Source organism: Chamaea fasciata, unplaced genomic scaffold (genome assembly GCF_029207755.1).
Source record: "Chamaea fasciata isolate MVZ Bird 193981 ecotype frontalis unplaced genomic scaffold, bChaFas1.0.hap1 SCAF_25, whole genome shotgun sequence".
Taxonomy (NCBI): domain Eukaryota; kingdom Metazoa; phylum Chordata; class Aves; order Passeriformes; family Sylviidae; genus Chamaea; species Chamaea fasciata.
Window position 1 is genome coordinate 3,932,844 of NW_027094110.1, and position 114,792 is coordinate 4,047,635.

Sequence of the window (114,792 nt, forward strand, 5' to 3'; positions counted from 1 at the left end):
TGCCTTAAATAATTTGGCAATTTCCCTCCATTTTTGGGGCTTCCAAATCCCCATTGCCCCTGCAGGTCCTCATCCCCTTCCCTTTCCAGAGGGATATTTCTCAAATTGCCTTGTCTCTTTCTGTCTTACAAAATTTTAATAAATTGAATATCTGAACCGATTTCATGGATGTGACCAGCCCTGATCCCTCCTGACCTTTCTCAACTCCCAAGCAGGCTAAAACCCTTCTGTTCATGTCAGGATCTGTAAAATTGTGTTGCTTTTTCTGAAGAAAAGCAGAATAAAAACAGAAAAGTCCTTCCCAGGTACAGGAAGCCATCCAGAGGGTGTGGGGATGTGGGAACTCTCATCCCTCAGGGCACTGCCAGGGAATTTTCAAAAGCAGAACACCAAAACCTTTCCCTGGTGAAGCACAGGTAGGAAAGTTGGGTGTAAAAATGCACTGAATTGTCTCTCAGAGGGTTTTTGCTCGTGTTTTAAATCTGATCATCTCCTCAGGACAGCTGAACACTCGTTGTAGTTATGAAAGAAAAGGAAAATGTTGTAATGGAGCTGATGCAGACCCTTTGGCAAAGTTTCTGATAGAATTTTGTGCTTATCTAGGAATCAGAAGGAAAGATGTTCTGGATGTTTAGGCTCAGAACAAAACAATTACCCTGTGCTGGGACGAATTCAGTTAAAATTCTCAAAATAGAGAAATATTGGAAAGTTTTTCTGGAAAAACTGGATTTTAAATCTGCCTTTAAGTCCTCATCTGATTTTTTTTGTGAGCGGCAGCTGCTTTGGGGCAGTTTAGGAGCCCCAACAGGAGGTTGCAGCGTGGAGCAGAGAGCTGGGAGGAGAATCACTGTCCAGGTAAGTGAATTTTTAAGGAATGTTTGTGTGTACATTGCTCTGTGCCATCTCTGGAAATATTAACCTATTTTTTCCCCCCAAAATACGATGCGAGCTCTTATCTTTGTGTAAGGCTATTGCAGTAGAAGCGAAATACGTGGCTCCAGCAGAGAGAGCGCTGATGGCTGGGGCTCCGTGGCTGCGTTTTCAGAGGCTGGAGCGTGGAGCCCATGAGATGCCATCATCCCCCCGCAGCCCTGGTGCTTCCCTGCCTCTGGCACACGGCTCTGCCTCTCTTTGTGCTGCGTTTGGAGCCTGGGGCTGGCACAGATCCTGCCTGGATGCGGAATTCTTGCTATTGTTAACTGCCCTTATCCCATTCTTCACGGTAATCCGCTTTTCCCCCTCGTGCTTGGGAGACTCCAGAGGGGAGCGTTCGGTGCTGAGGTTTTCTCTCTGTGCCTCCTCCCAGCGGGGTCACACCGAGCTCCAGGGCTTGGCTCCGTGGGCGAGGCAACCCCGAGGGTCAGCTGGAGGAGAGGAGACCTCAGCGGGGTCCGCAGCTCCTGCCCAGGGACGGGACCCAGGGCAGGGCTGGAGCTGTGCCAGGGGAGCTGGCACGGGTGTCAGGGAGAGGTTGGATCAGGGAAAGGCTGGGCAGCAGGAAGGACTGGGTATCAGGAGAGGCTGGATCAGGAAAAGGTTGGATATCAGGAAAGGCTGGATCAGGAAAAGGTTGGATCAGGTAAAGGTTGGATATCAGGGAAGGTTTGAGATCAGGAAAGGTTGGATCAGGTAAGCTTGGATCAGGTAAAGGTTGGATATCAGGGAAGGTTCGAGATCAGGAAAGGTTGGATATCAGGATCAGTAAAGGCTAAATCAGAGAAAGGTTGGATCAGGGAAAGGTTGGGTATCAGGAGAAGGTTGGATCAGGTAAAGGTTGGGTATCAGGGATAGGTTGAGTATCAAGGAAAGGCTGGATATCAGGGAAGGTTGGATATCAGGAAGGGTTGGATCAGGGAAACGTTGGATCTGGGATAGATTGGAGATCAGGGAAGGTTGGATATCAGGATCAGTAAAGACTAAATCAGAGAAAGTTGGATCAGGGAAAGGTTGGATATCAGGGAAAAGCTGGATCAGGGATCGGTTGGATATCAAGGAAAGGCTGGATATCAGGAAAGGCTGGAAAGCCATGAATAACTCCAACCTTTCACTGTTTCAAAAAAATTTTAGCATAACAGTTCCACTTCATTTTGCTTTATTAAACAATGTAGGTCAGGGAGTTTCTATTTTGCAATTTTGCTGTGTAGGCTCTAAAATTGTTTTGATCCCAGACCGTGTCAGTCCTGCAGGGATCCAGCATTCTGAGCACCAGGGTTCTTGTTTTGGTTTTTTCCCCCCAAATTAACATCCTCAGGGTTTTTGGAGGTTTTAGAAAAACACAATACAGAAACCTGGCAAAGAAGGCTTTGGGAATATGCCACTCCATAATGGTTTTTAAATTGAACTCAGAATCTGCTGCTGAGGTCCTGAAATTCTGAAATATTTAGTGATTATTGCTTTTTGTGAAGTTATTTGGTCAAATATCCCGCTGTTCACTTCCGGGTGACTGGGATAGCAACAGTGCAGCTTCAGCAAATGTAATCTATGAGGAACAGTCACCATCATCTTCCCATTCTGCCTCCCCGTCTGCAGTGAGTTATTTACCAGCACCAGGAGAAGCTTTCCCAGAGTTCAGCTGTCTGAGGAGGTGGAACAAGCAGAGAGTGCTGTGCCTGACAAGATAAACCTCAGAGAACGCAGAACAGCCGGGAATGTCCCTCCAGACCTGAGTTTGGAGTCACTGAAGGCAGTTTGGAAGCAGGGACCAGAAGGGACAGATCTGCCAGTCCAGCAAAGCCAGGGGCTGCTGAGGTCACCCCCACGTGGGATTCCACAGCCTCAGGAATGGGGATCCTGCAAAAAACCCCCCATGAATGTGACAGTTCCAGGAGTGAGAGGAAAAACCACAGAAATCATGACAAGGGAGAGTTTTCCATGGAAATGGAGGAAGGTCAGCCAGCCCCCGAAGGCACCTCAGCAAGTCAGGAAGTGCAGAACCAGGAGGAAGGATCCAAAGCCGAACAGCAAGTGGTGATAAGGTGAGTGTGGAGCAGCTGAAAGGTGGCAATGGTAAACCAGGAGTCACCAGGAAAGACCAGGAGCAGAAAACCCCAGGAAAGGCAGAAGGGTGCTCTGCAGAGTGACACTACCCAGGGTTTGATGGGAATAACCTTCCCTTGAGGAGCTCCGGGAGAAAAACCTGTGAGGATGATTCATTGGCCAGGTCCAGCTCTGAAAGGCAAGACCTCTAAATCTCCAGCCTTTCCAGTATCCCACTGCCTTCCATGGAGGCACAGGAGGGTGCAGGGACAGTGAACAGACACCACGGAGAGGGACACGTGGAGCTGCCCAGTGAAACCAGAGATGGAACTTCCCAGCCTGAGGGGAATTCTCCAGTGAGGCAAACACCAGTAATTCCTGAGCCATGGAGGGTCCCCAGGGGCTGTAAGGGCGCCCCAGCAGCAGGAGTGGCTGGAAAACGGCTCTGACTGACTGACAGTGACTTCTAGAACATGTTCTAATCAATTTTCCAATGAGGCTCATTTAAAGCATTGGTTCTTTTCACACGGTCGTCTTTTTTTATTTTTTTCTTTTCCCCTCAGAAACTGGTTATAGGGGGAAAAGTGTTTGATGTGTCCTTATCTAAGGTGCATGAGGACCTTGTGGATGGTTTCAGGGACACTCTGCCCTGAGCTGCTGTCCCTGTGTCCCTTTGCAGGCCACATCTGCTGCTCCAGCTTTGCTTCTCTGAGTGCTGGGAGTTCTGAACGAAGTTATTTATTGCCTCTGCTGCCAGTGTGATCCTGACTCACTTCCTGCTCCTGTGCCAAGCTATCTCCCGTATCCAGTCCATCTAATCCTTGCCACGTGGGTTCCAGCCACAGGCAAGGCAGGTTTGGGCTGACGTGGGGCTTTTCTCCAGTGCCTGGTGCATGTTTCCATCAGGATCCCTCATGTTCCTGCTGGGCCAGGGAGAACAGGGGAGAGTTGGTTCTGCCAGTCCCAGGGCAGCAAAGAAGCCACTGATGCTGCTCCATTGGTTTGTTTCCTGGGATTTTTACATCCAACACAAAACCCTGGGGCTGAATACGGTATTTGACATAATTCTGTAATTTTGCTTTTTCTGAACGCAGCACAATCACTTCAGGTCCGTCATCCAGGGGGATTTGGTTCGCAAACCTCTGTGTGAGGAGAGAAAACTCTGGGTTCTGTTCAGTAACATAATTCCTTTGGTTTCACTTGTGGCACCACAACATCCTCAGCCTGGGTGTAGAGCTGAGACTGAAGTCCCATCTTTAATTATTTATTCCTAATTAGGGATTGGATTTTTTTATCTCTGTAGAGGTAAAAACTGACCTTGGGACAGACTCAGCTGCCAGAGCAGCTTCCTCAGTGTGGTTTTTGCCTGTAAGAGCTCTCCCCAGTTTTCTCTGAACGAGTGATCAAGGAGTGTTGATGTACAGGGTACAGGGGACTCACACCTGTGGTTTGGGCTGGCAGGGATATTTTACAGAGGGACGTCACCCCCAGAACTCACTGACACATCAGCCCCACGGCTGTCAGAACAACACGCTGCAGGGGTTTATTTTATTCATAATTTAGTGATGATCTCCTGACATCAGAGGTGCAGAATGACAGCAGAAAAGTGGGAAAAGGATCCCCTTGGTCCAGTCTGCAGAAGGAGAAAGGAATAAAAGACTGGGCTTCACTTACTCAAAATTCAAACTGATAGGATTTGCTCTTTGAAAGTAAGAGAGTATCTCATTTTGGCTTTGAAACTTTAGATGTTTTTAAGGGCTAATGAAGCACAGTGAGGCAGTTGTGAGTGGAATTCTTCACAAGGACAGCTGACTGCTCAAACAGCTTTTAAAACAAAGACTTTGGGAATTCAAAGGGCTTTAAAGCAGCTCTGGACTGTGCTCAGCTGCTGGGTGACCCATTGAGGTTTGCTGTGGAGCAGAACACGTACAAATCCTCCCTGGCTGGAGAAGGGCTGTGAAATATTTAATACTCTGAGTAGCCTGTGCAGATATTTCTGTAGATTTCAGGAAAAAAGTTTTTTACAGAAAGAGTAATAATAAAGTATTGGAATGGTCTACCTGGGGAGGTGGTGGATTCACCATTCCTGGATGTGTTGAAGAAAAGCCTGGATGTGGCACTTGGTGCCAGGGTTTAGTTGAGGTTGGGGTTGGGTTGGACTTGATGATCCTGGAGGTTTCTTCCAACCTAATGACTCTGATTGTGTTCCTCCCCAGAGGCTGGGTATGTTGTGTGTCCTCACCCTGACCACTGAGGACAGTGACAAATCCAGACCTTTAATCCCAGAGGAACTGGCAGCACTGAAATGATTTCCCTGCCATCACCTCTCCCGTTTTCCTGTGTGAATGTGACCTGACCTGTGTGGGATTTCCCCTTCCCCTTCTCTGTGCTTCCTGCATCCACGTGGCCTTGGGACGCTACACAATGGATGGAAGTGCTGGGTGTAAATATTTATCTACTGCACAGCACCTTCACACAGACTCCTGAGGTTCTGACTGGAGAGAAACCTGCAAATCACTCATTATTTTTACACAGATCTTAAAACTCAACTCCAGTTCATGGCCTGTTGGTTGTGCACTGTCTAAACCAGGCTCTTGGTTGGCTTTCAGGGGTGTGACCCAGGTTTTACCCACAAACATGCTGCTTTTCTGGAAAACAAATGCAATTTATTATTGGATGTTTCCTTGACCCCCCCCCCCCATTCCAGTAACAGATGTCCAAAAAGCTGGTACAAAAATCATCAAGTGCTGTAGAAACCGTTGGGAATGATGAAGTGCTTGTCCTGCAGGTTTATTTGCACATTTTGCTATATAAAACTGTCACCTCCTTTTACATCTCACAACTTTTCCTTGTACAGAAAACAGCTGGGAACAATTTACTACCAAAAATTCCTCTGCTATTTTACCCTCCTGTGAAGGAATGAGCAGCTCCCCAGTTTTTGCTCTTTCCACTACTAATAAACAGAAGCCATAGGAGCCAGTGAAGGGAAATGTTACAGAAGCCTTCCAATATTTCCTTGCTCTCCATGACCTTTCTAAACATGAACCTGAGGAAGTCCTTGTCAAAGCTGTTTTTTCCCCCCAGATTTCCTCCCCAGGTGTTCAGGGCGAGGCTCTATTGCAGCGCTGGGCTGCAACAGCTGCTCACAGCATGGAGCAGAGCTGCTGTCACAGCCAGGACAGGATGAAGCTGAGTATTCCAGGGAACAGATGTGGCAAAACATTCTCCAGCTCATGAACACTTTGCCTGTAGTGTGTGTGGAAAGGTTTTTCTCCTGTAACCATTGTCCTTAAGAAATACCGATAATTTCTTTGCAGCAGCCCCAGCACAAGCCACCAGCAGGATTTGGGTGTTGTTGGATTTGGCAGCAAGGAGGGGGAATTCACCTGGTGCATCCTGAGGTGTTTCAGCATGGAGGCAAAGCCTTGAGCACACAGAGCTTTAAGGAAAGAAAAGCTCTTCAGCACAGCCAGGTCAGTGCAGCAAAGGATTCTCTACCTGGAATATTCCAGTGCAGCCCCAGGAAGGCTGGCAGGGCCAGGAGGGCTCAGTCCCTCCTGTCACATGCCCAGGGTGCAGGTTTGACAGAAACATGGCCCCAGTGACAGCCACTGGTGTCCCCCCAGCTGCAGCTCTTGTATGGCTTTAGTGTTTGATGTCCCACACCAGTTCCTGCTGGTTCAGTGCCAGCTGCCAGCATTTGGCCCCATTAATCCAGTTTTTCTGTGCACGCCATGGGATGACATCACTGATGAGACCAGGTCATTCTGGATGTTGTAGAGCAGTAAAGCAGAAAGAAAACTTCTGATACACACTGTGGGAATCTGTTTAAAAATCGGAATTACAGATTTCCGTCAGTTTTCTTCTTTCTGCCCACACTGCTGGCTCTCTGGTGTGTGGTGGAGATGCCCAGGGCTGATGTTCTGCCAGTTCATGGTTTGATTTTCCACAACTGCAAAGAGACAAGAAAGGGAGTTTGGGTCTAACAGGAAAGGTCTTCATCTCCAGGTATCGTTCTGTGTCTCCTGCCCATCCTGCTCTGCTCAGTGAGCTCCAGTTTCTGGATGAGCCACAGGAGGACTGGGATAGAGGGAGGAGCCCTGGATTCTCACAGCTTCACCTGAAGGGAACTGAAACTGAAGTGAGCCCTGTCCTTCCCCCCAAAGCTGCCTCAGGGAGGTGGGGACACAGCCAGCACGTTCTGGTTCCCAGTGCAAACCCAGGCCTCTCTCGGGGCTGTGACCCCAGAGCTGTTCTGCTGGCTGGGACAGGGACACTTACCCTGATGTTGAATCCCAGCAGGTCACTGATCACTCCTGAGACAGCAGAGAGGATGACAACCCGCGTGATGTTGTAGATCAGTGGGTTCATGGTCAGCCCATACAGCCTGAACGGACTGTCCAACTCCTGACAGGACAAGGACAGGGGTCCATCAGCACCAACACCAAGGAATTCATCCTCTGCCTTTTAGCTTAGAACTGGCACTCCAACAGACTGGGCTGCCTCTGGGTCCTTGCTTAAATACACGTACAGGAATTGCCAGTGTTCCAGAGACATCTCCTGCTGAATCCCAAGGCTGCAGAATCACCCAGCCCAATCCATGGACTCCCAGACTCTGCTCACTCCTTCCCAAATCTCTCCCTGCTGCAGTATGAGAGCTGCTGAAGGAAAACAAACCTGGAGCAGCCAGGAAATGCTGTGCTCCCCCCAGCCTCTCCTCTCACTTAGTTAAACCACTGCTCATCAAGAGTTCACAGCACTAATTACCCACACTGGCCTTGTGCTGCTCCCTCTCCTGTCACAGCTGCAGCAGCACTGAAAACCCCCCTTGGTGAGCCCTAAATCCAAGAGCCAAGGGAAGGGCAGGGCCCCATGGCATTGCCAGAACTCCCTGCTTCCATAAAATCCAGCATTCAGGCAGAGCATCTGAGCATCTCACCTTCAGCAGCTTTGTGGACAGTTTCAGCACGTTGTTTACCAGAGACAGCTGCTCCTTCTTGTTTGGCTTCTTCTCCATCTTCAGGTACAAGTTTATCTGTGACAGACACCACAGGCCAGGGGTTGATATTCCAGCACCAGCCCCCATCTGATTCCTAACTAAGGGAAACTGGAGCCAATTTTGCAGTCTGCTGTCACTCTTGAAGTAGTGAATTCAGCACTGATAACATCATTCTTTTCCAATTGTTTTGCCTAACACACATTAACCCAGAGACCAAATAACCTTTAATTTTGGAGTTGGGAGTCTGTCCCAACAAGTCCAGCTCATCCCTCCCGTGCTGACCAGTGCTTTGTTGCCTTCTGACCAACACAAGCGTTGATTCCTACATTTTCAAGTTGGATTCCAGGATTTAAGCTGGTTTGAAATACAATAATTACATCCAAACAAACCACAAAGCCCAGGGGAGAACAAGCTAAAGGGAGACACCTGCTCAGTGAGCAGGATGGAAATGTTGCTGTATTTCTTGTTGGTCTCAGAGCCCAGAGATGCCAGACGGAGCAGAAAGAGGAGCAGTGCTGCCTCCCACATCAGGAACTCCCAGTTGTAAGCTGCACTCAGAAAGGTTTTGTGACCCTTAAGGACCTGTATGGGGAGGAAAAAAAGCACCAAATGTCACTGACAGAGTGCCTGTCCTTGGGACAAGTGCACAAGCCCTGCCCTTGCTCCTCCTCTGCCCAGCCCTGTGTGCTCTACAGCCACTGACAGCTCTTCCCAGGAAGTGCAAATCACTCCTGTGATGGGCTGACAGGGAAAGGTCTCATTTCTAACCTGCCTTCAGCTTGGAATCGGATATTTTTTCCTTCTGCTCAGAAAAGGAACCTTGTTCCTCCTCTCCCCTCCCTCTGTCCAACTAGCAGGCAATGAAGTGCCTTTCCTTGTCCTGTCCCACTGGCAGCCTCAGCCAGGCTAAGCTGCTCCTGCCTTTCCCAGTATGGGCTCACACAGGAGGACTGGGATTGTCATTCCTTCCTCTGAAAACCTGTGCATTACAAGAACAGCCACAGCAGTGACACTATCTATAAAACCACCAGCCTGTGCTACTGCAGCTGCCCCTTCAGGGGATCAAAGACCTGCCTGAACACAGCACTGACCAAGAAAACAGCTCCAGCATTGGCATTGCTGCCTGTAACAGGCTGAGTCAAGGGTTAAAAGGTGACAGTAGTAGTTCTTGCCCTGCTTTTCTACATGGTGGTCACAGAGCAAGCCCCAGTCAACCCTCTGGTGTCACCTGAGGTCCTTAGGCAGAGTCTCCTCTCCTTTGCGCCCAAATGGCCGTGTTCTGAAATTTTCCTAATGATTACAAAACCCCTGACCTTGCTCTGCAAGCACAGAATGAACCTCTTTCTCCAAATAAAAGTAACAAAGCTTTTAAAAAATGCTACACTCTCTGTATTACTCTGGGGTCAAACAGCTCCACTTCAAGCCTTTTGTAGGCTGGTGAAAGGAAAGCCTCCAGCACTTGGGAGGCTTTTCCTTACTTTATAAACCACAAAGGTTAAAACCTCACCTGGGCACAGCAGATAAAAGCAATTGAAAGAGCCAGTAAAAAGACTGAGGACACCACAACATCCACAGACCTCTGGGGGCCTCGTCTCTGCAGAAAAAGGACACGGGGTCAGGGCTGAGGGCAGTGTGCAGCCAAAACTCACCACAAACAGCTGCCACTGTCATTGTCCCTGTCACTGTCACACCCTCTGCAATAACCAAACCCCAGATCAGAATTTACCTTCAGGTAGGAGCGAAGGGATAACCAGATCTTGATGTTCTCCACCTTCTTGAGCCTGAAGTGAGGGATTTCGTATTTCCTGGCTTTCCGAGCAGATGTAATGTGACTAAAGAGCTTGGCAAACAAAAACCTCTGCAAATTAAAAACAGAACCATAAATTAATGTAAAACAGAACCATAAATCAATTTAAAACAGAACTTCTTCAGGCATGGAAGCCCAGCAGGAGACCAGGGTGCTCAACCTCTCTAGCAGCAGTTGTTTTCATAGAATTCCAGACTGGTTTGTATTGGGAGGGACCTTAAAGCTCATCTTTTTCCAGCCCTTGCCACAGGCAGGGACACTTTCCACTCCCCCAGGTTGCTCCAAGCCCTGTCCAAACAGGCCCTGAAGACTTCCAGGGATGGGGCAGCCACAGCTTCTCTGGGCAAAGGGGGGGCCAGAGTAAGACCTTGGGGACAGCTAAGGTGAGGACAGGGGTGTCAGGAATGGCATTGATAGGAATAATCAGTGACTGATGAATAAAAGCCTTCCCAGACTCCCCTCCCTGACCTTGGCAAGAGCTAGGATGAGACGAGCTTTAAGGTCATCATCCCATTTTTATTCCTGCTGTCCAGGTTCCTGAAAGGACCTTTAAACCCACCTGTTTGTAGGTTCTCTCAGCAACACACATCATGAAGAAGAACATCCAGGTTAAGCACAGCCTTTCCAGGAAGTTGATGGCAGACAGGATGAGCACAGGGGTGCTGGCAGGGGCTCCACAGAAGATGTGCAGAAGCTCCATGAGGGAAACGGAGCAGAGCTGCTCCAGGTTATCTGTGCGGAACAGTCTGTAGAGGAATGGCAGGAAGGCCAGTCCGATGGTGATGATGTTTCCCAGCATTTGATACCCCACTCCTTGCTGGTGGGCATTCACCTGGCAAGCAGGAATAAAACTGGGATGATTATCTGGGGTTTACACCAAGGAAAAGGCCTGTTGTTGTGGTAATATCAACTCAGGCAAGAAGTTGGTTCCCCTTCCCTTCACAGGACAGAGCCTAAAATAATTCCACCCATTTCAGTCCAAACTCCAAACCAATCAGCCAAATCATCAACCCCCCACCTTCAGCACCCTGCAGAGGCAATCAGGGATAATCAGCATTTGTCAGTCTTCGAGCGACCTCCTAAACTGGGGGGTTAGGCAATTTTTCAGTACGAACGTGTGGTACAACCATCTTTGCAGCTGGGGAGGGACCAGTTTCACCCTGCCCCTAATATTTGCATGTGTAACTATTTCCAGGGGTTTTGGCGGTTGTTTTCTAAAGTGTGAGGGAGACGTTGCAATGCCACACAGCCCCTTACCCTGCTCATGATAATCCCACTGATCTCCAGCACGGACATGTCCACCTTCTTGCAGTCATTCCCTTCCCAGATCAGAGCGCTCACTTTGGCAGACGCTGGGCTGGTGTTCTGCAGCCAAAACAGATGGTTCTAGAAAAAAAAGAGGAGTGCAAAAAGTGGGTTAGCTCTTTCTGTCCTCCTGTAAGTAATGCCTTCGCCTAGAATGCAATTGGATTGAAGGGGGAATTCCATTTTGAGTGAAATACTTTGTTTTGGGATAAACAGCAGTGCAGAGGGGAGGGATGGACTCGATCATTGTATCACTGATTTTGTTTAAAGCATTCCAGACTTCCATGTGGTTCTGGCCTCATCCAGGTTGTTCACCTTACACCAACAGCATCCTCGTGTGCCACTCGTATTTGGGGAGACAGGGGGTGTTGGAACCCTGGGCACTGAGAATTTCAGACCTTCTGTGCTGACAGGCACTGACCCCCAAGCAAACACTGCATTTGACTTGAGGCCGTGGAAAAGGCTTCCAAAATTGAATGACAGAATTGGGATTGTGGGTGTGGAGTTTGAATAGAAGTGTGTGATGTCACAGGGAGGAAAACTTAGAGTTTAAGGTTTTAGAATACAGTCATATATATATATAAAGCAAGATGGAAGTTTTAGGGTGGAGGCTGAGTCCTTCTCTTTCACCTTCTCCTTCATGGGTCTGGGTGGGATTTTGTAATTGGATAGAAAAGCCCACATTGTGGGCCAAAGGTGTTTGGTTATTGGGTTAAAAGTAAAAATAATTTAGGTGTCATTTCTTAATTGGTCAGTTTATCCTAAAAAGGCCTTGTAGAGAGAGAGACAGGCCTCCATTTTTAGTTTGTTAACTAGAAGTGCTGTAGAACTCACGACTTGTGAGACTGTAACATAGGTAAGAATCAATAAACATCTGAGTCCAAACAAGAAACACCATCTGGTTCATTTAATCCCGACCCGGCAAAAAGAAGATAAAACGCAACAAGAGGGAAGAGGGAGAAGAGGCACTCCCAGCTCCAGGATGGAAATCACCCACCTGCTGGAAGACGTCTTCCTTCACATCCCTGCGGGAGTCCCGGGCGGAGCGCTCCTCGCTGTCGCTGGTGCCGGAGGAGCGGCACTCGGGGCCGTGCAGGAGATCGTCCCACAGCATGTCCTCGGTCTCCGAGTCCTGCCGGGTGCTCTCCGAGTCCCGCCGGCTCCCGCTGCAGCTCCGCGGCGCCACGCCCAGGCACGGCCTGGGGTCCTGCAGCAGCAGCCGAGGTCACAGGGCGCAGCCCCACGCACGGTTTGTAAAACCAGCACCTCCTCCTCATCGCCCTCCTCCTCGTCCTCCTACCCCTCCTTCTCCCCCTCCTCATCCTCCTCCTCCTCCTCTTTTCCCCCACCTCCCCGGAGCTCTGAGTGCTCCCAGTTGCACCCACATGGTAGAAATGGTTTAAGACAACGTTTGGGGAAAAAGCATTTCTATACCAGAACTCACGCAGAGCCCATTAATACCCTACCTACAAAATAAAACCTGATATACTCACCTTAGTACAAAAATGTCTTTTTTTAATGCCTTTTGCATGATCTGTTTTAATATTTCATTTATATTTTGTATTAATTTATTTATCTCCATTGTCATAACTTGATATTCACATATTTCTATTTTATTTTCAGGTAGGGTGAGTGGCAGGGGCAAAAAAACAAAGGAATGAAGTGACTGAGTATATCTCACAGAATAGATTTATTCCTTCATTACAGGAGTTGGCCTTGATCCTTGTGGGTCCCTTCCAACACAGGATAGTCTGTGATTTTAAAATCAAAATTTATTAGCTTAAAAGCTGCCGGCACAGCACTGCCTTCCAACCACAAGAGCAATTGCAGCAATTCCACAGGAGCAATTAGAGGCAGCTCGGATTGTCCTTTGCTGCCAACAGATTTAGTTGTTTGTTTGTTTGTTTGTTTGTTTGTTTGTGGTTTGTTTAACAAAGCAGCACAGTCGGGACTGTGAACATTGTGAAGGTTTACAAAGCTGCCAAGCAGCAGGGAGGGAGGTGGTCACACCTTGCACCTGAGGATTCTGAAGCACAATCATTTCATAACTGTCTGTTCTGATGGAGGGGAGCTCAATGAGATGAGCTTTAAGGTCCCTTCCAGCCCAGCCCATTCTCTGATTCTGTGAACCCTGCCAGGCCTGGGAAAGCTCCCTCTCCTGACTTTACAGCCATACCTGCCTGTATAATGTGGATTCCAGCTCAGACTCCACAACACTGTCAGAGTCTCTGGCACCTTTCAGGGCTTGCTTGACCTGCTAAGACCAAAGGAAAACCACCTCGTTATCCACAGCAAAACAAGGTGTGGAAACCAGCACTAATCCCACCTGGGTACCTGTGAGACAGCCTGGTTGAGAGAAACCAGAGGCCTCTTCTTCTTCTCCTCGTAGCTGTTGTCACTGGAGGCCCCCTCCATGCTGTGGCGTAACAGGATCCTCTGTGCCATGGCCCCGGTGTCCTCCTCGCTCGACAGCTCGTCAGAAACCCCGTCCCTGTTGGTGCCATCATCCTACAAAAGCAGCCAAAGGCACACCAAGGACCAGCCTGAGTCCCATCAAAGGCTCAGAGGCAGAGCTGCTCCCCTGGCACAGCCCTCGATGCCTGCAGAGCCAGCACGTGATCCCCACAGAACACACAGAAACAGAATTCTCTCGGTATCAACAGAGATTTCAACTCCTTTCCCCTGCTGTTGTCTTGCCCCAGAGGTAATGAGAGAGAATTTTGGGTGGGTGGAGTTGGACTTGGGGCAAGGGCAGGAAGAGGAGGAGGCAGCAGCAGCTCTTGGCTGTGCCTTACCAGCAGCCTTAAGCCCAGATGTACCTACAAGCTGGGGGGTAACAAACCCAAAATCCTGGGCTGTGCCCCTCCACCAAGCTCTGCCCCTCTCCAAACTCCTTCACAGAGAGGAGGTGGGATGGCACAGTACCACAGAATTCCACACAGGATCTATTCCAAGTTCTTCATGTGGAGTTAACACACCACAGGCCCAGAGGAAACTCAAGAGTAATTCCCAAAACCTTTATGTGTCAAAGCTTTCAACAGAGGTCACGATGCTTTAGCTCTTTCTCTCTCCCCATGGGATGTCTCAGTCTTGCAAGACAAAATATTTTACAGAACTGCTTTTGAAAATGGCCAATTTATTTAGTCATTACCAGCATGCCCCCTTAATTGAACACCTTGTGATCAGAAATGTCAACAATTTACAGAGCACTTTGGTAAAACACACATTCCAGCACCGTCTGTGTTTGACCACACTTGGTCAGGTTGGACAGGGCTTGGAGCCTGGGATAGTGGAAGTGTCCCTACCCATGGCAGGGGGTGGGTGGGATGAGCTTTAAGATTCCTTCCAACCCAAACCATTCTGCAATTCTGTTCTATGATCATGAAAAGAAAGTACCAGCACCTTTTCAGCTGCTCAGTGAGAGGCAGAAAGGGGTTTCTAGGTTCCCTAATGCAGGCAAAGATTAGCAGAAGGAGGGAATATCTCGTCTTAGATCAAACCACACAGTTAAATACCAACACACTTCTGGGCACACAAAGAACACGCTGAAACTGTGAATTCAAAGAATCTCCCCTGGCAGTACCTGATGGCTCTTCTCCCCATCTGAAAGTTTACTTTTGTCTTTGGAGTGCAGCAGCCTGTGTTCAGATCTGGCCTGTCTGGGTTTGATGCCATCACCCACAGCATTCACACCACTTTCTGTCTCGGTCCCTTTCTCAGCTACCAGCTTTATTCTTCTATTCCTAGGAGAGAAAATATAATTAAATGCTTTTATGTCAGGGAAAAACTCTTTGGGGTAAAACATTCTGATCTTCCCTTGTCACACAGGTGCAGCATCAAACGAGATACCTGAGGGACAAATAATTTTCTCTGGCTGACAGGCTTTGTGTGCTGAGTGTTAAAAAGATTTATATCTGCTTCACCCTCACTTGACATGTCTTTTGTAATTCTAATAGTATCTTAAAACTTCTAAATCAAGGGGAAATTTTTCATTATTTTTATTAAAAAAAAAATAAGAGCAATTCAGAAGACAAATGTCCTCATGAAGAGAAAGCATTTGTGAGCTGGAAATTCACCAGGAAATTCACCTGGGAAAACAGGAGAAAACAATGAAATATTATCCCATACAATCTCTCCTCCTTTTCCTTGAGCTACTCTTAGAGCAGGAAAGTGCCAAAGTGAGACAATTGTCCAAACCAGAAGGCACAATTCCTTTTGGAAATCAACTAAAACAGCAATACAGTCTGAGCACTCACTCAAACAAGGTCACTTATCTGATAAATAAAAATTAACTTCACCACGTTCTACAGCTCATCTAACACTTGGTTTCACATGATCTAATTTTATCCAGTCTAATTTTATATGATCTAATAAGGAGATACTAAATATTCCTGAGGAATCAGCTTCCCACATTACCACCAAAGTCTAAATTCAAAAAAAGACTGACAGGCTGTGGGGATGTCAGTGACAGCACACGCTGTGCCTCCATCCTCCAGGTACCAAATTATTCCCAGTGTCATGAGCAGCACAAACCCAGCAGGGATCACATACCTCCTCTGGAAGAGCAGACTGGATAAATTGGTCAGCAGAGTTGCAGAGCCAGACTGCTCTTCCTTGCTGGTTTTGTCAGAAGAAGACCAACTGTTCCCATCCACACCCACAGGTTTGCGTAACTTCCTGAGTTTTAAGACAAGGAGAATTAAGTCGGTGTAAGAAGCTACTTTAAGGTCTTTCTTAAAAGATCTGAAGGAGATTTGAACAGCTTTTTGGATGCCATTTTTCTGAAGTCATGCAAACAGAATACTGACTTCCAAATAAAAAAATAAAAATAAATCTGGCTATACCCCCAGCACATCAGAGCATCACTGAAAAAAGGCACAAAACACAAAATCCAGGGGGAATCTTGGCTGCAGCAGCCTGCGTAGTGATGCACCCCACACACCGCCAGCAGGTGTTTCCAAACAGGGAAAGAGTTTCAGATTCCCTTTAGACATTATAGGAAGCTTAACTAGGAAATTCTGTGTTTTTCTCTTATGTGATTGGCTCAGCGCCAGCACAAGGGCACGGATTGGGCTCTGAGAGTGTAACTCAAAGCCTCTTGGTGATCTTACTGGCAGCAAACCAGACTGTCCCTCCTAGAACATTCATTATTTAGGAAGAAACACAAAAGGAAGTAAAGGCTTTTTGTAGTGTCTTATCAAGGTGTCGGAGTTTCCTCAGACACCTGTGCACGGCTTATCCTTTTGTTTTCTGTAACGTTTGTTATTTTGTTATTTTTCATTTCTGAAACCTTTTGCTTTAGGAAACACCTCTGAGGAGCAGCCTGGCTAATTGATTTTAGCCACTTCTCTGCAAAGGCTGGACCCTCAGAGATTGATACATTAGCAGGTAGTTTGGAAGACTCTGTATCAAACCCGGAGGAGGGAGAGCTCGATGCAGCCCCACCAAGGGCCCTGAGGCGCTCACCTGCGGCGCCGGCTGAGCCCGTTGTTCCCTGCAGGTCTGTTCACCTGTGTGGACACGATCTGGCAGTGAACTGTCCCCAGCAGCAGCATAAGGCACAGGGGTCCCATCACTTCACTGGCACTCACAACAGGCACCATGAAGTACAGCACCACTGCTACGACTGGAAAGGGTGAAATGGTACCAGAAATGAAAAGGTTTGTCTCAACTGTTTGTTTTTACTCTGCTTTGTTGTATTATTATTTAATTTCTGCAATTACTAGTGTCACACACTTTGAAATGCACATTAGGTAGGTTCCAGACAAGATCCTCATGCTTTAGATTATGGAGTACAAAATCATAGAGTCACCAAGCTTGGAAAAGCCCTGAGACCATCGAGTTCAACCACTCCCCCAGCACTGCCAGGTCCACCCCTCACCTACTTCCCCTCAAGAGCCACATCCATACATCCTCTGCTGTCACCTTCCTTGCAGGAGAAGGTTTATGGCACAGCCTGTTCCCTCACCTTGCATGACGTAGAGCACCAAGAGCCACATAAAAATCCGCTGAGAAGTGACCTGTATCCACCACTGGCTGAACAAGGGGAAGAACACCACTCTCACAATTCCCTTCCTCGTCAGCGATGTCCAGGGAATTTCAGGCTTGGCTTTGGCAAAGGTAGAGCCTTGGGATTAAAGGGGAAACAAACCAACATTAACTGGATCACGAGAACTCCCTGGCTGGAGTTGCCCTTTGCCACAGGGCCGAATAAGGGTGACAGCAGCCCAGCTTCAGGCACCACTCAAAGCTACACAGTCGCAGCAGACACAGCTAAAGCAGCTCCTGGTCTTCTCTCGGAGCTCTGGCTCTGACCCTTCCCTGCTCCCACCGACCACCCCTGCAGAGCCACCCCGAATTCCTCCTGCTCTGCTCTCAGGTTTTCAGGGCTCCTTTTGCCTCAGTGCTCACGAGCAGGGGCTCCCCCGGCAGCAGGGCAGGTTCTGCTCCCCACACCCTGCACAGAGCCGTGATGCACCTACAGAATCATGGACTATCCTGAGCTGGAAAGGACCCACAGGGATCGCCTAGTCCAACCCGTCCCTGCACAGACACCCCAACAATCCCACCCTGGGCATCCCTGAGAGCGGTGTTCAAACTCTCCTGCAGCTCTGGCAGCCTCGGGGCCGTGCCCATTCCCTGGGGAGCCTGGGCAGTGCCCAGCACCCTCTGGGGGAGGAACCTTTCCTGATATCCACCCTAACCCTCCTCTGAGCCAGCTCCAGCCGCTCCCCTCGGTGCCATCCCTGTCCCGGAGAGGAACGAACAGAGCCAGCACCGCTCACCGCTGATCAGATCCACATCGATCAGATCGGGCTGGATGTGCCCCTTTTTCTTCGGCTTGTTCTTGAAGCCCTGCGGGGCGAAACACACGGCCGAGTTAGCGGCGAGGGGCGCGGGGCCCGCCCGCCACCCCCCGCCGCCGGTACCTTCATCTGGGTCTGCTCCACGGCCTTCTCCCATATCTGCTGGTCGTAGGCCCCGATCTGCGGGGAGAGGAGGCTGAGGGCACGGCCGGGCCCGCGCCCGCCCGCCCCACGCCGCACTCACCTTCTTCTGGTACCATGAAATGGCATCGCGACAGGCCATGGGGGGCGGCGGGACCGGCGCGGCCCCGGTACCGACCCCGGCCCGGCACCGAACCCGGCACCGACCCCGCTCCCGTTACCCTGGAAACCGCCCGGCGCTCGATTGGCTCCGCCTGCCGCCCCCCCCTCACCCGCCCAGGCAGCGGCAGTCGAGCGCCGAGCACCCTCCCCCCCGCCCCAGCCGCAGAGGAAAGAAGCGCCCAGGCGGGTAAAGGACAAAATCAGACTTTTGTTTATTAAAAAAATACTTTACAGGAAAAAAATTCTATGCATTCCGCAGGACTATTTTACAAAGAAATAGCTTAACAGTTTGACACTGGTGTACAGTCAGCTACCGACAGCGCGGGGGGGCGCGGGGCCGCCCCCGCACACGCGCGAATGTCAATAAATACACTAAGGCCGCACAAAGCAAACAGTCGTCCAGGCAATTGTACACGTCCTCTGGAGGCAGAGACCTTAGATAAATTAAAACCACAGAAAAAAATAATCGTAGCTGCCAATCAAATCAAATTAAATCACGAAACAGCAATACAGGAGTCGGTATCTTTACATGTTGTACAGAGAGATCAGGAGAAAGCGGGTGTTTGTCTGAATGCTCGGGGTGCCCTGGCCACTGCTCAGAGCCCACGGGAAGGGACAGAACAGGCTCTGGGGGAGAGGAAAGGATCCCTCCGCTCCTCTCCCAGCCCCTCAGCCAGCACGGGGCTGCACAGGCTCAGCACTCCTCGGGAACTGCAATTGCAGAGTTCATCACTCAGCTCATTCCCCACCCCAAAGCGGGGCGGTCACGCTCCATGAAGGATTTGGGGAAAGCTCTGACAATTTGCCTTGTCCAGGGGAACTGAACTGTAACACGCAGTAAAGCTGGCAGAGCACAGCAGAGCCCCTGTGAAAAGTGTCCCTTATGAATCCCCTGGGAACACCTGGTGGAGTCCCCCCTTCCTGGAAGAGAAGGTGGCAGGAACCTGCACAAAGCGACCTGGAGTTTGTCTAGAGGAGAGAGGAAACCAAAGCCAGCCGCTATTTCAGCTTTACACTGCATTTGTGAGTCCATTGCTAGCACAGCTGAGCCACTTGCCTTTAGCCCTGGGATGCTTTAGTCACCAGCACTCGATTTAAAGTGGAGCCTAAGCCTCAGTTCTGTTTCACAGACAGAGCACTTGGTCAGTGACAGCTGTCTCCAGCACAAAGCTGGAGTGTTTTCTACCGGACACACATGACAGAGCAGATCCTCATAAATGGAGCATGGAGGATTTGCAGTAACTGACCAGCACATTCATATTTAGGAACTGTTCTGTATCTGCTTTCCACTGAGAATAACAGAATGTTAAGATGTTGGAATGGACCTTAAAAATCACCCGGTCCCAACTCTCTGCCGTGTGCAGGGACACCTCCCACTGGGCCAGGCTGCTCAACCTGGCTTTGAAAACTTCCAGGGTTGGTGCATCCACAAACCTCCCTGAGCAACCAGATCCTCACCACCCACCAAATTTCTTCCTTATCTCTAACCTAATTTCCTCCTCGTTTGATTCCCCCTTGTCCTGTCACTCAGTTCCTGACGAACAGCCCCTCTCCAGCCTCCCTGTAGCCCCTGCAGATCCTGGAAGGGGCCGTGAGGTGTCCACACTGAACAGCCCCAACTTTCTCAGCTTTAGAATGAGCCATCAAATGTGCCAAAGTTTGATTAGCTCATTAAGGAGCCTGCTTTATGAAATCATGGAGAAAATCAAATAGCAGCTATTTGACATGAGATATTCAGTAATATTTACTGGTTTTGTTCTGCTCAAACACTAAGTGGCTTGAACTCATACTTCCTGTCCAAACTGCTCTAGCTCATAAAAAAAAAAAATCAGTGTTCTACAGGTCTTGGGCTGGAAAACATTTGCCTTTGTGCCATCAAGGTTTTGTTGCAGGCAACTGAAGCAATGGCTGGAGAGTGAGCAGCTTCCCGAGCAATCCCTCTCACACTTTACATCCAGAGCTGAGGTGGAATTTGAAAGTCTGCCAGTTTGGTTAAAGCACAGCAAAGCTGAGCATGGATTTAGTAAGAGATTCTTAAACAGCTTGTTCCTCTCTCCCTCAGTCTTCCAAAATAGTATAGCATCAGCAACATTCAGGTCATTCAGAGATACCTTTATTTATGCGCATTTCAATCTGACATTAGGTTTTAAGTTAGTAACTGAGCAGAGCACAGAGAGCATGATGCTATTGGTCATGGCCCTCCATGCAAGAGGAAGCCAGAGCATTTTCCGGGTATTTGTAGGCTGATTTTCAGGCTGTTGTGACAGATTTCACTACAGCTACAGCTTGGAAAGTAGCACAAACCACCCTGGTCTTCCTTCATCCATTTGAAAACGTGCTATTAGAATTTTCAGAGGACTTCCAAATGGATTTCATTCCATTCCAATTTTCCCAATAAACAGACAGGCTGGTGCATGGGGGCTCTCACTCTGTTTATTCTGCCTCTGCAGGCTTGCTTGGCCCCTGCAGGTGTGACAGTTCCTGAGAGATCAGTGCTGGCTGCCAGGGAAGGGCCAGAGCAGCACGGGAGGGGCGCGGAACGGGCACGTGGAAGACTCGCAGACTTGGTCAAAAGGAAAGAGAACACCCCTGGGGAATCTTTGAATGTGAAGGATGAACTGAAACCACTATTGCCTGTGAGGAATTTTACTTTGCACAACCCTTAAAGCTATGAAATTCCTCTCAACATAAAAAGTGGAAAAAAACCCACCAGAGAACTGACGGCTCGTTCCTGAGCCGCGCTGAGTCATCTAGAATTTCTGCTAAGATTAAATTACACCCCTGCATGAATCACATTACTTCTCATCATAAAAGCTTTCCATTCTAACACCTTATTTACACAGATTACTAAACGAGTCACTACCACTTCAATCTGTAAATTAGTTTTAAATTGAAATATTTCCTAGTCCTCATTTTTGTACCGAAGACAATACATACATACACATAAGGAGTAATACAGGTTCTAACTAATCACTGCAGTATCTTCTGAGGATTATTTCTCTATCAGTTTAAAATAGTGACCTCTACACTGAGGTGCTAATATGTATATAAAAGCCTACACAAACAATATTGCACAAAGTAAGATTTATAATAGAGTAACATATTTTAGAGACCCTTATAAAGAGAAGAGTAATAATTGATATTAAAAAGATGCATCCAGAACTAACACAGCATCTTTGCTTTTGTCTAGTCTAACATAGTGTTTCAAATCTTTCCTACCCCAGTGAGGATTAGAACAAATAAAGTTATCTGGAGACAGCTTAAGTTGCACCAAACCCCAACTTGTACTCTAAATGTGGGGAGGGGGGGGGAGGGAGAGGGAAAAGGGACTTTTCCTTTTGATGACTGGAAAGGGCAGTAAGAAACGGGGTGAGTGAAAGTCAAATACAGATTACACGTTAACATCCAGAAATATTGAAAGATCGTTTAAAAACTGTTGATAGCTGACACTCTACACATTGAGCATGTGCTGCTGATTTTTCCACAGTAACTGGGCACCCAGGAGCTACACGTGGAAAAAGCAGTCCAACGCCAAAAGATTTTTTATTGTGAAATACTAATACAGAACTTACACAGTAAGGCTGTCCTTATTCTAGGAAGTCAGGTATCAGCTCAATGCTTATTCTATTAAGTGCATCAGTACAAGGGAAAGTGTGGATCCATTGGACACGTTACGACCCGATCAAAACAAGCTGCCGAGTTGGTTAAGTATTTTAAAGCCTTAAAGTGCTCAAAGATAGCAGTTTCCTCCACAAAGACTACCAAGAGGTTCTCTAATTTTGACACTATCGTTTATCACGGTCAGGGAAGATGTATTTTGGAAGCAAAAACCCTCACACCAAACAACATAAGCAGTGCTATGAGAAGTGTTAGGTCAGTAAGTCATTGCATTTCAACAGGAATCAGACACTTGCTTCAGTTCTTTTTACAGGTCACCCTTGTAGGAACTGTAAGAAACATCAATTTCTATAGCTTGTATATAAACCAAGAACAGACATACCAAAAATTCCACAAATCATCAAAAGTGCTGTGCTTTCTCTATTTTTTCTTTTTTTTTTCCTTTTTTTTCTTTTTTACTTTTTTAAGCAATTAAAATGAGATGGGGAAGTCACTTTGCAAGTCTTCTACAAAAGCATCACTTTCTGGTGAAGATCAGAGATAAAGTAAAAGTAGGGAAATAACACTGACCAATGGAGTTCAATCATTTCACGTTCCTGGAGGAATTTCAATCTGACTTTGAGAAGATATTCAACATCTCTTTACTTAAACAGAAAGAAGTGGTAGACCACTGTTACAGGTTGTACTAAGGGGTTAAAATACAACTTGAATTTTGCATAATCTGTGTAAAAAAGATATGCTTGACATTTTGGAATGTCACCTTTCTTTATAGAATTATAGGCAAGATTTCTCCAATAAAACATAAGCCAGTTATAAAACTATAACTTCACATCAAAATTTTAAAAAGTTGTTTAAAAAATGTTTGAATATATACATATCACACAGAAGAGCCTGCATGATCCTGTGGATTGTGTTGCTGATCAGACTCTATTTTAAAACCTGGAAGGGGCTGGGCCACCTGATCTGGTTGCACAAGTCCTGATATTGAAGAAACAGAGGAGGAGAGCACCCCTGGGGCAAGCTGAATTTCTATACCTGGTTCTTCAGACTCTATTTTTACACTCACACCTTGGGGTTCACCTTCTGCCTCTGTGTTTCCAGGGACATCACTGTTCAGGCTTGAATTGCTCTCTGCTTTTGGAGAAGTCTCCCCCACGGGGTGATACTGTTTGAGTCTGATGTGCCAGGCTAAGCTGCAGACTGCTGACACTGTTTTGAACTGATGAATGACATTTCTAGGGATGAAGTAGATGTCATTGTCACACAACTGAATCCTAGCATAGCGAATGCCTTCCCGTCTCATTTGGTTTAGTTTGGCTTCGTCCACCCATTGAACACACTGGGAGAAGGAGAGATGGGAAAGTTAGTGGTAAACTCTTCAAACAATCCAGGATCTTCCTATTTTCAAGTGAATTCATGTCTAAATCAGAATGTTTTTGTTTCATGGGTAAAACTTCAAATTCAAATGAGAACTGGACTTTTAAAATACAATTTTTCAGATGTGCACATCTTGAGAGGAGAATGAAGAGGTTTCTATCGTTACAGTTAAAAACAACAATGGGCTGCACTGTTTGGACTGGCAGGACTGAGTTTAGATGTTTCCATAGCCTAAGACAACATCAGACATCACAAAAAAAGCAGCAACAGGCACACATGGCTTAATCAACAGATTGTTTCTATAGCACACCCTGGGACTCACAGCATGAACCCCAGCTTGGGGGAAAGGAAAAGAAAAAGGTCCCTTTCCAGCTGAACTATTTTAACCTGAAACACAAGGAAATTTACCCAAGAGAGCTGAGAACTGAGGGGATACAAAAGGGCTGACTTTAGGGAGAAGCTGGGATCTGTCAGAAACTCCTCCCAAAACACCAGGAATGAGCTGTCATGAGGGCAGATTTGATACCTGTGACACTGGAGGTTCATGCAGGTCCAGCTGAAGTCTCTGCACAACATCAGTGAAGTCTTCAGCATGAAAACAAACCACATCTTTGGTTATCCGAGGCTGGTCACTCCTAGGGAAAAGAGAGAAATCCAAGAATTTTGGAAGTATTTGAGTTACAGAGCATTACAGCTCTCCCCAGCAGAAAGCTTCATTGAACTAATGCCCTGCTCCAGTGTTACACTGTGCACAAAGTCTCAACACTTCTCAATAGTGTATTATTTTGGAAAAGAGGGATAATTCATAGATTTCCCTTTTTTCTTTCTCCATTTTTGCTGCATTCACAACTGAAGCAATGTTGGCATGGACAATATACTGAAAAGCCTGAGAACCAGGTTCAAACTGCCACTATCAAAGTTCTCTGTGTTCTAGGAACCACAATTTACCTCAATTCTTCCATTCTGTAATTGGACAGAATAATTCTGCCTTAAGGGAAAAACGTAAAATTACAAAGTAACACTGAAGTTAAAGCAGTGAGGAGATTTATTCAACAGCTGTGAACCAGAGTATAGGAAATACTGGCCTCTTTTATTCTAATGATATTGCTAATCATGCTATCCAATTTCTACTATAATTTCTAGCTATTACAATAATGCAAGTCCAGTTTCTCTGCAAGGTCAACAGCAATATCCTGGGTACATGACCTGAGAAAGCACTGCAGCTGTGAAATTAATTACACTGAGCTCTGAGACTACAGGTACAAAAGGTAGAATTAATATACCTGCCCAAGAAAAGAATAATCAAGGATGACGGTCCAAGTTTAAGGTTTTTGCATATCACTAAAATATTCTGCAAGCTGCTGTTACAGTTTTTTTTTTACTGCCTCAAGATGGAAAAACAGGAGGTACACAGCTTGAGGTATTCAGCTCTGTGCAGCTTTTGAATCACAGAACGAACTAGGTTGGAAAAGACCTTTAAGATCATCTAGTCCAAGCTATGACCTAACACCTCCTCGTCAACTAAACCATGGCACTGAGTGCCACGTCCAGGCTTTATTTTTAAACCAGTGACTCCATCACCTCCCTGGGCAGACGATCCCAGCGACTGTCTCATTATAGGGTTTAAACCATTTCTGACAAGGTTTGTTTTGCAAAGACTGAAAAAAAAAAAAGGATAGCTGCATCCCAGCAGCACTTACCATTCCCCAAACTGCACAGCCTTGAGCACTCCAACAGCAGCTGTGCTCTGCCAGTCAAAGCCCTGCCCCACGTGGTCGGCGTGAGCTCTGGTCCTGTCCTCGAACAGGACCTCGCGGGGCTCGCTGGTCCGAGGTAGGTACTGCAGGTTCTTGATCTCGTTCATGGACCTGCAACGGGATAAGAACACACACTAAAAATGGCCCTGCTGCTCGAAAATTAACGTTTGGATTGAAACAATCTGAAAATTCTGGGTGCTGCAGGCTTCATGGGAACAAAGCACTTCCCTCGGATTTTTTCTAGGTGTTTATTTGGTGAAAGATTGAAACAAAACCAGCAAAGTATGATTTGGGTTATGAGATCAAACTTTACAAAACAAATCAAATCACATAATCTTTGTGTTCGCTTGTGCTGAAATACTTCCTCCAAGAATGTATTGTATGAATACATTGTTTTTATGTAAAATAGAGCTATCTTACAGAGTTATTTGGGAGTACATCCAAAAATTCTTCTTGATACAACAATTAGAACAGTGCTTCCAAATTCTAAATCCTGCTTCCAAATCTCCTGAAAATTGTCTTACAACACTCTGAAATTTCAGAGACAGAAAGCAAGACTAGACAATAATTCCTGGGCAGGCAGTGCTACATGTGCTTTAGCACTGACATGAGAATGCAGCATGAGCAGTAGAAGGATCTCTGCTGTTTTACAGCATTCCACCTGCCCTTACCACAGAAGTAAGATGATTTAGGTCTCCTGAAGGATAATAAAAAGAGGTTTTAATCTTAAAGCACTGATCTAGGATATGTGAGAAGTACTGAAAGATACTGTCAGAAGTAGTGAAATAAAATAACCATCACAGGTAACATTTGCTTTATCAGCTGAGCCAATCTGAAACAAAGTGAAAGTGAAACTTAAATCTGAATTAGTCCTCTGAAGAGCCAGTTACACATCACATTTGCTTTTGTTCTCAAATCTGGCAGAGACTTAACTGCAGTGTTTTGCCTCGAGTACAGAAGGAAACCCAAACCTTACCGGCGCCGTTTGAAGGGTGATTTTGGCATATCAGCTGTGGGGATCATCTGCTCTCCCGGCCTCACCCACATGATGGGCCCATCGTCACTCTGGGACCTGCACTGCAGTCTGAGACTGGAAAGAGTCCCCCAGGGCAAAGTCATCTAAAAGAAAATAGGAACAAAACAACCCACAAAACACACATAACACAAAACACTGGGTGAGATAGAAAAATTTCATGATGCCTTTGATAAAACTGGTTCAAATCTGCTGTCAAAAGAATTGCATAGACACTAAGCTTGAGAGGGAAAAGATATTCCAAGCTAATTTTATCAAGCATAGTTTTTAGGGAAGTAGAAGTGCATGTATATATAATAAACTTGATTTTTTTTTTTTTAATTAGCCACCTCATTCCATGCCTTTCAATCAGCACAGGAAAGAATGAACCTCAGTAGCTCAAATAAGCACATCAATAAAGAAAATACCTTACAGTTTCTAATTACTTAGAAACCTAACAATTGCTTAAACACCTAGAGTGCTCTGAACACATCACAAGTTACTGCTTACTCTAAGAAATGGAGATTCTTCCAACATATCTAGGAATTCTGGGAAGTAGTCCCCCACTTCTTCATCCACGGCTCCCACCAGGCTGATCTGGCGCATGGGTCCTGCTCTGTAGGTGCCGCAGCAGTACGTCCGATTGACCTGGGGGCCAGACACAGACACAATACCAGCACAGCTTTAGTTCTCTCACAGGAGATTAAAACTAACTCATCTAACATAGCTGCGATCAATCTTGGACTCATCTACATCTGTTCCAGCAGATGTGCCTTTAGGAATACACACGGGGACTGTTTAGAACAGAAGAGAAAGAAAGGACTCGTGCCTGTACTGACAGGAAATCCTTCTGAAGTTTGAATAACAGCAAGTGAATGTTTAACTAATTCAGGAACAATTCAACACTTCCAGGCTGACTTGAGAAAACAACCACACAAGGTTTCATTGTGACTCAGTCTTTCACCAGCAAGCTTCAACTTCCCACTCGTTTGTGCAGTTGGACTGTTGCTTCTCCATTTCAAACCGGATGCTCCTGGGACAGGCACATTCCTCATTTCAGTCCCGTCCCTGAGGTCCTTCCCCTGGGACTGCAGTGAAAAACCTCAGTGTCCTTCATGCAGCGGTTCTGGGGATACTGTTATAGTATACACAGAAAACTGCACAAAAACCAGAGGAAATGAGAGGTGGCAGTGCTCATGGAGAAGAATTTTAGGATTACCATTTGCAGTAGAACCTGCTGCCAGAAACACTTTAATGTCACAGCTTGTGGACATCCTCTAGAACACACACTGTCCCACTTCCCAGGTCATCTGGAAACTTTTCTTGCCAATTTCCTGTTCCCAGAGGAGAGCCAACGGCAGGACTCCAGCGTTGTGCAGCCTCATCCTATGGAGTGCAGCTGGGATGTGCCATGTGGCCACAGAGGAGGTTCTGTGTTGACACCACAGCTAATTGATGTTACAGAGCACAAGTTCTACAGAGCACAAATCTGTTCTGCACACTCAGCTGTGCCTGAGCCCCAGCCTTCCACCACCCTTCAGCGTTCTAGGGGTGAAAACCTCCAGCTGCTCTCCCTGGCTGAGTGGTGGGGCAGAATAGAATCACTGCTAAATTTGCAGTTTAACAGTCCTGTTCACACAGTGTGATGCATTTTATAGCTGCACTTACAGATACATGGATGCAGCAGCTTAGCTTTAAGTTTAGTTTCAGTTTTGCAAGTTCAGCCAGCAAACCAGATGTCATTAAACTACTCCATGCAGTTGCTAAAGATAACTTAAGAGAGACTAATAAAGGAAGAATAGAGTTACTGCTGCAATTTTATCCTCCAGCAGCAACTATAGATAATTATAGGAGTTTAGTTCACTCTATTTGCTGAATGCAGCTTAGAGCAGGAGCACTGGAACACCACAGCAATATTTTAGTCCTGTGCACCTACAGAAAAACTAAGGACTGAAGTGCTCTGGTCCTTATCCAGTGAAGTTTAACCACCTGGCGCTGTTTATGTAAGTGGAGACAGACTCCTTCCAGATGAGATCTGTGCTGCTGAAACCACCTGGTGAGAGTCACTATTATTTTACACGTATTTGTCATGAGTTAAAATGAATTATAATTCCATATGCAGTTTTTCCTTGTAATGCTTTCAAAGGAAGTGAAAAATGAGAAGCTTTGTTTTTCTTTAATGCACTGGAACAATGAAAAAATAGACAAGAACTCAGGGATTTTAAAGGAAACAGTAGAAATACTTCAGGGAAATACTGGATTTCAATGCTTTGCTAGTTTTTAATAGAAATTAAAGGAATATAACAGACTTGAGAATTAAACTCCAGACATGTTCACACTGAAAACATGCACAAACTCACAGCAATCCCCAGCAGGCTGTACTATTCATCTCAAGCACCTCAATCACAGGGGATCTACTAGTTTAATATGCCATAAAAAACTTCTTCAGTTCTTTAAAAATATCTTCTCTCTCATTCTTAATTCCTTCTGAGCAGCAAACACCAACACTCCTGGTTAGGCCAGTGCTCTCAAGAATATGATGTAATGAATTTCCAAAAGAACAGGCATTCTGCTCTCACTTTACAGCGGGGTAGTTTAGTGTCCCCTGAGTGATCACCTGCCTGCAGCACAGCAAACTGCTTTGGCCTTTCATTCACCAGGTGCTCCAGGTTTCCTCTTGGCTCCACTCACCCCACAGTCACCTGTGTGCACCCCTCACTGCAGGGAAGAAAGCTGAGATGATGAAATAGCTGGAGCCACTTTGTTATATCCATTAAGACCTCTCTCAGTGGTTTTTGTTTTTGTTTAAAGTTGAACTCCTGTTTAGGAATTTAGCTGGGGTCACTCCAGTTCACGTGGCTGCCAGAAGTCAGTAACTTATTTCCACAGCACCTCCCTTGCCAGAATTTGTTCCCTGTGCTGCTTTGAAAGCAGCAGTGGATCCCCAGCAGTCACTGCCACTGTTTTAACTGCTGCAAAAGGCCAATGGGGCCAGTAAGACCACTCAGGCAGCCTGTGCCCTTTCAAATGCCACCCAGCCATCAGTGCTGTGCAGACCTCACACCCCCCACACTGACAGCGAGGGATGGGCATGTTTAAAATTAGCTCCAGTGCTCACGGGGACATTTTCTCTCAGCTGCACCATGTGCCTATCAGCATTTCCACTGTTTCCACACGTGGGTAAGAACAGAAGCAGACAGAGGCAGTGTTTCCTGTCAGAGGCCTAGAGCTGGTGTTGATTTGCATGTTCCTGAGCCTCCCCAGCCTCACCACGGGTTAAGTGAGCAGCACAGGGTGACAAGAGGACACACAGATGAGGCATCAGCTGGAGACAAATGAGGTTAAGTCTCAGAAGTTTCTCTCCAGTTGCAAGAAAAGCATGAATCAGTTGACAGCAACAATATTTCAGCATGCCAAGTCAGCTATAAAACCAACCACACAAACACTCGGCTACAAGGAAGAAAGAGCACAAGGCTGGCTCCCGCTGAAGGACAAGGCAGTGACATGCCAGCACAGCAAGGGTGACACGTTTGACTAAAATCTGACACAGTCCAGGACCACTGGGCATTGTTTATATGGCTTTAGTGACAAACCAAATGAAGTTTGCAGTACAGATGCACAATTTCTCCATTTCATACTTTGGTAGCTACTGCTAAAAAAAGAAATTACCCTTCCAGAATCAGAGAAGTTCACACGGGGCAGACAAACTGTGATGTCGTTCATGAGCCAAAGCTGTCAGGAACAGAGTAACCTGTTCTGAACAGCAGGAGTAAGAAAACATACCCAGTTATCACCTGTTGGCTGCTTCTCCCACCTTCTTCCCAGAAGGAACAGCAGCTTATGCAAAACCTACTTCCCCAATTCTCTTTCCTGGCCTCTTCCCAGAACCCCCACACACCCTCTGTGACAGCCTAACTGTTCTTTGGATCACAGAGAGAATTCATCAGGCAGTTGATCAGTCGGGGAAAAAAAGCAGAAGTGATTTTTTTTTTTAACTCTAAATATATTCCCATTCACTGAGTGGAAGCAGTTGTACTGAAACAAGTGATAAGGAAAATAAGAGTTCATTCTAGCTGCACTGCAAAGAGCTTGCAAATTAAAGCGTGGCCTTATGTGAGGAAAGCTTACAAATTACTGCTCAGTGATTTGAGTCTTGAAAGCTCTCAGCCCAAGTGAACAGCTCCACACTAAAGCTGAGCTCCAGCACAGAAGCATTAGAACCAATGAGAGCCAATGCAAGCAAAAAATCCAGAGGACACTGAAGCTTAATTATTTTAAGATGCTGAAACCAAACGTTTATGTAACAAATACACGTTGGAATGCTCTGCTATAAACTCACTGCCCTGAGAACAAAGGAATCCACCTTGCAAGGCAGTTAATTATCACCAGATTTACCAAGTCCTTCAGATTAAAGTCCTTGTTTTGAATACTACAATTCAGTTTTTCTAAAAACACAAACCAGCTGAATATTGTGCAAAGGCCACATCAAGTTGCAGTTTACAGGACAAATTTTGATTTCTTGACACTGAATCTTCAGGATTCAAGACTCTCTAATGCTCCAAATCCCTTCGGGATAGGTCACTGCAGAGAACAAACCCATGCACAGAGAAGGAACCCAGAATGGGAGCAACTTAACTCTAAATAATCAGTGTTACAACATACAATAGTGCAACATGTTTAATCTGCAGCAGCACAAGTATGAAGTGCTGCTGTGCTGTGCATTTCTCATACAGAATGGTGAAAAGTGAGGCTTGGCCAATGTGTTCATCCCTCAGCAGAGCTGCCAAGGAACAGCAGCAAACAACCAGGTTCACCAGCCCAGGCCCTCAGCAGGGCACTGCAGACTTCTCCATCCCAAGACAAGCCAGCCTGCAAAACCTGGGTGAACCCAGCACCAATTTCAATGTTTCCTTCAGCTTTTCCATCATCTGTATTCTCTGAAGACTGCCTGTGACAGCTCCCTGCTCTGTTTGCTCAGGGAGGGCTGCACTAACACACTTCAGCCACAGAGGATTAACCAGGTCATGCTGGAGCTGGGTTTAGAGAAGTGGTTTAGACCAACTGAACCTTATGTCATGACTCAATCTTAATCAAGTTTAGACAGTACTTAAAATAGAATTAATTGAAGCACCAGCAGACTATAACCCAGCAAAGCCTCTTATTTATTACCATACATTCCTCACGTGTATTTATAGTGCCAGTATCCGTGTTCACAGGACATTCACCGAGAAAAAATGCAATTGTTAAACATTACAGAGGCTCTATTTAGCCATTCCAGGGGTCATCACATGTGCTGAAGCCAGAATGCAATCAGGACACTAAAGAACACAGATAAATCATTAATACAGAAGAGTGTAAAGCCTGGCCTGTGGACACATTTCAGGTGCGTGCTGTGCAGAAGTGCCATTGCCCACAGCAGTGGTTCGTGTGCTCAGAGCCTGTTTTGGGGTACTCTGACCCAGACACAACTCTGTCAGCACAAAGAAATACTTCAGCCAAGAAACAGAAGCTGGTTAAAATAAGTGCTGCAGCAGCAAATCACAGTCAAACAAAAAGCCAAGTGTCACAATTATTCACTTAATGCTATTCAAAGACTTCACAGAGACCATGCAGCAACTTTCTGTAAAGCACAAATTGTTTCTCCAATGCTTTCTTATGAGCATTTAGTAAACCCTGCAGAGATCCAAACTGCCCGTCCACAGGCACTAACACTCCAAAATCTGTTGTCAAAGGTGTGTTCCTATCATATTGAACCGAACTCCACTACAGAGTTTCAGGTTTATCCTCCCAACAGGTGAACCAGTAAATGTAATTAACGTTTCCAGTAAAGACCTTAAAGGTAATCAGCAGTTTAGATCCATTCTCAGACTAAACAGAAAGAAGCTTTATTCCATCAAAAAAATTTATCTAAACTGTAATCTTGTGGTATACTCATAGATACTCTGAGTTTGATCACAAGACTAAAATCCAAGAGATTAAATCTTAAAATTAGCTTAGTTTTTACTGTTGCATCCGTTTAAGTTACATGGAGATACAGTTTCAGAATTTAAACTAGCTCAAGCCTACCATGGAAACCAAGGGAGTAAATAAAATGAAATTTCTTTTCCAAGGCAATTTAAAAGATCTTCTAACCACCTTCAAGTTAGAGAGTTTAAACAGCATAAGGTACTGAGGGAATTAAGATGTCAAAAACTTTGTGAATCAGATATACTGAAACATGAAAAGTGATGTCATGGCTAAAACAACAACCGCAAGACCCCAGAAACAAACCTCAGCTCTACTGACTGGAGAGACAGTGTTAGCATTTGCAGTCTACGCAACTCTTGAGGCAGACTTGGCTGTTGTTTTGAGCAATCTCAGTGTTTTCCCAAGTTTAGAAGAAAAAGATGCTCAGTGCAGATCTTTTCTCAGGTCTGAGGTGTGATTCACCAGCTACCAGGAGCACAGAAAAGCTTTAAGCAGAAGCAGGAATAAACAGCACAGTAGCGTAGTCCTAACATCACCTTTCTTCATCTGCTTAGAAAATACATTTATGACTTGTCTATTTAAAATCATGTCTGCTCCGGGTTACTGAGATTAATCAAATCTAGGCACTGTGCAACGTTTATGCTTTTGAATAATTCTTACCTGAGAGTGAAAATTTGAAATTGTTGTTGTTTCAATGTCCTTCTTGCCCAAAATTTCCATTTTCACTGGAGTGTTTGGAAAGTTAAAAGCAAAGTAATCCAGGAAGTCTGGTAAATAGGCAGCTGCTCCGTGCACTATGGCTAAAGCATAGTAAGCTGCATTTTTATCATTTTCGCTGAACGACAACGCAAGAAACTCTTCTGCAAATCTCTCCATCTCCACTGGAGACAAAAATGAGAGTTCATCCATGTAAGCATGCAGGACCAGGGCACCTCCATTGGACTGGTGCTCCTCGTGAATGAAGTTACTGAATTTAGTGCCAGTCTTGAGAAAGCTGCTGCGGACAGAGTGCTCCTGGTGTGTCACAAAGGGCGTCTGCACTCCCTGGGGGACCCGGTATTCCTGCATGCCCAAGTTCAGCCTGCACAGCTGCTCATCCTTCAGGTACCTGAAGGATTCCTTGTTCATTTCCAGGTTGTCACACTGGCCTTGAGACAGAGTGTCCTTGTCGATGCGGGTGAGGCCAGCGCACACTGTCTGCACCTCTTTGTTGTACATCTTCAGGCGTTTTCCCCTCACGTCTTCCCGGTGTTTCTTTTTCTTTTTTTTCTTTATCTTCTTCATAATAAGACTGTCAGCTCGCTGGGTTTTGCCATTTTCATCTGGAGTTTCTGGCAGCAACAATAAAGAGGAGATTAGAGTTCTGCAGTTGCAGCATGTTCACCCCAAAAGAATTCAGGCCTCTGGCTGAAGGGATCTATTCCCAGGGAGACTGACCAATGGCAAAACATTGCATTTTTGGTAGGATAATTAAGTCAAAAGTCAGGGTATCTATAATTATACAAATAAAGTCTTGAATTAAGGAAAACTTCAAAAATTCTTGCTTAATATTTTAGAAATATTTCAAATTTTAACTGATTTATTAGAATACCTTTAAAAGGAGTCTGTATTTCAGAGCATCTATAATTAAGTACATTAATAACTTCTGACATTTAAGGCAGTGCCATGCAGGGGAAGAGGATAAACAAGTATGTGTAACATTTAAACATTAAGACTTTCATTACAGAACACTTCCCTGCTTTTGGACACATGATACAGAAGCAAACAGAGTAGCACTGACGAGCTACAAGCTTTACTTACATTTAGAGGTAAAAACACTTAAGTAAATCTTAGATTGCTGATCTTTTGAAATTAAAGGACCCAAATCATCACACCAACAGATTCAGTCTGAGAGTTAACGATTCAGTTAATGGAGAGAAAGAAATTAAGAGCCTGTTTCAGTTGTTTGGGGTTTTTTTTTGTGGTTAATCAACCTCTAAAAGGCTGAGAGATAAAATGTAAAGAAGTAGTTCTGTCAGGGAAAAATAGAATAGTTTAAGTTGTTCTTCTTACAAGAATAAAAACTAATTCAAATAACATTTAGCACAGGGCAAAGGTAATTAGAAAACTTGATGCTCCAGCTGTAAAAACTCAATTGCCAAGACAAGATTTTAATGTGCCAGAATCAAAAGAACCATTTCATCCAACAATGCCCATAAATCTCCAGGAGCTGTGTTAGCAGGGTAGCCACGGGGATGAGAACAACCTGCTGCTGAAGGCAACACCTGACCAAAGAGGCAGTAACTACAGCTTTACCATTTCCTCTCAGCACATGGCTTTGTCCTAATACAATTTCCTTTCTTTGGCTGCACATGGGTATTCCCTCTTTATTCTCTTAGAGCACTTAAAGAAAAACCCATGTTACAGTGTTTTATGGGAAAGGGTGTAGTGATAAACATAGGCAGCTGCAGGTTCCTCAGTGTAACCAGTGTTTAACTGGATCATTACTGGTTTGGTCTCGGAGCTCGACATTGGAGAGGGCTGACCTTCGTAACAGCCTGGAGTAAGGAACAGGGTTACTCATGGAGCAAAGAAAGAGCTGATTGCTTAATCCTCACTTCATACAATAGTCTCAGGACCTGAAATACAAGTTTTCACCGTGCTGTTGCAGCCCTTGCAAACAGCAAAGGCCCTGATCTTTCTATTTCAAAGAAACCAGGAAAAGCAGGGCAGTCTCCCTTGTTCTGGGAAGTCAACCTAAACGCTTCTTGGAATGGGCTTTTCTGCAAGACTCAGACGTGAGGAGTGCAGGGTCTGCTCAGTCACTGGGCTCTCAGCACAGACACTGCTGCACTCACTGAGTGAACGCAATTCACACACCAGGTATTTGTCCTAAAAAAGAATTTCATGCCACCACCGAGCGTCCGAGAATACTCCCCTAGGCACATTTCTAAGAACATTTGGTTGTTACAGGTCGCTTATTTTAAGCATTTCTGATTTTTGGGTAGAGTTTTAAAACCTCACGCTTATTAATTCAGAGTATCTTCCTGTTTGAAGCCATATCCTAATAACAGACAGAGGATTTGGGAGCTTCCAGGGAACACTTGTCTGTTTTCAGGATAAAAGCTGCCCTGGCTGCTGCTGGATCCACTGAACACAGCAGAGTCCCACTACTGCAGTGAGGAACTGCTGTATTCAGTGAAGCTAAACAGTGACATTAGAATAATGCCTGGCAATCTTGAAGGAAATATAGTTTTAATTATACCTTTAAATTAACAGAAAGCCTCCAGCACCTCAAACACAAAAAAAAGCTGTGGACAGATCACTAAACTCTGGGCTCAGCACAGAGGCAGAGTGACAGCAGCGCCAATAACTCTGCTACTCTAAAATGATCAGACATCCCACAACAGAACCAGAACCATTATTAAACAGCAGAAACAGTGGGAGTGGTCACTGTCACCTGGGGCCACAGATAAACACGGTATAGTCCATGTAAGAGGTAATTTAATTAGATTATATATCAAAATAAAAACTAGTCAGGAAAAGAAATACAGCCCCATCCCAAAAGGCACTACTGCAGCTGAGGACAGGCAGTGAGGAGCAAACGGCTTTCCTTTGCAAATCTGGAATTTCGATGCTCATTTTCACGCTGTTTAAGCCTTCGTTAAGAGGCCTAATAGAATTCTGAGTTACAACTGACTCAGTGACACTCCAGTCTACAAAGTTACACTGCTCTAAATTTTTGCTTGATAAACACTGATAAAACTGCAGAGGTTTACAATCAGAAGCTTTTACAGTCATTATTCAAGCACAGTGGTGTGGAAGCATTAACCAGTGGAGAAAAACCTCTCCTAGTAACAGTTTTGTCTGTTCTTAAGACAATCCTATCTAGAGTTTACTCTACAGACACTTGACTTCTGTAAGCAAGTGCATCTTTGGCATAAAACCCGCCCATACACTCCTCAAGCACAATTCACCACACTATATTTTTAATTACAGCAGCTTTTGCAGTTATTTTTTATCTATGTTGCTTTCTCCAAGAAGCTTTCTACTACAACAAATCTCTGAGCAGAACCAAAACAATCACTCTGTACCGCTGAAAAAAAACCCAAACAAAACCACACACAGCACACACCAAAATATAGAGATATTTTGGCCTTTTAATGAAACAAAACACAGAATAATTCGGGTTAGAATGGAACGCTGGAGATCATCCAGTGAAACCCCCCTGCTAAGGCAGAGTCACCTGGAGCAGGTGACACAGGTTTGGGTTTGGAATGCCCACAGAATAGGGAGATTTCCAGGACCTCCCCGGGCACCTGTTCCAGTGCTCTGCCACCCTTCATTGAAAGAAATTCTTCCTCACGTTGAGGAGGAACTTCTTGTGGTTTAGTTTATGGCTACTCCCCCTTGTCCTGTTGCTGGGCACTCCTGAAAAGAACCTGGCACCATCCTCTGACACCCGCCTTGGAAACATTTGTATGGAATCACGAGATCCCTTCCCAGGCCACTTATTAAAACTAACAATTAAAATAAAATTAAAAAAAAAAAAAACAACCAAACCACTAGCAGCTCCTCACACGTTTATGCAAGCACCGAGAGAAGAAACCTTCACTCCCACAGCACTCGCACGCCGACCCTGCGATGAGGGCGATTCTGACAGCGGCAGGAGCAGCGCGGCCGCCCCGCGCTCCGTCCGCGGGCCGGCACCGCCGTGCCCGTTCTACGACACGGCCGGAGCAGGGCCGCCGAGCCCGCCGCGCTGCCGCCGCCCGCTGCCCTCCACAGGTGCGCCCGGGGCCCCAGCGCGGCGCTGCCGCCCGCCCGGCCGAGCCCGCCCGGGGCATCCTCCGGCGCCGCGACCCCCGCGCTCCCCCCGCCGCTCACCTCGCTGGCCGGGCCGCCCCGCCGCGCCGTCCGCGGGGCTGCCGCGCCTCGCCTTGTGGCCGGTGGGCTCGGCGTGGTGCCGGTGGTGGTGTCGGCGCTCCCCGGGCGGCGGGAGGCTGAGCGGGGAGAAGGTGAACAGCCCCGCGGCGGCGGGGAGGGCGGGCGGGGGCAGCGGCTCCGCCGGGCCGGGCCCCGCCAGCAGCGGTTGGCTCGGCCGGGCCCGCTTGGCGGCCGGCGGCTCGCCGGGTGCCGCCCGCCGGCGGCGGGGCCCGCGGGGCCGGGCGGGCCGGTCCGCTGAGGGCGGCGGCGGCGGCTCCTCCGGGGCCCGCGGCACCGCGGCGACCTGCGCGGCCATTTCAGGGGCTCCCTCACACACATTTAAATGGCCCGAGCGCCGGGCGCCGCCGCGCACGCGCCGCCGCGGGGCACCCTGGGACCTGTAGTTCCCGAGCGGGGGGCGCGTGCGCGCGGCGCGGGTCACGTGGGCGGCGGGGGAGGGCGGGAAAGCGTTGAGGGAGAGCGGACCCGGGAGTGGGGAAGGGTAAAAAACTTTTATTTTAACGGCGTTCGTCACTTCTTCCAAAGTGCTCCATCCACCAAACACACGCCGCGCGGTGCTTCGGAGCCTTTCCCCGTGAGGGGGATGATGTAGAGCTGTTGGAGCGAGCCTAAGGAGGACATCCCTGCCCATTGCAGTGGGATGGAATTAAATTATTGAATCATAGAATGTTGAGGGTTGGGAGGAACTTAGAAATCTCGTTTCAGCCCCTGCCGTGGGCTGGGGCATCTTCCACTACACCAGGTTGCTCCAAACCCCGTCCAGCGTGGGGGAAACAGGAATATAATTTGGGTAAAGGCTTTCACCGTTTTCTGCTGTTAAGAAAACCCGTGACTACAGTAATAAAAAGGGCAATATTGGCTATTCTCCCAGCTTTAAACCAGCTGAGTTTTCCATTCCAGCCGTGGTCAGCAGATTCTTCTTGACCACATTCCCCAAATCCCACCTTGGTTGGTGGAATCTGGAGAGGAATCTGGCAAGAAATCTTCCCTGTTCCCACCTGAAATTCTGTGCTGGAGAATCACAAAACCTTAAAAACTGCATTATTTTTAAAATACAATAACATTTTGCTTGCTGTCACGGTGTTTTGGGATTTATTTTTTTCCCAGACAGAAAAGCAGCTGGGTCAGCCAATTGTGCAGTCCAGTTACAGCGGTTTAGTTTCTGTGGGATCAACCACCAACTTCAGTCTTATTGCCCCCAAAATCCAGACAAACGCTCTGATTCACTCAGGTGGGGGGAAAAAACCAAAAGCTTATATTATTTCTAAAATTTGGGATGCTAATTCCCGCTTAGTCCAAGAGATGTAAACATTTCAGTGTCTTTGATTACAGTACACCTACAAACGTGAGAGAGGGTCTTGATCCACCTCACTCTGCTCCAATGGCTTTCCACATCGTTCCATAGTCTTCACTGGGTCCCATCCTCAGTTTATGCTCAAATCCATCCTTTTGAAGGGATTACATTCCAAAACACGACACAAGTATGTCCCTCCTTAGGAAAAAAAACTTGTATTCCGAGGTTCACCTTCCATCCCATTGTGAATTAACTGAAAGCTGCTGGTACTTTTACATTGACTTTAAAACTCCAGATTTAGATTCAGTGAATGTGCGAGTAGTGCCTGAGCTGCCAATACTGTGTAACAGCTTTGGATGTGTTTATTTTGGTGGAAGCTTCACTGGGATGGGCATTCCAAGTATTTCAGGATGACTTCACAAATCTGCAATGCCAAGTCTATAAAATAGATCTAAATATTCCATGCTGGGGGTGGATTTCTTGGTCCTTTAGGTTTTGAAAATCGATTTGCAAAGCCTAGGAAGAAATTATATGTTTTTAATGCAACAAATTCTGCATGTTACAGATGCTGATTATGTAATCCCTTAAAATAACACAGGAACTGAAAATGTTTGTAATTTAAGCTTTAAGATATGATAGAAAAGCAACATCCTATAGTTGCAAATAAAGTTGTAAATGTGTAAAAACTAAATATGTAAAGCCCAACGAGCATTATTTTAAATATTTGTAGTTTGTAAGTGTTCTGCCTGGCATTTAGACTTCCAAGAACCAGGTTCTTCCCACCAAAATACAAAGAGGAAAACATACCAAAGTTAAGGAAAGACCTCGGAGAGTTTGTCGGGGCAGGTTCTGATGGTTTTGTCAGTGAAGATGGACTGCAGATGCCTAGAAATAAAAAATGAGTCTGGAGCGGTTGGTCACGGATAATTCCAGAGCCAAACTTGTGGAATCATGGAATTCTTTAGGCTGGAAAAGGCTTCTAAGATCATCAAATCCAACCATCAAACGAGTGCCAAGCCCTGTCCAACGTGGCCTTGGACACTTCCAGGGATCCAGGGGCAGCCACAGCTGCTCTGGGCACCCTGTGCCAGGGCCTCCCCACCCTCCCAGGGGAGAATTCCTTCCTTAATTTGTGCAATCCCATATTTACAGGAAGTGGATTTACTACTGCAGCGATATCTGCTGAGAAAATGTTTGCTCAGAAGTGCTTTAAACCCTTTTTAGCAGTCCTGTTTTCAAGATGAGCATTTTAATTTTAGATCAAAGGGATTCTAATGAGAAATTCCTTATTTATGCTCCAAATAGCCTGGTCAGAGTCCAGGCAGGGGCTCACTTTCTCCCAGCACCCATAGCTCCCATTTGTAGAGTCCTGCAACACAGGTTTGAATGACCTGAAGGATTTGATAATTTGCCCCCAAGGTCCCCACAGCATCCTTGTGACATTCCTACAACAGCTACAGCTCTCCAGTTGAGAAGGTGCTCAGCTATCACAGCTCTGCATGTCCTGCTCCAAAGTGCAGGGAATTTCACACTGGAAAAGTTCAGGGGTTTGGTATTTCTGTCCCACACATTCAAATACTTGCTTAAATCCGTTGGGGAGATATTAGCCTGAAAGACTTACTTTTTCTCACATTTTTCAATATTTTCAAGCTCTGTAAAGAAAAAAAAAAGAATGGAAAAAGGCTGTTGGAAAAAAGTCTGTGAAGCAGTGGATCAGCTACTGTGGTAAAGGGAATTTGCTGGTAAATGCACAGGTATAAAAACACTGACAAATGTACATGTATAAATAGATCAGCTACTGTGGGAATTCACTGATAAATGTAAAAGTATCAGATTTCATAAAAAGCAAACTTTGTGCCACTCTCTGGCTTTTTCCTTGTCATCCCAAATGCCTCTGGTTTATATTTTTCTTGCTGTTTTCCTCAAGTGCTTTTCTGTTCCAGCGTAACACCCCAAAGTACAATCTCACAAGATAATTAACAGGAAGCTTAACAAGAGGAGGCTGGTGATGGTTCTGTCCTTGTAGAACAAACTCAGACTCCACTGGAGCAACTTTTTCCCAGAGGAACTGGCATTCCAGGTGGATGGAGTGCCGAGGCACAACCACTGCCACAGGCAGGGCTGGGTTACCCTGTTCCCAGTGCAGACAGGGTGAGTATTTGCAATTCTACACCAGAATATTTTTATTATTCTTATTTTCGTGCCCTAAACATGAGCACTCTCAAAGCAGACCCTGTTCCCCCAGTGACCAGTGAGAGAGCAGCACCAGCTGTGCCAGAGCTCTTCTCTCCCTCTATGGTTTCCACACCTTTTGTTTCTTTTACCTTGCTCCTCCTGAAGCATTTCATGAGTTCTTTGGATGATGTTTCTGAGCCCTTGTTTTCCAAACCCGCAGGACTTGAGGAATCTCTTGCAACAGGCTGCAGACCTGGGAATATACATCATATGTACGTTTTCAGTGGTCATTCACAAATCTTCCTGCTTTTCTCCAAGTGCTTTGTTGTTGCTTTTCATCTCTTCTAATGCAGCACTTCTAGAAATTTTATGTAGGTTCCCTGCTTGTGTTTATTTTTGTTGTATTTGCTGAACTCTCCTGCAGGGAAGTGCTGAAGCACTACCTGATCATTCTTTGAACAAGTGGGCCACGCTTTCAGAAACCTACAGGTTTAGGTGTGAGTGTAAAACCTCAGTTACATCCTGAGAAAAGAGCTCAGCACTTACTTGCTGCCTCAGCAAGAACAAACGACTCCGGGGTTCTTTCAGGAAGCGGAGGAGGAGAATTAGAGCGATCCTGGCTTGTCTTTGTCTCTGAGAAAACAGAGATAAAAGAGTTGGTTACCTAGCTTTAAAATAAGATATATATATATATGTGTTAGAAGCAACCAGCTTATCTCAGTTGTCTTAAAGGAAACACACAACACGCAGACAAAGAGGAGGCAGCAAGGAACATCCTCATGTACAGGCTAAGGCAGGAGCTGATTAGGAAACATATAACTACCAGTTTACTTGGTTGCAGAACTGTCTAGTTCTGGTATGTAGTTGCAGAACTATTAAGCAACAATTTCTGTTGCACTGAGCACAGATACTAAACACATTTACTAAATAAAGCAGTTTCAGAAAAAAAAGCAGGTCTTAATTCCAAAGATTATCCCGTCATTAAACTTATACCTGTTCGTGGGCTCCAAAGCTTCACACTCTGGAAACAAAAAACAAGGCAGGTATTTAAAATTCCCACATCCAAATGTTGTTTTCTTGCATACAAGGAAGCCAGAGAAGATGAGGAAAGGATGTGATGTGCAAACACCCTCCCACATACACCTCCACACTCATGTAAAGGAAGACAGACTTGTGCCTCATTCTTCCACTTCACAGAGCTGTCACTCAGCTATGGGATGATCAAGAGATGCCTAAATTTTGGTCAGGTCTTATTGGTTCCACAGGGCTGTGTGAAGCTCAGCAGAACACTAATGTCCTGTCTTCATTATCCTTCTCTGAATGAGGGACAATATATTTATTACCCTGTACTGGTCTTAGAATCCCTAAAAATAGTGTTTGGAGTAAAGTAGATGTTGATAAGAAGGGACTGGACTGAGCCCTGAAATCCCTGGAAGTGTTCAAAGCCAAGTTGGACAGGGCTTGGAGCAACCTGGTCTAATGGAAGGTGTCCCTGCCAATGGCAGGGGGGTGGAATGGGATTATTAAGAGTCCCTTCCAACCCAAACCATTCTGTGAAATAATTTATGGCAAGTACAAAGTGCCAAAACTAGAGTCTTTCTCACAGAAGGGAACGTGGTATGGAGATTGGCATTGGAATAATGCTGGAAGAGAGGTAAAAAGCCACTCAGTTACCTTACATGGTCTCAGTCTCACAGGGTCATGAAACCCCTCTGAGTGAGACTCGCCACTCCACTCCCAGGAGGTTCCAATATTTGGATTTCTGTCTGGAAGCTGGAAATCCGAAGTAGCCTGAGGAAATTGTCCTAGAAGCAATTGAACACCAGAGAGATCATTCCTCATCCCAGGCACTGGCAGATGCTACAGAACCACCGTGATGTTGGGTGAGCCCTCAGTGCTGCTCAGAGCCACATTCAATGTTGTTAATCACTCACCAGACTCACTGGCCACAATGAAGGACTCGGGGGTGCGCTGGGGCAGGGGTGGAGGAGCATCATCATCATCATCAGGCTGTGGCAGAGGGGCTGGTTGGAGAGACACAGACAGGTTACCGGCATGGCAGGACACGAGCAGGATCACAGACCTGTGTAGGGGAGGGGGGCTGCTCCTGCCCTGCCATGCAGCAGAGATTGAGGTTGAACACCTCTAAACTGTGGTTAAACATCCAAATAACTCCCAGCACAGAGCCAGGCACACAGCTGGGGCTTCTGCTGCTGCTTGGCTTGGGCTGCAACTCCCAGGACTTCCCAAGGACACTGGGATAAGGAGCATGTCTTTGTGACACTGAATGCTGAGGGGCCTGAGCAGGACAAAGTGGAGCAAGTGCCAAAGCTGGTGGACGATAGGAAATGTCCAAATGGACCTGGACTAACCAGGACAAGGAATAATTCCACCTTCCTCATATGACAGGTGATGGATTTCAGGCTACAGAGCTGGGCAAAACACTTGTGTTGAATCATGAAATCATAGAATGGGCTGGGTTGGAAGGGACCTTAAAAACTCTTTAGATCCAACACCCCCACCATGGACAGGGGTGTCACCCAGGTTGCTCAGGGCCCCTGAAGTCCTGGATCTCTCAATCTCTGTGAGATTTCAGTGTCCCCTGCATGACACTCTGCAGCAGAGAGTGGAGTTTCCAATTTCTGGGAGCTCTCTGAGTACTTTTTGGAGCATTTTGGTGTAAGAATTAGTCAGCATCATCCCTGCCTCCCCGTGAGAGCTGTTCTGAGGTGACACAGTGGTTCAGAGCAGCTGTGTAATGCAAACAGCAAAATGACTCTGCTCTTAAAATGTTTGTGGGAAAAAAAATAAAAATCCAGGCAGGATGAGAAGAGTGTGAGGATGAAACCAGCTGCTCCCGCCCTCAGCTCCCATGAGAGCCCAGTCCTGAGGAGCAGCTACAGCCCTGCTTGGACACCAGATGACCACACTGACCACTCCCTCCAGCACACCCCAGTCCAGAGTGACCTGGTCCCACGTGTCCCCTTGTCCCAGTAGCACTTACCCGAGGGGAGGATCGTCTCCTGGTTCAGGGGAGCGTGGTGGGATGATGGGGAGCTGGCTGGGGTGGGCTGTAGTGGGGCACTGGCAGAGCACGAAGGGAGGAGCTCATCCTGCCCCTCCAGAAAGGGAAACACGGGGGACACGGGGTCATCTGGAGAGAGTGATGAGAAGTAAGGGTCTTCTGCTGAGCACAGGTGAGGGTGAGGGCATTGCCTCTGGTTCCTGTTGCCTGGGGGACCATCTGCCGCTCGTCTGGAGGGGTTCAGGTCCACAGGGGAAAATCCATCCTGGAGGCTCGAGTGACTGTCTTTTGGCCACTGTGGACTCCAAACAGGCTTGGCATCCCCTGCGTCCCATTCCCAGCCTTCTCCCCGCTGCCCCAGCGCCAGAGGGGTCGACACAGTCCATGCCAGAGGTGCTCTGGCACCAGGCTCCCTCCTGCCTGCTCCCTTTGGGTCCAGCTCCAGCTCCAGCTCCCAGCTGCGGCATTTCTGAGGGGCATCCCCAGCGCCCCAGGGCTCGCCGGCAGCTGCCTTCCTGCAGCTGCTGAAGTTCAGAGCCCCGAAGGAGATGGCCTGTCTGATGGGGGGCACCCCCCGGGCTGAGCCGTGCTGCGCTCCCGGGGCACACAGCGAGGGCAGGGACGCTTTGCTCCGTGCCGCCGGAGGGAGGTGTTGGTGCCCGTCCTGCTGCCCAGGGGGATGTTGATGTGGAGCCTGCTCCTCTCGCTCTGAGCTGCAGTGAAAGCACAATAAAGTGGTGTGGAGACAAAGCCGCGGAGGGCTCAGAAAGCGTTAGCCCACTGACAGAGCCCGCAGCGCTGCTCCCAGGAGCGATTCCCACAGGAATGCAGAGCCCTGGCCAGCCTCAAGCAAGGAGCGCAGGGAAGGACTGTGCTCTGTTGCAACACCGTTAAATGGTGAACGGAACAGAGGAGGCATTGTCAGCAAACTAAACCAAAAAGCAAAATTATTTGCAGGAAGTAGACACCGCAATCCCAGAGAGATCCCACCAGCCTGGGAAGCTGCTGATATTGGGAAGCTGGATCCTCAGCGCTGCTGTTCCTGCAGCAAGGAGCACTGGAGTGGAAAGTGCAGATGGAAGATGGGACCAGTGTGAAGGCATTCCATGCTAGGCAGAGGGCTGGGATAACCCAACCTCCGTGTTCATGAGACTTTTTTATACTGTTTTATACTATTTTCAGTTCATATGTGAAACACTGCGTGACACAAAGCCCAGGGCAGAAGAAGGGGACAGATAATGGCACACAGGGAAGAGGCTGAGACACATCAGTGAGAGGAGCAGGAATTACTAGGAAATTAGGAAAAGTCTCTTCACTGAGGGGGTGATCAGGCATTGCAACAGACTGCCCAGGGAAGCGGTGGAAACGCCATCCGTGGGAGTGTTCAAAAAACATGTAGGTGTGGCACTTGGGGACATGGCTTAGTGTTGGACCGGGCAGTGCTGGGTTAATGATGGTTGTGCTCAGTGCTCTTAGGAGACTTTTCCAACCTTTATGATTCTATGAATTATGTTAAGAACAAACATGAGAGTCAAAGTGAGACTCAAGGGAGGCAGCAGATCCTGAGCGTCTAAGTGTTCCAAAGCACACATCTAAAAGTTCATCTCCCTGAAATCGTGTGGGTGACTGCAAATACCAGCCAGGGGTATTTGTGCTGAGGCCTTACCAGGTGAGTAAACTCAGGCCATAAATGTCTTCCACTGGAGTCAGGACTGGCTTGGCTACGGGATGCCCTGCTCCTTCCTAGGGAAAGGAAACGTTTGCAAACAAGAGTGAGGAGGCAGAATGCAAAGAACACCGATGTGCTGCTTCAGGAGCTAGGATTTTTGCCAAATACTTCTAATTACTAAAGCACTTGGGAAATGAAACCAAGGTGGAGCTGGAAACTGCAGACAGAACTTCCTGAAGAGCAACTCTTGACAGCACCTTTCTGAGAGTACAGTGAGTCCTACAACCATCCAGCTGTGCCAAACAGCTGGCAGGCAGCCTGTGCAGAGACTCTGCCTTCAGGAGCCCACACCGGGCAAGCTGGGTGCTGGTTTTGTTGGTGACACCAGCTCATGGCCACCCCCATGCTCTGCACACTGTCCTCAGAGGACAGGGAGGTTTAGGGGGGCGAGAGGTTTGGGCAAGAGCTACAAAACCACATCCTGACTTGAAACGTCCTCTGCATTTTGTGTCAACGCAGCCCTGTGTGGCCTTTGCTCACAGACTGTCCTTAACCAGTCCGAAAAGACTTTTCCCAGTTTTTTTCTCTCTCAGCTCTGGCTTGGAACGTCCTGCAAATCCTATGGCAAAACTGAGGCACGAGTCCCATCGCAGGATCCCCTTCCCAATTCTTTAGATAAAAGTTTCTGACAAAATGAGCTCACTGTGACCTTCCAGGCTTTGCTGTGAAGCAATTACTTTCCTAAATTTGATCCAGTGAGGTTCATGTCAGCAGTCACAGAACAGCAAGAGCAAAGAAAGCCTCATCTAAAGACATTTTGGCTATTCCTAATATGCAACTTCACACCAAGACCACCTTTCTTTTCCTCGGAGGTGTAACAGGTTTGTGAGACTTTGCCATGTTTTTTCACAACATATTTCCCCCTGTGCCCTGCCAGAGACAGGCTGTAATGCTGGTTCCCTCACTGGCACACATGAGGTAACACTTTCAGCGTCACTGCCTTGTGATCCCAAGCTTCCCAACCTGGACCTTCCCAACCTGGTCTGAAAATCCCTCAGCTGCTTGCAAACACTCCACGAAGATAAACTTCACTGGCATATCCCCATGGAAATCAGTCACTCCTGTAGAAAATTCGTGCTGTTCTATTAACTCGTGACATTAAACAATCATAAAAATATATAGAAAATAGAAAATGGTTTTGAGACTGAAGAAAATCTAGGTCTTGTTTGTGGTAAGCATTGCACATTCAGGGGAAGAGCTGGATTCTCATAGGTTAACATCAAAAGGGACTTTGTTTGGGTATCAAGGGGAGCAGAAAATATGGGAATTCATCCCAGGTCTGTAGCAGGAATTGAGGTTAGAGCTGGAGTGCCCAGGCTGCAAGAGGCAGGGTGTTTGTCCTGGGACTTTTACCTGTGAAGCAGCAGAATCTTTCTGGGCATCCAGTGCTTCAATCTGCCTTTTGAAGAGCTCAATCACCGCATCGTAAACCAGCTCATACTGCTCCTGCATTCCAGACAGACAAAAAATGTGACAGACAGCACCAGTGGGACTTGTAAATGGCCACCTCTTCCCAAGCAAGCATCACCCCAGAGAGAAGCTGCTTTCCTGTCCGTGTGCAGGGTGTGAGTTCTGAGAAGAGGCAGAAGCCACAACTCTCACAGGGTTCATACTGAACCATTTTGGGGGGTTTTTGGGTGTGCAAGCAACACTGTTCTGCATTGAGCTTCCTCTTCAGGCTGTTGCAGCTGAGAAAAGTTCCCACTTTATTGCCTGGACAGTCCCTGGTTTCACAGTGTAAGCGTTCGATAAATCACACTGTGAGCGCTGGCCCAGGAAATGCTCAGTTACCAAATTAATTTTTACCAAATCATTGTTCTGTTCAGAAAAGGGACTTTGCACAACAGCTCCACACCCCAGCTCCCACCAGCACCACTGCTCTGGGTGTCCCTGCTGCGAACCCTCCTGGGGAAAAGGTGAGGTCCCAGCATGGAGCAGCTGGTGACAAACGTACCTTGGTCTGCACTATGCAAGGCCTTTGTGTGCGCATTTCCTGGATCAGATTGAAAACACTGAAGTTCACTGGAACAATCTGGTGAGAAAGAGAAAAGACAAAATGGTTTTAAACTAAAAGAGATTTAGATTTAATATTGGGAAGCAATTCTTCCCTGTGAGGGTGGGGAGGCCCTGGCACAGGATCAAGAGAATCTGTGGCTGCCCCATTCCTGGAAGTGTCCAAGGCCAGGTTGGACAGGGCTTGGAGCACCCTGAGGTAGTGAAGGGTGTCCCTGCCCATGGCAGGGGGCTGGAAAGAGAGGATTTTTAAGATCCTTCCAACCCAAATCCTTCCATGATTTCTATGATTTCTCTGATAAAAATTTACAGATAGGTCTAATTCCACAAAGCTTCCAAGTCATGATGCAGTTCAGAGCACTGTCTGAAATCCAGGCTGCTACTGCAATAATTTTAAACAAAGGGCCTGCCTAAAGTGCTATTTTATTCATTACAAACCATCCTCCTCCCTCCTGTCTCACACTCCACCCAAAATACTCTTTTTATAACAGCTGTGGGCAGCATGAAGGACATGACAGTGATTTCCCAGTTGGATGGGTTCAGGGAGCTGTAGAACAGAAGACAGCAGGCTCTCCTCTGAGTCCCAGCACCTGCTCTGGGGCCAGGGATTAGTGCCTGTGCCAGTATTGGAGAGTCAGAGTAAGGCAAGGGGGTGGTTTGGAAACGCTGAATATCTAATGTGTGAGTGTGGAGAGACAAATGCAAAGATGTGTTGAAGAGTGAAGGTCAGCACAGGGCCATGTGCTGTGAGCTGAAGGCCTGGCCAGATGGAGCAGTGGAGGGGGGATTCTGTCCCACTGGTGTGATGCTGTCCGTGTCTGAAGAGAGGAGTGGCACAAACCGGGAATGGGGAGTCAGCACTTCGGGCACTGCTGTGCTCCAGTCAGGCCGTGGGGAGCTCCCATCCACCCGAAATCCACCTGAGTGCAGTCAGAGGGGCTGAGAGGCAGAGGGAGGGCTGGGGAGGGACAGAGGGGTGCAGGGGCCATCGAGGGCGAGGGGGGCTGGCACTCACCCCGTCCTTCAGCAGCTTCTGGGTGTAGTCGATGGCGCAGATGACGCCGGTCCTGCCGCAGCCAGCACTGCAATGACAGCCCCGGGGCACGGGGTGGGCACGCTGTGCGCTCTGACAGGGGTGTTTGGAGGAGACCCACAGCCACCTGTGACCCTGCCATCCCACACACATCCTGCAGACCCGCAGGATGCTGCGGCTTCAGCCCACGCAGCGCTCTGCTGCACAGGGTTGGGAGGCACAGCTCATGCCCTGAGAACAGCTCTCAGCCCTCCTGTGGTGACCGGCCACATGTGGACATGCCCAGGGGTGGTGGTCTCTGACCCAGACATTCTCACTCTCTCCAGCTCCCTGACAGGAGGGTGTAGCCAGCCGGGTGTTGATCTCTTCTCCCAACTGACAAGGGGCAGGACAAGAGGAAATGGCCTCAGGTTGTCCCAGGGGAGGTTTAGATTGCATATTAGGGAAAATTTCTACACCAAAAGCACTGCCGAGCACTGGCACAGGCTGCCCAGGGCAGTGCTGAGGTCACCAGTGAAAATACGTGTAGATGTGGCACTTGAGGACGTGGTTTAGTGGTGGCCTTGGCAGTGCTGGGAGAATGGTTGGACTGGACCATCTTAAGGGACTTTTCCAACCTAAACAATTCCATGGCTCTGTGATTCTATTGCTGGCCTGCTGCTGCCTCCTTCCCTGCCCCCTGGCCGTGCTGGCTGTCCTCAGGGGAGCCCTTCACCTACAAGAGGAGCTTGGCTGTGGGCTTGGCCAGCTTCCCCGCCCTGTGACCCCTGGGGATGTGGGAGCACAGGGGTCTGGGGGCCAGCAGCCCTTCCCTGCTGGCAGCCAGGTCACCCACCTGCAGTGGATGCAGACAGGGACCCTGTCATCGGGCTGGTAGCAGCGAATGTCCCTGATGAGCTGCAGGATGGGCTCGATGGATGAGGGGACGTGGTGGTCCGGCCAGTTTTTGTAGTGGAAGTGGTAGATGGTGCGGGTTGCCTGCAGGAGAAGAGCAGTGGCAGGGTCTGGGATGGTGGCACGGCAAGGGGAGCTGGATTTCTGCTCCATCCCCAGCTCCCATCTGCATCAGCAGGCACAGGGCAGAGCAGCAGTTTGCAGTTGGTTTTGCTGCAGGAGATGTTTTATGACATTCTTGGCCTCACTTACCCAGAGTCTGATTTGCCACGACTGACAAACAGCTTCAGAAACTGAGGTCTGAGTTAATGAATTTTTTACTTCCTTTGTTCCCTCAACTACTGTCAAATCTAATTCAGCAGCCTGAGCAATGTAAAATTTTCTGCACAAAATGTACCATATTTTAATATATTATTTATATAACAAAGCCAGCCCAGGTGCATTTCCTGCCTTGACCTTTCCTCCTTACCTCATTCAGGGTCACCTTTAAAGTCCTAATCACATACTCATTCCTCTTCTCCTCAGCCTCCTGCAGAGGAAGGGGTCAGAGTCAGATTTTCCGTGGGTGCCCCGGGGTGGGACAGGGTGCTGAGGTGGCTGCACTCACACAGGTGATGGAGAAAGGGCCACAGTGCAGGGGGGAGCCGTCCACATCCGCCCAGTACCGCTCACATTTCTTCTGTTGGGACAAGCAGGGTGTGTTTGGTTATTCCCACTGGCCCAGCTGTGCCTTCTCCTTTTTTACTCTCCAGGACAAAATTCACGCTGGGAAGAGGCTCAGCTTTTGCTGCTGTCCAGCTCCAGCCTCCCCTTCCTTGGAGCTGCCACTGCTGGTTCTCCCTTTCCAGAAATATTCCCTATGCTACTGGAAATGGCTAAAGAATTTCATGGAATCAGAGACTGGTTTGGTTGGAAAGGACTTTAAATATCATCTCATTTCACCTTCTGCCACAGGCAGGGACATCTCCCATGGGACCATTTGCAGCTGGAGACCCAAAAACCAGCTTCTATCAAATAGAAACTGACTGTCACTAATGGCATTTAATAAAAATCTGCATCTCTCACCCTGCCCTGGCACTCAGGGCCACCTGTGACACGCTACTCACCTTCCCCATTTCAAACTCCATACAAGCCATGACCACAACCTGCAGGAAAAAAAGGTTCGTTAGAAAATACTGAACGCCACTTTCTTATCCAGGCACCAAAATTAAACTCATCTCTTGTGGGTACTTATCAGTGATAAGGAAACTCTGCGGACTGCCTTCCCCCAAGCCCCAACTGCCAGATGAGTGACACTGGTACACCACCCACAGCCTGGCACAAGGACCTCCCCAGCCAGAGCCCAAAGGCAGGGACAGACACCAGCAGACTCCTGCTCTGGCATGAGTGGGAGGAGGCTGACAGGAGAGATGTGGGACACACACAACACCTGGAGTGAAACCCCGACACTCCCACTGGCTCACAAAGGACTTCTGGCTGTAAGGGCAACTTTTCTTTAGAAAAAAAAAAATGACACATAAAGTTTATATTTAAATCTGCACCTTACCAGGACTTCATACTCCCAAATCATCCTCCAAAAGTCAATGACAGTAGTGGGGAGAGGACCCTGGGTTGCAATGTATGCTCTTGGCCCATAGACACCCTGGAACATTCAAACCAGACATGGACACGTCTGTGCATAGTTCACCAGCAGAAATAAAGTCATTCCTCTCTCTAAATTCACTTCCATCAGCAAGCCCATTCAGGATTTAGAAGGACTTTCATATAGTTGAATTTTGGGCACATACATTAACTCAAGCATTGGTGTGCAAACCAAAGGCAGGGCCAAGCTGGGGAGCTGGAATTGGGCTGAGATCTGCTCCCAGAGACCAGCATCGGTTCTTTCAGTGCCTCTGGGAGCGTGGAGGTGATGTGGCCACAGCTCTGTTGCTGATGGCCAAAGAATGAACTGTGATCCTGTTGGGAAGGTCTGTTCTTCTGCAGACAGGTTACACAGAGCCCTGGGTCACTGGTCACTGTCGTGAAGAATGAAGGGAACCTTCTATCTATCTATCTATCTATCTATCTATCTATCTATCTATCTATCTATCTATCTATCTATCTATCATCTATCTCTCTGTCAGTCAGAGAAGAGTTGTGGGCCCAGGACAGTCCCAAAACTGGTGGAGCTGTGGATGGAGCAGTGTCCCACACTGATTTGCCCCATTGCTAACCCCAGCAGCAGGTCCCAGCCGTGCAGCACTGCAAGGCTTCCTGCCTCTGCACTGGTTTCAGCCCAGGTGACCCTGGCCACAGGCAGTTTTGCACCACTGTCACCCACCAAAGGCAGCAACGGCGACGAGGAAGTTGGGGCTGTGAACCACAAACTGTTCCACCCCCGGCGTGAGGGCGTCCCTTGCCCCCCAGCCTGGTGCCTCTGTGCTGCACGGGGGATTTCTGGAGGGCTCCCTCATCTTCTTACATCAGTTCCCCTTGAGCACAGCCCAGAAACTGCTGCAGAGCCCTTTGGTTCACCAGAGCCCCCGACCTGCTTCTCCTGGCACAACCCGCCGAGGTGGCACCACCAACACCCTTGCAGGACAAAAGGCCACAGAAGAGGCAAACCTTGATGAAGTTGGCATTGATGTAATGAGAATCTGTGTCCGATGTAATCAGGGACAGCTTCACTCTGCTGTGGTCAACTGCAAAAGCAAGGGAAGCAGTCAGTGTCTGTCCTTCGTGGTCACTGAGCCCGTGGAGGGCAGCACGAGGAGCTTTGGGGGAGCACTCATGTCAGAGAGGTCCTCCAGGGCGGGTGGGTGGCTGTGCAAGCAGCTGATGTCCCTCCCACGCCTCCCACAGCCCTGCTGCCTACACACACAGGGGATGGACAAGATCCTTTTGGAGAGTGAGGGAGGTTTTAGGGGAGAGCTGCAGGTGCTGCCACTAACCAGTGCAAGGCTGATCCCCTCTGACCATGCAGCGAGCCAAGCCCAAAACCACCTAACCACACTCTAGGCTCAAAGCAGCTCTCTGAGGTTGGATACAAAGGTTTGAAAGCTGGGCTCGATCTTGGAGATCTTTTCCAACCCTAACGACTCTGATTTACTTTCTTTTCCAAGTTGGAATGGACAAAAGAGACAGCCTGCTCAGATGCTGGGACAGTGTCCTTTGGAGCCCACTGCACCAAGCCAAGACAAACCACAGCAGGGTTTGCCTGTTGTCCGCTTTGTACATCGTGGAGACATCACTGTCCAAAGGCCACTGGATGCAGGTGGTTGCAGTGCTAACCAGAAAGCTTGCAAGGATAATCACTGGAGGATGTGTTTCCTAGTGAATAGAAGTTCTTCTGTCTGTAGAAATATCACAGAATCACAGAATATTCTGGGTCGGAAAGGACCCACAAGGATCGAGTCCAACTCCCACCCTGCACAGGACATCCCCAAAATCCCACCACGTGCCTGACAGTGTTGACATGTGCCAAAGTGCTCCGGAGCAGGCACTGCAGCAGCCAAAGCCCTAAATCTGAACAGCAGGACTCAAAGCCAACAGACAGTAGTGAGATGCTCACATACAACAACTGTGCAGGCAGGCACCACAGGATGAGAACAAGAAAAGCAAGAAAAACAAAAGGCTGAGTAGGAACATGTGCCATTTCCAACCTACAAGGTAAGATGTCCTTGTATCTGTTCTTCTTGACATTCTCTGGCTGCTCAGACGCTGCTGTAGGGTAGATTTTATCCGATCTGTACTTTGTTGACTGTCTCTTCAGCTTCTGTGATAAAAGAGTGGAACAAATTGCAGCAGACGTGCTACAGCCAGCGCGCTACTAGAGAGCACATGAAGGTCTCGAGGGGTCAGGTTTGCTACTGCAAAGCAAGGCTGGCACCATTAATTCTTTCCTGAGTGGCTTTGCTCAGAGCAAGAATAGAGACAGAAACATCTGAGAGCGCCAGCACAGGCTTCTGAAGGATGGAAAGTGTGTGCTGAGGCAGTGCCCACACGTCGGCTTGTGAAGTGACACAAAGCATCGCCCTCACAAGTGAGTGAGGCCCAGGGGAGCCACTCTCAATACAAACGGCACCCAGATCAGAGGAGTGACAGTGTCAAAGCACCTTCAACAAACGATACCAGAAAAGACAGGTAAATCTATTGATTTTTCTCACTTTGGTGGAGATGCTCCCATCTGTAGCTGGAAGAAGCGATGCTCAAGTCACTAAGGCAGCTCAAGCAACTGGAGCAGAGTGACTCCATGGACTAATCAAAGAGAAGGAGTCCTGGGACAGACCCTAGGGCTGCAAATCTCTCGTCTCTTTCATTTTCAGGATAAAGGTGCAGCATTCACAGAGACTTAAAACATCTTTCTCCTGGCAAAGCACAGAATTTTATTTCACTGCCACCAGCTTCTAAATAACACACACATTTTTTTACCATCAGCTTCAGAAGCATCATTCTCACTGTATTTTTTCTTTCATATTTTTGTGTCCAGGTTGCTGGGTTTCAATAATAAACTGCAGTTTTAAAACAATAAATTCAGCCACAATAGAAGTTAAATCTCAGAGATCTGATGGAATGAGTCAGGGAGAAGCCACAGGAGGCTCAGGACAGTCCATATGTCCAGTCTCTATTAATTAAGAACACGGGGCAGACACAGTGGGATAGAAATTATGCGAGCAGGGTGGGTTTTGTAGCCACGTCCGTGTAACCTTCTGAGCAATTCTGGTGTTGGTCACATCCTCCCCTTCCTCCTTCCAGTGCACCCCCAGCTTCCAGGGAAAACTTTCATGGAAGGGGCATCACTCCATACTAAAGCCAGTCTTCCCAGAGCCAAGGCGTTTCTGTCCCTGAATAATCTGACACAAAACCACCTGGGAAATGCCTGGGTATGAAAAAGGAGGTGGGAATCACAGAACCATATCCTGAGCTGGATGGGACCCACAAGAATCACTGAGTCTAACTCCTGGCCTTGCACAGACATCCCAAAATCCCACCCTGTGTCTGAGAATGGTGTCAAAACGCTCCTGGAGCTCTGGCAGCCTCGGGGCTGTGGCCGTTCCCTGGGGCAGTGTGCAGCTGTGAGACTGCACAGAGGGAAAAAGGGGACTCTAACAAAACCCCTGTCAATCATAGCAACATCGCCACAATTTGCACGTAAAAATGCCTCATCCCACAAGGAGAGGGCAGGAATTGGGGTGGAGGAATGGCACCGAATGTTTCTATCACGTTTAGAAACAGAAGCCTGCTGAGGCCACTGCCTTCCAAAAGTGGCCACAAATCAGGTGATTCTGAGAAGACCTTATCCCATGCATCAGGAAATGCAGCCTTGACCATTTCCACCTGCCATTTTGATCGGAAATGAACACATCAGGCTGCTGGAGCCAGCCTGAGCCCCAGGGCTCAGAGCTCGCTGCCTCACACACACAGACACCCCGGCAGAGAGAGGGGAAACTCAGCAGGCTGTGACAGCGCTTTGTTCCATGGAACAACAGACTGTCACTGCAGGCTCAGATTAATCACTTCCCTCCGCCCCAGACACCTGGAAACCAAACACTCAGCTTTCCCTGAGTGTTTGAAGTGCCAGACTTTGCTGGTGCGACAGAGCGGGGCTGGAGTTTGTGGGGACCCCTCAGTAACCCTGAGCCCACTGCCAGGGTCAGTCCAGTGCCTGACACATCTCAGACCTCACAGAGGTACCAGTGTTACCCTTCCCCGTGTCTGGGAAAGCTGGGCAATGTCCCTGCCTCTCAGAGCAGCCCAGAGCCTGTCAGAGCCACCTGCCTCCAGCTGATACACCAAGAGCCACCTCCAGGCACCAGCTTTAGCCATGAGATGGTGCTTTGGCATCAGAGCCTCACCCCTGGCACGCAAATCAAAAAATGTATCAGAGAGCTCACAAATTCAGGGCAATGCTGACCACAGGGGGTGGTGGGAGCCATCAGCATTTTGTGCAGCTTTTGCCTCGAGGGAACAAGCCAGGAGGAGCCAGGAGCACTGCTGGATGTAGAGCACAGAGATCCCAGAATGGTTTGGGGTGGGAGGGACCTTTAAGCTCATCTCATCCCACTCCCTGCCATGGGCAGGGACACCTTCCACCATCCCAGGTTGTTCCAAGCCCTATCCACCATGGCCTTGGATACTGCCGGGGATGGGGTACCCACAGCTGCCTTGGGCAGCCTGTGCTCTATGGAAACAAGGACAAGCTAAGTCAAGGCAAAACCAGAGATCCCAGGCAGGAACTCGTGTGCCACAGGTCTAACGGGTTGCAATGGGGAGAAGGGGCAGAGGCTCCATATTCCTCCCTGTGCCCCCAGTTCTGTTACCAGGCAAAGCGAAACCGTGTCCCCACAAGTGCATTCACCCAGCAGAAAACAGGAAGCACTCGGGTAATTAGTTAAAAAGCAAACAGTTCAAATGCAAATTATTAAATTCCTATCATGTCTTTACATTCCTCTTAGCCCAGTTAACTTCTGGGTGCCTGCTATAAAACTCCTAGAAAATCTCACTGTCACAGGTTTGAGAGGTGACCGAGCGATTCCCTGCGAAACGAAACACTGAGCCAAGCCTTGAGCGAACTCACCAAAAACTCCTCTGCAAACTCTCCTCGGCTGCTCTTCTTGCCTTGGGCCCTTTCCAGGTTCTGCAGCAGGATCCCCCTTTGGTCCATGGTGCCGGAGCTGGAGCGTGCCTGGCCTGGCCCTCCTGGGAAGGGACATGTCAAGTGATCCGCAGCGGAAGGCACCGGCGGGGAGCGCTGCCTGTGGTTTTCTGACTTCATCACAGCCCCAAAGGAAATTAGTGCGTAGCAGATAATCCTGGTCAAACAACACAACAGAGCACAGGGCACGGGGCCCTGGCACTCTCTGTGCAAACCACCCCCACCTGGCACGGGGTGGGCAGCACTGAGGACAAGGGTAGGGACGTGTTGGACACCAGAACAAACCCCCACCACCCCAATTCCTGCAGCACCGTGTCCAGCCATCACTGCCAGGGGTACCCAGGGGGGCAGCTGTGGAGCATTCACATCACAAGGGGCTGTGCTTCACCAGGAAAGCTTCAAACCTGGAATGTGACTGGAAGAGTCCATAAAACAGCATGGAAAATCCACAGTTCCCCCTCACGCTTTCGATGTAGAATCCCAGAATGGTTTGGGTTGGAAGGAACCTTAAAGCTCATCTCAATGTGCAGGGACACCCTCCACTATCCCAGGTTTCTCCAAGTCCTGTCCAACCCAGCCTTTGGCACTTTCCAAGGATGGAAGTTCTAGTCTGTTTTCCACATCAGCTGTAAAATAATTTGAAGGAATCCATCAGGCAGATGCTGACACCCAAACAGGTGTTGCTGCCCTGGACTGCCTGACTTCCAGAGAAAAACCATCCATGTGCTTCAGGTCGACTCTTCCAGCCACCATTGCCCACATCTCATGGCTTTTGCCAGAAGAGAGAATCACATCTGACTCCAGCAGACTGTAGAAGTCAAATTAACGATGCCAGCCTGATTCACCTCTCTCACTGTGTAACACTTGGAAAACCCCGTAAGCAAAGGGGAAGTGGGAAGGGGAGGCAGAGTCCACAGTTCTGGAAGGCCATCCATCTTCTCTGCGTGAAGTGGGGAAAGCTCAACAAAACTAAGCTCAAAACAACAATTTTCAACCAAAACCACCCCCAATAGACACGAGGATCACATCTTCCACATTTCCAATACCTCATGTGTTGCACAAAGGCTTCAGACTCATTGAACCAAGTTTGATTCTCTCCCTGTCTGTAACCAGGGCCATTGAGTGTGTCCCCTTCTGTATTTTCTTGCAGATGGGATACAGACCAGCTCCAGGACTCCTGTATTCAGTAGCTAAAAGGCCAAGGGCTGCTAATCACTCTTAGTTTAAAATAGCAAATGCTAATTTTGCAGAAATAAGCCTTGGAGTCACCTGAGAGGAAGAGGAACCTTTAGAATAACTAATGGAAACACTTTAAAACAAATATCCACCTGCTGAGTCTGCAGCACCAAGCACTAACCTGGAGGCCTCGAGTACGAGTGAAGGCCACTTTTATGGCTAAATTTGAGAGAAACTCAAGAAGAAAAACCAATTGATAACAACAAACTTTACTATTTTTGTTTGTAGTGATGGAGAATCTCTTTTACGCATTGCTTAGTGTTGAGTTCTGCTTGCAGGGTCTGGAAGAAGCACAACAGCTTTTCTCCAGTTCCACCAGTGAAAAGCCCAAGTTCTCCTCTGGAAAGTAGCACAGTCCTTTCTCTGAATTGTCCACATTCTCCTGAAAACAAACCAAACCCTCCTGTGCATGTGCTTTAGTGAAACAATCCGAGGCAGGTTTAAAGGCAGGAAGAGAAGGATGCAGAGGGCAGGATGAGTGACCCACCAGCCACTGCAACCCTCTCCCAGGCTGATTGCATCCCTTCCCCCGGGGAAACAGCAAGTGGGGTCTGTAAAACTGCTTTTTTGTGGCCCATCAGTCATTATCATGATTCGCACTCAAGGGGCAAGCTGAGCTCCTGAGTTAAGGAATTAAACCCTGAGACAGAGAAGCAGAAGTTTGGTGCTGACTCCAGCAGGACGTTGTTTAGCAAAGCCATGCTCCTGGGCTGCACGCAGCTATGGGCATGGTTCAGTTTCAAATTCAGTCATTCCTGTTAAGATCAGCTGAAATAAATATTTGGAAGGTATTGGAGTCTGCCGACCTGCTCATTCCTCAAGAAAGGGGTCTGGATAAAAGAAGCTCCAAGTCCCTTCCCAGACAGAGCCCAGCCTTGGTGTGGCCACAGCAGAGTAAACAATGGATTGCCAACAAGCTCTCTGCTATTTTCCCCTGAAAACTGCATAATGCCAATGCTCCAGTGCAGCTCTCCCTGAGGACAGGAACACAGCACAACTGTGGGGACTGTTAACAACAGCCCTGCTACAGCTGACTGATGACTGCCTTGGAGTTCACCTGCAGGTTCACCCTTTACAGCAATTTGGCATTTGAGCAGAGATTAATGATTGCCCAGTTGCTCCTTAAAGCTTTGCTTCAAGCAAGGTCAGAGCTGCCCTGATCCACAGCAGTGATGAGATCACTCCAGATCACAGCCCTGAGGGTTGAAGGAACAAGAAACTCCAGAAATCAGCCAAGAACGATTCATGTTTTTATTAGGAAAAGCAGAAGTCTGTTTAACAGCGACAGGATTTCGGTGAAGTGAAATCCCATTTGTCCCATCTGAGGGTACAATCGAGTCATTCAAAGAAATTCAAAAATTACAAGGAATCTGGCAGAATAGGGTTAAAAGAAGCTTGTGCTCCTCAGAGTACCCTAAAGCCCTGTTAGGTCAATCTCAGTGTGTATCTCGCCCTCCATCAAGGAGCTTGGCAACAGCACAGGAACTGGGGGGAACTTCAGAGAGGGCAATTCTCACCTCATTAACACATTTCAGTTAAAAACCCATGTCTGTCTCTTGGAACATGCTGGTTCCAGTGAGCAGGAGGTACCCTGCCCACCTTCCTCTGGCACAGCAGAGCTCTGCTCACCCCCAAGTGAAGCTGCTACTAAAATCAGACAGCAAATTAAAACAAATGTAAAGGGAGCCAAGAATGAAATATTTTCTCCTCACTGCACTGTTCCTCTTAATGTGAGATAAGTGGCAGAGTCTGGGTGCCTCTCGTGGTTTTTTTTTTTTTTTTTTTTTTTTTTTTTTTTTTTTTTTTTTTTTTTTTGTTGTTGTTGTTTTTTAATTATTTATAATTCTCAGGAAAAAAACCTCTCCAAAACACACCCCTGAATTCTGCTCAGTTCTGGTTCCATCAGTGACGTTTGTGCCTCATGACAACCACCACGGATGTGCCACCAGCCCTGTGAGTCACAGCAGAATGACCCTGTCCTTTCCCCAGCCCAGGGGGAGGGCAGACCCTTCACCCTGCCCTGTTCCCCAGCTGCAGCTTCCCCCACACCACCCAGGCTTTCCAGGTAAACTGGAAACTCTGCAGTTTAAAGCCACCAAACCCAGCACTGAGTATGGCAAAAGAAGCCAGAGAAATCAACTTTTCCTGTGCCCTGAGCCTGCATCCTGCTGGGAGCAAGGACCAGTCAAGACTCCAGTCCAGCCACTGCCTCCAGGACTGTCCTCAAGGCTGAGATGAAGCATTGCAGTGCCTCTGGCTTTGCTTCGTTCTGCTTCACCGAAACCTGCAGCTCTGAATCCGCTGCCTCAAGCAGGAGCTCTGTGAGGAAGAGGCAGCCTGACTCATCCTGGGCACTCAGATAAGCTTTCCAGGGCTGGGCTCCAGCCTTGCTCATGGCAATGGTCTGGATGTGCACAACACGAAGGGCTGTCTGGATGGCGTCTGCATGGACAGGCCCACCCCAGGGCAGAGACAGCTGGCAGCTCGTGTCCAGGCTCAGCCAGGTCTTCTCAAACTGTTCTGCAGTCAGGGAAACATCAGGAATCAAGCTTAGGCTGCCTGCATCAGGATGAGCCTTGAGGAGTTCTGTATTCCCTTCAGACACGGGAGTATCAGGATGAACCTCGAGGACTTCCTTGTTCCCTTCAGACACCAGAGACTCTGAAATGAAAGCACAAACACCTGAGATGCAGCTCCCAGCTCCACAAAGCCCATCCGATGGAGCAGAGGAATGCTGGAATCCCAGTGCCACCAGCAGCACTCCCTGGGCTAGTGAGTGGCCAGCCACACACTGCACAAGGTGATCAGAACACCAGATTCCCAAAGCACTCTGACCTTCTTCCAAACAGACCCACGGGAGACCATCCTGGCTGCCCAGAGAAGCTGTGGCTGCCCCTGGATCCCTGGAAGGGTCCTAGGCCAGGTTGGACAGGGCTTGGAGCAGCCTGGGACAGTGGAAGGTGCCCCTGCCCGTGGCAGGGGGTGGAACGAGAGGAATTTCAAGGCTCCTTCCAACCCAAACCATTCTGGGATTGTGTGATCTGCTGGCTCCCAGAGGAAGGTGAGGCAGGTTTGTTTACCTGTGTCTCTGTTCCTGGAGTCAGCACAAGGAGAGCAGGAGTAAGAGGGTTCCACAGGCTGCTGGGCAGTGGCGAGTGCCCAGCGCTCTCTGCCATAAACTGTGGCCAGAGTGTTGAAGTCCAAAGCCCAGGCATTGACAGGCTGCTTGCTCTGGTCCCCCAGGAGCCCCAGGGAGGGGTCAGACTTGGGGCTGCACAGCACCCTCTTCACCTCCTCCACCCCAGACTGCAGAAGGCGATAGTAGAACAGTCCCCGGTCCCGTACGGCCATGTCCTGCTCCTCCTCTGGGAACCACAGAGATGCCATTCATGGAGAATTATATCAGCCACATTTCCCCAGAGTACTAACACTCCATTATTAAAAACAGACTTTCAGGGATACCATGCAAGCCTGCTTACAGGCAGAGAGTGAAAGGATAAGGAGGAATGTTTTTAAACTAACAGAAGGCAGGGTCAGGTGGGATACTGGGGAGGAATTCTTCCCTGTGAGGCTGGGGAGGCCCTGGCACAGGGTGCCCAGAGAAGCTGTGGCTGCCCCTGGATCCCTGGAAGTGTCCAAGGCCAGGCTGGACAGGGAAGGTGTCCCTGCTCAGGACAGGGGTTGGAACTGGATGATCTTTAAGATCCCTTCCCACCCAAACCATTCTGATTCCATGACTCTGTAACTCCACCCTCACCAGCCAGCCAGGGGACAGCCAGCAGGAACATGGAACAACCTGACGCTGGGAGCCTGGATGGCCTCCTCAGAGCCAGGATGCTCCCACAGCCTGGGGACACAGGCAGAGCAGGTCCCCCAGAGGCTGTGAGGACACAGGGAACCCACCTATGCAGAAGTAGAGCAGCCTGCCCAGCATGTCCTGGCACTCGGCGGGCCGGGCCAGGAACAGCCGCACCAGCGCCGTCAGCAGCTCCATCTTCACCGCCGGGAATGTCTCGGACTTCACGTTCTCCACAAAGTCCTCCAGGACATAGGGAGCGTTTGGGATCTTCTCCCCATGCGTGCCCAGGAGCCAGACCAGCGCTTGTTTGCCCTGAAGGAACCACAGGAACACCAGCGGAGCTGCTGTGTGCCACGTGTTGGTGCGAAATAAGCACGCTGAGAGAACAAATCTGAGCATTTCTGATTTTTGCCCCCAATCTCAAGGCAAAGGGAAGCTGAACAGTCCTTGTCCACCTGTCCCCAAGCACTGCCCCCTCACCTCGCTGTCCTGGATGGTGTCCTCACAGCCAGGCAGCGCCTGGCACACGGCATCTGTGCACTGGGGACACAGCCAGGCCAGGTCCCGGAAAGCACGGACCACAGCTGCGAGGAAAACCAGTTATCAGCATCCCCCAAGGGTTATAAAAACCACTAGAGAGGAAAAAAAAATCATTTTAAACTCCCCCCATTCACTGGGCTTTGCAAATCTCAGCCAGGAGGGTCAGTGCACCCTCCTTCCCAATCCCATGACCCTGCATTTGTCAGAGCAAAGCTGCACCAGGTCTAAAATAAAGCAGAGACTTCAGATTGTTCCTCTGCTGGAGAGCAGCTTCTCTTGTGGCCACTGCCAGCCTTTAAAAAGCCTCTGACTCATGATGCTTCAGACACACGAGGTTAGAATGACAAATTAAAGCTGACCCCGATTCAAAACGAGGCTCGTGAACTTCAGGTCAAAACTTTAAAGGTTTTGCTGCCCACTCAGAAACACCAACAGCTCCTGAGATGGAATTCAACAGCTCAGTGCAAGTGTGTGGTTTTCAAACCTGAGAGCAAGACCAGTTAAAAGAGAACAGCAGGAACAGCAGTGATGTGAAGGTGGATCTGAGGGCAGAAGAGAATAAAGGAAGCTTGGGTACAACTGAATCAGACTATTATGTGAAATCACAGAGATTCAAAAGATCTATTAATCATCTTGGCTCTCAGACAGTAAAATGTCTCTGCTGAGCCCCTCACTCCCTGAGTCAGCAGGTGGCAGGCAGAAAGAAGCACGAACACAGCTACAACCATCTTCCCCTTTCCCACAGAGAGCAGTTCCTGCGGAAGGAGCACACTTTATACCCCTCAACCCACTTGGAAAACTTCCAGCTGAAGGTGCCAATTAAACTGGAAGCCAAGTGCCTTTGAGGGAGCTGAGTTTGGGATCAGGAGCCCCAGCAAGGGCAGCCCCTGAGAGCATAAACCAAGCAGCAGCCTGCAATGGTTACCTGAGGTGATGTGTTCCTGCTGGAGCCCCAGCAGCTCTGTCAGAATCCCCACACACTGCTCTGTGTATGTCCTGGCAATATTAGCTGCAAGGATGCCAAAAAGACATAAAAATCAACCTTCTGTCAGAGTGAAACAGGAATCATGAACCCAGCTACTCGTCACAAACTCATTTTAAAGGAACAGTCTCCCTCCCTGCCTTTCTGACTACCACTTCTGAAAGTGTGGCCAAATGAGCTTGCTCCCCACACCAGGGACATGTTCTTTTTTTGGGGGCCATGGCTCAGAAGATTTCTGAACTTTCCTTAAATGTAATACATTAAAAAAAGCATTTTATCATCCCCAACTTTCTCCTGATGAACACTGTAGTAACTCAACTATTTTTAAAGCTCACAAAACCAAAACTATCACCTTAACTCTGCCCCCACCACAACTCAAAGAACAAGCAGGTCTTAGAGCTCCTCCACCCCGTGCACAGCTTCACTGAACACTCTAAGACTCATTAACAAGATAAAATGACACTTTCTCTAGAACACCTCCTCACAGCACGAGATTCAGGGACTTTCTGCACAACCTGAAGCAGCTCAGTGCCAGGACTTCTGAAATAACCCATGTTTCAGAAACACTGACACAAACCCCTCCTGGGCAGGTTGGTGTCTGTGCTGCTGCAGCACAGAGCAGTGATTTGGTGCTTGCCCAGGTACCCTTCAGCAGAGAACAGCCCCCCTGAAAGCTCCAGGGCTGCACCAAGCCAAGGCAGAGCTCTCACCTATGGCAAAGATCGCTCCCTGCGCCAGCTCCACCGACACGTCAGTGCAGTAACCCTTCAGCTCCTCCAGCACCTGCTGCACGTTTTCATCGTTCACCAGCTCACACAGCACCTCCATCTTCTGGCATTTGATGTAGTGGGGCTCCGAGTAGGAGCAGAAGAACTTTTTGTAGTGGCTGCTGAAGTGGCCGGGCAGGCTCCTGAGGATCTGGCGCACGTGGCAGAGCGCGGTGAAGCAGAGCTCCCTGCTCTCCGAGGTGCAGGCAGACAGCAGCGGGCCCTTCACCCGCACCAGCACATCTGCCTGCACATCTGGGTACTCCCTGGCCAGCACCAGGAACAGCTTGGTGGCTGCCATCACCACGCTGGGGCTGCTGCTCTTGAGGTAGCCGTCGAGCAGGTTGAGGATGTCGAAGAGCTCGTCCTCGCTGCGGGGCTTGTAGCGCAGCAGGAAGGTGAGCACCTCGCTCTGCCCCCACTGATCCAGGTCAGGCATCCTGCCAGGAGCACAGGGGACACACTCAGGGAGGGCAGGAACATCTGTGCAGAGCAGAGGCCTCAGCCTCCGACCTCCTGACGGCCTCTGCTCCCACCCAAGAGGGTGCCACAGTTTTATCACAAGAGAACTGCCTGGTTATTAGCTCAGTCACGTGCACTTTTCCTGGTGTTTACAGCAGGCAGCAACACTGACAAGAACTCTGGGCAGAGCAATACCCCTCTTTTCCTAGATCATGTAAATTACTTGCCGAAAAACTGATTTCTTCAAGCACCATAGTTATATGTCTTTCAATGGATCTGGAGAGACACACTAGAACATACCTGTCCCACAGATATATCACGTGTATTATCACTAAAAAACCCAAAACTCATCACATAAACCTACAATTACAAACCAAACCAAACCACCAGCTGAGGCAAAGACTCCCTGGAAGGGCAGGGCATCCCAGATTTCTCTTCAGACCTTAGCCTGAAGTGGTTTAGTTTATCTTCGGATGGCCACCTCCATCTCTGGGTACCTCACAAGAGGTCAGAGAAGGTTATGTCTGCCCAGAAACTGACTTTCTGCATAGAAAACACGAGATCAAGACAAGCTTCCAGCATCATCACAAGACCAAAGAAAACAAACCTGTTGAGGAGATGATGGGCAATGGGTTTGTTGATGACAACACCTCCCTCCTTCTTCAAGATCTCTTCCAAGGCCCTCAGACAGTTGACAACCACAATGGGGTCCTGGTCACGAAGCAAACTGTAGAGCTCGTTCACCAGAGCACCATCTGCAAAGCACAGAGCTCCTGCCATCAAGATCTGTTGGCACACTGCAGTTTAATCATTGTATGTGAGACTTTATCACAAAAAAGAAGAAAAAAGATGTGGCTTGAACCGGGAGAAGGGACCAACGAAACTTCAAGCTCTGCAGGAACACCTGCCCTTGGCACAGCTTTTCCCTGAGGGTCTGTGTGGGTCACAGTGGCCCCTGAATGATCAGAGACTGAGGATGGAACAAAATCATTGAATCACTGAATCACAGAATGTTATGGGTTGGAATGGACTTTAAAGCTCATCCTGCCACGGGCAGGGACACCTTCCACTGTCCCAGGGTGATCCAAGCCTCAATGTCCAACCTGGCCTTGGACCCTTCCAGGGATCCAGGGGCAGCCACAGCTGCTCTGGGCACCCTGTGCCAGGGCCTCCCCACCCTCCCAGGGAGGAATTCCTCCCTAATACCCCAAACCTGCTCTCTTTCAGTTTGAAGCCATTCCCCCTTTTCCTGTCACTCCATGTCCTCCTCCAAAATCCCTCCCCAGCTCTCTTGCAGGCTCCCTCCAGGTTCTGGAAGGCCACAATCAGATCTCCCGGGAGCCTTCTCTATTCTAGGCTGAACAATCCCAATTTCCTCAATCTTTCATTAATTACCCTCCACTTTCTCTCTTTCTGCCCTGCGGCCACAACACCAGCGGGGCAGCGCAGGGACCCCGGGACAGCCCTAAAGCCTGAACGGGCATCACCAACACAGCCCGGGGCCACCGGGCACTCACCCACTTCGCAGTCCCCCTGCAGCTTCACCATCTTGGCACAGCCCAGCACGGCCGCCCTGCGCACGTAGGACGCTTTGTCCCGCAGCCCGTTGACGAGCGGCTGCTGCAGGTACTCCTGGATCCCGGGCATCCTGCGGGAGGGCAGCGGGCCGTCAGCGGGGCGCCGCGGCCGCGGCCGGCCCCCGGCCCGCCCCGGCCCCGCCGCACCTGAGGCCGCACATGGTGCGCAGGGCCAGCCCCCGCACGGCCGGGCTGGGGTGCGCGCAGTCCTTGCGCAGGGAGTTGACGGCCAGCAGCGCCAGCTGCGGCTGCCGCGGGGCCTGGGCGCGCACGTAGAACGACACCAGCTTCTTCTGCACCACGTCCGGCACCGCGCCCGCCTTCACCATCTCCGGGAACAGGCCCGACACGTCGGCGCCCTGCGTCATCAGCCTGCGGCGGGCACAGGGCTCAGCGCGGCCCGGCGCGGCCCCGCGCCCCCCGCCCGGCCCGCCCGCCGTACCGGATCACGCGCAGCACGGCGCCGCGGTACCGCGCCGGGTCCGCCTGCACGTGCGGGTTCGACAGCGCCCGGCGGAGCTCCCGCTGCGCCTCCTCGCCGCCCAGGTACGGCATGGCCCCGCTCCCGGTCCCACTGCCAGTCCTAGGACCCGGTGCCGGTCACAGTCCCAAGTGCCCGCCCCGATGCCAGTCCCGGATCCCAGGATGCAATCCCGGTCCCAGCCCCACTCCCAAATCCCGACCCCGATCCCGTTCCCGGCGCCGCTCCGCCCGCCGGCCCCCCCGCCCACGTGACCCCCGCCCACGTGACGCCGCCCCGCCCCTGGCGCGCGGCCCGGCCCCGCCCCGCGCCGTCCGCGCGTGCGCGGCGCTTCCCGCCAAAACCGGCGTGAGGGGAGCGGGGTCCACGCCCGCCATGAGCGGGACGGTGCTGCCCGGGACCCCCATCGCCGTGGACTTCTGGAGCCTGCGGAAGGCCGCCGGCGCCCGCCTCTTCTTCCTATCCCACATGCACTCGGACCACACGGTGGGGCTGTCCAGCACCTGGAGCCGCCCTCTGTACTGCTCCCCGCTCACCGCCCGCCTCCTGCACCACCGCCTGCAGGTAGGTGTGTCCCACCCGCCCCGGTCCGCATCGCCTGGGCACCCCCACCTGCCACACCCGCCCCTCATCTCCTGCGTACCCTCACCTGCCCTGCCCAGCCCTCACACCTCGGCCCCTGCAGGTGCCGATGTGCTGGATCCGGCCGCTGGAGGTGGGGCAGAGCCATGTCGTGGATGAGGTGACGGTGACGCTGATCGACTCCAACCACTGCCCTGGCTCCGTTATGTTCCTCTTTGAGGGCACCTTCGGCACCATCCTCTACACAGGTATAGGGCAGGTTCCCACAATGACAGAATCACGAAATGGGTTAGGCTGGAAGGGACCGCTCTGGGTCACTTGTCCCAACTCCTTGCTCAAGCAGGGTTGTCTCAGAGCTCATGGCACAGAACTGTGGCCAGATGGTTCTGAAATACCCTCAGTGAGGGAAGCTCCACACGCTCTCTGGGCCCTGCCCTGCCATCCCTGTCCTTACAGGAGATTTCCGCTACACGAGTGCCATGCAGGGCGAGCCGGCGCTGCGGGGCCGCCACATCGACCGCCTGTACCTGGACAACACCCACTGCCACCCCCAGCGGGCCCTGCCCTCCCGGGCGCTGGCCACCCGCCAGGCTGCCCGCCTCATCCGCGCCCACCCGCAGCACCACGTGGTCATCGGTGAGTGCAGTGCTGCCTTCCCTCCTGCCAGCACGGCCCCAGCAGGGCTTGTGTCCCCCTGCCCTGTCCCTGAGCCGCTGCTCCCCCGGCAGGTGTGTACACCCTGGGCAAGGAGACGCTGCTGGTGGAGCTGGCGCTGGAGTTCAGCACGTGGGTGGTGGTGAGCCCCTGGCGCCTGGAGCAGATGCGGCTGCTGGGGCTGCCCGATGTGTTCACCGCCGAGGAGGGCGCGGGCTGGATCCGCGCCGTGGATGTCGCCGAGATCCGCCGGGACACGCTGGTCACCTGGAACAAGCTGCACCCCACCATTGCCATCATCCCCACGGGCAGGCCCGTGAAGGTCACCCACCCCAGCATCCACCTCGTCCCGTACTCGGATCACTCGTCCTTTGTGGAGCTGCGCGAGTTTGTGAAGTGGCTGAAACCCTGCTCCATCATTCCCATTGTGAAGGGTGATATGTGCCAGGTTTACTTCCAAGAATACCTGAGCTCTGCTCCCCAGGTACTTCCTGACTTCAAAGGCTCAAAGCCTGTGCAAGAGCCTAGACAACGGCAAAGCCAAAGGAGGGGGCAGAAACCTACAAGTCTCTGGAAAAGAGTCCTGCGGTGTTCTGTGGCCCAAGGGGTCGTTTATGAGTCCCCAGAGAAAAATACTAACAAACCTGAAGTACTTAAAGATATTGAGGTTCCTCAGCACTACTGTGAGCCAGCTCTCTGCTCAAAAGAAGGCTGCACTTGTCATAGGGATGAGAAAGAAGAGCTGAGTGGGGAACAGGTGGGAACAGCAGGAGCAGCACCTGTTTCCAGTGAGCACCTTGCAACTGCATTTGCAGAGCAGTATTTACTCACTCCCTTAAATGTCCTGAAGCAGAATTCCTCACAGACATTCCATCAGGTGGTAGAAGACTTTTTGCGGAAGGGAGACACGCCCTGAAAAATTGTGTGACATTGCTGGTGCTGGTGCAGCAGGTAGCAGTGTTTCATTCTGCTCCATGCCCAGGTTTCCCAATAGGAGAGAGGAGCTGGGCTCTGGGGCTCTCCTTTCTTTACCTCTTTGTAGAGGACAAAGAGGAAACTAGAACCAATTTGTAGATGGTACTTTTTAAAAACTTATTTATTTTTTATCTCTACATCTGCTGTGTCCCCACACTATGCTGGGCACTGTGGTCCCACTGTCTTGTGTGCCTTGTGTCCACCTCTTGCAGTGACTTGCCTGTCCCCTGTTAGAAAAGTCACTGAGAGGTTGATTCAAGCAGAGCTGCAGAGGGTGTGAGCTGTCTGCAGCTGAGTAATTGATGGCTGGAATGTGATGGAAGGAGCAAGGAGGGGAATCTGAGAGCTTCAGAGATTCTCCTTTCTGTAAGTCTGTGATACCTCACTGACTATGAGCAGTTCATTCCAAAGCGAATTACAAATGTTCTGTATTAAGGTGCTTTTTAAAAATGCTGCTTAAAGAAATCTAGAAAATGAAGTGCCTTAAAGTCCAACAATCTGTTTTCTATCTGTTAATCTACTAATAATTCCAGCTTTTGCATCTAGCCAGCCAACTGCAGCTGGATGTAGTCCTGCTCTGCTGAAAGTGCCATTTCAGTGCTAATTGTCAGTGCTTTTTCAGGTTTGTGGCTAGGAAAAGTAGGAATTCTCTGGGTTCTTGAGTTGGAGGCTTTGCAGAGTGGGTCACTAAATCCTCTGCAGTCCCTGCACTCAGCCTTGCACCTCTGAATTCTGTTTGATTGCAAAGCACTCCCAGTAAGTGCCAGTGTTCTGCCTTCCCATTCTGCCTGCTCTTGTCGTGCAGAGGCAAGTGGAATGGGAGATAATGAAACATCTGCTTGGGGGTGTGAAGTGATCAGCCTGAGCAGCATTGTTTGGAAAGATTGTGATTGAACAGCAGAACTGGCTCTGTTAGTTAGAGGTTGGGCACTTTCCCACTCTGGCAAGCGTCTGTGGTGTGACAAACCATTGGGTACCCGCTGCAGCTGACACTGCCAAACAGCACTGCCAACGTTTCACATTGGCCCCTCATATGGCCAGGGCAGCTGGAGTGGAAATGGTCACTGGACACCGTCCTGGAACAACAAACCAGTTTGTTCCTCAGCTCTGTTGATCCTCCTTTTGTTACTGTCCAGGCGAAATGTTTCAGAATCTTCTGAACATAGTGTCCTACAGGGCCTTTCCAAGCAGCAGCTAGATGGGTTGAATTCTCTGAATTGAGCCACAAAAGGAAGTTTGCTCTTGGAGCAGGGCCAGGCCTTGTGAAAAGCAAAGGTGCCCCTGCATGCAGCAGTCACAAACAGGGCTGTCCAGAACAGTGAGGGTGTCGCCAGCCAGAGTGGGGATGTTTGGAAAGCTCTTTGGCAAAAGTGAGCCCTGACTCCCAAGGCTGTGCTTTCCCAGGCATGGCAATGTTTATCCCTGTTACGTAAGAAGTGCCTGTCCCTGGGACTGCTGTGCCTTTGCCTGCCAGCTGCCGTGGGGACACTGGAAGTGACAGGGCAGTGTCCTGTGAACTGCACACAGGGCAGCTTGAGCCTCCTGCTGTGGGCCCTGTGTCCTGCTGCTTGGAGTTTTCTGTGTGGATGATTTCCTAATCCAAACTTAACTGCAGAGCTCTGTCAAGTGGGCGTGAGTGGAGACACCTGCACGTTTTATAACATGGAAATGGTAGTGCTGTGCTCCTAGTGTGCTGGCTGCTGCTGCTGCCTGGGAGATGCAGGCTGTTATTTCAGTATTGTTGTAATTCAAGTGACTCATTTGACAGGCAGGGGAGTGAAGCACTGCCTGAACTCCCAATTCCGTCGTGCTTTGAGCATTTGAGCAGCCTCTCTCCACTGCTGGGGAGGAATGCTCCCCTTCTGAGTCACTGCTCCACTTGGGCATGTTGCAAATGACCTGGGAGGTCTGATGTTTTGTGGCATCCAGCCTTCCCTCTTTTATTCTTATCAACTATTTATTAAAGTAAATGGAGAACCTTCTGGTCAGCCTCTGGGCAAAAAGGAGTTGTAAATGGTAATTCTTTAATTCTTTACAGAGCTAAATCTGAGCTTTAATCATGTACAAACAAGTGAACATTGCAGACTTCTGAGTCTGGGGATCTGCATCCTGTGTCTGTGTGCTCAGTTGAAGCTGCAGAATGAAATGCTGGCTTCACTTTCTAGAGCTGAAAAGGTAATTCCTGCCACTTGAGGAGGGAATTATCCATCATGCAGAGCCAAGGAAACCTAAAATCTCTCCGTGGCTTTAAAAGGCAATGGAAGCAGGAGAGACTTCACCAACAGGTGGTTTGTTGGAGACCTTTGCCTCAGCACCGCAGGTGCACAAGGCATTTTAGTGCCAAACATTTCTTCCCTGTTAGGTGTTTAAACACCTTTTGTGTGCTGTCTTAAAATGCTGGAAAATAAAACGTGGCCTTGTGGGGAAAACTGGAATTGCTGACTGTTGGGGCTTCTGGGCATCCTTCAACTTCCCCTGAAGATGGGCTTGGTGATGGACATGGCAGCGCTGGGTTAATGGTTGGACTCTGTGATCTTAAATGAATTTTCCAACCTAAAAGATTCCATAAAATCTCCTGGCAGTAAATATTTGGCCTCTTACAGGCCTTGTTCTCCCTCACACTTGTCTCCATGATTTCCCTGTTTTCCTGCCCCCCAGCCCGGCTCAGAGCTGAGAGCTGGAGTGTCACGGAGAGCAGGCTCTGAGCTCACCTGCAGTGCTGCCCACAGGTGTGTTTGCTCACGGCAGTGACAAGGAGAAGCTGGAGCCCAGTGTTGGCTTCACTGCAGGGGGTCTGAGGGCCACATGCTTGGAAACTTCAGTTATCCTGGCAGGGAACAGAACGTGCTCCGAGCAAAGTCCTCCCAAATCTATACACACAGAGCATGCTCCAGCTGCTTATCTCTGCTCCGCAGTTGGGAACCAAGCCCCAGAGGGGCGAAACAGCTCAGCCAAGGCCTTGCAGAGGAACAAGGAACGAGCCGAGTTCCCTTTGGCAGGTTTTCAGTGCTGTTTTACCAAGCTGTGATCAAATGGTGGCGTGTTGTGAGGGCAGGTTCTGGAGCAGAGCTGCCTGGGGTGGGTCAAGCACTGCACTATGAACAGCTCAGTTGGCTCAAACTTCTCAGAACAGTAGGGAAGCATGAAGGAGTGCCCTGTTTATGCTGTGGAGAGGGGAAAATTCTTCTCCAGGTTGTTGTCAAGAGGCTGAGGTAAAACTTGCCTGGCTCCTGTGCTCCACAGAAACAAGTGTGTAATGTCACCTTGCAGGGAACACCCCAGAGCGCTGCTGGGTTGGGTTTCTGACTGCTTCCCCAATTTCGAGACCAAAGCACTTCCAACAACTTCTCTGTTCCTGCAGCACAGGGGCTTCTTTGCTAGATTAAATAAACTGCAACGGTGAAAGCTTTCCTTCACCAGAAAATGAGTGAGTTTACGTATTACCTTTACAGTGTGTTGTCACTTTGGGCTTATTCCAAAGCCTAAAATCTCTGTGCTTTTTTATAGAGTCCTCTGAAAAAGCTGAAAGTGTAGAGTCACCTTGATAATCATGTGGGGTGCTGCCTTCAGGTGAGCTCCTGTGGATGTTTTGTGTGTGTTTTTGTGATTCCTTATGCTGAATTTGAGATATTTCACCACAGCCACTGCTGTGCTGAAGTTTTTCTGGCCGTGACTTTGCCCTTGGCCAAACCCCAGCCTGAGGCACAAGCAGCCATGGGGTTGTGCAACAAAACCTTTGGGCCAGACCTTGACCAGGAGCCTCTTGGCTCTGGCTCGGGGAGGCTGGGACTTCCTGAGCAGGTGCTGGGGAAGGGGAGAATCATGTTCCACTCTGTCTTGGAGGTCACTGTGAGCCTGCAGAGAATCGTGCCAAGAGCACTGGGTCCTCCGTGCAGGACTGAGACCTCCCTGTCTCAGAGGGCGCAGAGCTCCTGAACAGTGTTTTGCTGGAGGGGGTTGACGCTTGTTGTGCTGCTGGTCATGTAAACAGGAAGCTGTGAGAGTTGCTGAGGTTTTCATAGAATCACGGCATGGTTTAGGTTGGAAGGGACCTTAAAAAATCATCAAGTTACAAACCCTGCCATGAGCAGGGACAACTTCCACTACACCAGGTTGTGCCAAGCTCTGCCCAACCTGGCCTTAAACACTTCCAGGAATGGGGCAGCCACAGCTTCTCTGTGCCAAGGCCTTACCACCCTCTGAAATAAAGAATTTTGTCCCAATATCTAATCTAAACCTACTCTCAGTCTGAATTTTGGTAAGAGTGTTTGTAATTGTTATTTTTAAATGTTGTAAACTTCTGCAAGAAAGCCAATAAACGTCTCTGTAACACTGACTTTGGAAAAGGCAGAATTGAGACACTGTGGAGTTCTTGAGTGGGTGATGGTGACCTGACTGGACTAAATCCCTTCTTGGACACATCTGACCTTTTCCCACCTCCCTGTGCCAGCAGGGCCATCGCAGAGCACATGGCACGGGACTGTGTCCAGATGGGTCTGGAGTATCTCCAATGTGGGAGACTCCACACCCTTTCTGGCAATTTATTCTCTCAGAAAAGAAATTCTTCCTCAATTTCAGGTGGAACATCCTGAGCACCAGTCCCTGCCTGTTCCTCTGGTACCATCGCTGGGCCCCCGGAGCAGCACCTGGGCCTTGCTCTGACACCCAGTGCGCGGCCCGGCCCGGTTCCCGGTGCTGTCCCGTTGGGTCCCCCGGCCCGGCCCGGCCCGGCCCGGTTCCCGGTGCTGTCCCGTCGGGCTCCCCAGCCCGGCCCGGTTCCCGGTGCTGTCCCGTTGGGTCCCCCAGCCCGGCCCGGTTCCCGGTGCTGTCCCGTCGTGCTCCCCAGCCCGGCCCGGTTCCCGGTGCTGTCCCGTTGGGCTCCCCGGCCCGGCCCGGTTCCCGGTGCTGTCCCGTCGGGCTCCCCGGCCCGGTTCCCGGTGCTGTCCCGTCGGGCTCCCCCGGCCCGGCCCGGTTCCCGGTGCTGTCCCGTCGGGCTCCCCGGCCCGGCCCGGTTCCCGGTGCTGTCCCGTTGGGTCCCCCGGCCCGGCCCGGTTCCCGGTGCTGTCCCGTCGGGCTCCCCCGGCCCGGCCCGGCCCGGTTCCCGGTGCTGTCCCGTCGGGTCCCCCGGCCCGGTTCCCGGTGCTGTCCCGTTGGGTCCCCCGGCCCGGCCCGGTTCCCGGCGCTGTCCCGTCGGGCTCCCCCGGCCCGGCCCGGTTCCCGGCGCTGTCCCGTCGGGCTCCCCCGGCCCGGCCCGGTTCCCGGTGCTGTCCCGTGGGCTCCCCGGCCCCGCCCCTCTCGGTCCCGGCCCCGCCCCGGCTCTTCCTGCGGCCGCCCCGCCCCGCGGTCACGTGCGCGCTCGCCCGCTCGGGGCTCGGCTGGCTCGGCCTGTGCGGGCGCTCGGGGCCCGGAGCGGCGGCGGGAGCGCGGCGGGGCCGGGGGCGCTCGGGCCCGGGGCGGCGGCGGGACGGGGCGGGGGGAGCCCGGCCGGGCCGTGAGGGCGCGGCGGAGCCTGGCGGCGGCGGCGGAGCGGCCTGGGGGCTCCCCCCGGCGAGCGCGGGCCGAGCGGGCCGGGCCGGCGGCCGTGGCGGGGCTATGATGAGCCCGCTGCGGGGCTCCGCACCCCCGCGTGTCCCCCAGGCAGGTCCGGCCCGCGGCTGAGAACCCCCCACCGGCGGTGAGTGCGGGCGGCGGGGCCCGGCGGGGCGGGCAGGCCCGGGCCCGCCCCTTCCCCCGCGCCGGGGCCGGGGAGGGCCCGGGGCGGCGGCGGGGCCGGGCCCGAGCCCCGGTAACGGCCCGGCCGTGGCGCTCCGCTCCCGGCGTTCCGCGCCGCGCGGCGGGCGCTGCCCCGGGGGGAGCTTGGGCCTGCCGGCGTTGGGTTTCCCAGCGACTCTTGTTTTAACAGTGCCTAGGAGACAGGCCTGGGGACGGGATCGTAATTTTAGCGGGGTCTTCCCACTTCCTGCGCTCCCCCGATCGTCAGTATTGTTTTCTTCGGTACTGGGGGGTTTTTTAGCCTGGAGAAAAGGCGGCTCGGGAGTGACCTTATCACTCTCTGCAACTCCCTGAAAGGAGGGTGTAGCCAGGTGGGGGTCGGGCTCCTCTCCCGGGTAACGAACGGCAGGACAAGAGCACAGAGTGATTAGCTGCGCCAGGGGCGGTTTAGGTTGGACAATAGGAGGAATTTCTTCACTGGTTAGGCGTTGGAACGGGCTGCTCGGGGAGGTGGTGGACTCACCGTCCCTGTGGGTGTTTGAGAAACTGGACGTGGCACTGAGTGCTCTGGTCTGGGTGAAGCGTGGTGTTTGGTCACAGGGTTGGACTCGATGATCTCAGAGGTCCTTTCCAACCTAATTGACTCTGATCCCTGCCGTGTTCTGGGTCTCCTCTAGCCCTTAGAGAGCTGGATAAAGAGCCGTGTGCTTCTCAAGTGCAGTAACCCCACTGCACAGCCTCCCTCGGTGATGCCCGTAGGAGCAGCAGTTACAGAGGTTCCCTTCCTCGGTGGTGGGCACCACATGGTGCTCAGAAAAACACTCATCATCCTGGGTTTTGTGCAGATACAGGATCTTGGCTATTGTAAGCTGCTGGCTCTAATGAGTTCTCCTCTCCCTCTCCAGGTATGGCCTCACAGCTGCAGGTGTTCTCCCCTCCGTCAGTATCCTCGAGTGCCTTCTGCAGTGCCAAGAAACTGAAAGTGGAGCCGTCTGTCTGGGATGTTTCAGGACAGAGCAGTAGTGACAAGTATTATACCCACAGCAAAAACCTCCCAGCAGCTCAAGGGCAAGCCAGCTCCTCTCATCAGGTAGCCAATTTCAGCATCCCTGCCTACGACCAGAACCTCCTTCTCCCCGCTCCCTCCGTCGAGCACATCGTGGTCACCGCGGCCGACAGCACCGGCAGCAGCGCCACAGCGTCCTTCCAGAGCAGCCAGACCCTCACCCACAGGAGCAACGTTTCTTTGCTGGAACCATACCAAAAATGTGGATTAAAAAGGAAAAGTGAAGAGGTCGACAGCAACGGTAGTGTGCAGATCATTGAGGAACATCCACCTCTCATGCTGCAAAACAGACCTGCGGTGGGTGCTGCGGCCACGACCACCACGGTCACCACGAAAAGCAGCAGCTCCAGTGGGGAGGGGGATTACCAGCTGGTCCAGCATGAGATCCTGTGCTCTATGACCAACAGCTATGAGGTCTTGGAATTCCTGGGACGAGGGACGTTCGGGCAGGTGGCGAAATGTTGGAAACGTAGCACGAAGGAGATTGTAGCCATCAAGATCCTGAAGAACCACCCTTCCTACGCTCGGCAGGGCCAGATCGAGGTGAGCATCCTGTCTCGCCTGAGCAGTGAGAATGCTGATGAGTACAACTTCGTCCGCTCCTACGAGTGCTTTCAACACAAGAATCATACATGCCTTGTCTTTGAGATGCTGGAACAGAACTTATACGATTTCTTAAAGCAAAACAAGTTCAGTCCGTTGCCCCTGAAATACATCCGGCCCATCCTGCAGCAGGTGGCTACTGCCTTGATGAAGCTGAAGAGCTTGGGTCTGATCCACGCGGATTTGAAGCCAGAGAACATCATGTTGGTGGATCCTGCACGCCAGCCCTACAGAGTGAAGGTGATAGACTTTGGGTCAGCCAGCCACGTGTCCAAGGCCGTGTGCTCCACGTACCTGCAGTCACGGTATTACAGGTAAGCACTGCCCCTGCTCACTGAACCAGCTCAGGCCGACCCTGCTGGGGATTCCTCCTACAGACACTGAGCTCTTCTGTCTAACCCCAGCTGAGAGGCAGCAGGAAACCAGCAGCTCTGGGTGTTTCCTGGAGATCTCTTCTGAGAGTTGGATGTAAATAAATAGAATGTCTGCCTTGCAAGGGTGGCCTAATCTGCAGCCCGGCACCTTCCTTCCCGCCCCCAGATCAGTGCACTAAGTTGGTTTTACCCTGTCCACTGGCTTGTGACACTCTATGAAGTGGCAAACTGGAGAAGCAGTCTGGGAGTGTTAAGTAGTGCATTTGGGGTTGTCTGCCATGGTCTGAAACTAGTCCGTTAACCTTGGACATTTGGAAGAGAGGGAAATCAAAGGGATGTCAATCTCTATTTGCTTTTGGTTCTTCTGATTCTTCATCTTTGTCTGAACCCCCTTCTCGAGCACATGACTTCCTGTGACAACCCTGGCTAAGTCATGCTTTCCTGAGACCTGCAGCTCCCTTAGAGCAGTGATGGGAAAGACCTCTGCTTCCCTTAGCAGTATGTAGAGATGTCTTCTACCCTCCTCCTGCCCAAGAATTAAAAATAAATTATGGGCAGAAAACGTTAAAACTCAGAGACTGTGTGTAAAGCAGGCTGTGTTGTTTCTTTCAATTATTCCTCCAGCTTGGCTCTGTTAAGTGTGTATTTAGGTTTAAGTAGCAGGAGACTTCAATAAATGGATACAGAAAGACCTTCTGGCTTCAAAGGGCCGTGAAGAGTCTGTGCTGTGTTGTCAGGGCTGCTTTGGGTGGATTGTGTGCTCACTTGACACAAAACTCAGAACTAGTATCTAGTCCTTCCAGCTGGGACCAGACAGGACTGAGACACTCCACCCCACCCTGTGTCTGTGCCCTGTTTGATGTCTTCCCTGGCTGCTCACTTCAGTTTTAAAGCCTGGCTTATTGGAGGTTTACTCTGTTCATCCCTCACGCTCCCTGTGTGCTTGCTCCCTTTGTTTTTGTGTTGTTTTTCTTTTTAACTCTCACACCCAGTACCAGCTTTCCATGACATTCCTTTCATGTGATACAGACTTTTCTTAATCCATTGCTCATGATCTTTGCTCAGCTTGTTGGCACCAATCTTTCCAATTCTAAGCTATTGATTGGTATTTTTTCTTTTTTGTAGCACAGTTGTCCCCTGTGCCCCATGGCTCTGTAAAAATGCTCACTCTCTGAAATGCATCATCAGTTTTGTTATCATTGCATGGAAAGAGGTGCCCACTGGTCAAGAATCTGCTCTATCTGACCTGCCACACGTGTCAGCAAAGGAGTTTTGGGAGGCCCGTGGTGCTCTCCAGTTTGTGGTATCTCAGAAAACAGATTTAGCTGAGGAAAAGCAGTGAGGGGTGATAAGAATCTTCCAGGGGCTGCAGGGAGGGAAATTCCTGCTCCATCTGTGTGTGGGGCACTGGACTCCCAGCCCCTGCCAGCTCCCTGGGGTGACTGACTCTGCCAGAAAGGCAAATAACCTGGGATTAGGTGGCGTTGGCCTGTCTGCTTGGCTGGAGTGAAGAATGCTGTGATGTGGAAATCCAGTATTTAGTGATATGTAATTAGTCTAATGGTGATGATTACCAAAATCCATAATCTAGGAATTTAGGGAGATGGCGCAGAAACCAGCTTGTTGTGGGAGAACTGGATTGCTCTGCCCATATTCACATTAAATTAGTGCTCAGATGAGTTCCAAGTTGGAATTTTTTTCAGTGCTGTGTTTGATGACGGAGCATAGAGCAATTCTTCGTGTGGTTCTCTGTCAGCCATTAAAAATAAACTTCTCTGTGCTCACTTTTTAGCTTTTAATGCCTGTTAGTGACACTTAGGTTGCCTTTGCTGTAGAGGTCTCTAAACCGGCCACACTTGGATGCTGTAAGATGGATTTTCTGATTTATATACCCTTAAGGAAAAAAAAAAAATCTTCTTTTATTAATTGCTGCCTGTGCTGCTGGAGGTCATCCTGTCCAGCAGCCCAGCTTGCCCGGGGTCTGGCTGTCCTGCTGGCAGTGACACCTTGCTCCATGCACAGCTCCAGCAGCATTGTCCTGTTGGGATGTCACACTGGGTTGGTCAGGGCAGGTGGGTCAGGCTGAGGCAGGATCCCTTTTCCACAGACTCTGCTGCTTTCTCTCCTGCCTGACCCCGCTCAGGAGGGGAAACTCTACTGCTCACATTTTAAAGAGTGAGTAAGAGTGCCCAGTAAGAATTTTTTGGCTCTGAAGCCCATCATGGAGTAGGAGTAGATCAGCTCTCTGCAGCGAACAGTTTCTGTGGCAGTTCTGGGGTGTTTTTGCTGTAATTCCTCACCTGAAAACGAGAGTACCATCCTCAGGTGGGGTTACTTTTGTTCTTGGGGAGGATGAACAATGGAAGGAAACAGCGTGCAGAAATTAAAAAATCCCTGGAATACTGATCTCCCTGCTGTGCAGAGTGGGGTTTACTCATGTCCTGTGTTTTGTGTGAGTGCAGCCATCCTGGGAGTTTCACTCAGCTCCTGCCTCCTGGTGCTGCCTGGGGGCCAGTGTGGAGCACAGGCTGTAGGACTGGACAATTTGGGCCATGAGAAGGTGGCCCTGAGCGCTGGGGGAGCTGCAGAGCACAGGAGTATCCATTTCTCACCTCTGCTTTGGGCTCCATGACCTACTTCTGTCCCAGCCCTGCTGGCCTGGGGAGCAGCAGCTCCTGCTGCCAAATCCAGCTCTGCTAATCCTGCTCTGTGCTGGCCCTGCTGCTCCCTGCATTGCTGCACAGGCTCTGTGTTCCCACCATCCCAAAGCACAGGTGTAAACACGGGGTGTTTGGAAATGCTGGGAGGGAATCTCGCAGTTTTCTGGGGCTGCTGTGAGTCTTTTCTCTTCTGAGAGTGCCTGAGTGTATTTGTCAGCTTTGGGAGGCAGTGCTTGGCAAGCATCTGTGCGAAGAGTGTTGTTGATTTTATTTCAAAGAGCTTAAGATGGTAAAATCACTTTAATCTCTGGCAGAGCAGCTATGGAAGTGACCTCTGCCTGCTGTCCTGGTTCAGCTCACATCTCATAAGGCTGCTAATTGCAGGGGTGTAAAAGGAGATGAGAGAAATTCTGATTTCCCAGCCCTGTCCTGCAATCAGAATGAAATCAGGTGGCTCATGAGAAGTTCATTTATTTAGTTGCAGGGAATAAAATACAAGACTTCAACTTGCTGTCATCATGATACTGATATTTAGGAGTATGTGAGTTTATTCCATCCTGGAGTTAAAGATCAACAAACTGCCACAAATCTCTATTTCCATTGGAATTGGTGGGGGGGGGGGGGGTTAACACACTAGAGAAGGATTAGCATGCTCTGCATATTCCACAAGCCATCTATATTTTAGTTTGTTTGCCAGTCCAAATGCAGCATTCCTCATATGACAGGTCTGGGTCCTTTCTGAATTGGAAATTCCTGCATCAGGATAATCAGGAGGCGCAGTACAGTTTGCTGATGATGTCTCATGAAGTAATGGCAAGCGAAGCTCCTGTGTAAATGTGTGAATTGTATTTTTTTCTACTTGTGAAGAGAGAGATTCTTCTGGTTTGCACCTCTTAGCCTGTAGAAAGTTGTATCCATTCTAGCATATTTCCTTAAAATATAAATGTTAGCAGAACAGTCAGCATTCAGATATCAGCTGCTGCTTGTATTTGCATAATCATTTTGTATTTTCACATGTGAGAAACCTTTCCAAAGTCAACAACTGCCAGGAACAGCCAAGCAAGAAAGTAGAAGCAGATCAGTGTTGAGTAGAGAGTGTCACTGTGTCTTAGCTTGAACCATCTATTATCCTGATTACTGAAGGTGTATCATGGCTTTGGTTTTGGGGGCTCAGACGTCTTAAACTCTGGGTAATAAAGAATAAATGTGACCTCACTGCAACAGGCAGCTGGTTCAGCTATTTATCGTTTTTATAGAATCCCAGACTGTTTTGGATTGGGAGGGAACTTAAAGCTCCTATCCCAGGTTGCTCCAAGCTGAATCCAACCTGGCCTTTGCTGATCTTGTGCTTTCTCAGGTGCCCTGTGCTTGAGCAGCTGGGCTGAGTGCCTTTGCTTTGAGACACCCGTGTAGACACCTGAAACAAAAGGTGTATCTGGGTCTCCGAGCACAAAGGGTGATTAACTGGGGAGTCACTTCTTGCCATGGACAAACAGTTGGGAGGTTGAGCAGTCCGGGAGGGTGAGTGTCAAATTTACTGACACCTGTACATTATGCAAGCCCTGGCTTTTAGAATTCTGTAGAGGCATCAGAGCTGGTTTCAGAGCCTTTTTTAACACCTGAGATCTCCATAGTGTAACACCAGAAATGCCACACAAGCCCTGGGGCATGACCAGGAAATGGATAGCCTGCAGTTTAGGGCTTCTCTCTCTTCCTTTGCCCTCGTGTTAGTTATGCATGATTAAAGTCAAGGTTTTCATATTTCCTGTACTTTCCAGAGTAAATTCCCACAGCAGCTCACGTGGGGTTTGCAGCACCTGGGGTTTTGTGCTCTATGCAAATGTAGGACCAGAATTTCTCCTGCCGGAACAGCCTGAGTTTGTTTCAGAACTCTGTGTAGGTGAAGAGCTGTACTAAAACATCCTTCTGTGTTGTGAGTCAGCTCCAGACAGAAATCTCCCTGAAATCCCAACCTGTTAGAGAAGCAAACCCTGCTTGGAGTGTGAGTATTTTTTTATCACCTCCCCATGAAGGCTGGGCCAGACAGGTCCATTTTGCATTAGGTGTGGTTGAGCGCACAGAAACCTGAAACACAACCTCCAGCTGGGCTCTCTGCGTCCATTTTAGACTCGAAACTCTCTGAGCAAACCCTGCATGAAAACCTGCTGATAGAAACCCAGCAGCTCTCTGAGGAGCTCCTTTTCCTGGCTCTGCAGGTGCTCTTCTTTGCCACATGAAGCGGACAAGCCTCCTGCAGCTGCTGACCTGGGGTCTCAAGACCTTCTCCTAGGAAAGTCTCTATTTGCCAGAGCTTTTCTTCCCCAATTCTTTTAGGATAGGCTGGACTAGATGATCTTGAAGGTCTCTCCATAATTCTGTCGTGCTGTGTGCTGTCTCAGGGACACCTCACATGCTGTCAAGTGTAATTAAACTGATTACTCAAGAAGTAATTTTATGCAGCTGTGATATAAAGGCCTCCTAGGAGTTGAGGGGCACCGTGGCAATAAAAGAATCCACTTAAGTGATAAAAAGGTTGGGATCCATCAGGCCACCCAAGGAAACAACTTCTGCTTTAAAGTGAATAATTTGCATTCACACAGATTTACCTGTGTGTGGAAGGGGCTTTACCCAGAGCGGTTTCCAGGGAAGAAATGCAGCTTTCAGAGTAAAAGATTTGACTTTGGCCTTTTCTTTCCCTTTTCCCTTACCAGAGCTCCTGAGATCATCCTGGGCTTGCCGTTCTGTGAAGCCATTGACATGTGGTCACTGGGCTGTGTCATTGCTGAGCTGTTTCTGGGCTGGCCTCTGTATCCAGGAGCATCTGAGTACGACCAGGTGAGAGCCCGTGGGGGATGTGGGATCCTCACATGAAACCAGGATTTTCTGTGTTCAAACCCCCCTGAACCCCCCGTGTCCTGCATCAGCTTTCATCAGTGCACGTTGCTGCTGTCTGAGCTCATTTTCTCTCTGTGATATTCCCATTGTCTCTGGGCAGGGAGCACGGAGTTCTGTGTGTTTTCACTTGAGCTGAGTGTATCCTGTCCAAAAAAAGGGGCCAATTTGCAGTTAACCCCTGGTTTCCAAACCCCAAAGCTGTTGAAACACCTTCCTGCCAAAGCAGAAGCGAGGTGTGTGTGTGTCCTGGTGTGAAACACCCTCTGTAATTTCACCATGAGGGCAGTTTTTCCATGTGGGGACAGAGCAAGCCTATCATTCCTGCCCTGTTAATACCTACAGCAACCCTCAGTTTTTATGCAAAGTGTTTCTTTGGAATCCAAGGGCAAGACTCTGAGAGGCATCTTGAACTAATTAGTCCTTTCTGTGGATACTTGGCATTATTACCTGGCCTAGTCAGTGCCTATAAAAGGACAAAAAGTCTATCAGAGGGGTTTTTTTCAGCGTAGCTTTTCCACTGGGGTTTTTGCGGTGGGATCTTGTTACAGTGCTTGGTATGGTTTTCCTTATGTGATAAAATACATGAAAATTACTAAGTTTGAAAACCTACTTGTCATGTATCTTCCCAGCACTGTAAATTTCCAAAGGAAACACGGTGGTACCTTAATGAGAAGAACGAGTTAAAGTAGCTGAGGTAGGGCCTGGTGGTTTCCTTGTGCACTGGGTTTTGTGTCATTCTGAGAACCTTATCTGCTCGTGTAGGTGGCTGGGGAGGAGCTGCTTTTTCCATTGCTTAATGACAGGATTTTGCAGCCCTCTGTGAGGCAGGGTGAGGTGTGACTTCATGGGGTTCATTCTGATGTCTGAATTTCCCTTGAAGACTGGGGATGACTTGGCTTTCGTGTTTTCTGAGATTCTGCAGCAGCAAGTGAAAGCTGAGGTGGAACTTGTGAGAGGACCTCTCCAGGAATGAGTTCATGGGCTGGGATGGCATTTGCAGCTATTTTTTTAAACACCCTCTGGCTGTAAAGCAAAAGTTTTGTCCTGTAAAAATAGAACTGCTACCTGAACTATTGTGTAGATGCACAAAATACTCACGTGCAGACGCTTGGACCCACCTTGGCTTAATTGAAAAATGAGCCCAGAAATTCATGTGGTCACGAGCTGTGACAGTGCCCTGTTCTGGCACAGTGGCATAGCTGGAGTTTGGCAGATAAGAAGTGCTAAGGATCTGTAATTGATGGTTTGATCAAGGCATAGTTACCTTAACGCTGCAGAGTTCTTAATAAATTTGTTATTTTCTTTCCTTTTGAGCATACATTTTTATTTGTTATCTCTTTACCAATGTCTTCTCAAGACCATCACAAGGATTCAGGTGCATCTTCCAAAATTTTGAGCCATTTTTAAAACATGTAAAAATAAGTATATTAAGTGTGTTTGAGGATATTTGGTCTTGGTTTCTTGGTCAGTGAGAGCTTTGCCATGGCATTATTCTGAAACTGAGTGGCTGGCATATTGTGTAGGCAGGCACAGCAATGTTGCTTGGATAATTATGCTTTTAATTATTTATACATACGTGATAAATTCTGCAGTATTTTTCCCTTAAAAATATGTATTTCTTACACTGTTTAATGTCTTAAAAGCCTACAGTCTGCTTACAGGTACATTAGCAAAGAATATTTCCATAAAATAAGAAAATGTATTTCAAACCTGAAATTTTGGCGTGATTGCAAAAGTGGCTTTATAAATACTTGAGGTGATCCCTTTAATTTTTTGCATTTTTGCATGTCTGGGCAGTCTCTCTTTACAGGTAATTTCCTGTTAGCTCTGAACAAACCTGGCTGTTAATTACCCCATTAGCTGTGAATTCTTTATGGTGGGAGCCCTCACTGTTGTCATTTTCTTTCCTAGATTCGTTACATTTCACAAACTCAAGGCCTTCCAGCGGAGTATCTTCTCAGTGCAGGAACGAAAACAAGCAGGTTTTTTAACAGAGATCCAAATTTGGGATACCCACTGTGGAGGCTCAAGGTTTGTCTGTCTCTTCCATCCCCAGTTCTCTTTTGTTCACTGAGGACTTGATAGAAATTCCCGCCCAGTTTTGGCGTGCTGTGCAAACATTGTGAGCGAGGATTGGCATTGAAACGTGGCTGATTTGGGGTCTGTGATTGCAGGAGCTGTGCAGAGCTCCTGGTGCTGCTCTGACAAAAGCAGCAGTGCATGATAGCACCAGCAAAGAGTGGGTGTTCATCACTGAGATAATGGGTGCTTATTATGGGCTGCTCATTCTCAGGGAAGTGTGTCATCTTGTTGTCATCTCCTGACAATCCAACCAGTAAAATACAGAGTATTTCGTGATGGGTTTGTTAGTTTAACAGGAATCTGGTTATGGGTTGGCAGAGGACCGGAAAGGATGGGATTTAGGCCTGATTTGCCTTTGAAGCTGAGCAGCAAAAAGAAGGGAATTTTGCCTTTCTTCTTTGTAGAAGAGGGATTTAAAATATTTATAGCCTCTTCCTAAATCAGAAACGTTCAGTTCTTTTGGCTAATGCACTACCCAAGGAAGCCTTGAAATAAAGTCCCCCTGTTGTTAATTCAGCTTCGCAATGAATGATCTTTCCAGCTGAGGGAATGGGATCCCAGGGCTCTTTGAGTTTGACCTGCTCGTGTGCTGCGTGTCTGAAAGCAGCAAATTGTCATCTGCCTCCACCATTTCTTGCTGCTTTTTCCTTATCAATATGCAATATCTCAGTTTATACTAATGTTTTCTTTTCTAGACCCCAGAAGAACATGAGTTGGAAACAGGAATAAAATCAAAAGAAGCTCGGAAATATATATTCAACTGTTTGGATGATATGGCGCAGGTGTGTGGGGATCTTGGGACATAGAAAACTCATTAACTTTTCACATTTAATTTAGTAACTTTAATTTTTGGGGGGAATCTCTGAAAATGAGGCTCCTGTGCTGGAGCAGCCAGTCCTTTTCTTCAGGCAGTTCAGAGCACTGATGGAGGTTTACCACGGTGCCAGTTTGCATCAGAAATCAGTGGATTAAAAACAGTCAAAATGTTAATTATGAACCTGTTTGAAATGGTTTGTGTTTTCTTATGTCTCAGTGTGTTAGACTGGAGTGTGCCCAGCCTGTTCCCAGTACAGTAGAGCAGTAGAAGAGCTGAGCCCCTTCAAATGCCTTTGCAGGATTAAACCTCTTACTAGAAATAGCAGCAAGAACTACAGATCATTCTTATTTTCATTTTCTCTTTAGAGGTAAAATGAAGGAATATCTGAGTGGTTTCAATATCATGAGGCCTTAAATATTAAATATCAATTTTCTATTGCTTTTGTAGCTATAATCAGGTTACCATAATGTTACCATCAGGTTACATCTGTGCAGAGAAGGTGGAATCATTCTGGCTTGCCAGCCCCTCATAGATTCCCCCAAAACACGTGGGCATTTTGCCTGTGAGTAGAGAATGAAGCCTGGTTGATCCCTTTGAATAGACCCAACTCCCTGTTGAGAAGAGAATTCCACGTGCAAGTTTGAATGAGCAGGGGCAAGGCAGTGTGTTAGCTCTGTGATACCTGAAATTAGTCTGGCTAAGAGACAGAAATGCTTAATAAATATTTCTGTGTGATGTGAAGTTACTGAATTGCTAGGCAGCAGTTAATTTGGTGCTTGTGTGAACTGCTCCCATTTGATTTTCCAGGTGAATATGTCTACAGACTTAGAAGGGACCGACATGTTGGCAGAGAAGGCTGACCGAAGGGAATACATTGATTTGTTGAAGAAAATGTTGACAATTGATGCAGATAAGAGAATTACTCCACTGAAGACTTTGAACCATTCGTTTGTTACAATGGCACATCTGCTGGACTTCCCCCACAGTAACCAGTAAGCTCCCTTGGATGGGTTGTTTTGTTTCAGGATTTGCTGGAATCGCAGGGCAGCACTTCCCAGCTTTCTGTCAGTGCTGTTTTCTGCAGTTCCTGGCTGATCTGGAAATAGCAATGGCATGTGTAAGAATGGAATGTTCATAAGCTTCCTTTTCATGTTTTAGGACATTCTTTGTTGGTTTGAAAGAACCTAAACCTAAATAAAGTTGGGAATCTGTCACATCTGTGTCCTGTTTTCACAAATCCGATGTTTTCTTTCTGTTCCAGTGTGAAATCTTGCTTTCAGAACATGGAGATCTGCAAGAGAAGAGTGAACATGTATGATACAGTGAATCAGATCAAGAGCCCTTTCACCACTCACGTTGCTCCTAACACAAGCACAAACCTGACAATGAGCTTTAACAACCAGCTCAACACAGTACACAACCAGGTATAGCATCTTTCACCTATTTTATCCTAATCAAAGACATGGAGTTGGCTGATTTGGTGCCTTCCGGCCAACATTTAAACTACTCTCCAAAATTCATAGTCCTGTCTCAAAGTCTGATTTTCCAAAACTCAGGCCAAGGAGCCTCTTTACTTCATGTATTGAAAATTGGTCAGTTCAGCAACATAAGTAAATTGGGTGCAGTTCATGTTTTTCGTTTTGTGTTGTCTTAAGCCTTTTACCTCAAACATTTTCCAGGTGCTTTCCTCCTGGTTTAATGTTGATGGTTCCCGTTGTTTGCTTTATAACAAAGAGAGATAAGATTACAAGAGACAAGTGATTTTTTTATTTCTTTTTCTAGGCCAGTGTGTTGGCTTCCAATTCCACTGCTGCTGCTACTCTTTCCCTGGCCAACTCGGACGTCTCCCTGCTCAACTACCAGTCTGCCCTGTACCCATCCTCTGCAGCCCCGGTGGCAGGAGTGGCTCAGCAGAGCGTTTCCTTGCAGCCTGGAACCACCCAGATCTGCACACAGACAGACCCCTTCCAGCAAACCTTCATTGTTTGTCCCCCTGCTTTTCAAAGTAAGCCCAGAAGCCTTGGTGCGATGCTGTGCTTTCAGTCGGTTAAGGCTGGAGAAGTCGTGGTTTGCACTGAAGTGAGAAAACCCTGACTTGAGCAGAGCTCTCTGTGGGTGTCACACGGGGCTCTTGCATCAGATGGAAGTGCAGAACCAGGTCAGACATGTGCAGGCAGCTTGATTCCCTTCCAGGCCCTGCTGGAACAGGTGACAGGATCTTGCCTGCCTGGGTTGCAGGCTCCAGCTGGTTGCTCAACCAGTTTTTCCCCCCAAACTGAACACAGCAGCATTCCACAGAAAGCAGGGAACAGAGGAGCCAGACCTGCCTGAAAATCAGTGTGTCTCGCTGTGTTTGTTATCTCAAGAGCAAATGCCTGGCATCTGAGCCTCAGTTCACAATCCTGATGCAGGTTTTTGCTCCCAGCAGGTTGTCACAGGCTGTGGGTCAGTGAGCTTAGCACAGGCAGCTCTGTTCATGCCTCTGCTCGTCCTCGGGGTTCTGTAGCTATGCTGATACCTGGATTGTTTTAGTCTGGAGGGTTATTTGTGATATGGGAAGTGATGGTGTAAGGCTCGAACTTTAAACTTGTCTCAGGCAGCTTGGAATCAGGTGTCTGTGTTAGTGTTCCTGCAAACCAGATTCCACAGAGCCAGGCTGGTGAGGGCTGGCTGTCCATCATGGCCCTGCAGGATCCCGGGATGCAGAAGTATTTACTTCAGCTGGTGTTTTACTGGGATTTAGTCAAAGCTTTTCTATCCCTTAATCCGACCCTATCCTCTGCCCTTACCTAGTAGGGAATTTGATTTTTGGAAACAAATGAACGGATAATAAAGCAGCTTAGTGATGTGTCTTGTCCTCCACAGCTGGACTTCAGGCAACTACAAAGCATTCTGGGTTCCCAGTCAGGATGGAAAATGCTGTTCCAATTGTGCCACAAGCACCTGCAGCACAGCCACTGCAGATCCAGTCTGGAGTTCTCACACAGGTAAAAAAAAACATTCCAAACCTCTCATAGGCTCAGCTGCAATTCCACCATCCAGGAGAACCTGCCTGAGTGCAGGGGATTCTCAGGACACTCTGAAAGATTAAATGCAGGTCACTTCTAAGACAATATTTTCTTGTTTTGTTTTGTTTTTCTGAAATATTTAAAGTCTGAGCTATTTTATGTCATGTGCCTCCCTGGTTTTAGGAGTTTGATTTAATAATGGGAATAAATACGTGTTTTTCGGCTGCTAGAAACAGGCTGTATTTTTCAGGCATGGACACTGCCTTACAGGCAGTGCTGGTCACTTTTGCCTACACTGTAAAAACGTGGCAGGAGAAATCATTGCTGTGAGAAGTGAGATCCCAGTAAACAGAGGTGACAACGCAGATTACTCATGCTAAAATTTCATCTTTAAATCAACAAAATTATTTCTGAATCCTTTCAGCTAGTTACATTCTTAGTGTGAATTAATGTGTAGCGATGACATATCTATTTCTGCAGTTTGCAGTTTAAGCAACATGCAATACCAAAATTCACAAATCATTCTAAAAGTGCTGTTTTAAATATTAGTAACGTGTCATAAATTAGAACCATTTTAATTTCCAAAAAGTAATCCTTTAGTGTACAATAAGTGCTTGGTGATTCATGAGTTTTATTCACTGAAAATGCGTAGTTGCCTTTATAATTAAGTGCATTTTTATTTATTTGCATAGTTTTAGTTTCTGCTGGCATTAACACAAACTCTATTAGTTTTACTCTTCAGGCAGTATATTGCACTCACTGACCTTCCTGTAGAGGAGTAATTTTCAGGTTGTTCAGTCCAGATATTTAGGTGGCATTCTGTGATTGCTGGTTTCTTTAGCATTAATGGTAGAGGTCACAGTATCCAAAAAGCAGAATCCACTTGAAGGCCCACCTGAATCCATGAGTGCAAATTGTACACCAAGAATCTAATTTTAATTAGGCATTTGATGGACTAAAACATGTCTGGGTGGTTTCATCACAGATAACTTTGCTCTTTTGTGACACCAAAGACCTGCTGTGCCTTCCATGAAATCCCACAGTTGACCTTTTCTCACGAGTTCCATGTGTGGATTTGGAGGTCTGACAGCAAGTGCAGGGAGCTGCCCGGGGTGCACCCTGTGCCATGGCTAGTGCAGCGTGGCTGTCACTTGCCCTCTGGGACCCAGTAAAGTGCCAGTAGCTGAACTCACTTTTGACTTTTGAGCTGTGTCATCAGAGAGAGATCCCATCCCCAAATTTTTCCCCAGCTCATTTTGACTTTCGAACTGTGTCATCGGAGAGCTCCCGTCCCGTCCCCAGATTTTTCCCCAACTTGTTTTGACTTTCGAACTGTGTCACTGGACTGGAGATTCCCAGTTCCTGGTGCTCTCCTCAGGGCCGTGCGGGTTCCTGTGGAGGAGCTGCAGGGTCTGGGTGTTGGTGTCGGTGTGGGTGCGTCCCTTCCCTCCCGCGCCGCAGAGCGCCAGCGCGGTGCCCTCGCCTGGCCCTGCCGCCCAACGCACTGACCTGCACTTACCTGCCTCAGCTCGTGTGTTTCACTCACTGCCTGATCTACATTTCAGGGAAGCTGTACACCACTAATGGTAGCAACTCTTCATCCTCAAGTAGCCACCATCACGCCGCAGTATGCGGTGCCCTTTACCCTGAACTGCGCAGCCGGCCGGCCGGCGCTGGTCGAACAGACGGCTGCAGTACTGGTAATTGCCTCCCTTGATTGTGTTCACTAACTGAGTTTTTGTTTTAACTTAGACTTGCAGAGGGCATGGAAGCATGTGCCATCTTGTGGCTGTGTTCTTGCTACATCTTAATGTCTTGTTGTTTTCCTCCCCAACATTGCTGAAGCACTGTCTGACTCTGACGTTTAGTGTGGCTCTGTAAAGAATCCAGATCCATTGACTATTACCTTTGCTAGCCTAGTATTGAAAGCTCTTCTAAACTAGACCCTAGAAGAGTTGTAATCGTTCTTGTTCTTCGCTTACTCTCCTATCTTTGCCTTTTGATTGTGGAATACAAAGGAATCAGTCTTTAGCTTGACTCTGCTACAGGTACCTGGATGGCCAGAATTTGACCTACTTGGCAAGTTAGCTCCATATTTTGTTTGCAACACGTGTAAAGCTGCTTTGTATGGAGAAATGTTTCAGATCATTAAGCACAGGCTAAAATCCCTAATGACAGCAAATCCTTTAATGTATTGCTCTAGCAGTTGATTTCTCTTAACCTCTGTTGAACATTGACAATAATTCTCTGGCCTTTTATTATTTGTAGCCAATCGCACGTAGCTTGCTTCATCCAGATAAAGATTCTGTTCCTTACAGATACTTTCAGTTGATATTTATTTCTTGGTTGAAATTAAAGGTGAGCTCTAGTATCCAAAACGGTAATAGCTAGGGTTTAGGTCATTTGGAACAATTTTAAAAAAGGATTGGGGAAGGAAATGAACACACCTTTAAGAAGTGTATGTTTGCAAAATTGTCCTCTTCTGTATTCTGGCACCTGCATCAGAACAACTTTGCAAGTGCCACAAAGAAGTCATTGTAAAACTCCAGAATCAGATCAGTGAAGCTTACGAAAACATTGCAGTGCACTGAAGTGCTGGTATCCTCACATGTCCTTCAAAGCACATTCCATTGTGTGAACCATGTTGTTTCTTGTGGCTTTAAAGTGGTAGTTTGAATGTCATTTTCTTCCGAGAGGGAGGCCTCTGCTGAAGTGGAATTTGCTCGAGTCATACCTGTCCTGAAATTTAAACCCACTCATTTGAGTTCTTGTGAACCAAGTGAGCTGCTCCCTGGTTCTGGGGATGGGAAGGCAGGAGAGTGGGATTCTCCTGGTCACAGCTCTGAGCTAAACAGACCCAGGGGTGCTTCTTCTTTCCTCCTGTTGAATTTTGATTGCTGAAAGGCTGCAATCTGGGCTCTGAAAACAGCAAGGGGTGACTGTAGCAGAGCTTGGGACACAAGTGAGTTGTTAGCAATGTTCTCCAAAGTGTAATTGGGCTTTGATTCAACAGGCAAATTCTGTTCTGCTGTGTGTGTGCAGTGGACTTGAGGTTCAACTCCCCTGTACAGCAGTGGAGATCAGAGCCGGCTGTCTCCAGACTCCAAGCCTGCGTTCTGAGTTTCTCTGGAGGACTTGACTAGTTCTGTTTGGATTCTGGGAGCCTTTGGCGTGAATCTGCTCACCTTTAGTGCTTCCAACACTTCTCCCTTGCTGCTTCCCCTGAGTTTGCATTAGCCATTTGCTAAGCTTTGCATATTTTTGTCCTTCCTCTGTCAAAACAGTTCGTCGCTTGGAAGGCCCGATTTCTGCCTCTCATTGGGAATTTATATCTTGCTGTATTAAACTCTCTGCTTTGTCTTGTGCAGGTGTTGGCTTTTGGAAAGACGCATGGTGTGACTTTTAACATATTTCTCTTTTTTTATTTTTTATTTTTTCAATGTTATTGTTATTATTATTCCGCTTATGTTGGCAGAGGTTTTAGCAGCTCTCTGCTTTGAAGGCTTCTTGTTCGGAACTGGTGTTTGTACTAAGTGGATCTGTTACTTGCAGAGATATTGAATTTAAAACAGCAGGTTTTGCAGTTTAAGCTGCAGGAGAGAGAGACATAGATTATCAAAATCACGGAAATACTACGCTGTCAAATTTATTTGGACAGAGACAGTGATAATATTAGCGAATTGAACCTGCCTTCATGTAACTAAATTATCTCTCAGTGTGGCTTTTCTTAAATGCTTCAGTTGAGGTGGCTGAATTTCCACAATAATGACACCATCTCAGCTCGCTCAGTTTGAGCCCTGCAAGGCAGAAAAGGAGAAAGGATCAAATTGGTTTAATATTTTGGGACTCCTCAGCACAACAGTGGTGTAAGTTTACATTCAAAAATGGTCCCAAGCGGTGCTGCTGCACCTGGCGGTGCAACACCTGGCTGCGTGTGCAGCGTGGTATAAACACTGTTTTCTCCAGGTGACAGCAGTGATAAAAGAGATTAGCAAAATGTTGGGGAAGCTCTTTCCTCTGGTTTTCTTCTTCTTGGGAAAGCGTGCAATGATGAGCTCTATCTCTGCAAGCTAACAACCCACCCCAGTGCATTTATTGCTTGGACAAATCTCTGCCTGCCCCTGCAGGAACTGAAGCCTAGTGAGCCTCGTGTCTGTGTTTGTTGTTTTGCAGCAGGCCTGGCCGGGGGGAACCCAGCAGATCCTGCTCCCTTCCACCTGGCAGCAGCTCCCAGGGGTTGCTTTGCACAACTCTGTCCAGCCAGCAGCCGTGATCCCAGAGACCATCGGCAGCAGCCAGCAGTTGGCTGACTGGAGGTAGGGATTGCAGGGGCTCCAGCTCCCTGCCGAGTGGGAATACATCCATCACGCTGCCCACAATGCCTCCCTTCCCCTCGGGCTCGCTGCAGCTCGTGGTTCTTGCACTGTAGTCATGGGATTTGGGTCTCTTGTTTTCTCTCTGCTCCAGGAATGCACATTCCCATGGAAATCAGTACAGCACTCTCATGCAACAGCCATCTCTGCTGACCAACCACGTGACGTTGGCCACAGCACAGCCTCTGAATGTTGGGGTTGCTCATGTTGTGAGGCAGCAGCAGAGCAGCAATGTGCCAGCAAAGAAGAACAAGCAGCCAGCACCGAGCACAGCCAAGTAAGGATTCCATTGCTTCCTTTCCCAGTCCTAGAAAAGCCAGGAGTTCGTGTGTGGAGATTGCCTTTATGGTGTGAAAAACTCATCTTCTGATCACAGAGGCACTGAGGGTGTAACTTTATTGTGCTACAGTTGCATTTAAAGATGTCTTGGAAAAAGCCCTTGAGCTGTAGTCACTGATGTAAATTGTATTAATTTCAGTGAGTGCAGGGACATGGTTGACCAAGTGCTTTACTGTCCTGAGCAGAGGGCTTTTACCCTCCTGGGGTGTTGGTGCCATTGCAGTGCAAGTGACAGAATTGTTGAACGAGGGGTGGTAGTTTCTGGCAGTGTTCAGGTGGATCAGTCCCAGTCAGAGCATCCTTGAGTGCCTTTGGCTGTGTCTGTGGCACTTTGCTGTTTGAGTGTCTGCACTGAGGTTCTGTTCATGTATGCACGTTTATGCTTCTGTGTTCCTAATGCTGTTTGTCCGAGCCTCCGACCTGGAGCTGAATCCTGCTGTGCTTTTCCTGCAGGCCCAGCTCATCTCTGGAGCCTGTGCCCACCCAAGTGTACTCTCTGATTGGGAGCAGCCCCCTGCGCTCCACCTCGTCCTCCTCCAACGTGCTGGTCCCTGTGCAGGAGCAGCACCAGCCCATCGTGATCCCCGACACTCCGAGCCCCCCTGTCAGTGTCATCACCATCCGCAGCGACACTGATGAGGAGGAGGACAGCAAATACAAACCCGCCAGGTGGGACCTTCACTTAGCCTGTACTGGGCTCAGCTCACACTTCAGGGAGGGTGGGGAACACCTGGGCAGGCTCCAAAGAGCTACATAAGACAGAATATTCCCCGTCACATTTTTGTGTTGTTGTGCCTGTAGTTAATCAGAGTTTCATCTGACTAGGGGGGAGGGTGTGAGATCCCAGAGGGAGATCTTTAATCTGCTGGGCAAAGCTGGAATGTTTCCCATTTGCATTTTGTCGTTTTTTGTTTTCCCTGCAGTTTGGGTATGAAGCAGAGATCCAACGTCATCAGCTACGTCACTGTTAACGACTCCCCTGACTCTGACTCGTCCCTGAGCAGCCCCTACGCCCCAGACCCCCTGTCCTCGCTCAGGAGCACTGGGGGGGCCCTGGAGCTGCCCAGCAGAGCTGCTGCTGACAGCTCCAGCTCCCGCACCATCATCGTCCCACCCCTGAAAATGCAGCTCAATGACTGCGTCGTAGCCACCCAGGCTTCAGGTGGGTATCGCAGTGTGCTCTGCCCAGGTGCCCTCCTGTCCCTGTGACACATTCGTCCTCACAGCTTTGGACTTCCCACAATGGGTCTTTCTCAGCTTTAGGTTTCGCAGCTGCTCTTCTGAAAGCCTTGGTCTGTTTTCATAGCCATTGATAGATTTACCTTTCATTTATTTACATTTGGCTGGATTGAGGAAGATCTGTAAACATTCAGATAGTTTCTTAGTCACATTTGAAATCATAATTAAAGTCGCTGTGACAGAAACAGTCAGCTTAGTGCCCAGAGCTGGTTACCACCAGCGTGGGAAGGGGAGGAGTGGACTAAGCTTGTGCCATCTTCCAGGCATCCTGAGCAGCACCAGTAAGACCAAGCCAGTGGCCTCAGTGAGCGGGCAGTCATCAGGATGCTGCATCACACCCACGGGGTACCGCTCCCACCGCGTGGTCACCAACGGCGTGCAGCCCCTCAACCTCAGCCAGGTGAGCCTGCCTGCCTCTGCTGGCCTCAGGGATGCTTCAGGACTGCTGGAGAAACGTGTCAGGCAGGGACAAAGGCTGGCTTGCGAGAGGATCAAGGTGCAAGCGCTTATTCTTTAGCTGATTCTGTCCTGGGGTGTTGGAGGGTAGGACAGACTGTGGGGAGTGCAGGGAGGTTTCTCAAGGCAAAAGGTTTGTTCCTGTACCAGAGCGCAGGAGAAGGAAGTGTGGTTGTGTCCACAGTCTCTCTTTGTGCTCTTTGCCACACCTGACTTACAGCAGGTCCTTCTTGCCACTCAGGAGGGTGACACCAAGATCCAGCTGTTGAGCTAGAGTGACTTAGAAGGCACAGTATGAGGAAATTCTTTAGTTCTTTACCTTTCTCTAGATCTCACAGAGTTCCAACCAGTAGATTAAGTGTGGACTTTCTCTCTCGAACTAACAGTTGGCACCTGACCCCTTTGAATGTTCCAGTTCAAAGATTGGTTCAGCTTCATTTTGTGCCAGGGCTTTTGATCTCCGGGTCACACTGCAGCAGCCTCTCAGAGGAGAGGGAGCGTTGTTACCCCTGCAGTTCACTTCTGTCATGGGCACCAGACAGGGGTGCTAAAATGGAGCAGCCCTGCTGCCACCCTCCCCACGTGGCAGAGGAGTAGATGTGTGAGGAGTTCTGGGGCTGGGTCAGATGTGGGACCTGCCTGCACTTGTCCAGCTGTGGTATCCCAGAGTGGCGGTTTGGCCCCATTGCAGAGGAAAAGTGTCACCTTGGTCCCTGTGGAAGTGCAGTCACCACCTCAGATCTGCAGGAGGCTGTCACGATCTGCAGGTGTGTTGGAGGGCTGGAAGTGTCCCTCAGGGCATTCAATGACCACTAACCCCATTTCCTCCCTCCCCTTGCAGAACCAGCAGACCACAGTGCTGGCCTCGCAGGAGAGAAGCGGCAATGCTGTCCCCCGCCGGCAGCAAGCTTACGTGGCCCCCCTCACATCAACGATTTCTCAGGCTCCCTACACGTTCCAGCACAGCAGCCCAGTGCATCCCCACCTGGCAGCAGCCACGGCCAGTGCCCACCTGTCCAGCCAGCCCCACATGTACACTTATGCCCCCAGCACTGCGGCCACGCTGGGCTCCACCACGTCCATCGCCCACCTGTTCTCCCCTCAGGGCTCGTCACGCCACACCACCTACGCTGCCCACCCCAGCACCCTGGTGCACCAGGTCCCTGTCAGCGTGGGGCCCAGCCTGCTGACGTCTGCCAACGTCCCCCCAGCCCAGTACCAACACCAGTTCGCTCCCCAGTCCTATATTGGTGCTTCCAGAGGATCTGCTATTTACACTGGATACCCGCTGAGCCCCACCAAGATCAACCAGTACTCCTACTTGTAGTCGCCAGTGAAGCGCTGTCCTGCGACGGGCCCGAGAGGTTGGAGGAGGATTTCAGGTGAACCTTTGCCTGGGAATGACTGCCTGGTTTGTGTTTCTCCCTGATCTGGTTGTGTGTTGTTCCCAAATGTCTCTGGTGAGTTCAGTCACTAACTGAGCAGCATGCTTTGTTACCAGTACCGAGGGTCACTAATTAAGTTTTTTAAATTTTACTTACTTTTTATAGACGCTTTTAAAAAATTCATGGTCACTTTTATTTAAAATTGTTCTGTTGTGCTAATCAAATGGGGTGTCAAATCAGTGTCTCAGAGACAGATCCTGATGTCTTTTTTAACTTGTGTAACTTAAACAAAAAGATCTGCAGATTCTATTTTAGCAGCTTGCACAAATCCACGTTGCCACTAAAAATGTAGTGCATGTGTATCTCATTATGTTGCTGGGGCAGTTTTAAATTCAGATTTACTATTTTAACGTCTGTTCTCTAATTCACTTTGTCTTTAACAAATTGCTGGTTCTGCGAAAGCCATTACATCTCCATCTATGTTTCTGTCAAAGGTGTTTTGTTTACTCCTCTGCTTTGTTTGAGGACTGGTAGAGGCAACTGCCTTATGCCAGCAACACGATACATTCAGGAGTCCTGTAAACCCTGGAGTCTGCTTTGTGTTCTAGAAAATTCTCCATAACCCAGCTGAATTTTTTGTTGTGTTCGTTGCAGAATTCTTCTAAGTGGTTCAAACTGTATTCAGGATCTCACTGTGTGACAGAGCTCAGCAGATCTGTCAGGGTGTTGTTGTTGTCTCCAATTGAGAGTGAATAATGCAGCATTGCTCTAAAATTTGGTTTCTGCAGCTTATTAGATGCTGGCCCTATAATGGAGCTGGATTCCTTCGCAGAAGCACAGGGCTTTGCTTTGTTCTGTTTTTCTTAATATTTTTGCCTCACGTGATTCATTTAGGGAGGGAGATGAATTTGAAATACAATGAAACATCACTGTATTGATGTGTACAGCTTTTTATACTCCTGTGAGCGTATCCTCCTGGATATGTCAGCAGCTACTCTAAAGCGCTCTTAATAAGACTTGTAAACAGTACGTGCATGTAGGAATTGCAACAAAAAAAGAAAAAAAAAAAGAAAAAAACAAGACAAAAAAAGAGAAAGAAAAAGAAAAAAAGGAAAAAAGTCCAGATTTTAAAGTTTATTACTGAATTTAAAACTATTTTAGAAGTTTTGTATTGGTGGTGTTTTAATATTTTACAGAAAATGAAATATGTACATATTGATTAGAAAAATATAACAAGCAAAACTTCCTGCTAACCCCAAATGTTCTGTCTTTGTAATCAAAATGTGTAGTGATTATACTTGAACTCTGTACTTAGTGTTTGTCTAATTCCTAAACGTTCCTGGGGATGGAAGTGTTGTATCCTTTGTATTTAAACCAAAATGAATTGATTCATGTTGGAATGTATGTGATATAATGCAATGGTTAGAGCTCATCACTGTAGCACTGAGAGAGGAGTAGAGCTTCACGAGAGGAAAGGATACCTTGGATTTGTTTTGCACAGGTATGTGTGATGAAGAGTTGTTTGGTGTGTCCCCTTATTGTAGTGCCTTAAATGATGATGTAGTGTGACTAGAGTTTACAGTGAGCTTGCCTTACGAGGGACCAGCAAGCCCCCGTCGAATTGAAGCAATTCACCCACCCAGCTTTCCCCAGCCAGAGCAGCAGGATGGTGCAGAGCCCTCTCCCTGTCACCGCTCTCATCCCAGCTCCGTTCTTGTTCCCAGTGAAGCGATGTCCCCTTGAAGCTTTCCCTTGAAATGGCACATGTACTGTTAGTGTCTGTCAGTGCATTTCGAATAAGGTTAGTGCTGGGAATGCATTGGAATGTTTAGTCTAATATTGCAGAAGTGATTAAATACGTGCAATCACTTTTATTAGGTTTAGTGTAGCGTTACCTTCCCCCACAGGAATAGCAGACGTGTCGTGTAAAATATTGCTAGCTTGGTGATAGAATATTTATACCAAAGAGAGCCTGCTGTAAAGCACATAATACCATTAAAAAGTTTTATAATGCTACTGCTAATGTGGAGTTGTTGGGAAGGTCTGTCAGCTGTAGCCCTAGTTAGTGTTCAGAGGAAATACTCACCTTGGATAATCAGTGCAGGTTTTGGACTACACTTTGTTTTCTTTGGGTCCCTTGTACTAGGAATTATTTCTCATCTACCACGTAAAGTACCTTGTCCAAAAGGATGATATAAACTGGTTCGAGCGGTCGTGTTACTGCAGCAATAAAAGGTTTGGTAACCTTGAACCCCAGTTTATGTTCCGTCCCGGTGGGAAGGAGGCCAGTCCTGACCTGGCTGTGGCAAGAAATGCCCAAGCCCACGTTCCTGCTGGAAGGAAGCCTGGACTGGCCTTGGGGTGGGAGGACTAGGGAGGGATGGAGGGCTGTGGAACTGGACGGTAGCATTAGCCCACGTTGATGTTCAGTGTGTTTGTAGTCGGAGCACTTCCGTGAGCCTGCGGAAAACCAACCTTGCTGTGCCACATCGTTGCTGCAAACGATGCTGTCCGTTGCTGTAGGCACTTTTCTTGCTTTTTTTGACATTGCTTGTGTTCAGTACTTGCCTTGAGATACCTCTTGGGTACAGAGTTGTGCCTTTCCACCAAAAGGCAAACCAAGGTCCAACTCCCTGTTTCACAAATAGGACTTCATGGAAAACACTTCACTAACAGGAAAAAAAAAAAAGAGAGAGAGAGAGAAAAAAGATCTCTAGCAAAATCTGCTGATAATTTTGAGAACTTGCCCACTTTCCCCTAAAAAAAAGCAGCTTGGAATGTCCATTTAGAGACCTTGTAACACAGTTAACCCCAATCAAATGTATTCCCAAAGCACGGTGTCATGTCCTCCCCTGCCCGAGTTCCCAGAAGTGTTTGGAACAGGGAGGATGAGATGGAAATGATGTCGGTGAAATCAAACGTGCTCCATTTGGAACAAGCTGTCAAACAATACCCCAGAATTCCTCTGTGATACACAGCAAACCCCACCCCAGCAGGGCCAGGGCCTCCCAGTCTGGCCCCAGTATATGATGCCCCATTTAGGTGTATTGTGTTCTGCTCTAAGGAGATACATCCCTTCTTCCCTTGCATATATCCAGCCTCAAATTGGGTTCAAGAATTGACTCTCCTCATTGTCAGAGCCTGCTACACACTTTTGGAGAGAAATCTGCTATCTCTGGATAGGAATTGGCATCCTTTAATTTTCTTTACAACTAGTTTGGGATCCACCTTTGGAATATTTGATAGCCGTGGTCCCAGCTAGGTTTGTCTGTGTGATTCCTGAGCTGTTCAATCAGTTTTCTCTTACCTGACCTGTATTTGCAGCTGTGATAGCCCCTGCAGAGGCAACTCCTGAGGCTTTCCTGCTTAGCACCTAATTGATGGGATGCAGTAATTTACCTCTGACTCAGCAATTTCTTTTAGTACATGAAACTAAATTGCTTCTAAATGACAGGATTGGCACAGCCCTGCTTTCTTTTTATTAATTTTATTTAAACTTCTGAATGGTGCCGCATGTCCACATGGTTGTTTGTTGCTAAACTTTATATAATGTGTGATTTCAGATTCAGCTTGAACTATATCTATCTCACTACATGTAGCAGTACATTATATGTAATGTTAGTATTTCTGCTTGAATCCTTGATATTGCAATGGAATTCCTACTTTATTAAATGTATTTGATATGCTAGTTACTGTGTAAAATTTAACTTTCTTTTATGGTTGTGCTCTTCCTTTTTACAAGCCGCTAGATACAGGTAGTTTCTGACAATTACTGATCTATGTTTGTATTGCTGATGTACTTAGGGGGTATGTAAAAATCATTTTAACAAAAGAAATAGATATTTAAAAATTTAATACTAACTATATGGGAGAAGGGTCCATTGTGAAAACATAGTTTATCTTTGGATTCAATGTTTGTCTTTGGTTTTACAAAGTAGCTTGTATTTTAAGTATTTTCTACATAATATGGTAAAAATGTAGAACAATTGCAATGCATCAATAAAAAGGGTTAATTTTCTGTACTCTATTCATTTGGTCACTTGGTCTGTTAAGGGGGGTGGGAGAGGGGTCTGGGGGTATCCAGAATGGGGTGTCGATGGTGCGGGATGCACACCCGGGGTATGGATGCGGGATGCGGGATGTGGGATGCGCGTTTGGGATGCACATTTGGGATGCAGCTGCACTAGGTGGCACACTCGCTCCGCCGCGGCACCGCGGCCCCGGCTCCGATCGCTCCGTGCCCGCGGCCCAGGAGCCCACGGCCGATGCCCGCAGCACCGCCCGGCTCGGCTGCATCCAGGGCGCGGAGCTGCGGTGTCCGTCCGTCCGTCCGTCCGTCCGCCCCTCCACCCATCGCGCCACCGCTGCGCTGAGCCCGTCCCGGGGCTGTGCGAGCTGCCAGCGGCCCCAAGGCCAGCGAGTGGCCCCGGCAGCCCGGGCTGGGGACAGCGCCCGACGTGTCCTGTCCCTGCCCTGGCACCGATGTCCCTGCCCAGGGGGATCTGCGGGAGCCAGGCAGGAGCTGCGGGGTCACAGCCGGGACGTGGAGGGACACGGGCTCAGAGGGGACACGGGCTCATGGGGGACATGAGTTCAGAGGGGACACGGGCTCAGAGGGGACACGGGCTTGGGGGGGAACATGAGTTCAGAGGGGACACGGGCTCAGAGGGGACACGGGCTCATGGGGGACATGAGTTCGGAGGGGACACGGGCTCAGAGGGGACACGGGCTCATGGGGGACACGGGCTCAGAGGGGACACGGGCTTGGGGGGGAACATGAGTTCAGAGGGGACACGGGCTCAGAGGGGACACGGGCTTGGGGGGGAACATGAGTTCAGAGGGGACACGGGCTCAGAGGGGACACGGGCTCATGGGGGACATGAGTTCGGAGGGGACACGGGCTCAGAGGGGACACGGGCTCATGGGGGACACGGGCTCAGAGGGGACACGGGCTTGGGGGGGAACATGAGTTCAGAGGGGACACGGGCTCAGAGGGGACACGGGCTCATGGGGGACATGAGTTCGGAGGGGACACGGGCTCGGGGGGGGGACGTGAGTTCAGAGGGGACATGAGCTCGGGGGGGACACGGGTTCAGGGAGGGACATGGGCTCAAAGAGGACACGGGCTCAGAGGAACAGAGGCTCAGAGGGGACACGGATTCAGAGGGGACACGGTCTCGGGGCGACACGGGCTCAAGGAGGGACACGGGCTCAGGGGAACGGGGGTTCAGAGGGGACACGGGCTCAGGGAGGGACATGGGCTTAGCGGGGGACGTGGGTTCAGAGGGGCACGGGCTCAGGGGACACGGGCTTGGGGCCGGAGCCCATGGCGCTGGTCTGGCTTTGCCTCCACCAGGCCTGGACATGGCTCGGGTTGGCCGCTGGCCTTGGGCAGCCCTGCGGACAAGGAGCCAGGGCTGTCCCCTCGCTGTCCCACGGGCTGTCCCCACAGAACGGCTGATGAGGCCGTGTCCTCTCGCTCGGGCTCCTGCGGCGCTCCCCGTACCCCAAACTCCTCGGAGCAGCCCGTCCCCAGTCTCCTGCCCCATCCCCGGCTGGGGCACCGCGCTGGGTGGGCGCTGCGGACACTGCCGGGGCACGAAGGGGTTAAAGCGCCCGGGGCTGTTCTGCGGGGAAGGAGCAGCGTCCCCTCCCTCTGCACATCTGGATGCAATAAGGGCCGGGGAGGCCGGAGCATTCCTGAGCACTGAGGTGGAGGCTGCTCTCGCTGCCGGCCATGGGGCCCTGGCGCTGCCTGCTGCTGCTGCCGCTGCTCGCCCCGGCCCTGCGCGCCCAGCAGCAGCAGTTCATGGAGTACGTGGAGCGGCGCATCACCCTCCTGGAGGTACAGCCCCGAGCGGGGCCCCGCACCCCGAATCGCCCCGCGACGGGCCTCCCAACCCTTCTCCGTGGCGGGGCTGCGAGCGGAGGAGCTGGGATGGGGACGGAGCAGGGCGCGGGGTGACCTGGCAGCCCCTGCCAGCGTCCTGCGCAGCCCAGCGCGGGGATACACGGGAGTAAGATGGGCGTGGGAGCGCGGTGGGACAGGCGGGGGGTGGGAGCAGGGCTGGGAGAGCCGTGGGGACACCACGGGAATGGGAACATCACGGGTCTGGGAACATCATGGGAAAGCAGAGGCGTTGGAGGTCTGGGAGCTTCACAGGGTCGTCGCAGGAACGAGGGCATCAAGGATCTGGGAGCATCGTGGGAGAGTGGGGGGCACCGTGAGTTCAGGAACACCTTGGGTGCATCCTGGGGTGTCACAGGAGAGCAGGGCCTGGCGGATCTGGGGCAGCACAGGAATGGGGGCATTGTGGGTCTGGGACTGTCATGGAAGAGTAGGAACACTGTGGGTTTGGGAATATCGTGGGAGCATTGCAGGAATGGACACCCCGGGTCTGGGAGCACTGCAGAAACAACCCGGGGGCACCACAGGAATGGGAACAGGGTGGGGATGTGACCTAGGGACACAAGCCCTGTGTGGCTCTGGGGACTCCCACAGCCCGGGCAGGCTGGGACAGCTGCCACTGGTGGGCTGTGAGGTTTGGAGACCTCAGTGTCCCCTCGGCCACCCCAGGAGAGGATCTCACAGTGGCATGACCAGAGCAGCCGCTACTCCACGGAGCTGCGGGACTTCAAGAACCAGGTGCTGGGGATGTTGGAGGCGGCCGAGAAGGAGCGGGAGGCGATGAGGGCCGAGGCCGAGAGCGCGGCCGTGCGCGTGGAGCGCCTGGAGAGGGAAGTGGATTACCTGGAGACACAGAACCCCGCCCCGCCCTGCGTGGAGGTGGATGAGACGCTGATGGACAAGCAGGTGGCCACAGCCAAGCAGAGGAAGAATGAGAAGTACACCAAGCTCACAGGTGAGGGGCTGCCGTGGCTCCCTGGGGGATGGTCCTGTCTGGGGGTTACCCTGCCCCTCCCCAGCCCACCCCAGTCCAGGTGTCCCCCAGGCACGGGCTGAGGCATTGTGTCCCAACAGGGCATCTCAGATGTCTCTGGCACAAGCTCCTGTGTCCCCTCCGGCCCGGGAGCTGCATCCAAGCCCCAGGCTGGAGCCTGGTGTGTCTCCAAAGCCTCTGGGGCAGGGCTGGGGTGAGGAGGGCTCCCCTGCCCATGGCATGGGTGCACTAGGGGACTTCTCAATGCCACCAGGGATGCACTTAAACCCGTCAGCGAGTTTCCATGGCGATTGCCTGAGGGCTGGGGTGGGACAGTGAGAAGCCAGCACAAGGCAGCAGCAGTCCCGCTGCAGGGCCGGGCAGTTCCCAGGCTCTTATCACAGCAGTGCTATCTTATCTGCTCCGGCAGATTGCAGCGACACCATCGCCAGTGTCAGGGCCATGAAGATCCTGAAGCGTTTCGGCAGCTCCTCGGGGCTCTGGACCAAGGACGCCGCGGGGAGCTCGGAGAAGATCTACGTGTTCGACGGCACCGCCAACGACACCGTCTACGTCTTCCCCCGCATGCGGGAGTTCACCCTCTTCTCTGCCACCCGCAAGGCCGCCCGCATCAAGCTGCCCTACCCCTGGGTGGGCACCGGGCACCTGGTCTACGATGGGCACCTCTACTACATCCGCCAGCAGGGCCCGTCCTTCCAGGTGATCAAGTTCAACCTGGCCAACAAGACGGTGGTGGACAGCTCGGTGTTCCCGGCCGAGGAGCAGATCCCCGTCTTCGGCCTCTCCCCCTCCACCTTCATCGAGGTGTCGGCGGACGAGGAAGGGCTCTGGGCCATCTATGCCACCAAGGAGGACGAGAAGAACATGTGCCTGGCCAAGCTGGACCCCGCCTCGCTGGACATCGAGCAGATGTGGGACACGCCGTGCCCGCGGGAGAACGCCGAGGGCGCCTTCGTGGTGTGCGGGGCGCTGCACGTGGTGTACAACACGCGCCTGCCCAGCCGCGCCCGCGTGCAGTGCGTCTTCGACGTCAGCGGCACCCTGGCCCCCGAGGACGCCTCCCTGGTCTACTTCCCCAAGCGCTACGGCTCCCACGCCAGCCTCAAGTACAGCCCCCGAGAGAGGCAGATCTACGCCTGGGATGACGGCTACCAGATCATTTACCGCATGGAGATGAAGAAGAAGATGGAGGTCTGAGAGTCCGGCCCAGCCCAGCCCGCAGGACGGAGGCTCTGCCCTTTCTCCCAGCACTGTGAAATGAGGAAATGCTGGATTCCCGCCCCAGCCACCCCCCGGCAATGGGTGTCCCCGCCTGGGAGCACCCGGCAGAGTTCTGGACTAATTTAATGAGGTTTTTTTGTCTGATATAATGAATAAATACCACGCAGTGAAGTGCAGCCACCTGCCTGGGGGAGCGTGGGGTGCTGGGCAGGGCTGCCAGAGCCCTGAGCTCTGCCTTGGCCCTGAGACACCCCAAAAGACACTTCCCAAGGGTGGGGCATCCTTGCAGGGCTCAGAGCAGCGAGCGCAGACCTTGGCTGGGTGCCTGGGCAGGGGGGCTGGGCTGGGGCTCAGGGCAGGGGTTTATGGTGGGGGCTTTGGGTGAGGCTTTTGGAAGGGCTTGGGGCAGAGATGGAAGGCAAGGCTTTGGGCAAGCTGCTGGTCAGGGCCAGCTTGTTTTACAGTTTTACAAAACTGTGAGCAAACAGCAAAATCCCTTCATCTGGAAGGACAACAGGAGATTTCCCTCCCCTGGCGGGCGGTGCTCCAGCCAGCAGGCCCCAGATGTTGCTGATTTACTGAGTTCGTTTCTAATGAAGCTCAGGCCACTTCCCCCTGCAGCCACAGAATCTCCGCCTTGTGTAAGGCCCCGGGTTGCCCCCTTCCCTCTCCCTCTGGCACTGAGTTTCTGCACAGAGCAGCCCCAGAGGGGATGGGGCAGGACAGGGCAGGTGCTGGGAGCCCCTCGGGGGCTGGGGACAGCCCCACGTTGTCCCCACACCATGTCCTTCCTGCCGCTCGTGCTCTCCCTCACCCCACACCCCTGCAGGGAGCAGGACTTGCCCCCTTTCTGTCCCTGGACCCCCCCAGAAACCCAGGATCGCTGTGGTTTGTTCTGCTCACAACATCCTGAGAGCACAGAGGGTTGATGAAGGGGTGTTCTGATCCCTTTTTCCCATCAGAGGTCACCTTTGAGGACAAGCATTGAAGCCGTGGGGCAGGCTGGCTGGGTGAGGGTTGCATCCTGCTGGTGCCAGTGCCAGCCTGCCTTTGGGATGAGGGGCCAGGAGCTGCCTGGACACCCCAGGGAGTTGCCAGCCCCGTGGGGAGCACCATATCCAGGGGCCCTGCCACCTCAGGTGACCACTTGCCACACCCCTGTCACCCTAAAAAGCCCATCCAGCATTCCCCTGTGCCCAGCTCAAGCCAAACTGTTCTGCAACATGGAGGGCGCTTGGTATTTGCCTCGAGTTCTTTGGTGTTAAAATCAAATTTGTTGCGTAAGAAAAATCTTCAAATACACACTTTGAATGACTGTAATTGGCTGGTGCTGAAAGTTCAACACACAGTGCAAGTCAAGCAGAGAAATTATCCAAGTGTGAAGGACTCTGCGAACTGTCAAGTTAATTTATGGCCCTTTTCAAGATCAATAAGGGCAGTAACAAAAATATAATTTTCAGAAATCTCACAGTGGTAAATAATTACACCGATGATTTCTCCGGCTTGAATTCAAATTGATGGGGCAGTAACGATCCTGCACCCAGAAACCATCTCGTAGCCTGGAACAAGTCCTGCACAAGCACACCTGCACGTCCCTGTGACACCTGGAGCCTCCTCCCCTGCAGGTGAGCACCCCCAGCCCTCCCAGCCTGGCTCCAGAGGGGCTCCAGCTCCGTGGCTGAGGTCAGAGCCCCCCAAACTCCTCTGGGCTTTGTTTCGTACACACATTTTGGGAACGAGGAGTAAAATGAACGAAATAACTGCAGTGCCCGATGGGCTGCCGGAGCGCAGCACTTATCTCACACTCCACATCTTCAAAGTACTCCAGGAAACATCAACTAATTAATCCTTGGAATAACTCCCGTAAAGCAGAGCAGCCTGATCTCCCTCCGCTGACAAACACCGAGACAAAACCCCACGTGTCTGCTCGTGAGGGTGGCTCAGCTCCGAGCTGGAGGCACTTTGTGACACGGGGAGGGGACCAGGACCCTCCATGCTCTGAGTGCCCCCAGCTCATGGAATCAGGGAATGTCCTGAGCTGGAAGGGATCACCCAGTCCAGCTCCTGGCCCTGCACAGACACCCCAGATCCCACCCTGGGCATCCCTGGAGCTCTGTCCAAACTCTCCTGGAGCTCTGGCAGCCTCGGGGCCGTGCCCATTCCCTGGGGAGCCTGGGCAGTGCCCAGCACCCTCTGGGGGAAGAAGCTTTCCCAAAATCCAACCTAAACTCCCCTGGCACAGCTCCAGCCCTTCCCTCGGGCCCTATCCCTGTCACAGAGAGCGGAGATTGTCCCCAGGCCACCTCCAGGATGGGGTCACCCTTCTCACCCTGCCAGGGCTCAGTCCCTGGAGTCCCAGTGCCACGGAGGAGTGCAAGGGGCCTCAGCCCTGTCTGGGTGACTCCTGCCAGATTCCCCCCAGGAGAGAGGAGCAGCAGGGCTGCGGGTTCCTGTTTGCCATGGGATGGACACCCCCAGCCCCACAGGGCCCTGCGGGTGCCAGAACTCATCATCCCCAGCTGGGGTTATAAATTCCTTTGTTTTTTCCCCCCCTTGTTTAAGGATTTATCGGCCCCATTAGGAGAAAGCAAAGTCTGTGCCGGAGCTGGGGCAGTTGCTGTCAGAGCCCTCGGTGCCCTCAGGGGTGTCGATTGTCCCCACCAGCCCCCCTGGCACTGCCCAGGCCCAGGAGCCCCAGTGGGAGCAGCTGCGCCTCTAGCCCTGCCCAGGGGACCCAGGAATCCCTGGTGGGATGCAGGGACCGTGGCAGGATGCAGGGAGCCCTTGTGGGATACAGGGCATCCAAATGGGATGCAGCAAGACCCAGGGACCCTGGCAGGGCTGCCTCAGGTCCCTCTGTCCTGTGTGGCAGTGGGTTTTTGTGGCTGCCCCCAGCTGCCCTGCCCTCACTCAGCCCTCCCAGCCACTCCTGCTGCACTGACATATTTTCAGGAGAATTCAGCCTTGACTCCAGGTCACCAGAGGCAGAGACTCCCAGTCCTGTGCAGGTTACCTGGGGCTGACAGGGGCAGCCAGACCCTGTTCCCCACAGAAGGTTGTGGCAAACCTTGATGCCCTCATTCCCCTGCCCAGGGTCCTGTTCAGCCCCCAGTGTGCTGGAAAAACCCTTTCTCTGACTCAGACATGGGCTCCTGAGAGGCCTTTCAAAGACTTTGATTCCATTTTCACTCTCACGGGAAGGGTGAGACAGTTCGGATGTTACAATTCACGCCATCCAAATCAGAAGCCAAACTATTTCCTAATTGCAATCCATTATAAGCGTTTTTTGACCTAATTACTTTACATTATTAGCTTTTGCCACACAATGCTGCTGATGCTTCTAAGCCAATCACCTATTAAAACACCCTGCGTGGGTCTTGCCACAATGCATCTTTCATAGTTCTGTTCCTCCAAAACACCTCGCCTATTCGCAAGGTCATCACTTGGAACTTGTTTCCAGCTCAATTTCTCTCCCTGCAATGTCTGTCCTATCCCCTGGCCCTTCCAAGTCACCAAACCTTATCTCAGAGTTTGCATACAGACGCACAAGAAATGTGAGTCTTGTGCCAGGCTTTGAGAATCCTCTTCAAATCCATCTCCCACCCCAGAGGAGGCAGCTCTGGGGCCAGGGTTGCTCCTGTCCCCCCTCCCAGGGCTGCAGCAGGAGGTGGCCCCACACCCCAGCCGGGCAGGGGCAGCGGGATCATCCTCCCTAAAAGGAGGGGTGAGTGGAAAATATGCTGATGGGGCTGGGGAGGCTGCAGCTCCTTCTGCTTTAATTGCCAAATGCTTTATCTCTTTAAAGAAGGGCCTCTATAAGTAATAATCCCTTTCATGTCTGCTCCTCTTGAAAAATACTCCTCTTTGCGAGGCAATCTGGTCAAGTAAATTGAGAAGTTGTGTTATCAGTGGGAAAGAGAAACTGAGATCTCTGGGCTAATTTTTTCTCCTTTGTCTCATTCTCAAGGATATTGACTTTATTCCCCTCCCCGACTCTTTTCCAGCTCACAGGAGCTATTGATGAAGTGAAATGGCTCTGCGTGTCCTATTAGAAACGCGGGAGCTAAAATTAAAACCAGGCAACTTAAACAAGTGCATTATGAAGCTCCCATTGTGTTGAAACAGGAAGAGGGGGATAATTCTCCATTTAATACTTTCCTAATGGCTGGTTGGCAACTCTAATCACTGGGCTTTTAACTTCAAATGGGTTCTCCTGCCCACGGAACATCTGGCTGGGGTGTAACTCATCACACACGGGTGGGGAGGCAGCAAATCTCCCCCCAGGGGTTCCCAGCAGGGCTGGGGGGACATCGGGGCTCGGGGGAGTTTGAGGAGGGACACGGAGAGGCAGCAGCTCCCTGGCAGTCCTCGGCATTTCCTAATGGAAGTGGGGGATGAGCAAAACCAGGTTCACCCAGAACTCCTCCTGACAGGGAAATCACCGCCCTGAGAGTGACCTGTGATGGCTCACAGGGATTTGGGGTGTGTGCTCCAGCCCAAGCTCTGCTGTTTCTGATCTGGGCACTGACAGTGAGCCCGGGGACCTGCAAAGCCGCTTGGTGGCTTTGGGGACAGAAGGGCAGCGGGGCTGTGAGTGCAGGGACAGGTGGAGTCCTCCCAGATTTGTGAGGATCCACACCTGCAGGGTCCCTGTCATTCTGCAAAAATTCGTCTTTTGGAAAGAAAATTCAGTTTGTGTCCCTCCCTTCGGGAAGATGCAGCGCATCTTAGACAAAGGAGGAGGGGAGTGCAGGGGGTGTGAGTGCCCTGGAGGGTTTGGGGGGCTGGGGATGAATCCTCTGTGCCACGGGGGATTTGACAGGAGCTGGGTTTGGCGTCTGAGGAGCAGAAGTGGGGCAGGAGGAAGTGGGGCCAGGCTGGACCCAGCTGGGGCACAATGTGCCCGCGCTCAGATCTCAGCAGCAGCACCGGGATCTCCAGCAGGCAGGAATTTACTAACGGATTTTCCCGCTATTTTGATTCTTTGATCAAGATGGATTATTTTCCCTGAGCTGCTCCCGTTTGTGGGATCACCCACAAATGCACCCTCACCTCAGTGGGTGTTTCCACATAAGGAAAGGTTTAAGACACCCCTTGCTGTTCTAGTCAGGTAAAGGACCCAGGAACTTCAATGTTCTTTTCCCAGTAATTGGGCAGGTGCCAAGCAGAGATACTGGTTGGACACATGGACCTGCAGCTCAAAACCTGTTGCCAATTTAGTTGGGCAAGGTGCCAGAAATCCCTCCTGGACCGCTCAGTACTTAAAGGACTGCACAGAACTGCTCAATCGCTTTTTTGGACTGCCTTGGCAGTGTAAGTGTTCTCTACACTGTGTTCGACTTATCCTTCTTTTGTTTGATAATGTTTGTTAATTTTTGTCATTATTAAAACCTTTTCTTTTACAAAACGTGTCCAGAGAACCCCTCCCCAGCCCCCCAAACCCTCCAGGGCACTCACACCCCCTGCACTCCGCTCTCCCTTTGGCTGAGATGTGCCGCATCCTCCCAAAGGGAGGGACACAAACTGAATTTGCTTTGTAAAAGATGAATTTTGGCAGGATGATAGGGCCCCTGCAGATCTGGATCCCCGCTGCCCCAGCCAGCCTGGGGATGCCCAGGCTCCTCTCATCCTTCCCAGTGTTGTCTACTCCCTCTTTCCCCCTGGAAAGGAGGAATGGAAATAAAGCCTTCAAACCGTGAGCTCACAGCCCTGTCAGAGGAGCGGTGGCTTGTGACACACCAAGTTTCAATATTTTCTGGACAGTTTCATTTACTAAGAGATTTTTCCTGCTATTTTGGTTCTTTGATCAAGACGGATTATTTCCCCTGAGCTGCTCCCATTTGTGGGGATGTGTCTTCCATCCCATCCAGGAAGGATTTTGCTGACACGAGGGAGACCCACACCTCTCCCCATCCCAGGGATTTCACACATCCTGCACTCTACATGATTTCACCAGGATTTGCTTCGGGGCGTTATTATTACTAATGCTGTTATATCAAAGTTGTTTCCTGAGGACAGAAAAATACCAGCTCAGCTATTCAGCTGAGCAGTTCTTTAATTTCTTGCCTCTCAAAATCAGCTCCCCAGTGCCTTTTTGGAACAGATCTGGATTTTCTGCTTTAATCCCTCTTCCTGAAGCAAGAAGTGCTGAGGGGTGAAGTGACTCTCCCTGGAAAAGGAAGGTTGGGGTCTCTTTCCCAGTGCTGCAGCTCAGGGATCGTGAGTCAGCTCCAAGAAATATCAGGCAGAGATTTTTTTGTCCCTCATCCCCAGCTGAGAGGCAGCAGCAAATTTGGGGTTCCCAGCCCTCCTGACTTTCCACCTGCTGCCTGGGGAAGGGTGAGTGGTGCAGGCAGGGCAGGGGAGGCTGGAGTGGCACAAGGATGCAGAATTTTTGGGGGGCTGGAGCAGCTCCCCCCCAGCACAGCAGCCCTGGCTCTGCCCGTGCTCCCGTGTCCTCCTGCTGCAGGTGGCCGAGGACCTGGAGGGAGATATAACCATGGTAACTGGGATTATCCCGGAAAATTGCTGCCATTACTGCAGAGGCAGGGTCAAAACAAACAGAAATTATCAATTTTTCTCTTTCTAATGAAATGCAGGAGCGTGTTATTGACTCGCTAATTACTCAGCTGAATGGGTTGCTCCTGAATTGCCTCCTTAACCCCTGAAAATGGTGCAAAGATTAGCACTGCCATGGATTTGCCCAGGGGAGGAGAAATGAAAGGACTGATTCCCTGCCTGTGCCAGGGGTGCTGGAACTGGATAATCTTTAACGTCCCTTCCAACCCAAACCATTCCATGATTCTGATTCCCTTTTAACCTAAAATTGCTCCAAGTCTTGTTATCTGGGGGATTCTTGGCACCACGCAGGCCGTGGAGCCACACTCGGCTTTGTGAGCAGCCCCTGCAGGAAGCTGCAGCTCTCAGCTTGGCTCTGAATTGTCGATTCTCCCCCGAGAGCAGGTTTTCAGGAAATCAGAGCTTTAAATGAGAAGTATTCCTCTCCAACTGAGCCCCCTCCAATATCAGTGTCAGGTGCCACCTCCTCCCGTCCCCGACCCGGGCTTGCCTGGGAAATTGAAATGTTCAGCTTGTTAGGGAATAAATGAAGAAAGAAATATAATTTAATCAAGAGACATCAGTACCAATAAATCCCGTGAAATTCTGCACAGCTGGAGTGTAGTGCCATCATCCCCTCGGATGTTCAGCTGCGTGCTGGCAAACCAGGCAGCGCTGAGCCTGCGCTTCCATTCCCCTCTTCACTCCAAGAGCCACTTCCAGAGGCTTGCAGGGACACGGAGGTTTTAGGAAATAATCATTTTAATTGCCTCATCAGCTCCATTCCCGCTGCCAGGAACTTTTGTTTCGGGAATGGCAGCAGCGTCCAAGAGAAGCCTAGGGCAGCGCAGCCCTCGCGAGTGGCATGGATGAGCTTGGGAAGGTCCTGATCACTGCCTTGTGTCTGCAGAACCCGACAGAGCTGGCTCCGCACCCCCAGGGCGACACCTGCCCCCCACAGGTGTTCCCAAAGAGTGGCCTGAGGAGGAGAATCCCCCCAATGCTCCCGGGGCGGGATCCTGAGGAAGGAGGGGAGAATTCCCTCAGCGCTCAAGGGGCATGGGGCGCATCCCTGTCAGCAGAGCAGCCTCGTGGAGCAATTCGAGGGTCATTCGAGGGTCATTCGAGGGTCGTTCGAGAGTCATTCGAGGGTCATTCGAGGGACATTAGGCAGAGCCGAGGTCCTGCAACAGGCAGGAAGGTTCTCCTGCTTTCTGTAACCATCCTTCCCAGAAAAAACCCACAAGAAATCATCTCCGGGAGGTGGGAGCCGTGCCCGGAGCGGCTCCCGGCGCAGCTGCCTTTGGAGCAGAGGTGCTCCAGGGGGTTTCACCCTGCCCAGGACGGGTCCTGTGTCACTAGTGTCCCCACCGGGCTGGGCCAGAGCGGAACTGGGACAGGGACGCTCGGTGGGACATTCCCGGAGGGGTGGGCACGGTGGTCTCCAGGAAATCGGCAGAGCGAGGAGCAAAATCCTCCCTCGTTTCCCTCCGACAGAGCGCCGGCGAAGCGACTTAATTAAAAAATTACCGCTCCTCCACTCTGTCCCTGCCGACAGCCACAAACCCTCAACCACGGCAATTTGAAATGGAGAGGGATGTGCAGCTGCTAATGGGAGATTAGGAGAAATCTTCCACTTTGGAAGCAATTAACGAGCCAGAAAAGTATTTGCATATGTGAATTGGATGGCTGGGTCGCGCTCCCCATCCTCCGCTGGCTCCGGGCTGTTTGCCTGCCCGGGCTCCGCTGCCCAAATTCCCCACATCCCAATTCCTGTGGGATGCCCCGGGGGGGGAATCCAGCATTGGGGTCACCACTGAACCGCTCCCGACAGCTCCTCCAGCCCCGGGAAATGGCATCTGGCACATCTGGCCCATCTGGCACATCTGGCACATCTGGCACATCTGGCCCATCCGGCAGCGCAGCCAGGAGAACGCCGCCCGGGCTCGGGCTGGTTTTGTCCCCTAATCACATTTCCCTGTTATTTCGGGTGCCGCAGGTTTCCGCCGCTCTCGGCTTTGATGCCGGCTGTTCCCACGGCAACGGAGCAGGCTCTGCGTTTGTCCTGCCCCATCCAGGTACTTTATTAGCTTTAACGAACTGCATTTTTAATAGAAGCCTCGATCGGATTTTTGAAATGTATGTGCTTTAAATACCATGTTTTTAATTAAAAATGACACGGGAATGTAAAATATATAATTATATTTGCATGACTAATGTACTGTCTTAAATATATATATATAAAAGGCTGTAAAATATAATTACAAATTATCTTTGGGAAAAGTCCAGGAAAAAAAAAGACATTCCTTGTACATTTAAGTAGCCTTGCTGCTGAAAGCTGGCTGCAGGGTTTGGGAACCAGGCAGAGCTCCTGGGATGCCTCTGGCTCTTGGACAGAAATCCAGAATATCCAAGCCTGTGCATCTGCAAAGAGGAGACAAATTCCACTCCCCCCAGGCTCACCTGCAGCTCTGGCTTCTTGTCAAAGTGGATTTTGGAGTGATGCTCACCCCAGCAAAGGAGAAAACTGCATCACCTCTTGTTACCAAATGAATCACGGAGTCACAGGATGGGTGGGGTTGGAAGGGACCTCAAAGCTCATCCAGTATCAACCCTGACACCTTCCACTGTCCCAGGCTGCTCCAAGCCCTATCCATCCTGGCCTTGGACACTTCCAGGGATCCAGGGGCAGCCACAGCTTCTCTGGACACCTGTGCCAGGGCCTGCCCACCCTCGCAGCCAAAAATTCCTTCCTAATATCTAAACGAAACCCACTCTCCTTTAGTTTAAAGCCATTCCCCCTTGTCCTAATCCATCTGGCATCTCTTGCACTGTTCAGACACACAAACTCAGCTCTCCTGGGATATCCAGCGCTGGGAGGAGCATCCCAGCCCCCTGTGCCCCCCGGGTTTGTTCATCCAGAGCTGGGACACCCCTGGAAATGACAGGCAGGGTTTGCAGTCCCAGGGAGAACATCCTTGCGTGAGGCATTGGAAGCAGAGATGAGATCCCTGACCCAGCATTTAAATAAGTGCACAACTGCACTGCCGGATAATCTCAGTGGCAGGAAGAACAATGAGGGCCCCGGGGGAGAAAACCTCTGGCAAAATGAGATTGAGAAGTCTGGGGCTGCCTAATTAGAGACACGATTAGGAGGGCAAATAACAGAAGCAGTAAAAGTGAAGAAGAAGCAGAGGACTGAGACCAGGATCTCGAGGATCAGGGCTGTAATTTTCTCCAATGAGCTATATATAATTTTCTGTCTAATTTATTATCTTGCAAGCAAAGATAAAATTATCTGGACTGACATGGCTTGAACTAAAGACTGAAGGAGGACTGGGATGTGTTTGTGACTGAGCCCATTGACTGAATGCTCTTTTCAGGCTAATCAAGAACTATGTGTAAATGAAAGGTTTGTGAAGGAATAAAACAAAATTGAAATCAAAGCACACAGAGCTGCTCCTGCCAGAGAGCCGGGCCCAGGGAGGGCCCAGGGCAGCTGGAGTTGCCCTGTGCCCACAAGCTCATGTCTGTCCCCACTGAGACACCCTTTGGAGTGGCAGCAATTGCTGTGAGATCCAGAAATGTCCCTGCACTGCCCTCTCTGCTGCTCCCAGCATCCCACGGCGCTGCACAGAGCTGGGTTTGCCGTCCAGAGTCCCAGAACCCCCGTCTGTCAGACCCTGCCTCCGGCTCCTGGCACACCCAGGTGGGGCTTGCCACTCTTGTTCCCAAAAACTTCCTGCGGAAGAAGGGATTCCCAGCCGTGGGGACAGCCTTGCTGCGGCAGATGTGACACACGCCCCTTCAACAGCAATATTGAAGTTACATTGATTTCCCAGCTGCTATTTTTTCCCCAAAGATAATTAAAAGACCACGTTTGTTTATTTCTTTTAAACCCTTATAAACCCCCAATTGTTTTCTTCATTTCATTCATTTTCTTCATTGGCTTTTTTGGTTGTTTTTTTTGGTTGTTGTTGTTGTTTTGTTGAGTTTTTTCTGTTGTGTGTGATTTGCCAACCTGTGAGTAGCATTCTGTAATTAGCAATTAAAGGCCACATTTGGAGACTAAATATAAATTGTTGTGACAAGATTCTTTCCTTTGCCAAACAAATGTGTTGCTGATGTATGAAAAAAACCCCAACCCATCACACAATAATGTGATCAGTGGGAAGCCAGTATTGGAGAATATCACCCTGGCTGGATTTTGGGAAGAAATTCCTCCCTGGGAGGGTGGGGAGGCCCTGGAGGATGCCCAGAGAAGCTGTGGCTGCCCCTGGATCCCTGGAAGTGCCCAAGGCCAGGTTGGACGCTGGGGCTTGGACCACCCTGGGACAGTGGAAGGTGTCCCTGCCCGTGGCAGGGGGTGCAATGAGATGGGGTTTAATGTCCCTTCCAACCCAATACATTCTGGGATTCCATGTCTGAAACTCACTTCCCACTGGATGTTTTCCACTTTTTTTCTCAGATACAACTTATTTTGTTCCTGAGTTGGTGGGAAGGAGCAGGGCTGGGACAGTTCCCAGCTCTCTGATCCCTTGCGATGAGCTGGGCCCCTGGGATTTCCTTTGCCCCTGAGCCCCCACATCAAACCAACCAGGGCCACCCTCCCTCCAGGGTCCCCTTCCCTCCCTGCAGCCAGCCGGTTGTTGATGAAGCTGGAGTCTGTGAGACTAAAACTGAAGGGGAAGGAGGGGGAAAAAAAAATAAAATGAAAGGAAGGTCTGGGAATGCTCCATGTGTTTATTTTGCTTGCAGAACTCAATAAAACAGGCCATTCATTTGTGGCTGCTTGCAGCAGCATCCTCCCCTTTGCAGAGACTTTCAAAGGAGCCCCGGCATGGCCAAGCCTCCTGTGGGACGTGGCCCTGGGGTGACCCTCCTTATTTTGCTTGGAAGGAACTGAAATGTCTCTATGAGTTGCTATCACAGGGTCGAGAGCTGCAAGTGAGGAGCAGGAAAACAACTCAACAAATCTTGGCACGGCACTTGCGCCGGGCTCAGCTCCTTCCCAGGGCTCTCATTCCCCCCCCACCCCGGATGAAAAGGAAGTGCTTGGCCCTGGTGTGTGGAGCTGGTCCCCGTGAGTGTGACCAATCCCCCCGAGTGGCTGTGACAAAGGCACAATGGGCTGATTATCCCCTGGCTGAGGGATGTGGCAAAATCTCAGCATTTCAAATATAAATGTTGGAAGGGTTGGGGGGGGGGGTGTTGAGCCAACCAGGCGTGGGTGTTATTCACTAACGTGAGATCCAGTTTTCCAGCAACGCAAGTGACAGCCAGTATTGAGTGGAAATTGATTATCTGTGTGAAGCAAGGATTAAAAATAGCAGCTTTGTGTCAAACCCCACGTATGTTTTGACTAAATCCTCGATAACAAGGAGAATGGATAAAAGA

At 49.8% G+C, this 114,792-nt stretch overlaps 7 protein-coding genes across 10 annotated transcripts; 3 read left to right on the forward strand and 4 right to left on the reverse strand.

Annotated features, from left to right (window-relative positions):
• Positions 1–5,646: 5,646 nt before the first annotated feature.
• PHTF1 (putative homeodomain transcription factor 1) lies at positions 5,647–18,273 on the reverse strand. 2 transcript variants are annotated; one of them, XM_066203887.1, is made up of 18 exons: positions 18,138–18,273; positions 18,017–18,073; positions 17,873–17,942; positions 17,056–17,214; positions 16,554–16,713; positions 15,639–15,764; positions 14,671–14,830; positions 13,422–13,595; positions 13,264–13,341; positions 12,085–12,294; positions 11,040–11,168; positions 10,342–10,614; positions 9,702–9,833; positions 9,483–9,569; positions 8,402–8,557; positions 7,916–8,011; positions 7,258–7,383; positions 5,647–6,928 (listed from the first exon to the last, which is right to left on the reverse strand). In XM_066203887.1, the coding sequence occupies exons 1-18, from the start codon at positions 18,174–18,176 to the stop codon at positions 6,908–6,910; spliced, it is 2,253 nt and encodes a 750-aa protein (XP_066059984.1). In that variant the 5' UTR covers positions 18,177–18,273; the 3' UTR covers positions 5,647–6,907. The 2 variants fall into 2 exon arrangements, with proteins under 2 accessions (XP_066059984.1, XP_066059983.1); XM_066203886.1 differs by having other exon boundaries at positions 13,264–13,344.
• Positions 18,274–18,384: 111 nt separating this feature from the next.
• Positions 18,385–37,157, reverse strand: RSBN1 (round spermatid basic protein 1). The gene is made up of 7 exons (XM_066203735.1): positions 36,794–37,157; positions 32,588–33,258; positions 26,471–26,608; positions 25,925–26,067; positions 24,892–25,059; positions 23,718–23,826; positions 18,385–23,153 (listed from the first exon to the last, which is right to left on the reverse strand). Exons 1-7 carry the CDS (start codon positions 37,146–37,148, stop codon positions 22,692–22,694), a joined length of 2,046 nt encoding a protein of 681 aa, XP_066059832.1. The 5' UTR covers positions 37,149–37,157; the 3' UTR covers positions 18,385–22,691.
• Positions 37,158–37,725: 568 nt separating this feature from the next.
• Positions 37,726–55,770, reverse strand: PTPN22 (protein tyrosine phosphatase non-receptor type 22). Its single transcript, XM_066204187.1, has 21 exons — positions 55,573–55,770; positions 52,662–52,770; positions 51,621–51,697; positions 50,563–50,658; positions 50,123–50,161; positions 49,624–49,695; positions 49,486–49,545; positions 48,958–49,100; positions 48,105–48,171; positions 47,031–47,108; positions 46,430–46,522; positions 45,014–45,090; positions 43,327–44,060; positions 42,257–42,346; positions 41,997–42,127; positions 41,316–41,343; positions 40,869–40,955; positions 40,472–40,575; positions 39,769–39,799; positions 38,955–39,032; positions 37,726–38,663 (listed from the first exon to the last, which is right to left on the reverse strand). Exons 1-21 carry the CDS (start codon positions 55,768–55,770, stop codon positions 38,599–38,601), a joined length of 2,457 nt encoding a protein of 818 aa, XP_066060284.1. The 3' UTR covers positions 37,726–38,598.
• Positions 55,771–58,114: 2,344 nt separating this feature from the next.
• Positions 58,115–65,728, reverse strand: AP4B1 (adaptor related protein complex 4 subunit beta 1). Its single transcript, XM_066204188.1, has 10 exons — positions 65,456–65,728; positions 65,161–65,385; positions 64,954–65,084; positions 64,044–64,191; positions 62,918–63,414; positions 62,151–62,234; positions 61,166–61,269; positions 60,790–60,997; positions 59,967–60,251; positions 58,115–59,547 (listed from the first exon to the last, which is right to left on the reverse strand). Exons 1-10 carry the CDS (start codon positions 65,566–65,568, stop codon positions 59,072–59,074), a joined length of 2,271 nt encoding a protein of 756 aa, XP_066060285.1. The 5' UTR covers positions 65,569–65,728; the 3' UTR covers positions 58,115–59,071.
• A 141-nt stretch (positions 65,729–65,869) lies between these two features.
• On the forward strand, positions 65,870–70,602 carry DCLRE1B (DNA cross-link repair 1B). The gene is made up of 4 exons (XM_066204189.1): positions 65,870–66,058; positions 66,180–66,324; positions 66,533–66,712; positions 66,805–70,602. Exons 1-4 carry the CDS (start codon positions 65,870–65,872, stop codon positions 67,644–67,646), a joined length of 1,356 nt encoding a protein of 451 aa, XP_066060286.1. The 3' UTR covers positions 67,647–70,602.
• A 2,540-nt stretch (positions 70,603–73,142) lies between these two features.
• HIPK1 (homeodomain interacting protein kinase 1) lies at positions 73,143–98,741 on the forward strand. 3 transcript variants are annotated; one of them, XM_066204165.1, is made up of 16 exons: positions 73,143–73,379; positions 74,323–75,400; positions 80,832–80,955; positions 82,927–83,046; positions 83,793–83,879; positions 84,722–84,906; positions 85,176–85,338; positions 85,697–85,919; positions 86,780–86,901; positions 88,488–88,622; positions 91,099–91,238; positions 91,390–91,572; positions 92,088–92,303; positions 92,558–92,796; positions 93,137–93,273; positions 94,171–98,741. In XM_066204165.1, exons 2-16 carry the CDS (start codon positions 74,325–74,327, stop codon positions 94,654–94,656), a joined length of 3,636 nt encoding a protein of 1,211 aa, XP_066060262.1. In that variant the 5' UTR covers positions 73,143–73,379; positions 74,323–74,324; the 3' UTR covers positions 94,657–98,741. The 3 variants fall into 3 exon arrangements, with proteins under 3 accessions (XP_066060262.1, XP_066060261.1, XP_066060263.1); XM_066204164.1 differs by having other exon boundaries at positions 73,144–73,379; positions 91,096–91,238; XM_066204166.1 differs by lacking the exon at positions 88,488–88,622 and having other exon boundaries at positions 73,144–73,379; positions 91,096–91,238.
• Positions 98,742–100,404: 1,663 nt separating this feature from the next.
• On the forward strand, positions 100,405–103,008 carry OLFML3 (olfactomedin like 3). Its single transcript, XM_066203819.1, has 3 exons — positions 100,405–100,559; positions 101,292–101,577; positions 102,026–103,008. Exons 1-3 carry the CDS (start codon positions 100,452–100,454, stop codon positions 102,811–102,813), a joined length of 1,182 nt encoding a protein of 393 aa, XP_066059916.1. The 5' UTR covers positions 100,405–100,451; the 3' UTR covers positions 102,814–103,008.
• The last annotated feature ends 11,784 nt before the right edge of the window (positions 103,009–114,792 follow it).

What these genes read in the sequence shown, in the direction of transcription:
- PHTF1 (XM_066203886.1), bottom strand. Translation starts at nt 18,176, where the DNA reads ATGGCCTGTCGCGATGCCATTTCATGGTACCAGAAGAAG. An exon ending in GGGCTCAGCCGGCGCCGCAG is followed by an intron (nt 15,765 to 16,553) that starts GTGAGCGCCTCA and finishes CTTAAAACTCAG; the next exon opens with GAAGTTACGCAAACCTGTGG. An exon ending in TGTCCACAAAGCTGCTGAAG is followed by an intron (nt 7,384 to 7,915) that starts GTGAGATGCTCA and finishes TTGTCCTGTCAG; the next exon opens with GAGTTGGACAGTCCGTTCAG.
- RSBN1 (XM_066203735.1), bottom strand. Translation starts at nt 37,148, where the DNA reads ATGGCCGCGCAGGTCGCCGCGGTGCCGCGGGCCCCGGAGGAGCCGCCG. An exon ending in GGGGCGGCCCGGCCAGCGAG is followed by an intron (nt 33,259 to 36,793) that starts GTGAGCGGCGGG and finishes TGTTGCTGCCAG; the next exon opens with AAACTCCAGATGAAAATGGC. An exon ending in TCACCCTTCAAACGGCGCCG is followed by an intron (nt 25,060 to 25,924) that starts GTAAGGTTTGGG and finishes ATCCCGTTGCAG; the next exon opens with GTCCATGAACGAGATCAAGA.
- PTPN22 (XM_066204187.1), bottom strand. Translation starts at nt 55,770, where the DNA reads ATGAAGTCAGAAAACCACAGGCAGCGCTCCCCGCCGGTGCCTTCCGCT. An exon ending in TCAATGCCAACTTCATCAAG is followed by an intron (nt 50,659 to 51,620) that starts GTTTGCCTCTTC and finishes TGAATGTTCCAG; the next exon opens with GGTGTCTATGGGCCAAGAGC. An exon ending in GCTTTGGAGCCCACGAACAG is followed by an intron (nt 40,956 to 41,315) that starts GTATAAGTTTAA and finishes CTGTTTTCTCAG; the next exon opens with AGACAAAGACAAGCCAGGAT.
- AP4B1 (XM_066204188.1), bottom strand. Translation starts at nt 65,568, where the DNA reads ATGCCGTACCTGGGCGGCGAGGAGGCGCAGCGGGAGCTCCGCCGGGCG. An exon ending in CGCACCATGTGCGGCCTCAG is followed by an intron (nt 65,085 to 65,160) that starts GTGCGGCGGGGC and finishes GCCCTCCCGCAG; the next exon opens with GATGCCCGGGATCCAGGAGT. An exon ending in CTCCAGGAACAGAGACACAG is followed by an intron (nt 59,548 to 59,966) that starts GTAAACAAACCT and finishes CTTTCATTTCAG; the next exon opens with AGTCTCTGGTGTCTGAAGGG.
- DCLRE1B (XM_066204189.1), top strand. Translation starts at nt 65,870, where the DNA reads ATGAGCGGGACGGTGCTGCCCGGGACCCCCATCGCCGTGGACTTCTGG. An exon ending in TCCTGCACCACCGCCTGCAG is followed by an intron (nt 66,059 to 66,179) that starts GTAGGTGTGTCC and finishes CGGCCCCTGCAG; the next exon opens with GTGCCGATGTGCTGGATCCG. An exon ending in GCAGCACCACGTGGTCATCG is followed by an intron (nt 66,713 to 66,804) that starts GTGAGTGCAGTG and finishes CTCCCCCGGCAG; the next exon opens with GTGTGTACACCCTGGGCAAG.
- HIPK1 (XM_066204164.1), top strand. Translation starts at nt 74,325, where the DNA reads ATGGCCTCACAGCTGCAGGTGTTCTCCCCTCCGTCAGTATCCTCGAGT. An exon ending in AACAGACGGCTGCAGTACTG is followed by an intron (nt 88,623 to 91,095) that starts GTAATTGCCTCC and finishes GTTGTTTTGCAG; the next exon opens with CAGGCCTGGCCGGGGGGAAC. An exon ending in CGTAGCCACCCAGGCTTCAG is followed by an intron (nt 92,797 to 93,136) that starts GTGGGTATCGCA and finishes GCCATCTTCCAG; the next exon opens with GCATCCTGAGCAGCACCAGT.
- OLFML3 (XM_066203819.1), top strand. Translation starts at nt 100,452, where the DNA reads ATGGGGCCCTGGCGCTGCCTGCTGCTGCTGCCGCTGCTCGCCCCGGCC. An exon ending in GGCGCATCACCCTCCTGGAG is followed by an intron (nt 100,560 to 101,291) that starts GTACAGCCCCGA and finishes CGGCCACCCCAG; the next exon opens with GAGAGGATCTCACAGTGGCA. An exon ending in GAAGTACACCAAGCTCACAG is followed by an intron (nt 101,578 to 102,025) that starts GTGAGGGGCTGC and finishes CTGCTCCGGCAG; the next exon opens with ATTGCAGCGACACCATCGCC.